This window comes from Carassius gibelio, chromosome B23, assembly GCF_023724105.1.
Source record: "Carassius gibelio isolate Cgi1373 ecotype wild population from Czech Republic chromosome B23, carGib1.2-hapl.c, whole genome shotgun sequence".
NCBI classification, from domain to species: domain Eukaryota; kingdom Metazoa; phylum Chordata; class Actinopteri; order Cypriniformes; family Cyprinidae; genus Carassius; species Carassius gibelio.
The window spans coordinates 28,777,296-28,921,474 of NC_068418.1; the positions used below are offsets into that span (position 1 = coordinate 28,777,296).

General features: G+C 39.1%; 2 protein-coding genes and 1 pseudogene across 9 annotated transcripts in view; 2 read left to right on the plus strand and 1 right to left on the minus strand.

Moving 5' to 3' along the window:
• The first annotated feature begins 5,256 nt into the window (after positions 1 to 5,256).
• Positions 5,257 to 99,284, plus strand: LOC128011446 (zinc finger protein castor homolog 1). 6 transcript variants are annotated; one of them, XM_052593814.1, is made up of 19 exons: positions 20,893 to 21,307; positions 66,027 to 66,599; positions 71,519 to 72,380; positions 73,290 to 73,355; positions 76,464 to 76,554; positions 79,414 to 79,578; positions 81,029 to 81,201; positions 81,281 to 82,143; positions 85,724 to 85,856; positions 86,300 to 86,363; positions 87,086 to 87,240; positions 88,156 to 88,278; positions 88,479 to 88,796; positions 88,935 to 89,133; positions 90,655 to 90,826; positions 92,987 to 93,135; positions 93,270 to 93,504; positions 94,420 to 94,737; positions 95,331 to 99,284. In XM_052593814.1, exons 1-19 carry the CDS (start codon positions 21,259 to 21,261, stop codon positions 96,572 to 96,574), a joined length of 5,952 nt encoding a protein of 1,983 aa, XP_052449774.1. In that variant the 5' UTR covers positions 20,893 to 21,258; the 3' UTR covers positions 96,575 to 99,284. The 6 variants fall into 6 exon arrangements, with proteins under 6 accessions (XP_052449778.1, XP_052449774.1, XP_052449777.1 ...); XM_052593815.1 differs by lacking the exon at positions 20,893 to 21,307 and adding an exon at positions 25,456 to 26,136; XM_052593813.1 differs by lacking the exon at positions 20,893 to 21,307 and adding an exon at positions 50,015 to 50,172.
• An 11,689-nt stretch (positions 99,285 to 110,973) lies between these two features.
• LOC128011555 (peroxisomal membrane protein PEX14-like) overlaps positions 110,974 to 144,179 on the minus strand; it is a 93,385-nt gene continuing 60,179 nt past the window's right edge. For 2 of the 3 annotated variants that reach the window (XM_052594082.1, XM_052594081.1), the window contains exons 4-9: positions 136,133 to 136,252; positions 130,731 to 130,816; positions 126,088 to 126,190; positions 121,691 to 121,788; positions 115,219 to 115,310; positions 110,974 to 114,037 (exon numbers count right to left, since the gene is read on the minus strand). In XM_052594082.1, coding sequence (XP_052450042.1) covers positions 113,578 to 114,037; positions 115,219 to 115,310; positions 121,691 to 121,788; positions 126,088 to 126,190; positions 130,731 to 130,816; positions 136,133 to 136,252 — 959 coding nt within the window. In that variant the 3' untranslated portion in view covers positions 110,974 to 113,577. The remainder of the gene's footprint in view (positions 114,038 to 115,218; positions 115,311 to 121,690; positions 121,789 to 126,087; positions 126,191 to 130,730; positions 130,817 to 136,132; positions 136,253 to 144,179) is intronic. The other variant, XM_052594083.1, reaches the window with a different exon arrangement.
• Positions 128,594 to 128,742, plus strand: LOC128012695 (uncharacterized; annotated as a pseudogene).

Consider the following 144,179-nt stretch of genomic DNA (forward strand, 5'->3'; position numbering starts at 1 on the left):
GTACATGACCGTTTTGCTGTTTCCAGTGCTTAGAGAAGTGCGGCGCTCATCACTTTCTGTTGGTTTAACAGGTGTCGCTGCTTCCGTGTGGGTTTGTTAAAAAGTACACCACGCTCTTGATGGAGTTACTTACTAACCCACGATGGGTAACTGTGACGGCAAGGGAAAGGTAGCATCTAAATGTCATGTTTTCATGTCAACTGTCCGCTGCATAATTTCCCCCCTAAACGAAGCCCAGTCGTATGTGTCAATAATTGGTGAGCTAGTTTGTCTTTGAGATCCTTGGCAATCTGCTGTCAGTCTTCAGTAAAGGTTAAGGGGGTGCTGGGATATCTTCCTTGATGGCGTTTTATCATGCGAAGCATGCCCTGTTTCCTGATGAATATATTAAAATTATTACTGTGCAAACAGACTTTCTAATTACTGACCTGCTTGCCATTGTACTCTGCGTTCTTTCTTCGTGTTTTTTCCCCTCTCTCTCCCTCGCTCACTCTCTCTCTCTTTCTTCATGCCTTGTTTATTTATCTGCACCAGTGAATACAGAATAGTCAGAGCAATGTCATTTCCATCCACATGAAAATGATTTTGAAAATGCCAATCTTGCCTATTATACAGTGTAATTACAAGTCTGTTTTTTTTATCGTATCTTTAACCAGTGGGGAGACCCTTGAGAGGGTAAATATCTCATCTATGCTCTGTTCAAAAACCTAGTGAGCTGCCTACGGAGGCAGCATTGTGAGGCGTTGCAAAGGGTAGGTAACTTAATTATGCTGCCTTGTTTTAAGTCAGTGTTATTTGCAGAGAAGGCAATCCCATAATGCATTGTGACAAGCTCAATGCAAAAATGGCAGACAAATGTTTATAAATTAACTATTTAATTATTTAAATAAATGATAACCCCCCCCCCCCAAAAAAAAACTATACAAATAAAATGGATTGTTTTATCCCATTTGTACTTTTAAATGTTATATTGTCAAACTAAATTTGAGTAACCCATTTGGAGGGCTATTTGTGGGCTGCTTTGTAGAGTTCCTTATGATGTTCCGAGATGGTTTGGATGCTCCTTTAGAAAGTGGCTGTTTATAGGCATTAGGCAGTAAAGCAACTCAGTTGATTTGTTTAGAGGCAAACAAGGTAAATCTGATATATATAACCTTGTTTTTTCTCACATTAAAGTTACGTGATATCGGAGGTCTGTATCAAAACAGACCTCAGAGTGAGATGCATCACTGTCTACTACCTTGTTAGGGAGCATTTTAGTAATAATAGAAACTTTTAAAATATCTAATTTAGAACAGCCAACATTACCAGCAACTCAACAGAGAGGCAACAGAGACCCAACTGAAGTTTGATGTTAGCATTTTCAGATTGCAAATCATCTATAGTGTCCAAGGGCATGTTGCTGGTGTAACCTGCAGTACCACAACAAAAGCCGAAGAAGAAGAAGGTGTAACATTAAAATATATTAAAGTGCACATAATCACACACAAAACTCAAGTACATACGGAGGGAGGGATACTAGTAGACCAATCACAGTGATTACGGTCTGCGTTGAATTGACGCGCTGTTAGATTTTTGGAGAGGTGCACGTCAGGCTACGGCATAAGGGAGTGCGTCTATGTGTACACTACAGTGTAGGTCTGACGCAGAAGTTTAAATCAGTTTTTAGGCATAAGAATACAAATACTGGAAACTGTACTATTTTTAATTGCACAAAACTATTTTATCGAAACTTTTTCAAAACTTTTCCACCTCTATTACAAAACCTGAGTTGCCTCAATGCCTACTACATTGGGAGCATCTTAAAGGTACAATTTGTAATATATTTGCAGTAAAATATCCAAAAACCACTAAGCTAGTGTTATATATTTTGTCCAGCTGATTACTAACAATATCTCTAATGTTTTCAACTACTTGTAAATCAAAAGAAAAGACGTTAGTTACCCTTTGTTACCGCCTTTACTGACGTAGAAACCACATGATTACCTTCGTGGAAAAATGTGGAAGTAGCTTCGCGACAAACTTCAACTAGAAAGAGATGTGTTTTACTCGACAGTTGAGTTGTTTTGATTTGTATCTTTAAAGAAAATGTATGCTATGATAACTATCAACAAGATTAATATTATGGGGCATATACGGCAAACTTGATCATCGCGTCTCTAGACCAGCGCGAGGACGAGTCTGATCCATCGTTTAATCGCGTCTTTGCATTGACTTTGTATGTAATCTACTCGCGCAAATCGTTGAACTCGCGTTTAATCCATGATTTATCTTTCCATATGATTGATGGCCGTCAGCGGTTGGGTAGAAGACAACACATCCCATCATTCCATGCTCCTTCTTAGCGTCATCAAACCACACGATTGTTATTGTTTTGATAGTACGCCCTCTCGTGCCAGGTCCTACAACCTGTACCTTTAATTATCATGGAACCTGATAAGTGACTTTTTTGGTATGACTAACATTGCCAGCAACTCTACACACTGCACAAATGGCCCTTCAGAGGAGAAACTCAACTTCAGTTGGATTTTAGCATGTTGCTAAGCTAATTTTATTATTATTATTATTATTATTATTATTTTTATTTTTATTTTATTTTTTTTACAGATGTGAGTACTTTTATAAAGAAACTTACCCAGAATGATCTACGACACATAATTGGGCAGAATGAAGAGATCAACATGCATTATATCACGTTACATAACTTTGCCCGGATGGGGTAAAGGTGTGTCTTTTATATTTGCAAGAATGTGGAATACCACACTTTCTCATGTGTGAAAGAGAAAAAAAAACTTGGCAAATGCTCTCAGCTGATCATTGTAAATCTCAAACATGCACTTGATTAGCCTCTCTATTATGTTTGTGTTCTTTTCGCATTGGTGAAGAATGTGAAATATGGGGAGGTTGAAAAACACATTCCTCGCAGTTTCAGGCCAGCTTTTGTTCTGTTTTCTTCTCAGCAGGTTTCTCGAGATCCAAAGACATAAAATTCAACGTTTTCTTTGCGGTCTTTTATAACGTACACCCTGTCATGGCGTGCGTATGACGTGAGCTGGCGTGTGCGCCGTGCCAAACGTGTTATTAAAGTCACCTATTTACCGGCACATTCCGCCCGCGCCACTTCATGCAAAAGGGCAAGCCTGTTGTTTACTCTGCGCCGGAGATGTTGCACAGGGGTTTGATCTGGGGAGTTGATAGGAGCGGCAATTTAAAGAGAGGACACTGCAGCTCCCAACAAAAACAATTAAAGGAAAATGAAAGGCAGCCCCTACGGGTTAAAAATAGAAAATTAGCAACATGGATGCTGGAATGCACAGCTCCCCCTCATCCCAAACTTACGGGGCCTGCATTGTTATGTACGATCAGATCTGCCAGTTCCTCCTCTAAGCTCCTTGTCACATTTTGACTTAATGAAGTGCAACTTAGAAGGGAATTGGGTTCATCATGCTAGTCGCACGATGCTCCCTTGTTGTAGCAAACAGGGGCGGCGTGGGACCAGAGCGCTACAGCGCGAGTCGTTATCATTCCGGTCAGTCTGTTTAACACAAAATTAAACAAAGAACTAATTAGTGCCTCATGAATTAATAACTGCACTGTTGCCGAGTAGAAGTTAGGTTGCTGAGGGGAGATATAAAATAAGTAGGAAGATCAGGTTAGAATTATTATTACTTTTTCGGTTGCTCGTGCTCTCAAGGTTAGGAAACTTTGCCGGTTGCCACATTCTCTCATTTGGGTGTTTGTTTTTTCCTATGTGTGTGTGTGTATTAACTTTTCTTCACATGAGTGGCTAAACTTAAAGACTCCATTACATCTCTTGTCAAGGGCAGTTTACTTGCTTATGTTGACATATGAATTAGAGAGTGTGGGTGGGGTTTATAAAAACGTCATCCTACTTTTTGATAGCCAACTGGTTTTATTACGTCACTAATAAACTGCAAATTGCTACTTTTTAGCTGGTCACAGAGGGAGGGGCTTTCTTATTAGATAGCATCTGATTGGATAAAAATCTGTGCAGTGCAGGATGAGTCATCAATGTTTTGGGTGCGTCTTTCTGTTAGAGAAAGTCTGCAAATTGTTTAATGTGTTACAGTATGTCATTTTGTAGGTGTATACTAGCATATATATGGACAAAACGTGAACTAAAAGCCACGAAACAGCTTTGTCTCTGTAATGAAAATCTCAGTTTATTAAATTGATTATGGTTCAAATGAAAAAGATTACAAGTTACAAGACTAGGCTTGTTAAAGTTAAGGTAATCTTTTCAGTGTTAAAATACTTTATTCTAATTTAAAAAAAAGGTCTCCTGAAAAAAAGTAATCCACCTATTAACACATTGCTTTCTTTGTTTTAACATCCGCAAACAGCTGACATATCAATTCTGCTTTAACCAATCATGTGAGTTTAAGTCGGAGCTATCATTATGCTTGACCAATAGCATTTAGGGTAAGTGTTTTGGAAACCTGTTTGAAACATTAATTAATTAAAGCTATTTTTGCAGTTCCAGTTGGTGTCACTAGTAGCACGAAAATGAGACAGTTCTCCTTTAAACAAACATTAAAGTGATACAATTATGTTACAGAGTGACTAAGAATTACTCTGCTGTGTGCTCATCTCATAGCGTTAAACAATGCTTATCTCGCTCTCTCATCCACGCTCAGTTAGGCTCTGCTGTTCAAACCACATATATCACCAGACATCTCATCATGGATGTTTGCTTACAGAGAAATCAGAAGAAAGTGGTCACAGTTGGCTTGGCTTTACTGCCCAATGTAATATGAGTGTTGTGCTGGCCTTGGTTAATGCACGCCGGCCAAGGTCATAGTGGCTAATAAAATCCTCCCTCAATCAGATTTTAGGATTACTGATTCTAAGTAAATTATCATCGGCAAGCCACGTTAGAATATTTGCGAAAAACTGGCTACTGATGGCACACCTGCTCTCCTGGGCTGGGATGAAAAATGTGAGGGGGGTTTGTGGTGGGTTTCTGTCACCTGTCAGTCCCCACCAACTGCGACACCATACAGTAGTATTCTGTGTGTATGCAATGGGTCACAACGGGGGCCATTTGAGAGCCTTTTGTTCAGTCAGCACTGAGTTTCTGCACCCAGAATGCTAAGGGGGGAGACATATCTCCACATTAAGACACTCAATATACGCTCAGTGTGGATATGGGGGTATTAATGGAGTGTTTTATGTAATGCCGGTAAATAGAGGTTTGGATTTTATTTACTCTGAAGTGTTTTTTTCCTCTCTGTCTTGCAGATGAAGTAATCCTGTGAGTGGAGTGACTTGTTCTGAAGAGAAAGGTAGGAGAAGCATGCACGTTGACTGATGGTACATGTTCAGAATATATACATGTTTTTTATTCATATATTTATGGAAACAGCCTGGTGCAATTACTGCATTTAGTTATTTATGCTAATCTTTTTGTGCTCTCTATGTAACATAAAAGGAGAAATGTAAAAAAAAAAAAAAAAAAAAAAAACACAAGTTCGCAAGTTTTGGGTTGGATTAAAAAAAAAGTTTTTGAAAGAAATGTCGATCACACTTTATTTTATGGTCCAATTTTTGCCATTTTTAAACCATTAACTCCGACTTTGACTGTGTATTTGGTGGCAAAGCTGAATTGTAGAAAATAGAAAATAGAAAACAGTTATATATATATATATAAAAACAGATATATATATATATATATATATATATATATATATATATATATATATATATATATATATATATATATATATATATATGCCATCAAAAAAGTGTCCTTTTTGATGGCATCCTGGCTGAATAGAAGAATTAATTTCTAAATAAATAAATAATGCCACACTTTTGAGCAGTATAGAAACTCTCCATTTAAATGATCCGGTTGCAGAGGTTTTAAGAGAAAAATAAATAAAACATGATTCATATTGACAACTTTTATTGAACTTCATCATATTTATATTGAGCTTTGCATGCTTTCTGAAATATGAAAGTTTTGTCGTTCTCCTTTCACAAAATAAAGTCATACAGTGAGTGATTACATGTCGGTAAAATGTTAATTTCCCTTTTTAGGCTTCAAGGCGATGCTGTAATATATTGCTAACTTTCATTGTTGCTCTGAGGTTGCAGCGTTTGTTAAAAGTGCATGCAGCTTAGCACACAGTTTTCCATTATCATCATGTTTAGCACTTGACAGCTGCCATCTCGATAAGCATAAGATGCCACAAATGATTAATACAGCTCATGGAAGTTTCTGGACAAAGTTAAGAGCATAAAGATTTGCTCTCTGGGATGAATGACACTCTTTTCCGTGGCTTTGCCCGTGGCTCCTGAGTCAGCAGCGATCTCAGCAGAGAGGAGTGATGTTGTGCGTTGTCTCGTGTCAGTCCCGGGGTCATCCTCATGTCCAGGGGGTGCTGGCCTGACCATGATACGCAGCTCAGAGAAACCAACACCCCTTTGTCCTGCCAGTGTCTTTCAGCACAGGGCAAAATACACACTTGCAGCATCAATCACAGGCAAACTATGTCTAAACAATGTCTCGGCAGCCACCGGCAGTCATGCATGGCTGGGCAGGGAATGGAGAGAGAACAACACAGATCATGCTCTTTGTGTCCGGCGATATGTGGATGAGATGTTCTCCGATTCAGACATCTTTGTTCTTTAGAGCCTTTAAAAAAAATCTTGTAAGATAACAGCGATTGGTAGTGGTAGGCGCTAAGAGTCATGAGAAGGGTATATGTCACAATTTTTATTATAATTTTTTTTTAATTCAACATTTAATGATTTAATAAATTGATAAAAAAAATATATTATTAAATATGTTAGTTGTTTCACTCCTGCTATAACCAACAAATCAATCATTGAATTTCATGCAATATTTTTAAACGGCACATTACTGCTGTTGCATTGCATATACCATCATATCCAGGGCTGCTTTCAAGTCAAAGCAATGTTTTTCTGCGTCTCGGTCTAATAAGCCAGATGCTTTAGGAGTCCCTCTTCGCATTCAGACATAGGACAGTGTGCCAAGCTAGGCAGCCCCAGCATCATGACCCAATTCTCTCCTCATTGCAACCTGAATGGCTGGAGTATAGTTAGCTTAATTGGGTTTTGATATATTTAATTCGGCTAATCAGCCAAACTGGCTCCAACATGGGGCCTTGCATGCCTTTTCCCTTCCCGAAAAGCTCCCAGAGACCAGGCGGGTGGAGCGCAGAAGCCTCCCAGAATGGATTCCCTCTCAAACAGTGGGAAGAAAATTAAACTGCCAAATTTGTTTTTGTTGGTTCAGGCCTTCTGCGGGGAGTTGGAAGGCTTTTAATTGCGCTTGCTGTGAAGAATTGGATGAGCTGTTTTTAAGACAACAAAAAGCGGGCTCTGTCTCGCTAGACCGCCGAACTGGGCTGTTTTCAGAGATCGCTTGGGTCAAATGTAGCGCAAAGACAGATTGCGGAGACTATTCTCTCTTATTTAAGTAATTACAGACATTGATATATTAAACCCTCTTTTATAGGGCTGAAGAGAGCATCTATCTGCTGAGTTAACAAGTTACATTGTCAGCTTACTTTTCTTGTTTTCCTTTGGTATATCAGTCCAAACTGTGATAACAAAAAAGCCATCACCTCTTTTGTATGTCGTCGCCTATTTACTTTTTCTCTTTTTCCCTTCGATTATTTTGGCCTTTGAAATTTTTTCCAGTGTGTCAAAACAAGAAGAGGCTACATGGAAACGGCAGCCCTGTGTAAATATTTATGATGTAACATCTCCATGTGAATAGACTTTCTCTCTGGCCCATCCATCAAACCCGCCACCTCCTCAAATCGCCCCCTCAACCCCCCAACGCCCGGCCGCCACTCAGGCCGCAGGAAGCCAAGACAGGAGCATCGCGTTCCCCTCGCGCTCAAAGTAATTGATTTTCTTTTGAACCGGGGCCTCCGGGCCGCCACATCTTTTGAGACTGTGGTCTCTTGCCTTTCATAAGCCCTGAAACTTCAAAGCCTAAAGGGCTTTTTGTCTCAGTGGTACGTCCACTGGCCCTTAAAATGGTGCAACAGGGAAATGTGATGTAGGTCAAATTACAGCAGTTGCGCTTATAAAAAGTGAAATTTCTTAGCATATCAACGGAAGGCCTTGGTTACCTCTCATTCTAGATGGATCAGTCCAAAGTTAACACATGCCAAATGCAAAAGGGGATTTGATGATTAAATACCACAAGTGACTTGCAACTTTTTTAATACATGGCTTTAATTTGAAATATAAGACTGACCCTCGCTGATGTCAAGTTTTTTTTCTTTCCTGTCAACAAAAACATACTAAAAAGTGATTAATATTATGTATAATATAATACGTACTTTATCAATTTAATGTGTTCATTTATTATAATTTATTATTAAATAATAATCACTAATTCTTGGCCAATATATTTTCTTGACCATTAATTAATTTTGTATTATATTCAAATCAATAAATTTATAACCAGCATTTCCCTCACATTGTCCACCACTTTTCACAAATGAATTCTGGGTCTCTCTGCAAAGGATACATGCAATACCACTATAGATTTTGATGAATATGTGGAAAAATTTAAGGGATAGTCCCCAAAAAAACATTTACTTACTCTTATGTTATTCCAAACCTGTATATCTTATGTATAGTAAATGATGACAGCATTTTCTTTTTCGGGAAAACTGTCTTTTACCGTTTGAAACAGACTTCATGCCTGGAGCGCATTTGCAAAGTTTTACCATTTTGCCTTCAGCAGCTCACTAGATTTTGGAACGGGGCAATCTCCTTTGGCAAAATTCCTGGAAGTTTGTCTCTTTACAAATCCTTATGTCAATTATGGTATTGCAAAAAAAGCGTAACGAATGCAAACAGATATAGTGACAGAGGACATCATTGTGCAGAAATTCATCTGTTGCTTTTGGGCCTGGTGTAAACAGGTGTGGTTAAGTTGGCTTCTTCCCGGATGTGGTGGATTACAGCCATCTCCCTTTATGTAATTTCTGCCTGCGTTGGGTGGGAAATTAGGCATTGCAGTGTCCCTCAATAGAGCGACGTTACAGTGCCACTCTCTGCCTTTTTTATCAGAACAGACGGTTGCTAAGATGTAATTATCACCGTCTCTCCCTGATAGACTGTGCTGAGGACTGAAAAGGTAATATGGATTATCACAATAGTTCTACAGCTCAATACTGCTATCTAACTTTATCCATTTATCTGCAATGATGGGAATCCTTTGTGTTGTGCAGCGGTGTAGCATCTATCTAAATAATAAAGGCCATTGTCTCCCTTTTGAAGAGAAGGGATTGTCTTTTTAATTTCAGTGCCGTTTTATTATTGTTAATATTCAAGCTGTGGGGATGAAATTGAAATATTAAACCCAAAACATTAGTTGAAAGCCAGAGTAAGCTTAAGGAAGTGGAATATATGGCCATTTTTTTGTAATTACTTTTAATCAGCTGGCCTCAAGGTGATTTCTAGTGGGTGAGCTGCCCTCAAGTTCACTCAGATTTGACTAACGTATATCTATTGTTTTATCATTTAAAACCTAACAAGCTTCTTTTTGTGAAGAGATTTGCTTTATTATTGGGCTTGTTCTACATTTTTTAAATAAGGTGAGTATTGTGTTAGGAAAAGGATGTAGCCACTGAGCATAAGTGAGAGCTCCTCTTTAATCTTTATCTGTCTTGTGTGTGTCTGCATTTGTGTGACACAAGGACAGTGGGAGCTTTTAAGAGCTCAGTACAGAATAGACAACACTCGTTTTCACCTCTTTCTCACATATTTGGAGTGCCTCTTCTCTCCTGGCAGATCTATTCAAGCTTTCAATACCTTTTTCTCCTTCTCCGTCCCTGCTCCTTTCTCAGCGAGCAGGAGGGTTTTACTTTACCCCTTTGTCATCCTAATTGATTGCATTAACCTTTTGAGTATTGAATTTCCCCTGCATCACACAGAGCACAATGTGGAATATTATCATAATCTCTCCTAGTAATGGACACAGGGCAATCAACGATGCTTTAGGAAAAGTACATCTTTGAAAGATGGAACGACGTATTATTTTCAATCAAACGGATACCCTGGACTGGCAGGCTTTGAGAAACTTTGACGCTCTTGTGAAGGGTTATGTCTTTCTGTGTGCCCGACAGTTGACACTTTGAACTGCGCAGTCTTTAAATCGCAAGACTGCTCGACTTAACAAAATCATTTTTTCTTAAGATCCCTCTTATCTTGATGATAATGACATATGTCAGCCCGTACAAGGAAAATTTGATTTAACATTATAGTAGGGTATAGTTGGGCATTATATTCCAATTACATCATCAAAATGGCTTTTTATTAAATAAAAGATTTTTTATAAATGCTTATACACATACCATCACTTAACTACAATAATCTATCTATCTATCTGTCTGTCTATCTATCTATCTGTCTGTCTGTCTGTCCGTCTGTCCGTCCGTCCGTCTTTGTCTGTATGTATATATGTATATATGTATGTGTATATGTATATGTACACACACATATGCATGCGTTTGGCGTGTGATCATTGGTGCGTTATTATGATTAAGAGCTTCCTGTGTTGGAAAAGAGACAGTGGTTGTCTATTGGTATGATAATTTGTGTTTGCATTGGTGTGGGTGTATGGCCCAGCCACCCGCTCACCTGAAAAGACCCCTGTTGTGTTTTTCTCTTACTGCTTGTTTGAAGTATTAGGGGTCAGGAGATGCTGGCTTTAAAGGCAAGATTATCCCTCGGTTTACTTTGCGATTGCTGGGGCACATCGTTTAATCCCTTTACCCTCTTTACATTGGCCTGTCAGCTTTTAGAGGGATGTTGAAGTTCATTTTCCTGTAGATGGTTTCAACAAGGAAGGTATATCGTAACAGTAAAATCACACCCATAGGGATATTTGTAAGGGTTTTTTCTTTCAGTAAGAAATAAAGTTTTTGTCATCATTTACTTGTCCTTATGTCATTTTAAACCTGTACTTCTTTCACTGTTCACAACACACTTTTTCATACAATGAATGTGGATTGTGAAGTCACACTCCAAAAATGATAAGAAAAGCTCAATAAATGTGTCATAAAAGTGGTCCAAATGACATGTGTCATTTTCCAAGTCCTCTAATGTCATAGTAAAGCTTTATGTACGAATCGAACTGAGATGTAATTAGCATTTTACCAAAATTTCCCTTCTGCCAAAGCTCTCATTTGTGTAAGTTCAATATACAGGTATTCAATTTTAGCAAATTGTGATCAGTTATGAGAGACATGATGTTGAGCATCATTAAATTTAAATCTAATGTGCCATGACGTGACATATTTGAATATATACCATATTTTCCAGACTATAAGTCGCACTTTTTTTCATAGTTTGGCTGGTCCTGCGACTTATTTATCAAAATTAAATTTGACATGAACCGAGAGAAATGAACCAAGAGAAATGAACCAAGAGAAAACATTACCGTCTCCAGCCACGAGAGGGCGCTCTATGCTGCTCAGTGCTTCTGTAGTCTACACTTAGCAGCATAGAGCGCCCTCTCGCGGCTGTAGACGGTAATGTTTTCTCTTGGTTCTAAATAAATGCGACTTATAGTCCAGTGCAACTTATATATGTTTTTTTCCTCATCATGATGTATTTTTGGACTGATGCGACTTATACTCAGGTGCGTCTTATAGTCCGAAAAATACGGTAAGTGAATTATTGAAGATTTAAATAAACAGATGTCTTAAATATTTGTATTTTCCTTGCGGAAAGCTTCAGAAAAATGTTTTTATGGTGCTTTTATGTCATTTTTGACCTTGACAACTGCTGGTCACCATTGACATTATATATGAAATGAAAATATAAATCTTGATAAAGAGCAGCATGAACATTCTGCTAAACTTCTCTTTTTGTGTTATAAAACATCATACAGGTTTAAATCGACATGATGGTGCGTAATGATTGCACATATATTATTTTAATATCTGTTTCCAGAAAAGTTTTATATTTACAATGTGATAAAGCTTCTGTAAAGATCCCCAAACAAAACATGCCGCACTAGTAAAATGGTTGCGTATGACGAGAAACGGTATCTGTTCACTGTAAGCCAGGCTAATGCTTTTGATTAAAATGGATAAAAGTCAATGCTTTGTCATGCCCCCTCATTAGAAGAATGGTGACATAAAAACATCCTTTCAACAAAAACACAGCTTCTATTCGTGATGGGGCATGGTTTGTTGAATTTCAGCATCCCAACAAAAGGCCACGTCTGTGTGTGGAGCTGCTGTACTCACAGCCACCTGGCTTCTCTCTCACTCTCTTTTGTATTTCAGGATTTATTCAACAAAACCTGAAAACTGGAGCACTGCAAAAAGCTAAACTGACTTTTCAGGTTTTAATGGGAGAGTAAACAGCGGTACAAAGCATAAAATTAATTGATTGTTTAGCAACAAGGAGTCTGTGTTATCACGTTTCCCTGGTAACATGAAATTATTGTCTGGTTGCTTAGATGAATTGAAGCAAACCAGCCTTTAATTCATACCAACTCTATTATTATTTAAAAAAAAAAAAATTCAGGCAGGAGAGAAAAAAATCAATTGAAAGGGACCCTTATGAGCAGCCAGAGCAGACTTATGATCAATAATTATTGTAAACAGGGATACAGTGTCTTGATTTGATAGCATAGGGATTGACGTTCAAACACACCAAATGCTCATATTTATAGAAAAAATGCTCAGATGATGAACAGCAGTGCCAATATCTAAATTTCAGCCAGCGCTTGGGTCACGGGGGCCATTTTGCGTTAGTTACATGCAACATAAACTCCAAAACAAAATGGAGGTTTTGGGTGAACGATTGGTCAAGGTCAATTAATAACACGAAAACATCCCGCAGTGACTCGTCTCACTCCTGGGTCCACCGTCGCCGATGTCCGGTTAATGAACGTCATACACTAGTTTCACACAAATGTTCAATATACTGTATTGCTGTTTCACCGAGCAAGGTCAACCGGTCGATGAGTGTTATTTTTATACTCTGACAGTGAAAAATCCAGTCTGGGTGTCAATCGCTCATTCAATAGATCTGCTTCCTTTTCTGTAACTAAGCAAACTGAAACATACTGCTTATACTATTCATTGTGTTCCCTGTGGGTTGGTCTGTCAGATCGCACACCAACCCTCACATTTGTGCTGCCTTTTAAAGAGGAACAAACTGGGGACCAAAAAAAAAAAAAAAAGAAACATTGAGAAGTTTTGAAGGGTTTGGGAGTGAGTACATTAGAGGAACCTATTCATTACTCCAGCCTGTGTTGGCTGACAGGCCCCTTCTACATTAATATCAATTATCGTCTGATAAATTGCGCAAAACGGTCGGCACCGCATCGGTTTTCGTATATTTTAACCGCGCTGTCAAACCTACCAGTGTTGGATGTTCCTAACCCATCCTCAGATTTGCAGTTTGAGCTGAGAGCTGACATTTTCAACACACAGTGTCATATTTCCTGGCTTTGCCCAAACCAGCTGTCAGCTAGAGCAGGCTTAAACTCTTCACTTGTGTCTCAGGTTCTCTCAGGTCAAGACTAACAGCATGTTAGCGATTATACGTATACACACATTTCTCACACTTGGTAAATTCAGGCGTATTCCACATGCAGACGGTTGTTTGATTAGCTCCACCCAAACATTTATGACCTTAGAACTTTGTTTAAACAAAATGATCTGTTCATCTCTCTTCCTGTCTTTTTTTAACCCAACCCCCCCATTGCTCTTTTTCTCCTTACTCTCTCTGGGTAGTATTCAAAGACAGATATAGCAACAATCCTGATTGATCTAATCTGTTTACTGCATGCTATTTTCGATAGTTCCATCGAAAACTCCCTCCCTCCGCAAGCCCCACCGCCACCCACCGCTCTTCCCCCGTTTGCCTGACCTACATGGCGGTCACATGGCCTGCTTCCCTGGCCCAGCATTTTATGGAAAATCAGCGGGTGAGATAAAGCTGTGAGGTTTTAAGTGTTATCCTCTCTATCCTCTCAAGATGGCTGGTGTTGAAAGAGGCACCACTGTCACAAGTCAGGCCAATTTTGGGCCGCCTGTGACAGCTTTACTTCCACCATTGCCCTCTATTATAGTTTGATTGGATTTGTTTGGTTTCTGTTAAAGATTTTTGGCCTTCGTGTCACTGTATGTCACGTTAAACAGAGTTCACACCAAAATGACAGTTCTGTCATTATTTACACACCGTCATGTTGCTCCAAACCAGTGTGAGATGTTTTCAGTAAAGCCCTGATTTCCTTTTTTACATGCAATCACATTGAACTGCATGGAATCATTTATATATATATTTTTTTGTTGAAAAAATCATGCAAATGTCAGAAATATGGTCTATATGACCAATACTATACTAATATTAAATCCACATTTTTTTATTGATAATCCTTCTTTTGCAAAAACTTGCTATCCACATTGAGTCTACGAATCAGTCTTGTATGAATGAATCATTCAGACCAAACTGAGTCAATTGATACATATTAAAAATGTACATCGAAAGAGAGATTCTTTCAGACACTGCTGCTTTTTACATGAACATGCCAAGGAGATTTAGAGTCAAGACCTTTAGAGAATTACAATGTCTTTTTTAATAAAAATGAATTACCATTCAAAAGTTTGAGGTTGGTACGATATTCTTAGTAAGAAGTCTCTTATGCTCACCAAGTCTGCGTTTATTTAATCAAAAATACACTTTACAGCAGTTAAAATTTAAATTACTGATCCATCCAAAATCATTCTTATATGTTGATTTAGCATTTAATCATTATCAATGTTGAAAACGGTTGTGCTGCTTAATATTTTTTCTTGAAAACATGCTTTTAAAAATTCTTTGATGAATACAAATTCCAAAGGAACAGCACGCACACACGCACACACACACACACACACACACACACACACACACACACACACACGTATATATGTACTGTATATAGTTTGACAAATTGCATGTTCCTCATTCATTCATTCATTTTATTAAAAAGGACAGACAGGATATCCTCTTTTTCTTGAGTGAACTGTACCTTTAAAACTGTCCAGTACTGCATGACGGTAGTCTGTAGTGCTTTCCATCTAGTGTAGGTGGGCCGGCATTGGATGATCCCAGTGCCAAGCCAGTGGCTAAAGTCCAGGCTAGAGCAGAGCAGCCAGTGCTTAGGGCTCCCTTTCATGCGGTGACCGAGTCCCCTTCACACTGTTGTCTGCCTGTAAATTTTCTGCTGCCCTTGCTGTTCAGCCAATTACACCAAAAGAGCTTTAGTGATTTTTTTTTTTCCCCCTCCGCATCGTGTCGGGATTTATATATTTATTTATTTTACAGATGAATGCAAAGCATCTCTGAAGGTTAAAAAAATGCTGAATTTCACTGTGCCTATAATATAAACTTTTTTCCAGCTCCTTAGCTCACAGTAGGACTGATCAATAGATGTCAGGTCTGCTTGCTAGTTTCAACAAGCATTTGTGTTACATAAATCATCTCTACCATGCTTTTATTTTCAAATTTAGATTTATCCAACTTGTTGTGCTTCTTTAAAGAAGCAAATAAGTAATTTTATTACAAGCTAACCTGTGGTGTACAAATGAAATAAAACTGTCGAATAAAACACTAACATGCTGACAAAGTGTACGAAAGAAGATTAATAAGTTTAGCTGAACATTTGTCCCTGTTCATACAGCTTCTTTCAAACTTTGGAGGCTAGTGATTGTTTATGCATGTTTGTGGTCAAAATGAAAGGCTTGGATTGCTAAAAAAAAATGAACATTAGGGAAGTGGGAAAATGTATCACTGTAGTCTATTCCGCCTGCTGGAGTGACAGGCTTTCTACCTCACACCTTTGCTGATCTCAGATCTGTCTGTCCGGCTGCTGTTGATCAGCTTTGTTCTTCTCTTTCTGTCTCAGTAACAGAGTTTCTCATAAGGGGCCTCTCATCTGAAGGAGGGTAGTGTTTAACTTCTTAAAATGCCTTTTCTTTATGTGAACTGCTATGTTGCCACTGTTCCTTAAATAGAGCTTCAAAGGCTCATTTCCTCCTGAACACTATTTGTAGATTATTCTCTCTAATGCTTCAATGAAGTCAGTATCGAACTGCCTTTTTAGTGGACTGCACTTTAACCTCTACGATAGCTTATTTTCTTACTGTGTGCCTGGTATTATAGTAAACTATTAAGTGGTGCATGTTTTGTAATCCTTAATCAAAATTTGGGTCCATTTCTCAAATGACTTTCCTTATTCTTTAAAGTTTTGAAAAGTCTACAGAGGAACGGAAAGAGTTTCATTTGGAAAGGTAAACAAGAAAATTACCCAGTGGGCTCGTATTAAGCGTCCTTAAAGATTTATGCTACATTTTAAATTCAAAGTTTTCCTTGTCTTCATATTAGAAAAAGCAAGAGTTGTAAAGTTAGCTCAGTGTTGCATTTTTAATAATTGCACAGGAAGTAGCCAGGCAAACAACGGGGAAGAATAGAGAATAAACAGTGAGAAAACTGCAGCGTAGAAAAACACATGACAAGCTGCGGGCGGCGCTTGGGGTGTAAGCACAGGTTTGCGGTAAGTCGTTCCGAGGCTAACTCAGGTCTGGACTAGGTGCCGAAAGCTCCACACCATCTGCATTTTGCTGTTAACGTGCCTTCACATCCGTGGGAGGATTAGTGGAAAATCCCCAGGTTTTTTCAGCCAGTTGACAAATATCAGATTTGTCTCTAAAAATTAGCTCCATCCATATCGCCCACCATATGACACACAAAAAAGATTAGCTTTAATACCCAGCCAGCTTGAGTGTGGAAAAAAGCAGATTAAAGTTTCAGTTTAGCAATATTTACCGAGCCTCTTCTATCGGATCCCGGCTCTGCATCGGGGCAGAGTCTTCCAGAAGCCGCTCTCCCCCACACCCACTCTCTCTCTCAGATGCGAGATGTTTGTCTAGCAACAATTAATGCCAATATTTATCTAATTCATCATCGCCCAATCCAATGCCTGAAGGTTGTCTTTTTAGGATATGGCTTTTAAACAAACACAGGGAGCAGTTAAAGAGCGTTAAGTGAATAAAGGCAGCAGGTGTCCTTTCAGATGGAGCTTTGTAGTCCTCCCAGGCTGCTGTGCTGTTGTTTTAGCCACCCATTGGTGTGGAGCAGGGGGTGGCTGGGAAACGGGCCTAGTAGGTGACCCAAGACCCCTCTACTGTCCCATTGTGAGCACTTTTGTGGAAAGGTAGCAGCAGCATTTGATGTCACTTTAAAAGAGTCAGTCCTACGCATCACGGCATGGCGTGCCGAAACCCGTTCATCCGTAAGTCCCACACAAATTTACTGTTTATGAATTTGTGTCATGATATACAGAGCTTTCGGTGGGTAAACATAATTTAAGCTGCGCGTTTCAAATCACCTAGAAAAGCAGCCTTTATCACACATTCTAGCAAAAAGAATTATAGCAAGGAAACAAATTGATGCCCAATGAGGCAAGTTGCAAGGATATTGGTTGCGCACGCATGATTGAACCCCAGCAGCTGTCATCGTTAGCAGGTACGGCGGATTTGAGCGTATTCCACAAGCATTTGCTCAGTCAATATGTTTCCCTTTGCCATTTAATTATCGTACTTGTGATCGAGGCGTCTAGGGGGAGAGCAGAGCTCAGATCCACCTGCACACAGGATGCTGGCTCGCTGCTCTCTTCCTGGACCACCTCCATACCCAGAGGTTGACTCCTCAATGCAGGAGCCCATAAATGAAATTAAGGTGTCAATTAGTCAATTATGGCGTAATAACTCGGAGGGCAGACGTTTAGAAGCAGAGCGTACCTCAGCTAAGTTCATTTCCTCTGGTCCAGGAGTCCTTCGTCCTGGCCGCACGTCACTCTTCCACCCAGAGCCGCTGAATAAAGCCTCTGCTCGGTTAATTTTATTTTCCGTCGGGTATCTTTTTTGGATCTGTAATTTCCTCTGCTGGTTTTATTTTGAGTCGCATCCATTTATTTACATTTACGTTCCTGCCCCCTCTGATGCAGGATGTACTTTTTTCTTCCCCGATTTGGCTTTAGAGACTTTTATAATTTAGTAATTAAAATCTTTGATAGGCTTTTGAAATTGCATCTAATTGAATTTAATGGGGAGATGAATTTCAATTTTATTTGATTACCGGGACCCCTGGCATAGGTATTTATGGAAAAAACTCTACAAAAATATGCTGTGTGGGCTAAGATGGCATAATAAAATTAGAGGTAATCAGATTTCTCTGTCGTGAATTTCGCTCTAATTTCACTATAATTTTCCATTAGATAGCTAGTTTACAAATATTTGCTCATCTGCGATGGGAGAAGCTATCTGTCTAAAATGATTATGGTCAGGGCCTTCAGAAATGTGGCCCTTTCTCTCATTCCCTTTTAAAACCAGATTGCGAGAGGCCGAAATTAGGAAGATTACATTATGACTGTCTGCATCCGGGAGAGATACTGAAATGTAATGATGGCAGGCAGGGGATGAAAGCTGCGTCAAGACAAATGTTTAGACTTTTAAGTAATGTTTTTTAAGTGAACTGGACATTTCAGCCTACCAAGATAGATGTGCACCTTTCTGCGCTCCAGGAACATTTTAACCTCTTTTTTTCCCCGGGGCACATTTTCATTTGTTTGCATGATAGGCTAATTTAATAAACATATTTTTATTATAAAGATCACTGCCACAAGTCGGCCAATTAGTTTATGATAAGTGACTTCTGACCGCTCCTTTTGGAGATGCACTCACATTTTGGTATGCAATACACTTGCCCTGGGAAAAATAAATATATAATGCTATCCAAATAGACGTGAGGGAGAATAATATCCAACATCACAGGCTTCGCTAGAACAGTGCAAGGGCAAATGCTTTCGCAGGCCTTCTTTTCAATCCACTACACTCCAGATTTGTCATATTCAATTTCCTGTCATTTTCACAATTGAGATTTGAGAGGGGAAAAACTGCATTTCAAACCTCGGTGGGACAGTTTCTTTTTCAGGCCAGAGAGTTGATGATGTGATGGTGGTGGTGATGATGCTCCCTTTTCTGTCTTTTTTTATTTCTTTTTCTTTTTTGTGACGCCCTTCACCTCACAGTTGTCCACTCCGTCTGTGTGCCGTCCCACTGGCTGAGATGGCGAGAGGGTTCAAACACAATCTAACTCTCAGCAAAGGTCAGTTTTCTCACTCCGCATGGCCCCGGGACCTAGGCACAAAAGCCCCTCAATTCACATCTTTCAACTGGGCGCTGGCTTTTGTCCCGGCGGAGCGAGTCGCTTGGAGCGGGCGGCCATCAGACCAGCCCCTCCTGGAGTGCGCGGTCAGGGGCAGCTAAACGTCTGGCCCCTGCATCCCTTTGACGGATGCAGCCCTGCCATGTCACAGTCCCCCCTCCCCGCTCGCCCCCATGCCCTGAGCATAGCATCATAATGGGCCACATCAAAAGGCATTCAGCTCCTCTTTGAGAAACAGAATTGGCAGCGAAAAGAAAAATTATCTGCGACCGCTGGCCGTTCGCTACCGTACAAAGCATTCTACCGGATCGGTGCACGCTCGTTGCGCGTCTTGTTATGGTGTCAGTCAGCGCTTTGAATGTGCTCGACACGTGTTGCTGTACTAATTCCAAAATGGCCCGAGATATCTGATGACTGACTCCGGTGGCTCTTCCCTTCTGGATTGTTGAGTTTAAGGTGGGAACATTTTGCCATTGTTGCTTTATGAGTCATCCGTATAATCACTAAATCAACCAAAACCTGTTTTATGCTCACAAATGAGATGTAACGGTTAGCAAACAGGAACTTGAGATTGACTCATTTCTCACACTTATGAGACAGTCCTCAGAATATGCATTTCCCCATTTTATTGGCCTTATTTTTCAGTGCTTTCAAGAAATTGCGCTCTTTTTTTTGTTGTGGCCAAAACTTGGGCACTTCCTGCCTGGTGTTTACTCATATCATTTGCGGTTCAAGTTGCAAATGAAAATACTTCCAAAGTTGACTTTAAGTAGAAAATATGCTGAAAATATGCTGTCCGGGTGCGCTTTTGCATGCCGCAGCGGAAGAAACTGCCAGGCAAATAAGGGCTTTGTCTTATAAAGTATTCATTGTCACCTGGTAACGGCTGGCGTTTATCATTTCACCTGAAATTACAATGAAAACTGATACCTTATCAGAGGGACATGCACATAGAGAACAGGCAAAGATGAATGAAGAAGAGAAAGAGGGAAAAAGGGGGGGAGAAGAAGGGAACGGGGGATGGGACATGCAGGTTTTTTTCCTTTTTTTCCCTTCCTCGTCATATACAACCAACTGTTCCGAGGATAAGGTTACTTCACCATGTGAGCACTGTTCAATACTGATGTCTGTTTTTTTTTTATTACGAGGAAACTTTAAAAATATGCAATAAAATGTAACTGGTACTAACCTTTTTTTTTTCTTTTATATATCCACCCTAGTTTTACTCGTGAATTTGCTGGTATTCTTTTTTTTTGCAATATTCCGCAAACTTCCTGTTTTCAGTAAATAACACTCATAAAATGAACTGCAATAGTCAAATGCACAGTATAAACCAGAGAGGGTCTTTCCCACAACGTGAGATAAACAAAAACCAGAACACTTTGTTCATTTTAAAACGGGCGTGCTGTTATCATCAGAATCGCATGCAAAAATATCCGACTGATATATCTAATAAGCTTGATATTTTTCTCTGAGCCTTTGAGTTTTCCCTCCCTCCTCATTTTCATGGAATCGTGGAAGGCTCCTCCCTGAGAGTCTTGAAAGGCTAGAAGAGCCCAAAGATGGGAAGGCCAGCCCACTAAGGGGAGGAAAAAAGTGTGCTCAGGTTCCTCCACTGCTGTAATTTCCTATCTGCCTATTCAGACATCGCCAACTGCTTGGTGTGTGTGCGCGTATACAGGAGCAGAACCTTAGACCGAGTGAAAGAGAGAGAGAGAGAGAGAGAGAGAGAGAGAGAAAGGCAGGAGAAGCAGTCGAGGAAGGGGCCGGCTCTGTATTCTCTCACCTACCCCCCGTCAAACCACAGGAGGGAGGGGCCAAGCCAAGCTGCCAATCAACCTCACTCGTGGCAGCCGGCATTATCTCTGCTACAAACTATTGACAGATTACATGTCAAGGAGTTTAGTACATGATTGAGAGCAAAAAAGGCGTTTATTGTCAACTTCTTTTAGTTTTCCTTTTCTCACAGACCAGCTTACATCTGATGATTTTCAAACAGAGTTGAGTAATATTATGAAAGTTACATGCTTGACAGGATTTAACTTCGACTACCCTGAATATGGTAAGTGACCCTCCTCTTTAACCTTTCTGTGTCTGTGTGTGTGTGTGTGAGTGTGTGCCCATAAGTGAGTGTTTTAATATAAAATAGGTCTTGAACAGGGAAGTTGTTTTAAGTGCCGCATAACGTCGCTGTGAGTTTACTGTACCTTTATTTATAACTGTGCGACAAGCCCTGAGAGATGGCAGTGTTTTATACGATCACTCTGTCCCTGAGTCCCGGGTTTTCTTTTCTTACTTTACCCGTGCCTCTCAAGAGGGGAAGAATTTAAGTCGACTACTTTCATTTTAAACCTGGAAGTAGTCAAGTTTATTTGTTATTTAGACAGTGTATCACTCTTACCTACAGGCATTCGTGACTGAAACTCATATATCTGTGTTTATTAAAGCAGTCTTGTTTGTCTGAGGTCAGGGGATTTTTTTTTTTTTTGATCCTGATATAACTTTATGGAAGCAGCGATGTGGCATAAACATACATAAGCATGTAAAAATATTAGTGAAGTGACTGGTGTGGCCTAGGGGTTTGTTGCCAAGGGGACTGAGTAAACAAAATGCTGTAGTAACGGTGTTGTGACACATGTAAGGGCACCCGAACAAATGATACCCCTCTCCGTTTTCCTTGTTTCTCCGTTTAGGGATGTTTATTGTAAAATTGATATCAGTCCCATCCTATTTCCTAATTTCACCACCAAATAATCCAGCTTTTGAATATTATAAATTATAAAATCGGAAATGGCAATATGTTCCTGAAATAAATACTGCTGTTCTAGCATAGTTAGTTTGTAATGTGTGGTTTGAGTTTGTTGGATTTCTGTTTCAGTTTAGTCTTAAATAGTGTTCCTGGAAAATGCAACATATTTGTATTTTTAATCATTTTAATTTAGGCCAGAATTGTAATGTTTATTCACACGCTTGTTTGACTAGCTTTCGATGTGTTTCAACCGAAGTTTAAGACGTCACTTTGACACTTATTTGATTATATATTGCGGTGTGTAACTGCTATATGTTTATTTATTTAAAACAAATAGATATTTTATATTAATTTAAAAACATATTTTTGCATGTTGTAAAATTTGTCTTTTTTTAGTTTTGTTATAGGACTGGTTGTTTTACTAGTCAACAGCCACGATTTGTTTTTTAGCTTGGAAAATAAATACACACATACGTCAGTGCATTTTTCCAGTGCCTAAAATACGTTTTAACATAACTGAAAAATTCAATCAATAATTTTAGCAAGGTTTTTGATGCTATATTTTCATGTGTTGTTGCCCTCAGGCAAGAAATTGTTTTTTTTCTTGACACTAATGAACATTGTTTGTTCTAAATGATAAATGGGGAAAGATGAAATGAAACTAAGTGAAAATAAATGCCATTGTGGCTTCTTTTAAAGAGCATCTCTTGAACTTTCAAAATGGGCTTCAGATTAGCTACGTCATATTTATCAGAAACATATTTTTAACAGGATCACAATTTACTTTCTGTTTTATTCTTATTCTAAATGAGACACTCCCGAGATTTTTTTTCCTTTTTTTTTTTTTTGATTATCGTCATTTTGCTCCATGCCCTCTATGTTCAGATGACTGGAGTTATTTTATTACTCCAGTAGTTTTTTTTTTTCTTCTGTGCGAGCGAAAGCAGTTTTAGCCTCTGTCCACTCTGAGCACCTTTACCACTCATCTGCAAAATAGGATCAAATGAGGAGGAAAAAACAACCCAAGGTCTGCAGCCCTCAATAACCTTTATCACAATTTAGCAACAACCGAATCAATTTGATGTCTGAAACAATAAAAAAGGCTGTTGCTGTCCTAATTCTGCAGCTCTTCGGATGACAGTAAATTTACATTTTTTAATTAAACTAGCTGGAATTTTTATGAGGGGGCTGGGCTATGCTAATGGGAATGTTGTGTGCCGCAGATTAACAGAGTTTTGAAGTACATTTGGAAGGGGGGACATTAAAGGGGGAGAGGATGCTAGGCATCACATTTAACCCCTTTTATGCTTATTTTTCCTGAGGGACCTCTGGCACACCCGACCGCTGAGAGCGGCAAACGCGTTCTTTAGTGAAGGGGTGATCAGTGTTGCCATGTCAACTCATGCATATTCTTTAAATTCTAATCTATAATTGATGGCATGCACAGATGACACAGAAGAAAGGTGAGCTCCTTTTAGAAGGACGTCTGAAATGCATTTTGCACATTTTGAGTCATTTGAAACAAAATGTTTTTTTTTTTTTTTCAAATTAAAATATGGCAAAAAAATAAATTTACTAAATTATTTATATATAGCTGTGTTTATTTAAATGTTGTATTCATATAGCTCAAACAATTTTTTTTTTTACATTTAATTATCAAAGTTTATATATATTAATAGTGTAATTTATTATTTAGAATAAACAGCACATTTTACTGTAAATTTAACTGCTATAGTAAATGTGCTTGTATTTACTTGTTTCATTTGATATATTTCTTTAAATGAGAAAGGCTAGCAAAGACAGAGAGAGGGCGACTGAGTCTAGCTTGAGTTTCCTGATCAGTCACTGGCTCCCCACCATCAAAATGAACTTTGTCATCCTAATACCCCAACAGTCCCCGAGCTCACAGTCGGGCAAACGATAACGGAGGCTAATACAGGAACGGATCAATCTCTAGGCATGTGAACGTGATGCTTATGAGGTCTCTCTTCTCCTCTCTTCTCCTCTCCTCCTGTGCATTCATGCAGACACCAGACCCTAATTAAAACTTCAAAACCTTTCTGTCACTTATACACAGTAATGGTCTAATTGATACTGTGCTAGAAAAGGTTGTGGACTAATAAACTGATCTCAAATATGCATCGTTTTATGTGCTTTTGTAATTGTATAATTTAGCTGTATAGTATATCGAAATTATTATGTAATATATTTAATTGTGTATTAAATAAAAAATGTAATTTAAATAGGATAATACTAGATTTCTGTATTAATGTAAACAAATGCTTTACAGTGTGAAGTCTTTGTGAGTATTGCTGTAATTATACAATTTCCAAAAAATGTGAGTTCCCTGGCTGGAAGCAAATCCGGCTATGAAGCTAAAGTTCAGGTGAGCTGTGGTGTCATTTTCAGTAAAACAAAAGTCAACTGTACAAAGAAAGAAAAACATAAATTGCTATCAAGGTACTGGTGCTTCACAGAGCTTGTGGTTTAAGTTTTGCATCTCGCAAAAACAAAAAAGGAAAAAAAAAAGCTTCTCATAAGTGTTGCTATCTCGAACTATCTACCTCACCTTTCACAACAAATATGCCACACGATTGAGAATTTTTTGATCCATTTTCTACCCTCGGTGCAGACACAACACAGAGTTTTCTTATTTTGGCACATATGGTAAGAAAAGTTGCGGAAAGATCTTCCTCTGCGCGCAGGGCCTCGCAGAATGGCTTCATTTCACGTTTATGATCTTCCACATGAAATTCTAATTTCATGCAAAGTGGGGGGAGACAAATAATCTGCGGCAGCTGATACGGCATATAAGAGGGGAAAAGAAGAATATGAAGAAGCAATTAGCACAGTGTGGAAGACTTTAGTCTGTTTGTCTGAAAGCTTGAGCTCCAATGGCCTCGAATGAAATTTGCATGCTCCGCTTATCGGCGCTCCCTTATTATGCTGTCTGAAAAGAAGATTAAGCCGGTACAAAATGTGGCGACTAATCCTTTTAAATGTGGCAGGGGTCTTTAAGGTGTGAACAACCCTGTAGGCAGGTTTCAGGCAGGGTTGTTAGAGAGGCTACTGCGACCCGCTCTTGACGGCTGAGTGCAGTTCCTGTAGTCTGGCAGGAGCGGAGAACGGCAGCTGGATTGCAGTTAAGGGACCGATTGGCCTGAGCTGATGGATGGTTAGTCTGTGCGCTAGCAGTCTTTTAGCTCCTTATCTCGGACCCAAACACACAGGTCACATGGGGTGGGGCTGGCGATAAGATTAGAGCGCTGCTTTTCCGGTGGTCTTATGTCAAATCTCTACAGCTTGTGCATGTTGCATTCATCTCTCGAAGTTTATCTTGTGGAATTAGCAAGTTCCCTCACATCTACTCGGTTATGTAAATATTCACTTATTTGCAATTTTTTGTTTTTTTCTTGAAAAACAATCCTTGCTCCTTTTTTTAAAATTATTATTATTCTCCCAATGATAACCAAGGGAAATGAACGCCTTCTCTGTTGCCTTTTTTCCTCTGAGATTGTTTGCATTAGAGAGCCACAGAGCTGATATCCTGTCCTCTCTGGTAATTGACTGCAAACAGGGGTGCTTGCGTTCGAAGCCTCCCCTGCCGTGAATCCTCTGGTTGTGTGTGCTTTTGCCTGTGACATTCTATTCACTTGGGTCAGTAGCAGGCAGCAGCAGCAATAATTACAGTCTGTACATGATAAATCTGAAGCCCAGCTGTTGCGTTCTGTCACAGCCTACACACTAAACCGAGCGGAGAGAGAGAGAGAACAAGAGAGAGCGAAAGGGGGCTCGGGAGTTTGCTGTTTGACTGAATTTTTTTTTTTTAAACTCTGTAACTTGATAGGATTACATGGTTCTTGGACCCACACCTGTTAAGAGGCTGTTAACAGAGCAGTTGGCGGTCTCATGGTTAGAGCTTAGAGCTTTTTCAGACTCTTCTGTGTGTCCACTTTTGGGGATTTCTGCCTTTGGAAGAGGAGTTTTGGGACTCGAGGCTGTTCTGTCCTGGCCCCAGACTTTTGTTAAGACCAAAGGGGGGAGGCTAAGGTGTCTCTTTAGTCTGGGTTCTAGTTCATACCCTTGGTCTGTATGAGAAACCGACTGCCTGCTTTAAAACATTGGAACCGTCTGGATGACAGGTGTGGATTTGGCATCATTAAATTGCTTCAGCTTGAATTCTAACAAGACATACAGCCAACTGAAAAAAAATGTTTACTTTAGATTTTATTTGATGTATTATTTGATTATTAATTTTCAATTTTCTTTATTTTTTTATGTTGATAAAAAAAAGAAACAAATGTTTCATTTCAATGCTTTTATAAATATTTTACACACTTCAAATTGTCTGAATGACTTTGCCTTAGACAGCAAAATGTTAAATTGAATCTTGTGCATTTTAAATATGCATTCATACATACGTATCAAAGCACTGAAAAAATTGGCTTTTATTTTATAGATGGGAATAATCACTCTTTTTGATTTAAATCAATTGGTCTATTAGATTTCAAATGATAAAACAATATAGTTATAAACTGAAAAAGTATTAAAAAAATAAAGTATATGTACACTTTCTGTGTCTATAATTAAAGTGATGAACTACATTTGTGGTTACCTTGCTAGGAAACATATGTGATCTTGAGGGGAACTGACTTCATGCATTGACTAAAAAATCACCTTGACACAAGTTGGTTAAAAGTGATTCCAAAAATGTCTCAGAAAATTGAAGTTAGTTCAAAGAAAATCTCTAGCATCATTTCTTTTCAGATTCCATTTTGTTATCTAATGCAGTGACATTCACACGTTTTAAGTGTCAAAAAGGGTCCAAACTCTTTTTGCGGCCAGTGTATATTTTTGGAACTACCAACTTACGAAATGAGTCAAACCCCGTGCAAGCTATGTGGCAAACAACACCTGACACCAGGCTTGTGTGCTATTATTTGTGCAATTTTATGTCCATCTATTCATACACACTGAGTAATGAATGAAAGGGCATGTTGGGTTGTTGAAAGCAGCCTTCATTAAATAGTGTTCCAGCATGATTTAGATATTTTCCAGCACTGCGCAGACCACGACAAATGCCATGTTATGGCTTGCACAGCCAGCAGAAATAGAATGAAAATACCTGTTCAAGTCTGCCCAGAGTTTTTTAGCAACTTCTTTTTTTCCTTTATACCTTATGCAATCTGTGGTGTAGATCCCTGGTATGTGTGGATTGTGTGAAAGCATAAGGCAGGTAGAGGAGATATAAAGAATGCTAATGGCTTGTTTATTTTGCCTGTGCACTGCTATCCTTGAATGCCATATTTGGATTTTGTTAGTCTCATTTACTGAGCCCAGACCCTTTCAGAGGGGTTCCAACACCTGTCCTGCCTATTGTGCCGGAATCTTCTATATTTGGCTTATAGTCAGACTCATTGGTTGGTACAAAGGGGCAACATTTGTCAAAGTCGAGGGAGAGAGAGAGACATTACATTCTGTAGTGATTTGGAAGGCTTTAAAAATAGGGCCAGGAATAATAATAATAATAATAATAATAATAATAATAATAATAATAATAATACAAGTATTTGAGATACAGAAATCTGCAAAGAAATATTTTATGTTTATATATTTTATCTAAATACATAGATTTTTTTTTATCTATAGTTTTACAACATGTCTCTATAACTGTATTTTTGCAACAAACAGTAATCTTATCTTAGAATGGAAGAAATTTTAATAATCGTAATTAAGATGGATTTGATTGTCTTGATAAGTAATCAGAGTATCACAATAAATATAGGAACATTATGACTTTAAAACCGCCCAGCTCTGATTGTTCTGAAAGTGTCATGTCCATTGGACGCCCATCTGAGCTTCTCTACAGAGTGAAATAACCCGCCTGGCCCTTAATTGTTTGGAAATATTGGAGGCCCCTTTTCACCTGCGTGTGCGCTCCCCTCTCCCTTGATTCATTTCAGATACCGTCCTCGGCTGCTGGAAAATGGCGTTAATTTTTTTATTACCTGTTTGACTCTCCAGCCTTATTACTGTAGCCCCTTAATGTTCTCCGTAACCGTGGAAACCAGATGAATAAATGTCCGCAAAAGAAAATGAGATGATTAAACAGGTCATCCCTGCAAAACAAATTCGCTTGGTCGAACGCAATTTGTGTACCAAGCGCCTGTCTTAACAGTTTGCTAACAAGGGGATTTTTGCAAGGGTAATGGGAAGAGAGAAAAAACTAGGGAATAAGGATAAACTAGCTCTGAACATGAAATAATCTGTTTAGAAAAAAAGATAACGTATTGTACTTTGGGAAAAAATAAAGCAACTTAATTGTAATGCATCAGCTTAAAAGACTGTGTGTGTGTGTGTGTGTGTCTGTATGAGTTATTCAGTCTTTGACATCTTTTTGCCCGTAGAAGGAATGTGTTTAATTTTCACAAACATGCACATTTGGCTCAAGCACACACATTACAAATCCTGCAGTATTTGAATGGTTATCTCCTATTTAAGGTATAGACTATACATTCTGGGAGGTATGTGGATAGTACATGAAGACGGGTACAAGATTCATGTCCTAATGGACTGTCTCATATGGAACACCTCCTGGCTCCGTTTTCAGACCCTTTACGTTTTCATGTTTTTCCTCCACACTTTCCTCTCTTCCTTTTCTCTGAAAGTGGACTTGTTTTGACCCCTTTTATGCATATTTAACATGCAATATTTCATCTCACTATGATAGTTTGGTCGCTCTCATCCCTGTAAATAAGAGACTAGCCTTTGCCGATTTAGATATGTAAAGATAGGGCAGAATCCCAGGCCTGAATTAAAGCTGTGTCTGTATTCGCAGCGAGACCGCTAATGACAAACAGTGGCCATGCCGTGGTGATGTTGTTTATGGAAGTATGCCACTCAAGGGTGTTGGCTGTTTACACTGAAGCACCAATTTCTCTCATTCTTAAAAAATAAGCCCTCCCCCAATCGTCTATTGCATTTAATTCCCCCCTTCCGAGTCAAGGGGGTGTGGGTTCATACTGGATTTGAGGTCTCTCAGGGCGAAAGCGTGGCACATTTTGAGAGAGTGCTGTTGCCCCAGCACTGGGGTGTGTGTGTGGCAGAAACTGAAAAGCACTCGTGCATTATTGATGTTTTAATTTGTGCAAATGCCCGAGTCTTTGTTAAGTGATTATAGAGCTGTAGAGATAAGAGACAGGTACTTTGGGTAGAAACAAGAGCTGGTGCCCACTTGGTTGGCCTAGTTTAGATGCATTCCCCAGCAAGGTTCAGTGCAAAAACGTCAACGTGTCAAAAGATTTAAAAAAAGGAAAAAAAACCAACCTGTTGATCTTTTGTACTTTTTTCTCAACTTCACCTCTCCCATTTATGGTACAGTTTTATAGGTCTTTTACATCCCTTATCAAAAATTATTTTATGTAAATATAATAGAACTGACCTGAAAAGCCCCATAAGCAAATATTGTGTGTGTCACGCCAGCAGCTGACCTTGGGAAAGAATGCAAAGTTATAATACCTCACGCTAGAACAACAAACCCATAAAATAATGCTACACAAAGTGAGCTGGTTTAGGTAAATAGGAGTGAAGGACTTCGCTTTTTTCAAACCTTGATTAACAGGAACATGAGATCATAAAGTTTTCCATGACGTGTCTCATTGCTGTTGTAACTGGCAGACGGTTTGTGCTGGCTCTATCATTGCTGTGCACAAATAGAGTGAATCAACAGGAAAAGTGAAATATTGTAATTATGCTGTCATGCAAAGCACATGCACAAGTGCAAAGTTGCTTTTTTCAAATGAGAATTATCACATCGTCAATAATGCTGGAGGGAGTTCATGCATTATAGCTGTTTGTGTTTTCAGAAAAGGTGTGTGTGCCTGTGAAAGAACACAGCGATAAAAAGGCCAAAGTTACTGTAAACTGTCATTAAATGCATTCTAATATTTAAATTGTATAATATCTTAGATATTTCAAGTATTGCAAATATTTGAAGAGTCTGAGTCTACTGTTCTGCACACACATTTACTTCTATACATTTCTATTGTTTTAAATGTATGTTGTAACTATTATTACTAAAGCTTGCGATATAAATACTGTAGCTTAGTATGCACTATATGTATATTAAAATGATTAATTATATTAATAATTTTCTTATTTTCATATTACATTATTATTGACAATGTATGCACGTGTTTGTGTGGAGGATTTGTCAGTTTTAACTAACTTCTGTTTTTGCTGACATCATATATACAGTAGCACATTTAAAGCATGTTTCCCACATACAGCCTGTCATCCTGTGGAAATGAATCAATGTGCTGTTTGCTCTCAACGGCCACAGCATGAATGAGGCCGAGAGAAACAAGCGCATGACTGAAAGCTCTCGCAGCTTTAACAGGGAGCCTGTCTTTCATCCTGACCCACACACTCTGACACTCTTATAGACACTGCGCTGGTGGCTACTTCCACTCGCCGTGCTGGAAAGACACTCGCCACGTCCCATTTGCACTCAAATCCGCATTAAACCTGTCTCATGAGGCCACTGGCATAGTATGGGAAATGAAAAGATATGATGTCTCAGGTGGGACGAGAGAGAGGAAGATGTTAGTTCTGAAATTTAGGGTTTCAGTTCGGTCTGTAATCTGAACCCTGCTTGAAAACAGAACGAAATGTCCTTCAAACTTAATAGGTACTTGAACCAATAGGGCTGAAATGAGTGTGCCGTAATAGACATTGTGATATTTGAAAGCGGTATTTTGCAGAAGTAAAAGAAATCTCCTGTCCCCGGGGTGAAAGCTGAGCCCGCACAGGAAAGTGAGCCTCTATTTTAACGTGTTTCTCTGTGACAGATGACATTTAGCCCATCTATTGGATCACATGTCTCACATTATCTCTTATTTCACTAAACCCAAGCTTAATTAATAATTGATGCAAATGATATAATACTGTGCCGCTGATAGAGAAGAGATATATCAAGAATTATCCACAAATTTGAATTTATTCCATGATTTTGAAAGAAAAAATGCTGTTTTTATGTAGAATATTTAGCATTTACATATACATTTTGGCCACATTCTCTGTACATGTTTGGTGGAAACTTGATTCACTTCTGGTAAGCAGGCTCTGTATATTCTCAGCCTGAAATGTATACTGTATGTGGTGTGCATGTTGAGGCATTAAAGGTTTTATTTGGTTCTTGTGCACCTAGAATGTTCTGCACTTTCTCACTGGCTCACAAAGAGGAGCTATATGCTGTAATTCAATCTTCTGCAGAGTTATATCACTATGCCTCTGTTTTGTAATCAGCAAAGGTTTTCTCAGGTGAAAATACTGACATATCCCAATAATTAGAGACTGAAGTACACTTTTTATGATGTGTATATTTCCCAACCAGGAACTGGGCGAGAGAGGGCTAAAGAGAGAGAAAAGATAGAGAGAAAACAGCTCACATGTTTTGGCAAGTTGTTTTACATATCAACATTTTTTCTGTCTCCTGTGCCTTGGAAATTTGTTCTCTGTCAGTAGTGAGCTGCCATACAGAAAGATGCATTAAAAGTGCCATAACTCGCATAACCCGGCCGGGCTAAAATCAATTGGAATGGATAGTTAAGCTGGCGCTAAAAATCAATGAGCAATTCATGTCCTTGATCATATTGTGTCATTTCTCTCAATGTTAGAGCTCAAAGCTTAGCAGAGCATGACCAGCCCATCCCTTTGCACATTACAATACATATATATCCATATTTCTTTATTTGTGTTCTGCATTTCTGCATTTTTCACAAGCCAAGTGCACGGTTGTGCTGGCCTCTACCACGCTTAAGAAGAATATCCCGAGTAAGAGAAATCTTATCTGGACAATCTGGGCTGAACTGGATGAGTTGCTATCTCAATCAAACACTTAAAAATAGCTGAGGGTCAAATTTCAATGATCATAGTCTTCTTGGCCTCTCAAAATGTTGCAATCAATTTGCATGGCATACCGAGCAATGGGAAGGCTACCCGTCCGCAGGTCCTGTAATGGAGGGCTGGGGGCAGGGACATGGCCAGACAGATTAGGAAGATGAAAAGTCAGTGTTTCAAAATAGTAATTTTGTCCTTATTAATGCCATTAGTGTAACAGTCAGCATGCATCAAATCAAAGGAGGAGAGGAGTAGCTCAGTCCCTTGTCTCAGCACTGTGACGGGACTGTGTCGAGAGTGATTTGAGCATTTTGTGTTGATGAGTGAGGGTTTATTCTCGCTAGTCTTCACTAAACAATGCTGTATGGCTTTCAATACCTATTTTTGTTTTTTCAGTAAAGATTCAAGAACGTACGAAATTTTATTTATAAAACAGAGTATTTTCATGTAAAACAATATTATTTATTTTATTTACAATTTGCAATATATATATATATATATATATATATATATATATATTATATATAATATAATATATCCATTGTTTGTCCACCTACATGCGCCATAAAAAATATTTAAAAACTTAACAATAATAATTATTATCATTTTTTGGGGGGTTGACTGAATGTGAAATAATCTGAGATTACAGCACAAAATGATATCATTCACATCATCAGTTGTGTAATTATCATGCAAGAACGAGTGCAAAATGAAGGGATGCGAATGGACACAGTCATCCACGACGGGTATGTGCTGCTGTTAATAACGCAGGCCTGTTATCGAACACAGTTGTGATAAAAGATGACTACAAATGACATTTCTGAGTGCAAGACCCGATGGAATCGATATCTGTTAACAGGCTTGTGTCCACATGCTCATTTGAGAGAGAAACCTTAAAGTCACCTCCTCCCGTTGGCATTTGGCATGCGGCTACAGATATTTTTCACCCCCTCCTTTTCTGTTGGTATAATTTGTTACGTTTTTGTGTAGCCTTTCAGAGAGCAGTTGTTTGGCACAACAGGTGTGGCTCTTGTGCCTTTTTTTTGACTATTGCAAAGGGCACTCAGACGTACGGTGAATGCTTCGGATTTAAAGCAAGGGCCTTCAAACCAGTTGTCTTCTGGGATAGAAAAAGCTGGTTAGTTGAGTACACATGGGCAGTTGGCTCCCAGAGGTGAGATGTACTGGAGCAGCTGGGACTTTTTTTTTTTGAAGGGGAGGATATTTTTTTCCTTGTTTCCAATAAAGCATAAATGAATGTTTGTGGCAACTGAGGCAGTGCAGTGCACATGACAGAATGGAGTGGTGCAGTTGTGTCTTCTAGAAGGGCCAGAGAACTTGCCAGGCTCTCATAAAAAAAAAAAAAAAAAATGCTGTGATATTCCTTATTCTTAGTGGGCCTTTTAAAATCAATATAAATAGCAATTTTCCTTCTGTAATATGATGCATTTTTAAATGTAAACAGTACATTCTATGAGTACATTTTTATTTTATTTTGTCCATTGAGAAGTGATTGTATAATGGAAAGTGGGTGTAATACACACCTAGTGGTCTTAGTGATGTTATCATGCAAGGAAGTCGTTTAAAGTTACGAAGTTATGTTTTGATTTGATTTCTTTACAGTAACATGCACACATTGTTAATTTACAATAATTGTAAATAAAGTATATTGTAATTTAATTTTATGTTCATATTATTGAAGTTTCTGACTCTTTATGTGTAACTCCAGCAGGTTAAGTACAAATTCCTGTGTTTCTTTTTGGAAAGCACCACTAAGTAGTTTCATATTTGCTTCACCGCTGTCACTCTCTTACTTTCTGTCTCCTTTTCTCTCTCTCTCTCACTCACTCACTCACTTACTCACTCACTCACTCACTCACTCACTCACTCACCACCTCTCTCTCTCTCTCTCTCTCTCTCTCTCTCAATCCATCTGCATCATGTCGATCTGTCAGGCTGCCAGTGTCTGTTCCAATTAGATTCCACTTAATACACGTAACCTCGATTAACACGCAATCAAGCTCAGATAAATCACATCCTTTAAGTCTCCCCCTCCGCCTCACTACCGTTGCTGTGCATCACCCTATTTTTCTCTGCAAGCACATACACTGTTTCAGGTTCTATAAAGCCAGTTTGAAACTAGCATCTTGGAAACCTTTTTCGACTCAGTGTCAAATATTTATGTTTCAGGGTAACACATTTTCAGTTTCAGGTTCAAAAGCTGAGAGACGTGAGGTGCACACAAACAGAAAATGTATTATGTATGTGCAAGGTAGATAATTCAAACTGTTTATGAGGCAAAAAAGAAAAATATGTTTTTAAATAAAAAAAAAACAAACACATGAAACAAAACAACCTAAGGCAACAGAAAGGCCTGCGCAGCACTCTGGAGTCTCGCTTTATTAATCACGCTAAAAGTGCTAACATTGACATGTTTAACAGATTAGAGTTTTAATAACAGGCCGGGTTAAAGTGCTGGCGCATCGGAGAAGATATCCTGCCTGACGTGAGCGGCCCAAGTGCCTTGCGCTTCCCCTCCCTCGACCGCGCTGCTCTTTGCGATGATAAACAGGGGCCGGGTGGAGGCCTGGCCCCCGTGGGGGCGAGCTGGAGGATTAGGACCTTACCTCCCCATCACATACTGCCAGAGAGCCGCTCATCATTATTAACTTACACTACAAGGAGCCACTGCCCTCGACCCAGCAGACTCACAACTCAGGCCGTAGCCCCTGCATGTAGTGAGATTATCGACGTATCCATATAAATACCTGACTAGTTTCACAGAGGTGCCACACTGAAGCAGTGTTTTGTTTCTCTAGGTGTAGTCCGACAATGGCTGCTGGCCTGTGCTGGGTAAACAGAGCCAGGATTTAAAATAAATTAAGCTATGAGAAAGGCTCAGGTTGATCCTTTTCTTATCTCTAGTGCTGAGTTGTCAGCTCCAAGCCCTTTTATGGGACTTTGGTAAAGCCCATGTGCACCAGAACAGGGACAAGAGCCTAGGATTCAGCATTAGCATTCAGAAAAACAAGCTGTTTGTAAAAGGTAAACGTTTCAAAGTTGTATGATTGTTCATAGAGGATCGGACAAATACATTCAGTAAGCAATAAAGCAGCCCATTTCTTTATAGAAAAAGCCCTGTCCCTTTAAAAAAAAGAAAGAAAAGAAACTAGTTTTCCCTCAAAGTTCAGATCATCCTTTTTCCCCCCTCCTCGTTCCCAGAGAGAAATAGGGAATAACGCTGATGAGTTTTAGCAGCTTCAGCCAGGCGATGGGCGAATATAATAAGTGTTTTCGCAGACGTCACCCGTGATTATCTCATCGAGGCATTTTGGGTGAATGTGGTGGATTTAGAGACATCATCACTCTTTAACAAGCTACATTAAATCACGGCTAAAATCATCCAAAACTCTTCCGAACAATGAGTGTCTGGGAAATTTAAAGGGAAAGCCTGGGGTTTAAACTTTTTTTTTTTTTTTTTTTTTTTTTTTCTTGCATGTTTGTGTAGTTCAGCATCTCATACATTGTAAAATGAGGGAATTGGGGCAAATTCCCATTCTCATTAAATAATCGGATAAAGGGAAAACACTGTTTTTCTATGTATGTGCAGTCAGATGAACAATGAGGGGACAGTTCTCCAGTTCACTGTTTATGTTTCTGTCTTTATGCTGTTTTGTGCGTGTAATGAATGTGCCTTTGTGCTGTTATTTTGCAGCGTGCGGTGTCACTGCATGATTTGAATGTAATAATATTTTATAATCTTTCTTTGGAATAACAATTATTTCTCAACACGCTACGTTCCGCAATCTTTAGAACAATTAAACAATAGCAATTTGTTCAGCTGCCATATCGGTTTTATTTTTTAGCACCAATTCTTTAGGAACATGATTCTTATTTGAAAAACTTTTTTTATTTATATTTATAACTTTTTGAATTTCTTTTATATTGATATTATAATTGTGCATTTATGCAGTTTCTTAATCAAAGTGACTTATGTTGCACTGATCATCGAAGGCACACTTTTACATTTCACCCATTCTTTTAAATAATTATTTTATATTTATATCACATTAAACTCTTTTTTTTTTACATTTAGAAGCATCTGTCTATCTATCTATATAATAGTTTTTAACTCTCTCTCTCTCTCTCTCTATAGTATTTGTCATGGTGTAGATTTGCATGAGCAGATAGGAAATCCTGTGACAGACAGACAAGTTATTTAGCTTCTCTAAAGTGGACTGGTGGTCTATGATTAGGGCACTGCTCCCACTTACTGTTCGGCTGGTACGAGAGACCCCTCGTTAAGGAGGAGCGCAGGAGAGCGGAAGCAGTGGAGGTGCTGAGGAGCTGTTAAAAGAGGCTCAGCGTGGGCAGCGTGGAGCGAAGTGACAGAATTAGCTAAGCCCAAGTGAGCAGGGCTGGTAAAGAAGCACTGCTGGCACTCTGAAGGATGCAGAACTGCTGCTCAACACCAGCCAGCCAACAGAGACCCAGTGCCCCCCTCCTTCAGGGTCTTCCTCCATCACTGTCTCCTGATGTTGTAAATGGAAAGGTTAAAAGATTTTCGGCAACACTTTAGAATAGGTAACACTTGTTACGACATTTCTCTCAATAAATTCTTAATTTGCTGCTTACTAATAAGTTAGGTTTAGGTTTAAGTATTGGGTAAGATTAGGGATGTAGAATAAGGTCAAGTAGAATAAGGCATTAATATGTTCTTAATTAGCACTAATACAAGGCTAATATTCTAGTAATATGCATGCTAATAAGCAACTAATAAGTGTTTTTTATTGTTATTTTTTATTATTATAATTTTTTATGTTCATTTATGAGCAAAACAGGATCTTTAATGAGGAAAAATGCTGATTTTTATCCATCATGATTACACATTTTTTTAACAAAACTAAACATTTGATTTCAGTATATGTGAATTTGGAAATTCGTCTTATCATATTTATCCAATCTTTTTGGGGCAAAATAAAAAGGACATGATAGAGGGGTACAGGTTGACTTTAAAAATCCCAGACCTGGGTTTTATGTCCCAGTCAGGACATCCAAACAGGAAACAGTTGCAGCTCCCTGGCCTGATTTCTTCAGTGTCACGAACCTTCTGAAACGAAACCCTGCAAATAAGTCTTTTCCAAAGTCACTTTCCCTCTGCATCATCACCAGTGAGGACAGCGCGTGAGGCAAGCAGCTGAAAGATAATATGTTTAGCGTGTAGACAACAGATCAAAGCTCATTTCAGTTAGTGAGTGTTTGCGGCTTTGTATGCGTGTGGTCAAGGAAAGTGAGGGCAAACAAAACGTGCCATGCGAGAGTCAGCACTTTGTGTGTGTGTGTGGATATTAGGGTTGAGTGGTGATGCTCGGGGACGTCCATAGCACCAGCAAGGGCCTGCTTTGATTTTGTCATTATTACAGGGCCCTAGTTATTTAAGCAGGACTGGGGGTGGATGCATAGCCAGCCCACTAACTGTGTCTGCATGTCCTTAATTCCTGTTGATGTGCAGGCCTTGGGCACTGAGTGTGATGGAGAGGACGCGTCACCAGTTGAAATTATTGTTTGGCCTATGAATATCACGTTGAAACTGCGGTAGTTGATTTTTGCTTGTGTGGCCCCGTCCTAAAAGGCAAGAGACCCATGTTGGGTGTATAAGTGCACACCATACTGCACTGATTTGATTCGCCACCTGTCTATTAAAAAATAATTCATTATAACATCGTTTCCTTACATTTAACCTTCTACATTTTTTCATTAAAATCTGTGAACACATAATTCCAAGTGGTAGAAAAATGCAATAAACTGATAATCTCAGAAAATAAAAAAATAAAAAAGTTTATTTATTTATTTATTCACAGTGTGAATTGCTGAGTTCATTGTTTGATACAAGGACCGTTTGTTTCGGTTTGAGGCAGATTTTTTGTTCCTGTTTAAAGAGTACGGTTTGGTTAAAGATTTTTGTGCATATTCAGTTTTTGTCGGTAGGGAACAAGAAGTGAAAAGTCGCAAAATGACTGATTTACTGAACTTTTTTGTACAAGCCTGTTATAACTTTAATGTCAAGTTGAAATAAGTCTCTAATGCTCACCAAGACTGCAATTATTTGATCAATAATACAGTAAAAAAAAAAAAAAAATTATAATATTGTAAAAAAAAAAAAAACTTTTGTGCTGCTTTATATTTTGTGGAAATTGTGATACCTTTTGTCAGGATTCTTTTTATAAATATAGTGATCAAAGTAACATTTATTTGAAAAATAACTTTCATTTTTAAGAATAATTCACAATGGATAGTTGACTAGTTGAAAGGCGAGGTTGGCTAACTTAATTACTTAATTTAATTTTGATATAATTTAAATTAGTGCATTTTTAAGTTAATAATAGTTCTAATTTCAAAAATGCTTCTGAAGACCCCTCCATTCTTTCTTATTCCATTGCACTCTGTCAAGCTCTTCTCATTTTATTTAAATGCCCCCGCATTAGAAAAGATCAGGTGAACCTGAAATCAGTTTAATTATAGGACTTTTGATTAGTCAACTAGTTGTACAGGCAACCCAGCATCTAGTCAGTTTTGAAAGTTCGTTTTGGACATTTCTACCACTCCTTTAGCATGTTTATGATTAGAGAAAGCGAGTGATAGAGAGAGAGAGAGAGAGAGAGGGCAGGGAAGGAGAGAGAGATAGAGTGAAGGGAAAGAAAAAAAACAATCTCATCAGACGAGAGGCCGTTTGCTTAGCAAGAGCTGACAGTCTTTGTGTATGTAAATGAAGAATTTAGACTAATGGAGTTGAACCATTTCTAATTTTGTGATGGCAAGAGGATTTTGATTGAAAGTAATTAAGCAAGCTAGCTGTAAAATTAATTAAAGCAAAAGGAGGGGGGATTTTTATTGGATTGGATAGCGATATAGCTGCTGTCAGGCAGGGGGACAAATGGGGGTGACCTGGATTCTCTGCCCTCCCTCCTCCCACTTGAGACTTTTATGTCACTTTAATCTCCTTAGAGCGGCTGGTGTGCATTTGTTCGAAATAATCAAGGAAATATGGTCAGAAATTGTCAGCTTTCAGATCTAATTTACCTGACAGCCTCGCGAGTGAGTCCGTGTCGGTGCGTATGTCTGCGTGCGAGGTTTTTTCCCCGTCTCCCTCTTGTCCCTCTCTTCAGCTTTGTGGAAAATGCATTTGACAGTTTTGAGACATCTTGACTCCTTGTTGAAAAAAAAAAAATGACACGAGCTTGGTCAGGTTGAGATGAACCCTTCAATGAGCCAACGCATCAGGGCTGAGACTAGCTTAGTGTGTATTAGTACATGAAGTGTGCACTTTAAGGATATTGACAGTGCTTGAGTTCATTTAAGTCCTCCTTCTATGAATGTTCAGACTGGCTGTTGGAGCAACATACTATTTTTACCAAAACGTAACCAAATATTCAATATTGGAAAGGTAAAAATTGAGACAATGTGAAATGAAAATACTGATAATGATATATTTTTTTTCAGTTTATAGGACCTTTTGAGTCACAAATACAAAGAAGTGTGAAAGGACACTTTTTAATGCAATAGTTGATAGAACCTAAAAATCTGCATTGATGATTTTAAGTTTTCTCAACTAATTTTATGCAGTGTTAATGATGCAAATTTTATCTGTAAAATATGTTTCTATAATAGCAGTACAAGGTAAGATCAGTTCTCTCAAGCAGGGAGGCATCTGCAGCCCTCGTCCCATCTGAACCTAAAAAAGACCTCTTCATTATGCTCCGTCATGCGGAGTAACAGCCCTGAGAAAGATTGAGAAAAGTGGGGTGGAGGTGAAAAGCTAGAGTAGGGTCCCAGTGAGGCTGGGGTACGGACCGGTGCCTCTAACGGGATTAAACCCCTCTGAAAACACTCCCTCATCCTTGTCCCCCAAGAGCACCCTTCCGGCCCCCTTTATCAATTAATATAATAAAAGGAGGAACAAAGCGCTTCCCTCCTCTCCGTAATTAAACTTGTCCATCTCTGGAGGACCCTCTGTAAAAACTGGCCAGGATCATCAAATCCCAGCACAGGCGCAGGGACAGGAGCGGATATGTGGCCTCCCTAGCGCTCCCTATGTATGCCATTACCGTTGAGTGGAGGGTGATATTAACCCCAGCGGTTGCCCGCCGAACCCCTCCATTATGACATCATGTTTTCTCCAGTACCTTCCGTCATGAGCTCTCAGCTCCTTATCTCTCCTGTCACCATATGTGTGAGGCTGTTAACAAACCTGTGCTCAGAATGGAGAAAATCAGGCGCTTTGGAGAAAAGAGAGAGAGAGAGAGAGAGCCCGGGTAGATGAACGCTTTCCCAGCCAGCAGAGCTTTTGATAGAAATTAGTTTCACACAATATGCAAATTCCTGCAATTGAAAAAGGGGCTCTTTAAGTGACAGGTTGATATGTGATTAAACGACAATTAGAGCGCTGGAAATAAGCGACGACGGCGGGTCAAGTGCTGAGCTGCTGAGCTGAAAGGTAGCAGACTATTGAGGTAACAGTCATGGGGGAGGCCAGGAACGGGACCCAAAACAAATTAGCTGCTGAAAGAAAAATGTTGGCACAGCTTGTCAATAAACGTCTAAGAGAGGGAAAATGAGATTCAGGGCACAGAAAGCATGTAAGACCCACCATGCTACAGTATTCTGACTCGTTTCTACATCTCAATAATCTCTATAAGATTCTGACCTTAACTGTCCTTTTCAGTGCAAGTCTATATTTATTTTGGATTCTTCTTCACAAAAAGCTAGACCGTTTAAGGTATATTTAATGTAGGTAGGCTATGTGGAAAGTTGGCTTAGTGGGTATCACTAATGCAAAGTAAATGTTGAGGATGTAAAAGTCCTTGTAATGTTGTTGTGTTGGTGTTGTATATATGTGTGCACATTTGTTTGTCCTTTTGAGTGCATCCATATATGTAGATGCCAACACAATCCCTCTGCTATAAATAGTGTACATTTGGCTTTTCTATCTCTCACTGATTTGGGCCTAATTGGCTATGTCCCTCCCAGCTAGACCTTTCCTCCCCTACGGTGGGACTTAAAACTGTGCAACGGAAGGATTGCCTTTCTCTCCAAGAAGGACATGAAAGGCCCATGGCCTGTCCTGGCAGCAGATGGCTGTGGCCTCTAATCCCCTTTGATGCTGCGGTGGGCAGTTGCTCCTGAACATCTCCTGCAAAGCCATGAAAACTTGAGCTACTTTTCCTCTAACTGACCCCAATTGTCAAGGAGCCGGCAGCTGTCAGACTTGGTTAGCTGTGCCTTAACTGAGACTGAAGGGCACAGGTTGCTCTCTCTCTCTCTCTCTTTCTCTCTCTCTCTCGCTGGCTTCCTGTTTTCTGTCTGTCATTTTCTGTGCATTCCAAGGGTACAGTATGACTGCAGATGCTTGTGGGCTGTACATTCACAGCAATATTGTTGTCCCAGATGGTTCATGTTCCACTAAGAGGCTTAAATTTCATCACAGCTCACCTTAATTATCAGCATTACAAGCAGTGCAGTATGTATTTTTCTCCCTAATATCAAACCTTATTTTATTTTATTTTATTTAAAAAATGAATGCATTGTCCTAAAAAGACTTATCACAAGCTTTATCATCAAAGGGTTTGAATGGGAGTATTTAGGTTCACAGAGCCATCGGAGACGGTCCCATGATGGCAGTGAGTTCACTAATGGAATTTTTAAAGTATTAAGAGTCTTTTCTTTCAACCATTTCCTCATTCGCTGGGAACAGCCATAAATGAGCACATACACTTCAAGGCTTGACCATCAACACCACATTAGTTTATATAGCGGTGTATGAAGAAATTATGGGTTTCCATCCGCTTGGATAGCTGGAGAGTGAGGGGGAAAAGGAGTGTTTTTTTTCATTCTCCACAGTTGTTGCGCTAAAGAATAGACTTGTACTAAATGGCTTTGATTAAATTAAAATCACTCACCCAAATGTTTGAATGTGTTGGCACTATTATCACCTCCGGTTCTTATTAATTTGGCACTGTAAATAGATTCAGGACTGAACTTTAGCGTAACCCTTGTCTTCTCGTCTCCCTTGCAGCCAGCTCTCTGATATTAATTAGAGGTGGGAAAAAATACACCGAAATGCTCAGTTGTTACACTGGTTTGAATTCTGGTAGCTTTCTCGGTTGTGCATGTTAGCATGCCATTGGAAAATGTCAGTCTGAAGCAGCTCACCATCTGGGGGCATTTACAATTTTTAATTTTTTTTCATGATTGAATTGTTTCAGAAACATTTGCCATAATCACTGCTCGCATCAGCTTTCGCTGGTGTTTTCAGCAGATCTTGCGCATGGTGCGAATTTGCTTGCACCTGATCTTGAACAGATAGGCTTGATGCTGAGTCGTGTGCAGGACTATTTCAAGACTGAAATGCGATTGTTTTAATACCTTAATCCACCTGTCCTTGGCATTCAGGATTTTGAAGAACTCTCCCGGTAATTTCAGTGGCCTCCATTTGAACCAGGCCATTTCATTCTGACCTCTTCGGCTGATCCCTCTTTCTCCTCCAGCCGCTTGACGTCACAGTTTTAATGTGTCAAAATGATAATTTTTATCACCCGACTGACCTATTTAAACAGTGTCGCTGAAAGTGGACCAATCAGAATCAGCCGGATTCATAACCCCAAAACAAATATTTCCTCTTAATTAAGAGTGTCCCTCTTGTGTCTTCCCACACACAAAATCATTATACAGCAGTGATTTGACTACTTGGCAGGAAATATATCACTCTTGACTGCATGTTAATCTGTTAGGGCCTTGTTGTCAAACGAGAATGGGGGGCACCAGCAGTGACGGTTTCTCCGTGCATTGATAGCCCCCTAAGGGACAGTTAACCCTCAAATTTCCCCTGTCTGGCCCAGCTCTCCGGGTGGGCATTGGCACTGAGAATGAGGGGGTGATTGTAATGCTTGTTGATGGTGTAAGAGATTTTTTTTTTTTTTTTTTCTGTGACGGACCCTCATTAAGTGCAAATCTCAATAGCAAACTGGCACTTTAGGATGTGGAGGAAGTTCAAGCAGGAAAGAATGCATTAGAGACACCTCCCTTCTGTCCTCTCTGTTTTCCTGATCTAATGTACTTTACGAGGAATTGAAAATAGGGGTCAATAATTATGCATTTTAATTATTAACCTGGGTCCTTCTTAATTGTGCTTTTTAAAGCCTCTGTGCATGGACACGATGCTTTATTGCTCTGTTAGTCTGGGCAAGCTTTGACCAGACCTCTATCCTTCCATAAGCCCGTCTCTATTTCACTGAGCTCTAATGCCATGATTTATTTTTTATTTTTCCCCCCGACTCTGTGAAACCCCTACATAAAGCAAGGAAATTTTAGAAATATCAGGGGATATTGTGAACTTTTTAATGGAAATTCATACATTCTTAAATAAAGAAATAAAAATCTAGTTTAGGTCTGTTTAATTAAAGAAAATTAATGTACCATTATCTAGAAATAACTTTTTTATAAATGTCATCTTTATAAGAAAAAAAATATTTTTATTATTTGTTTATTTGTTTATTTTATACAATTATTTTTTTTAATGTTATTTAAATTTTATAAATAAAATATATTTTTAGATTTTATTATTAAATCACAAACTAATAAATTGATAGAGTGAGGTTTATATAACAATTTTAGTATTTTTCTAGTATTTTAGTATTTTTGCATAATAAAATCCACTGTTCTAAATGTGTGGAAAATATGTATATTACTGTGACCCTGGTTTGTGTGCTTATTTGTGTAAGTGCGTCACATTTAGGCAACAGATCATTTTAATTAGAAGATGCATTGATTGACATGATGGCTCTGGGCACAGAGAGAGAAATATCCAACAAATACTGTGGTCATGGTGACCTCATTAAAAACAAACATAAAGCCTCATTTGAAAAGAAAAACGGAAGCAGTCACATTTAAAACAGCTAAAAATCATTATCATCGTCCTACATTTCCCTCCAATATGTTTGCAAATAAATCTAAATATTATAAATGTATTCATATTCACAAATAATAATAAAATATGTTATATTGATTAATATTTAAATAAAATAGACATGTATGATTATTAACAGTGGTCTATTCACACGTTAAAAAGAAAAACCTAATGTGAATGTGCGGCCAGATATCTCTCTGTATTGATATATGCTGTTGTAAGCATCAAGTCAAGCAGAAATAGCTTTTCAGTAGGAAGTTGTAGTTTATGATCAGTCCAGTGTAAACAAATTGCTGCTGGTGGCTGGACTCAGACATAGCCTATTATTCACTGTGGGAATGTTTGGTTTGCAACACAAGCGTGTTATTGTTGCCACATTGATAAGAGAGTAGAGCCGAGTCGCTGGGGTGGCAAATATTGAAATCACTCTCAAAACTGCCATCCTTTCATCTAACCCACAGCCGACAGGGAAGAGCAATCCTATCAGTACCTGTCATTTCCTTAACATCAAGTGGTTTTAACCCAGTGTTTACAGCTTATTAATGTAACGTTTAAAAACACGATCAGTGAAGCCTCTGTGGTGTTCATTTTTTTCAGGAACTAGAGCTGTCAAGTGACTTATACACCTACGATTGTACAGTATACGTCACAGCTCAGATCCACCGCCGTTGTGTGGGAGCTAAAGAGAATGGTGTAATTACTGTCTCTGAATTCATATAGTGATACATAAAATAGTATTTATCCAGTCTCCTGGGCTAGAGAAATGCGTTTGCCCAATAGACAGTGGGAGTCGTGACTTTAGCACCTTCTTTGTCTCCTGCTTCACTAATTGTAACATAATATGCTTTTTCTATCTAAACATGTGTTTTTTTTTTTTGTTTTTTTATTACCACATGCAGCATGACAAAATTATGTTTTCATTTTACACTACTTTACCATGGTACCCCAACAGTACTTTTTGTGGAAGACTAGTAACCTGATTCGGAAAGAAATCATTCAGCGTAACAGAAACGTTAACGTAAATGTCCTTCGTCCCCCCCACCCCCACCCACCCGTCCTCTACTCAAACACACCCACGCGCAAATAAACATAAAAAGCTAATTTGTTAGCTACCTCATTTCAGAGGCCCGGGCGCAGGATATTGTGTACGAAAAGTAATGCTTTGTCAAATGTTGACACGTGTCGCAAACACGGAGCCCTTAGCAGAGCATTTATAAAGAGCGCAGGCGGCCAGGACTGTCAGCACATGAGGAGGAGAAGAGAAGCTTTGAAATGAGATTAGCCTGCTGCTCAGCTTCTGCACTCCTCAAACTAATAGTAGATGTGTCTCCACTACATACACGCATACATAGACGCTAAACCTGCTTAAGTACAGACGGCTCATACAATAGCAAAATTGTGCTGTGTTTCTGTTTGTTTTTTGGGAATGACATTTTCAAGCGATTTTCTTTTTTGTATATACATAGCTTAAGTTCTGCTGTTACTTAATTGTAATGTATCATTATTTGCCACATGCTATTGCCAGCTAAAACCAGGTGGAATTAGGGGGCGGGCCAATTTCATTATAGAGAGATTTGATTGGACAGAAATTTGTAGTGTAAAGTGAGACATCAATTCTTTTGATCTGGTTTAATTTAAGATTAACTGTAACTATTAATGCTTATGAACTTATGAGCACTTTTATTCAGAATTAAATTGTCAAAAAAGCGATACCAAAGACATTTATAATTCATTTCAAATAAATGCTGTTCTTTAGACATTTCAATTCTTCAAAGAATAAAAAAAAAGTATTACAGTTTGTACAGTTTGATTAAGTGATTGGTCAGCTTTGTGGAGTACACTAGGATTTAGATGTTAGCCTGGGAATATCTCTTAAAAACATAAAAGCCATAAAACTCCAATTTGATTTTCATGATGTCTTTAAAATTGGCCTAAAATGTTTGAACAGCGTTGACGGAAATGAAACAAAGGAAATTAAGTCACCCCTAAACTCTTGTTAAAAATAATAGCACACCTGTTATATATGCAGTGTGTGACGTAGGTAATGTAACCGTGTTTGTGACAAAACTGGCGTTACGAAATGGCTTAGAATGTCAGCGTTAGGCCCGGGACTGTTTGTATAGTGGCTGATGGATAGTGTTGGTCCGGTGCCACACACCTGCCTGTGCCTCCTAACACACACACATGCAAACACACTGGCGTTTGCCTCCCCGGTGACACCCGTCTGCCACGTGTGTGTGTGTACCGCTGAGGTGTGGACTCCTGTCAGGACCTCTTATTATTTCCCAACAATCTCTCTCACCTTGGACATGCCCCCATCTATCCATCCATCCATCCATCCCTCCCTTGCTCTTCCCTCGAGGGTGGGGTGTCAATGGCAGACCGTCCTGGGCAAAAATAAATAATGAACATAAAATTGGGAAACAAAGTGCTGGCGCCCCTTAATACGCAAACACCTCCAATATGCTGATGTTTTTCTTTTGCACATTGTGTTTTCTAAATTGCCTTTGACTGCGTGCATCGGTAATGAAACTTTATGTCCTTGCAGAAAGGACAGCTAGTCCGATTCGGTTAGGCCTGGGACCATCTTCTCATGCTGGCTTTTGCATGACATTTTTTTAATACTCCAGCTTATGAATAAATGAAGCCCGGGTGCTGTTTTTTTTCTCTCCATATTTGTGTAAATTGCTTTAAAAGCATTTTATCATGTCATAAAAAAGTGCAATTGATCTGGAGTGCTCAGCCCACTGGACAGCTGTGTATTTTGTTAATGGCCACTTTGCTCCAAGCGGCTTATTAAAAAATTTATATATAAATGCTAAAATTGCATAAATTATTTAAACACAAAGTAAGCATTTTTTGTTTTGGTCTGGGGGGCATTGAAGAGTAGATTGAGTTTACTATAGCATCGGCCGATATTGAGTCATAAGCCTGCATGGATGCATATATATCACGCGCACACGCGCAAACACAAGCTCGCACGCAGAGGCGCAAGAAAAGTATATATTTTTTGATGACTTAGTTTCAGCAACCATGGAATGTCACCCATATCCTGGTTGATTGTACTTTCGAATTTTATGATGTTTTTCATTGATTTGTTTCCCCGGCGCAGCTGCCGACCTCTATTGAGGGACGAACGTAATCAGCACTGACGCAAATTAGATGGTTATTCGTTTCGAAAATTGACAGAAAAACAATAAAAAAGATGAAATGCTCCCAAATCAATAGATATAATGAAATTCAAATAATCCGAGAGATGAGGTCTCCATGGCAACTGATAATGTGGAAAAGAAAACAATTTAATAAAGGACAGGCACGCTTTGAAAACAGATTGGGGGGTAGCTATATAGCGGCGAGAGGGGAGCAGATGAGAGGAGGGCAGGAGGAGGAGGGGGGCAGCAGCGACAGAGGGGAAAGAGAGAGAGGAAAAAAGACGGAGAGCGGATGTTTGTGGCGGCTGAACAGGCAGGTCCGTAGCTTGTTTCCCCCCGTGTGAAGGATCTGTGTCTATCCCAAGGACGGCAGAATAATTAGAAAAGCTTTCATGCCAGAAAGTGCAGATTCAGGTTTTAATACACAAAATTATTTCAGGGGCAGTGAATCGGAAAGCCATTTGTTGGTGACCTTCCTGAGGGGCCCCCTGGTACAGGGCAAGATGGAGGCAGTGTGGCAGGGCAAGCTGAGTTATGGCATATTTGTGTTTTTATAGTGGCTGAGGGAATGGAGATGGGGAGGAGGGCAGGGGGCTGTCAGAGAGAGGGAGGGGGGACGTGCTGTGGGGCTGCGATGGGGGCAGTGCGTGTGTGTGTGTGTGTGTGTGTTGCTGTAGGGTCGGGGTTGCTGATGCTAGAGAGAGAGAGAGAGAGAGAGAGAGAGAGAGAGAGAGAGAGAGGAGAGACTTGCAGATCTGGCTGTATTTACAGATCAGTTGTCAGAAAAGCCATTTAGAGGGAACACGTTCGTCCCAGCGCAATGACAGCAGAAGTGCCTGTTAAAAAGAAAAAGACAAGAAAAACAGACACTGCTGGAGAGAGCAAGTGCTGCGATCTGAGGTCACTGACTAAATAACTTGCTTTTTTATAAAAATACAGTCAGAAGATACTTACACCACTTTGCTTTTGGAAATAAAGCTATGGGCCTCGAGAGACTGTGCGTTATAGTAATTTTACCACAAGATTGCCTCAAACCTTCTTACACAGCATGCTAAAATCATTCACATCGTTTTTTTTTCATTCATAAACTTCACAACAACATGCTTATTGTCATTTTACAGTGACTTTGAACGTGGCTCATCCAGTCACGCCTATCTGTTTTGTAACATATATTTTAAGTTAGCATATTTTGTGTCATCATTTTTTAATTAGGCCACAAACCAAAACATATCATGATAGCTCTGCAAAAAGAGGCAGAAACTTGTTAAACCTGTCTCAGTCAGTGTTTTGTTTGAAGTATTTATTTCACTGTTTGTTTAATTTCGCTCAAACACTGTCAATTTGCTTTCATGCTAACGCTAATCCAGGATAACGTGTCCGGCTACATGAATGTTTTTTTATTCGGCTCACACCTGTACGCAAATTAAGCCAAATTGGGACTTTTATATCCTGTTATAGAGAAGCATAGTTTGATGTAAAACTGGAGCATCATTCAATACACTGTGAAACATTGTCTAAGCATTATAATCATTTGACTATCGGTTAGCACTATTCTAGTAGTCTGCATGTGCAGCTTATAAGTAATTTCAGTGGAAAAGAAGAGTAATTTCATAGGAAGTGATTAAAAATTCCAAAGACAATTCTTTTCAAATAATGACATGCAAAGTAATATGCAAAAGTAAATATGGTCAATTCTGATTTCGTGTCAACTTTAACAACACTGGACAAGTTTCCATATTCAGAAGGTCAATGCTTCTGTGTTGATCAATCAATCTTTGAATGAATGAATGAATTGAGAGTTCACACACGGCACCTCTCTTTTGTATGAAGGAGGAGGGTACGAGTATCTTTAGCATGCACACACACACACACATACACACACGCGGCACATCCTCCCATTTGAGTCCAGTAGCAGGTCCCTGCTCTCATTCCACATTATTTCCCCTGTTCCGTCGACACACCTCGTATTTAAAGAATGATTGTTTTTTAGCTCACCCTTGAAACTTTCCACTTACCATAATGTGCAGTTTGAGTCTGTCCGGCCCGCGATATTAATTTGAGGCTTAGTCTCAAATTCTTCTGTCTGAGTGACTGGTCTCAGAGAGAGAGAGAGAGAGAGAGAGAGAGCTGTCATTAGACATGACAGAGGGTCCAGGCGGGCAACAGCCCCAGCATTAATACTGCAATGTGAAAAGTGCCCCACAAGTAGGAGCAAAACTTGAAATTCCTCGCTGAAGAATAGCCCAAAGCTGTCAAATCTGGCAGACTTGTGTCAATTACTCAGAAAGAAAGATTTTTTTTACTCAGAAAGAATGCCTTTCTTTTTATATTTGTATTTTTATATTTGAAAAAAATTATACATATAAATATATATTTATTAATTAATATATGTTAGTGTCGCAATTTCTTTTTTTTTTATTGCAACAAGAATTTCAAAAATAATGATTGTTTTCCAACTGGTTTCCTTTCCCCTAGACTGCTATTGGGTTAGTTGAACAGATAGCCCCACCCCAAACTCATGCCATTGGTTGAGTTAATCAGGCTGGGTTGTAATCTCAAAAAGTACAATTCTGATTCAGTTAAAAAAGTGAACGATTTCCGCTTTAAAGATACGAGTGTGGTATCCAGTTTCAGTAGACTGAGAGGAGTATGTGGCACATTATTACTGTCAGCTGCTGGCACTCACTCTTTCGCTCTCTCTCTCTCTCTCTCTCTCTACGGGTCTCACTTTAATGGCCTGAGCTCCCTGTGACTTTCAGTGACTGACCAGTCTAACTTTCTCCGCTCCGTCTTGCACAGCCTCGTACCACGGGAGATCGGCTTAAGTGGCCCTTCTTCTCTCGCTCTCTATCTTTCTTTCTTTCCTTCTCACTCTACTGGGCCTGTTTTTCCACAGTGGCTGTGGGGAGCAGAGGGTGTTGAAGGACCCCTACTGGTAAAGTGGGTAAACACGCACAGCCCTGACATCTGTGCTGCGAGAGAGAGAGAGGGAGAGAGAGAGAGAGAGAGAGCGAGAAGAGAAGGGTTGAGTGAGAGAGGGCGAGTGCAGCCCAGCCGTAAAGGCGCACAGGGAGAGAAGAGAAAAATGCCTTGCTTTGTGGAGAGAATTCCTCCAAAGCAGCAGGGAGAGGTGAGACAGAGAGAGGAGGGCTGTCTCCTGCCAGGTAAGACCTGCGCCAGGCGCCACAAACACACACACACACACACACACACACACACACACACACACAGAGAGAGTGAGAGTGAGAGATGCTGGTGGCTTGAGCACGCTGTGGATGGGGTGGGCGTGAGGGTGTAGAATGACAAAGGCACTCATTACTTTCACTGTGTGTTTTGGTAAATTAATACCTCACTATGATGTGATGACTGAATGGAAATATGAAGTTGAGGAGTGATTTTTATTTTTAGGTGTACAAGTGACATTGTGTGTTTATTTAGTTTCATGAAAACTAAAACAGTTTATTGAATTTTTCTTTAATTGTTTGCTTACAATTAATTTAATTGGTTAGTTAATTTATTTAGATTTCTTTTTCATTATAATAATGCAATTTGTTTTGTGGTTTTCCAGCTTTTAGAACTTTACAAAAGCAAATATTTCTTTATTAATTAACTGATTGAAATGTTACGTAGAATTAAAAATACAAATCATAATTTTTCTGTAGGTTTTTGTTTTAGCTTTTAGAACGTAAAAAAATACATATATATTTTTTTTTAAACCACTTGCTTTGATCATTAACATTTTACAGACAATGTGAAATAAAATGTATGCTTTTTTCTGTACTTTTCCAAGTTTCACAAAGAATTTTTAACATGAATTGAATTTAAATGTATTAATTAGCTTATGCTGAATTGGATACTTAAAAATTCTACAATTCCATTTGTAAAATAAAATATTAGATTATTTGTAATAATAGCAACAGTTTATAGACTTCACATGTGCAATCCACAAGTGTGAAATATCATTCAAAGTTCTTAAAATAGAATCATTTTTTATTCTTAACTAAGTGAGTCAAACGTTTAGTCTCCTGTAATTTTTGTTTATGCTGGATGTGGATTAGTCACTGTGTACTTTTTCTCTCAAATTGCTGTTCTTAATTACTAGCGAGGCCTCAGCTAGTGATTGCTCAGATTTTCTCAGTTAGATGACAAGTGGTATTATTTGCCCAGCTAAGCGAGTGACTGCCGGTATCGAGCGTGCTCTCACGCGCTTGTTTAGATAGGAGGGTTTTCCACAGGGCTTCTGTTTGGAAGATGCGCTCTGTTCCAGCGTTCAATTAGATCTTCCCCTTTTTGTTAAATAAATACAGTGTCTTTAAATCTAAACACACATTTGCATGGAGCTCAGTGAGCTGCCAAGGATGCAGTGTGCTGTTTCGGGCCTACTGCAGGCCTGAAAAGTGAGGCCGAGAAAGAGAGAGGAAGGAAGTTTGTTTCTTTTCCACCCTCTTGCTGATTTGTTTCTTTTGCTGATGGAATTGAGCCCTCAGTGAAAGGTGAGGTCACAATTGAATTTGGCTTGCGTTTCCGTGGTGATCTGGCAATGGTTCCGATGTCCCAGCGGATTGGTTTGTTTGTTTGTGCGATAGCGAGTCTGTGTGTGTGTGTGTGTTTCCGTGCATAAACACAGGCACGGGAGATTTTACTGAGCAGATATTTCCCCTCTGTTTTCACTCTGAGCTGGGGGAGATTGATAACTGAATTGTTGAGTACATGTTAACAGTAACTGCTGATTTATTGAGATACTTAGAGTAAGTGAGGGGGCACCAACTAAGAGGGGAAGAAAAAGATATAGGCCTTTTAAGTTAATGTCGAAATAGAGCCTTTTTAAGTAATAATTGTGATTACTGGGTGGGGGGGGGGCAGGGAGGGATGTGTGGGCTTTCTGCCAGAGGAGAGTTGTATTTGAGCATGCTGTGAAGGAAACGCAATTCAAACACTGTTTTTTAGTTTTATTTATAAGGACTTTAATTGGAAGTTCTTGGTTCTTTTTCAAGCATTGACATGGTACAAGTCTTTAAATGTGCCTTCATGCAGATATTCCAATGCAATTCCCACTGAAACAGCATGTAATATTAAAGGAATTCAAATCAATTTATACCTCTGTCTCTTGGGAATTTTTTCAGCCACATTCAACCAGAAGTATTCACGCTCCCTCCAGTGTGATATTCTTCCATCCCTCCATCGCAGCACATGGGCCAAACTTTTGCTTTGAGGGGGAAAAAAGTGTCTTGTGTGTTTTTTTTTTTTTTTTTTAACTACTTTTTAGGCTGAGTGAAATGTTTCCCCAGTTTGCACAGGGATGACTTTATTTCTTAGCAGGGATTTAAACCTACTCAATCCCCCCATAAATACAACCTTCCCCAACAGCATGCCGGCCGTAACTCATTCTCTAACTCTCTCGCTAACTAAACTCATATTGCAGAGAGAGCTTTGTTTGTCTTTGTTTCAGCTCGATCAGATCCGTCACGTCGACAGCTGCCTCTTTCAGATCTCCCGCTCGCCCTCATCAGAGCCATTTTTTATATACACAGAGTTCTGACGATCAGAATATAGATGGAAATATGATATTGTGCTTTGCTGGTAGCACTTGTTGATTTCCAGACATTTTTTAAGCACTAGGAAGCTGCTTCTTAGTTAGGATGGACAACCAAGAACATTGTCCTGGGCCTTGATAAATTGTGCCTTTTTACACCAACAAGAATATGGAGGCAGAGTCCAATCTCTCTCTATATATAGTTGAAGTCAAAAGTTAAGAACTGAGGGACTCGTATGCAACTATTACGGAAGGTTCAAACACTCACTGATGCTCCATAAGTAAAAACAATGCATTAACTTTTTAACAGAATTAAGATGTGTACATTTGTCTTATTTTGCCTAAATTACACACACACACACACACACACACACAGGTTTAAGGTTTAAACGTCTCAGTGACTTTAGTGTAGCATCAAGCAAAACACCTGAAAGCTTGTGAAATCAGTGGAATTCTTATGGAGAGGGTTTTGTGTAAAGTCATGCGGGATAAGTATGTGACTGCGGAGAGCGACTCAAGCTCAGTTGTGGGGTGGAGGAGACAGAATCTCTCCCAGGGCCTCAGATCGGCTGTGATCCGCCTGCTGCTACCTTCTGTTCTCCACTGTTAGTCCCAGCGGCTGCTCTGAACTGACACACACAACTCCTCGACGGGCTTGAAGCCCTCTGATGTCCCACCCTCCCCTCCGTTCCACCTTCTTCTGGCGTTTTGCATTTTGTTGTATTTGTGTAAAAGCCCAACGCTGAGCGAGATTACAGTCGTGCGGCGGGAGTTTCCTCTCTCTCCTTCTCTGTTCTCGCCATCCTTCCAGTCCTCCGTTTGATCTCGCCATCATCTCCCCTCTCGTCTTCTGTCTGTTCGACACCTGTGAGCCGATGCTTTGAGAGGACAAAGTCTGGAAGAATGTACAGCGGCAGGCCATCGACTCTGATAAAGGTGGTAAACAAGATGAAAAACAAAAGCCCACAGCAACGGTTTGAATAAAAGACCTGTTACAGCATCCATTAAGCGTTATTCCTCACAGGGGTAAGACAGCTGAAGTCCTCCACATGCCCAGTGTTAATATTAGTTTGGTTGAAGAGAGTCCATAAGCTGATCAGTGGGGAGAGGCGCTCTGTACGCCTCAGGCAGTGCCAGGCCTTGCGTTTGGCTCCCGCTCACAGGATTGATGTCTGGGAGTCAGTGGGGGATCCACTGTACCTTTATTACTCATCAGCTGGGTACCAAACTAATTTGATAAAGCGCCACTTAATACACCAAACACACACACATACTGTGACCGTGCCTGGCACGCCATCAAGTGTGTCAGGCCACCCAGCAAAAAAGCTGGGACGTCATGTAAATATGGCATATTATTTTTGTGGATTATTTTTAATAAGAAATGAAATGTGCTGGATTCGAGATTCGGATTCGAATTCGAACAGAGGATGCACTAACTAAGCATGCTTTTTTGTACATTACCATATTTGTATCGATTTAATATCAATGTGTGTATTTTTACTGTAGATTACTGTAAAATTTATCAATAATCTTTAATTATTAAATAAATGTATTTTTTTATTAAAAACTAATTAATTAATTTTAACAATAAATAAATGAACAATTAATTAATAAATTACCTTATACTTTTCTGCAATAATTATCTTACCATATATTTTAATGAAAATCTATTTTATATTTAATAATTATTAGTGTTTAAATATACTATTTTTATTAGATTTTTTTTTAAATCACCTTATAATTTACAATGAAAATGAAAGTGACATTTCCAGAACTCCCTGTTATACATAAAACATCACATTTATTATCTTTTGTAGTTTGACATATTTTATAATTTGATAATAATAATATACTGTAACATTTTATTGTATTATTTTTCTAATAAGGCCTGCGACTGTAATTTTTTTTGTGCAAATTCCAAGCAGATATCCAAAAGTCCCTGTGTTATACATCACATCTAATTCTCTGTTATATTTCTACATATTTAATATTTAGCCATCTAATAATATTATTATAATAATACAATATTTTATATATTATGTATTATAATATTTTACTGTATTAAAGTGTGATCTTCTTCATCTAATCAAGCCTGAAACATTTTTTTTTTTCAGATTTTTATTTATTTATTTATAACTATATCAGAGAAAATGTGTATTTCTTTTACAAAATGATTGACACACATAGATGGGAGAAAGATAAGAGAAACATTGTAGATACTGTAGCAGAAAGTATGAGAACAGAAGAGAGAGGAAGAGGTTGGTTTGGTAATTACTAACTGTGTGCCCAGGCAGCGGAGGACAGTGTGTGTAGGCCCTGGTGCTCTGATAATGAAGGGTTACTGTTGCAGATCTGACAGCGTTAATCTCCACATCGTCCTCGCCTGGTATTTACCCTGCTGGGGAGAGAGCGGCAAGCCCACCTGACAACACAGTTTACCCACAGCCAGACACCTCAGGCTCACACACATGCACACACACACGCTACACTGGGATCAGTTTCAGCAGCCATTCTAATCTCAAAGACAAACCACAAAAACGTAACCCAAAAAAATGACAGGAAACATGAAGCGGGAAAACTTTTTCTTCACCTTTTTTGTCAGTCTTTCCCTTTCATCTTCACTTCCTCCCATTTGAAGTTTATGAAGTACTGTTTAAGCATTACAGAGGTGCAGACAGAGGAATATGAATATGCATCGCACCATATGGTTGCACTTGCTCTGGGACTAGGTGTGTCCAGAAGGTAGAAGCACGTTAATGTATTATTCTCCTCTCAAATGATCACGCTCATAGTGGCGCAGCCAAGTGTGCATGGGCCGTACTGGCTTTGAATGATGTGGTCATGCATCTGGCAATCCAGGATGGGTGAAAAAGGGAAAAGACAGCGGAAGAGTGAGCTGTGCTATTTTTTTTTTTTTTTTTTTTTTTAGTTCAAATGCAAAAACCCTGACAGAGCTGTGATTAAAAGTGATATTTCTGACACGTTAGGATGCGCACAGGAAGTAACCTTCTCCAAAGCCTTCATTATTAGATGCATGACAGACCTGAATATTTATAAAATATGCTTTAATAATTGATAACAGCAATCTGCTACGGTAATTCATCAGATTTGCACTTCAACAGAGTATCCGTTTTCATTTTAAAATAATAATAAGTCGAATGCTAATGCAGGTGAAATGCAAAATTGCGAACCCGTGTGCGGCTGAAGCTCTAAATGCAATTTGTGCCATTTTTAGTGCATTGGAAAAACAATGGCGTGTTAATGATATTGCCCTCGCTGCTCGTTTAGAAACTGTTATCAATGTCTGTGATCATTTGTGCGCCGCTCGTTTCGTTGTGCACTGAGCTGTTGTGCTGTTTACTTGTGCTGCTTCCGTTTGAGGGCACATCACATCTAAAAAATCAGGAAACCAGCCTTTTTTAGTGTAGAATACACAAGAAGCTGATGTGGTTTTATCAAAAGCATATTCTTTGTTTGAGTCAGTATGCAATACTTCCTCTTGTTCTTTGACCAAAATAGCACACACACACACAAACACACACACGTTCACCTTTTGAAAAGCTTCTACTCATGATGATTTCAAAAAGAGCAGCCGCAGCCTTTTTTTCCTCACAAGTGTATCGGTTTGCTTTTGTACACAGGTATGAAATGTTCTCACTTTCGAACTTGAGTTTGTGTGTTCTTGCAAAAAATGCTAAAAGCATTTGCCATCTTTGAGAACGACTCTTGTGTTTGCAGGTGTTTAAAATCATCAGCATGAACTATGTATACTACAGCAGAAACCCGTCAAAAGTTTGCATGTTAAATACATTAAATGTCCAGTACACATGGAGTAGCCAAAAATTATGTTGGCAGTCTAATGCTTCAAATAAATACTTTAAATAATTTATAAAATATTAAATTTGCTTTGAAAACTGATTTTCCTATTATTCTTAATGTTCTAAAAATATTTTATTAAATTGTAGCGTGAAACATTTTACTGAAGCTATGCATGTTCATTACATAATGTAGATCTGAGTGTCTTATTACAGTTACTGTAAGTGCTTTGTTCATTTTGTTTGTGTTCTTTTTTTTTTTAACCAACGCATATTGAGCTTCATGACTCTCACAGGATGATTCAGATGTTTCAGTCTTGTCAACTGACCGCATTTCACCGTAACAAAGCATAGATTAAAAGAGTTCAGGTTTGTTTTAAAGAGGTATTGTTGCAGAAGGGAACTTGGAGAACTAAAAGAGTCTGAACCTGAGAAGTCCAGGGGACACCTGCAAATTGTTCCTCTGTGCATAAAAGGTAAAAAAAAAAAAAAAAAAAGTCAGAGTCTGTGAAGCAGAGCAAATGTTTTAATGGTGGCCAGGGATCGAAGCTGTCAGCAAGGCTTCCTGTCTGGAAATTTAGTTTTTTAGTTTTTTGTCTATCTCGTTTCTGAAGATGTGCACCGTGAACTATAACGTGCAATAAAATGCAAGCGGAATTTAAAAACAAAATTGCTCCAAAAACATTAAATGTATATACAGTATTGTTCAAAATAATAGCAGTACAATGTGACTAACCAGAATAATCAAGGTTTTTCGTATATTTTTTTATTGCTACGTGGCAAACAAGTTACCAGTAGGTTCAGTAGATTCTCAGAAAACAAATGAGACCCAGCATTCATGATATGCACGCTCTTAAGGCTGTGCAATTGGGCAATTAGTTGAATTAGTTGAATTAGTTGAAAGGGGTGTGTTCAAAAAAATAGCAGTGTGGCATTCAATCACTGAGGTCATCAATTTTGTGAAGAAACAGGTGTGAATCAGGTGGCCCCTATTTAAGGATGAAGCCAACACTTGTTGAACATGCATTTGAAAGCTGAGGAAATGGGTCGTTCAAGACATTGTTCAGAAGAACAGCGTACTTTGATTAAAAAGTTGATTAGAGAGGGGAAAACCTATAAAGAGGTGCAAAAAATGATAGGCTGTTCAGCTAAAATGATCTCCAATGCCTTAAAATGGAGAGCAAAACCAGAGAGACGTGGAAGAAAACGGAAGACAACCATCAAAATGGATAGAAGAATAACCAGAATGGCAAAGGCTCAGCCAATGATCACCTCCAGGATGATCAAAGACAGTCTGGAGTTACCTGTAAGTACTGGGACAGTTAGAAGACGTCTGTGTGAAGCTAATCTATTTTCAAGAATCCCCCGCAAAGTCCCTCTGTTAAAAAAAAGGCATGTGCAGAAGAGGTTACAATTTGCCAAAGAACACATCAACTGGCCTAAAGAGAAATGGAGGAACATTTTGTGGACTGATGAGAGTAAAATTGTTATTTTTGGGTCCAAGGGCCACAGGCAGTTTGTGAGACGACCCCCAAACTCTGAATTCAAGCCACAGTACACAGTGAAGACAGTGAAGCATGGAGGTGCAAGCATCATGATATGGGCATGTTTCTCCTACTATGGTGTTGGGCCTATTTATCGCATACCAGGGATCATGGATCAGTTTGCATATGTTAAAATACTTGAAGAGGTCATGTTGCCCTATGCTGAAGAGGACATGCCCTTGAAATGGTTGTTTCAACAAGACAATGACCCAAAACACACTAGTAAACGGGCAAAGTCTTGGTTCCAAACCAACAAAATTAATGTTATGGAGTGGCCAGCCCAATCTCCAGACCTTAATCCAATTGAGAACTTGTGGGGTGATATCAAAAATGCTGTTTCTGAAGCAAAACCAAGAAATGTGAATTAATTGTGGAATGTTGTTAAAGAATCATGGAGTGGAATAACAGCTGAGAGGTGCCACAAGTTGGTTGACTCCATGCCACACAGATGTCAAGCAGTTTTAAAAAACTGTGGTCGTACAACTAAATATTAGTTTAGTGATTCACAGGATTGCTAAATCCCAGAAAAAAAAAATGTTTGTACAAAATAGTTTTGAGTTTGTACAGTCAAAGGTAGACACTGCTATTTTTTTGAACACACCCCTTTCAACTAATTGCCCAATTGCACAGCCTTAAGAGCGTGCATATCATGAATGCTGGGTCTTGTTTGTTTTCTGAGAATCTACTGAACCTACTGGTAACTTGTTTGCCACGTAGCAATAAAAAATATACTAAAAACCTTGATTATTTTAGTCCAACACATTTTAGTCCAATGCCTTCTCTTCTACAACTGTAGCAAATCATGGCTCATGACTGTGACATTTAAACCAATTATATATTTCCAAAATATGTCCTGCCAAAACATTCTGTTTCAACACAGAAACAAAAACATCTTTCAATGAGCTCTTTAAATGTTCTGCCTTCTTTTACTAACTTACCCGGAGGCTTTACTGCACGGCTAATTTAATTCATTCAATTTTTTTTTTTTACAGCAAAGTGTCTTAAAGCCTGTCAAAATGTCTTAAGAGTCTTGTTGTAGAAGTGCCACAACTCATTTCTCTTTAATGAAATTCATATGCTGGTGAGAGGGGGCATGTCTAAACATCTAAACAGGTTGCTTTTTAGGTTTCACACTGAGGTTATCTGAAAGGGCCCTCTTTGATTGACATCATCCGGCTTGACAGCGCTTCATATCAAGGTTAACCTGACGTTCGAAGGCCCGAGAGGGAAAGAGGCAGAGCAAAACAGAAGAAAAAGTCAGACGGCGTCCGGGTCCTGCTCCTCTCTGCCACTCTTTCCCTCTCTCTCACACGGCAGGTGGAGGTTTCTGCACTCTTAATTGATAACTAATCGAGCTGCGTGTGCTGTTTCCCCCGGAGGACGGCCCTAATGGTGGCTTGGCTTACTCAGCAGCGCAGCTCCGGAACCACTAAATTAAATATATCCCCACAGATAATGACTCTGAGTGACAGACTCCGGTCTGGGCGGCTCCAGCGGCCACCAACCTCTCGTTGTGCCCTTGCGCTGGAGGAACTAGAGTAGCCCACCCCCTTCTGCGTCCGCTCGGCTCCCCAATGCACCACACTAACCACGGCTCCTCGTGACAAAAATACATCTCAAGCAGTTAATCTGTGCAGATATCAGCTCAAGTGCCCTTCAGTGGCACGGGGAGCCTCTCCTCATAACCTTGATTCCTCTCAAACTCTTGCGCTGCACACAGGCTGCCCCTCAGACATGGCCAGGGTGCGCTTCAATCAAACTTCTACCCAACTGGTGTTGAGACCATCATGTACTATTTTTAAATGTAAAAATCTCTACAACCATTGCTGTTTTAAAAGAGTTTGTTCAACCAAAAACGAAAATGCTGTCATTATGTACTCAGCCTCATGTGACTTTCTTTTTGAAAATGACACTTATCAATAAACTATGGAAAATACAGTAGCACTTTATTTTACAGTCCTGTTCCTCATGTACATACTATGTACTTATTATAGTTATTTCAATAACTATGTAATAACTAGGTACTAACCCTGAACCTACCCCTAAACTTAACCCTACCCCATGTATTTACCTTGTATTACCAGAACTTTCTTAGATGTAAGTGTTACTGTATGTACATTATAAGTACATGTAAGCACATGTACTGTAAAAAAAGAGCAACTGAAAATACTCTATTTAAACTTTAGTAATGTTTTTTATATTCAGCTAAGATCATTAAATTGATCAAAAATAAATTATGTTCTTTTGAACTTTCTATTCATCAAAGAATCCTTTAAAAATGTATCACTGTTTCCACAAAAATATTAAGCAGCACAATGGTTTTCAACATTGATAATAATAAGAAATGTTTCTTGAGCAGCAAATTATCATATTAGAATGATTTCCGAAGGATCATGTGACACTGAAGACTGGAGCAATGGCTCTGCCATCACAAGAATAAATAAAATAGAAGATGGTTATTTTATATTGTAAATATGTGTTACAATACACTTCCAGTGACTTTAAAAATAAAGAAGGAAGAAAGAAAGTCATGCAGGTTTTAAACATTATGTTGAGTAAATAAGTAAATGACAGGATTTTCATTTGTGAATGAATCAGACCCATTCTTCAGAAAACAGCTGTGCCTTCCTTCATGAGCGTCATCAGGATATATTTGGATCACCTCAGACTTTACTTTTCCCTATTTCAGCCCTTTTGTCCTCAGGGGACGTCTTAAATGCTTTGTCTTATAATTAGGCTTCAGGGATGTATTTATTCTCCGAATGTAAAGGGTTGCTTCTTAAACAAAATATTTCCTTTTCCGTCTGTGCGTCAAAATATGCATCGGCCATTTTCTGTCCATTGTCCTCAGCGGCAAGTATGTGCGTGCTTTTTTTTCTCCATGGCTTGTTTGTTTTTGTTACCTGTAACGGGATGTAACTGAATTATTGTATGTGGCAGAAGGTTTCAGAAAAGAGAGAGAGGGAGAAGTCAAAGTAGGTCCTTCAAGGTCAGTCCAAAGACAGCATGCAACATGCAAGGTCACATTCCAGACTAAAAGCAATAAGTGCTTTATTGATGGGAAAAAACACACACTGCAAGCAAGCAGATGTGCAACAGACTGATTAATAATACAACAGATTTGAGTGAGTGTGTGTGTACTTGTGTGCACGCCCTCTGCATTCATATTTTGCTTCTCCAAAAAAACAACTTTAAAGTCAGAAAAAAAAAAGAAAAACTCATGAACATAATTGTTTTGTCCGGATGTGTATCTCCCACTAAAAAATTGATTCCTGCATGGGAATCTGAAAAATCCATTAGAGTCCATCAGACAAAAAAGGACAATGATAGAGTGTGTATGAGTATGAGCAGTTTATAAAACCCCATCATAGTTTGGCCATTAGTGCACATGTGAGCAGACGTTTTATTTTCGGCACAACCTCTTAATGCAACAACTTGCTTTTAGACATAAGATACCGCAGAAATGTCACATTACAAGATTAAGACCAAAAGCAAAACTATTAAAATATGTATCATAGAAATGCAGAATGCACAGTTTCTCCGAACCTCGTGCATTTCTGAGAAGCTTTTTATTTGTTTTGCCATCATTTACAGTACACCACAAACCAGGTAAACCTGCCCTGTGAGCACCGATCCTCCCCTCTCATACTGAGATACCAAACAAACCTGTTTAAAACCTCAAATAACCATCTTTTACCTTTTAATTCTCTTCCTTTCACCTTCTTTTTCTTTATGCTTCACCTCAGCCTCTCCTTCCATCTTTTTCCGCTTTAAGTGGCAGTTGGGAATGGCATTGTTTTTAATCATCAGAACCCAGAAATTATTATTATCGTCTCTGACGCGGCAATTAAAACTTCAGGTCAGAGGCACAACGAGCGGTGATCAGCAGCGAAGCTGAGAAGTTTTAATTAGACGATCAGAACCATTAATGCACAAAAAAAGGTGTGCGCTGGGAAATTAACGTGAACGTCTTAATCAGGGTTACCGACTCCGAAGAGGAGTCAAGTGAACAGAGAGCAAAAAACAAATCATTTCCGCACCACTGGGACAAAACTCAATTAAATATGCATGCAGAAAATGGAAATTCAGAGCATCAGCACAGACCGGTGGAAAAAATACGGCAAATTCCATAGATGGGGTCGCAGACCTGCTTATTGTTATTCTTGTGTAATAAAATCGAAAGAGAGGCCAGATGCTGGGGAACGAGAGTGTGTGTGGAGAACCGGTCCGATGCTGACTTTTCCGCTCCCCTTCCCTCAGAGCGGTGGGAGACACAAACTCCTTCCTGCAAGCTGTAAATTAGCAAAATAAAAACAGAGGGGATTATTTCAGCATGTGTGTGTGTCCGAGCTTTAGTAGGTGAGGAAATACCTGGGAACCTGGCTCCATCTTGTTGGAGTTGCAGCTCATAATGAGAAACTGCATTGTAAATATGCACAATAAAGCCAAGGAAGGGGCAGGAACAGCTAACCGTTCTCATTTCTCGGTTTATTTGACATTTACCTCGTTAAGTTGCATTTGCAGAAGCCCCTGACAGTCAGAGGTCCTAAAAAAAAAAAAAAAAAAAAAAAAAAAGGTAATTCACACACATTCCAGGTCAGTAAATCTGTCAAAAAGATTATAATATCAGCATAAAGCTTTTAAAAGTGAGGACAGCAACAAACTGCTCTGACTGGAGGATCTTTAAATAATGAAAAATAATCCAACGCTGTCCAGGCCTGTTGTATTAATGAATGCTCCGTATTATCAGGGTTTTGTCCTTGCATTAGTCAACGTATTTTGATAGTCTGCATGAAATCAGACAGGGCAGATCAGAGTGTTAGATCACCGCTAAGTCGAGGGATTCGGGTTTAGCCAAGTAAACAGAGTTTGTTTCTAAAACAACCGCTGCAGTGGATGCCAGGTGAGAAGGAGTATGTCATATCCCAGCTTTAGCGTGTATACGCTTCCTGTCAGAACGAGAGAGAGAGAGAGAGAGAGAGGGAGAGGGAAGAACAGGACACGCCAATCTAAGCAGTCATTAACAGCCACTTCCTCACTCTGGTGGGCTGATTGCAGTCAGCACACGTTCATACAAATAATGCACTTCCAACGGCATTATTAGGATTTGAAACACCACTTGATTGGGCATGATATCATTCCGGCACATAAACAGAAGCTCCGCATTAAACGAAACACACAGGGCCTGGAGAGCCACGTTCAAGGCAGCTTCTCTGTCATTCCCGGCGTCCTCCGCCTCACGCTTCTGAAAAGAAACAGGGCTTGTGGGGCCTTTGATGTGCGAGCAGATAAAAAGAAGAAGCTCTCTCACTCTTATTGTTGAATCTGTTTAGAATAGTTTCTTGACTTTTTCGCAAAGCTTTTCTCCTTATACAGTAAAAGCGTTACGGCAATTCCAGCTCTGCACTATTTCCAGTAAAAAAAATATTGTCAGCATTACAATAAACAGGACCTCTTAAAGAAAACAAGTTTTTGCTGTGATCATCCCCACCGTTGGTTTAGTATTCAGCACTGACAGGCGTCTTCGGCGGCCTGAAATAATAGCGTTTTACCGAAACGAATCAAATCAGTGAGGTTTGCTGTTTGTTACACCTATTTTTCTTAACACGAGTGCCGGTCTCCTGAGTGGTGAGAGGGATCCCAGAGGAGAGGCTGTTCTTTTATCTGCGTCCCTTCTGATTTTATCGCACTGCATGCTATCATGAACACAAACGACTTGAAGTAAACAGCAGTTACCATAGCGATTTCCATTGTTGGTCAGAGCCGAGGCATATCTATTGCCGGGCATGTATTTAATGCAGCAGCTACTAACTGGTTTACCATCATCTTTTTTTTTTCCCCTTCCTTTTTTTGAGCTCCGGAGAGTCTCATTAGTGCCCTGATCCTCTCTAAAACCTCAGATCTCATCTCTAGACAAAGATGTCTTTCAAGTGCGCAGCATTATTTTTTTTGTAAAAGTGCTAACTTTTTTTTTCATATTAAATTTATTATAATATTTTATTTTTTATTATATATTATATTAATGTAATATTTAACATTTAATATATATACATGAATGATTTAGTTTCTTATAAAATTGTCAGTCACTGACAAATAGTTAGCATTTACTCACAAATGCACATTTTTATTATGGCGAGTGCTAATTTTAGATGCTGGGTGTTGACAATGTGTGTTTTGATTGTTAAAAAGAAGAAAAAAAAGAAACGCACATAAATTGTGGGTAATGGAACAAGATCGCTTCTCAGGGGTCATTTCCTACAAGGAAAAGCGAGATTGCAATGCAAAGGAAATCACTAGTTAAAGCGTGAAATACTGAGCAGGGTAAACAGTGAATGACCTTTACTGTTACGCCCCAAATGACCTCAATCTTCCTTTGGAGGTGATCTGAAAAAAATACTTCAGAATTTATGTTCCCGCTTCCTAATAGTTTTTGCAGCTGATATTTTTATTTTTTTCCTTTTTTGGGGGTTCAAAATTGCCGTCCGCAACTGAATGACCTCTTAAACCCGGGCCTTGCAATTGTTTAAAGTAAAAATGAGCACATCTGAGGCATTTAGGTGCATGCGGTGCAGCGCAGAGCGTGCATAATTCCTCAGCTCATTGTTTCAGAGAGGAAGTGTTGAGTGTAAATACAGTAACTGAGAAAGCATGTGCCGGGGGCCACAGGGTGCACGGCACATCTAGTAAGTAACGGGCTTACCTCGAGTCTCTTAAAAAGCACATAATGCCAAAAAAAAAAAAATTGATTTCAATTTTACACACTTTCCAATCAAAAATGATGTGATATGTTCTCATTAAAGCATCCATTCCAACCTAACCAGCTTTTGTATTGACAGCTTCATGTGATGTTTAGAAATAGCTCATCTCAAGGCAGCGTCTAACTACCAGCTAAAGTGTTCCACAGACCGTTATTCGCCCCGCAGGTTTCCCATTCTTTATTTACTGCATGATAAACATCTAACGTTACGGGCGGGCTCGATTTTAAGCCTGGAAAACCTATTAAAAGTGAACTTTGCTAAATCTTCGCATCAGAAAGGGTGACTTAGCAATGAGAGAATTCTGCCCTTAAAAAGGCATCTCTGGATATGGAAAGACCCAGAACAGCTGCAGGGGGGAGCTGACACGGGGAAAGATATTATAGATAGCACATTGGGGTGAAATAGCAACCAGGCCAATGTGGAATCTCCACATGCAGATTTCCGTAGAATTACTGAAACACTAAACCGTAGAAATTCACGCTGCTATAAACTGGAAATGCTCTGGTTGTGCGGCAGGTAAAATGGAACGAGCCTATTGTGAACCGGAACCGTGTGCGAATGATCGGTTCCATTACACTCTCAACTGTCTATATTCAAGGGGGATGCACAGGAAGTGTGTACTGTATATCTGACTCTCAAACCACTGTTGATCTTGTAAATGTCTACTGAAATGTGGTAAAAAAAAAAAACTGTTGGTGTGGTGGTCTTCTGCACTGTATAAGCAGGTTTAGGGGCTGACGGCGAATTTGAGTGACAGTTGTAGAGACTAAAGCAGGTTGAGTGAAGGGAGTTGATGTGAGGTGAGGGGGTGGCAGCTACTTTTTTCTCTCTGTGTTTGTCACTTTTTATGCTTTCTGTCTCTTTCTTTCTGCTTCTAGATGTACTGTCTTATAGTCTTCATTGTTCTCGTCCCTGCGCTGAGTTAAGGCTCACATTGGCAGGACGCTGGGCCTCTTTAGGTGAAGGGAGCGTTCAGTCAGTGTTAGGCTATGTTCAGGATTAAATCTCTCCATAGTGGTGGCTTGACACACTGTTGGGGGTCTGATTAAAATCTAGTTTTTCTTCTTTGATTGTAGGAAGAGATATTTCTCTTGTTCCCTTTCTCACCTTCTCTTAGGTGTGAATGACATCTGCAACTTACAGACACACATGATGTTTTCTTTATAATTCTCTATTGTTCTAGAAAAGAAGTGCCAGTGTATCAAAGAGTAGCAGCAAACAAAAACAGGTTTGTGGTATTTTGCGTGAGGCATTGTGGTTAGCTTGAAGCAGTGAAGGATGGCTCATCAGTGAGTAAACAACTTCCACAAATCTTGTTTTTAACCACTAAAATGTTCTTTCTCCTTTCTTTCTTTTTTTCGTCAACAGCTGAGAGGAGTTTATGCACTGAAAAGACCTCAGGAAAATCCACAATGGCCGCCAAAAGGAAAGGTGGCCTAAAACTGAATGCGATCTGTGCCAAGCTTAGCAAGCAGGTTGTGTATGACGGCAGCTCCCAGAATGCCGAGGGAGACTCAGACTTAGTGGACAACAGCGAGCGGGGCAGCTTGCACTATGATGAGGGCGACAGGCCTGAAAGCGACTCCCCAGAGGGCCTGACCCTGGGCCAGAGCCTTGAGGAGGACCAGAAACGGCGTGAGGCCATTGAGAAATGGGTGAACGGCGAGTACGCCGACGATCCACAGTCCTTAGACGGGGGTGAGCACAGGGGACTCAAACCCAGCAATGGAGACGATTGTCCCCCTGAAGGTGTTTATATGGTACAGCCCAAGGGCTGCAGCGATGAAGAAGACAACGCAGAAGAAGCTGACACCATGACAGGCTCCCACGAGGGCAGTTATCACGAGGACAGGGACTCTGAGGGCAGCACCCCACACAAGGACGACAGCTACCAGCCCACCACTGAAGCCCCACCTCGCCAAGCCCCCTTCTCTTCGCCAGGTATCACCTCTTTCTTTTAGGACGATGTCATTAGTATGCATAGGTATTTGTATGTTACATTTGCACACACATTTTCATATGTTTGTGCACACTATACATATAAATACTATACATATATATATATATTTTTTATTTTGAGGTGTCCCCTGATAAATAGGTTCAATACTCCCAATCTCATACTGGGATGAAGAGTCTGAGAAATTCTTTATAAATGAAATCTAGATAGAGATAGATAGATTAACAATAAAATGCTATGTTAAATAAATGTGATAACTTTACAAAACATGACATTTTAAACATTTGATTATTTATTCAAATAAAATAAAACCAACTTTTTAATTTCATGAATTTACTGTATTACTCTACGAATCTCGAAACATTTGGATCTTAGATGCTGTTAGTACGTTGCTTGCATTTCAGTGTCTAAAAAAACATGTAGATCTACACTTGACGTACAGTGAAAATATCTGCGAATACTATACAGATCACTTTGTTCAGTATTTTTCTCTTTGTAGCCAAAACAAAGTGTGCATAAGCAAGATAAAATCTCTCCTCAAAGGCTTGCCGGCTCAGTTTTCACAGGTCTTACTTCACCTGTGTGCTTTGCAAGCATAATTACAGTGACACTCTGACAGGGCCACAGCTACACAAGTGCAGTTCTTGGAAAGAGAAATGTATAACATAAAAAGAGTAACTGTTGCCATTCGCAAACATACTATATAGAAACAATCTGCATTGGGGAAACTAAACGGGAACTAAAAGAAGAAATTCATTTTTAGCAGAGGCTTATAGAGACTGTGGTGTATGTGTGTAGCAGACGAGGTGCCAAGACTGCAGGTCGGCTAAGCTTCATATTACACCCAGGATTACACTCTGACTCTTTGATTTTCTATAAGCTCACAAAACGTAGCTACCACCCGGACCCAGTTACATAGTAGACCAGCTCTGCCGAGACTCCAGGTATCTATCAGTTCAGGAGATTCAATCCTAGAGATTCAGAAAAATAAAGTCTTTAGTATACCGAGTGGCCTTTAAATCAGCATGGAAAGAAATTAAGACTGCATTTATTTCTGTGTTTGTAACAAAGTCATCTAGATAACATGAGGTACGCTCTGCCATCCTTCACAAAACAAAGCAAAGCAAAATCTGCAGAAACTGACACAATCTCCACCTTAAAACCTCTGCGAACTTTCACCTCTGACTATCTCAGGAGGACTGCAGTACTCAACAAAGGTACAACAAGACAGAAACTATGCTTGATAACAACAGGAGATAAGAGAGATATCATTTTGTTTAAAAGACAGTTCTTTTCTCAGATAGCTACTGAAATCAGGTTAAGCTGGTGCTTTTTTGTTAAATGCTTTCTTCTTTCAGTTTTTCTTCTGCCTCATGTTTTTTGTTTTTTTTTATCTTACGGTAGAAGCATTTATATGCTTGTGGCCTATCACATAGGTAGGGCCAAGAGTTTCTCAGAAAATCAAGTATTTTCCGGCAAACATGAGTGCTTTGTGGTTGTAATCAGTCATTTTGTGTTTATTTCATGGTCATAAAGAAAGCTGTCTGTAAATATGTGTTTGTGTTGTACACCTTTGCTTTCATTGAGCCCCGGCTGCGTCTGCATCTCAAAATGAAGAAAAAGCATCTCAAAATGAAGAAAAAGCGTTTGAAGACTGCAGTGTGCAGACATTAGTCACCACTCTTGTCTTGAGTTGTTTTTCCCTCCTCTCTCTCTTTGTTGATTGTAACTAGGGCATCTATACTGCCATGTTACTGAGCGGCTCACAATTAAAATATTTTTTCTTCCCTCGTGCTGCTGTCTTTCAAAGGCTGATGCGGAGCGCACATAATTATGCATATAAACATAGTGGCTTAATTATCTCTCACAACATCAGTGACAATGTAATTAACAAACATCGCAAGATCAATGAGAGAAACTGCGACCTTCAAAACATTTAACTCATCACATCAGGGGACTGAGCAGAATCCCTATCAGCATAAAAATCACAGAATGCCTTTCCCATAACAGTCAAATGCATGCCATGCTTCCCAACCAGGCTAGGCAATAGATCATGTCAACATTTCAGTGCATAAAATATTAGATATTTTAAATAATGTTTTTTTTCTCCACTCTAAATTTTTAGAAATATTTTTGAGAAATAAAAACATACATTCATCCATAAATTAATTTATAATTTTTAGTATATAATATTTTTCACTTCAGAATAAATTCTAATAGAATTAAATTTTACTTCTATGAATTCTAACCAAAGATGTTTGGTAAAAAATCACAATTTAGCTATATTAGCTAGCTAAATAAATTAAGCTACCTTTAGTTTTGCTAATCAACAGAAGCTAATATCATCCACTGTTAAAATATTTGTATCTTTAATGAGTGTTTTCTTCATATCACAGCTAATTTTATTTGATTTATTCTGAAGAGAAATGCAGAGGTATGTTTTGAAGTCTACATCTTTCAAAATATAAACTTTTGAGTTGAGTTTAAGATTTCAAAATCAGCATCAGAAATGTCCGTTTGAGAGCAGTGACAGTGTTGTCAGTGGACCCTTGATAAGTTCATATATATAGATCCTTACAAGTATATCCTTATCATCACCACCACTGGAAGACAAAATCAGCCTGCTTCTGATGGCCATGTTTGGTCAGCAGAAAGGAGATATAATGCCCATTTGTTATCACACCACGGAGGGAAAAATGTACCTTAATTGCCTCAAACGTAGACAAGGGCTTTGTCACAGGCTGGAATTTGCCAGTATGAAGTGGTGAGATTAGGAGCACTTCTTTTTGTACTCTCCAGTGACACGAGGAAAAGAGAGAGAGTGCTGGGAGTTCAGCCAGGCAAATCGCACCTTTCCCCCAAAGCCATGGCTTTCCAACCACATGCACATGACATCATTTGGAGCGTGTGAGATAAGGATGAGGGGGAAAACTCATTTACATGCTGTTTTAAAAGGTTATCTTCTCTTAGGTCCTGGCATAATGTGTGCAGTTTAAGTCCAATCATTCTCCTGACACTGATAGTCTATTAAACGCATGCAGAGCCGCCCACTGGCATGCTAGACTTCTCGTCCTGTCTACTGTTACCACCTGCTACTACTGTGGCCACAGCTATTACTTTTCCTGTGTAGTACAACCGACATCTCTTCTAATACCAACAGATTGATCTCAAAATGAAAAGTGTTAAATGGAAAGTTCTCCCAATAATTGGTATTTTGTCATCATCTGGTTTTTCTTTGTCCATGGAACACAAAGTAAATCATCTGAATAACTTTGTTTGCATTCCACGAAAGAAGAAAAACTGAAAAGGATTGGAACAACACGAGTTGATCATTTTGGTTGAACTATCCCTTTAACAGTATAGGGGCTGCATGTCATACAGGTGACTTTTGACACTAATAATGCTGATGATAGACCATAACACTCGGATTTCGGTCAGAAAATGAAGGGAGTTTCCCAGCTGTTTGAAAAAAGGTATAGATGGAATACGTCCAATTGCCCAAAGCAGGAGAGTCTTTGATCGCTGCCCTTGGAAAATGTTCAGGGACAGAGATTAAAGAGCCGGTCCTGACTTTAAAGCTGTGTAAAAACACATGACCTGACAAAACCCTTCTAAGCAGTCATGACCTATACTAAAATACCATCACTGGATGCCAAATTTATAACTGAAGCCTTGCTCTGCCAAACTGAAGTTCTGGAGATACGTACAGTAAGTAATAATAGCTCATTATTTTTACAGTTAGTGTTTTATTTGTGGCCGATTTAGCAGTGATTAAGCTGAGGCTAATTAACAATAAATGAGTGTACTTTGTCAAAATGTAGTCAAAATAGCATTAGAGGCACGCAGATCTCATCTGGCTATAGCTTTCAGTGCTATTTTTACCATTTTATATGTATATCTAAAGTATACCAAATAGAGTACAATATATTGTACTCTATTTGGTAAGCATGGCAGTAATACTCCAAGCCAACAATGAATTAAGAAAACAAGTAGATGTAGAGACCTTTAAGGACTGTCATGAAGCTCTAATCTTTAAGCTTGAGATGAAATGATGTGCTAAAACACAGTAGAAGCTGCTAAAATGATGCATGGCAAAGCGTAGGGAGTTTCCTCTCAAATACCTGATACATTTCTCTTAAATTTTTCATGCCCTTTCGATCTCCCAGATCACTTTTCATACTGATGTAGCACGGCTAGTACTAGCCCCAATGCAGCAATGGAAATTTGGGGATTATTTTACATGCTGAGAAGGAGATGTGAAAAGCACGGGCAAGAGACCGATTTAGCAATAACATAGAAATATGAGACCAAAGCTGAAATATTTTAGTATTAATTACCATGGCCTTAGCTAATGTTACCTCTAACCATCTCATTTGCCCAGCAATGAAAAAGGCAATCAAATAAATGGAAAAAAGGTCTGGTGGAGGGCAGGGGTCCTGGCAGGGTGGAGAGGGAGTTTATCTGACACCTCTGTGAAGTTGTCATTTAGAGCCGTGTTCTAGTCCTGACAGACAAACTGAGACAAGATGAGATTTTTTGCATTCATCTGCTGTGGTAAACACTATATCAGAGCCAAGAACTAAGTGCACCGGTGCCAGAGGAGTTTGTGTCCCTTTCTTGCTCACACACATGCACAAAAGACTCTGAAAGGGCTATAATTTAGCCTATAAAAGGCTGGTTAAGCAGCAGGGGACGCTTTCAACCCAAATTGTCTCCTTTTGACCAGTTATCTGACCTCCCTCCAGACATATATGACAGCTAATGGTGCATTATTTCACTATACTGCATTTAAACTACACCTTTATCTCATTCTGTTCATCTTATTGGTTCATCTTGCTATTTTATTTCATTTTATTTTTGATAGATAAAAGGAAATCTAAGTTTTGTTTTTTTTTTCGTATAGGAGAGGCCTCCGCACTACGTGATTATGCCGCCAACACCATGACTGAATTCTTACACATGTTTGGCTACGATGACAAGCAGGGCAGGGATGAGCTGGCCAGGAAGATCAGCTTTGAAAAACTGAAAGCAGCTACCTCAGATCCCTCCTCCCTGAGCAGTGAGGAGGCCACCCGTAGAGCTCGCTTCTCCAAGTATGAGGAGTACATCCGCAAGCTGAAGGCTGGGGAGACCCTGCCCTGGCCTATGCACACCAAGCCCGAAGAGCTCAATTCCAAAATGGAGAAGAGCACTGCCCTCATCCAGCCGGCCCTCACAGGGTCAGAGGGTCAGATATTTCCATCCGGAATGGACCACAAACAAAGCTCGCTCAACCCAGCCCCAACCAACCCATCACACATCCAGAACCTGGCCTCCCGCGCCTCCAAGTACGATTACTTCATCCAGAAGCTGAAGATGGGCGAGAGTCTCAGACAGCAGAACGGCAATTCCTATAAGCGGCCCTCCAAGTACGACTTGGAGAATGTCAAGTTCCTGCACCTCTTTAAACCCGGCGAGGGCAACCCTGACATGGGCGGCGCAATTGCCTTTAAGACCGGCAAGGTCGGTAGGCCGTCAAAGTATGATATACGAAACATCCAGAAGCTCATTCCTGGGAAGGTTGATCCTCCGATGATGCCGAGCATTCTCCCAGCTACAGCAGGAACCCCAGGAACACCAGTCATCAATACAGCTGCTCCTGCGGGGGTCGTGGGACCTCCCGGGACCGTAGACCAGGCGGGCCACCTCGGCTTTAACACTGACCACATGAAGTCCAGCTTCTCCAAGACTGACTCCATCACTACTGGAACCGTCTCCTCAGTCAAGTAAGGCAATCTCTTAAAATTTTACTTAACTGTTTAAACGTTAAACTGACAGGAAATGACTAGAATCCTGAGACTTGTGGGGGGTCAGTAGACCTCCGTTGGCCTTAAAATCAGATTGCAAGTTTGTAGGGCCTTGCTTGGCACTCTTTCTGTGAGTTTCCTGACCTTGTCAATGGTTCAGAACCTTAAGGCTGTTCTCCAGCAGTCCCTGGGCCATCCAGCAATGTGGCCATGTCCAAGCACACACACATACAGTGATTTGTTGTCAAGACCACCCCTAAAGAGACAGATTAACCCCAGGTCATCCCCTGCTGGAGCTGCTAACGTTTTTAGTCCTGAGTTAGTGCTGCTGAACTGCTGCCACCTTGTATACTAAATGCTTCACGCAGAGTATAATGTGCTACATTATGAATTCCTCCTTTTGAGTGCTTATTCAATGAAGGTGGGATGCTAAGTCAAGCGGTGCCACCAAACCCAGACTTCCAAGTAACTGGTAAATCGATGAGAATTGTTTTTGAAGCAGGATGTCCTGAAAGCCGTAGTCATCCCTCATACAAGAGCCAATCAAACAAAATAAAATGCACGCAGCCATTTTCTGGCTTTCTGACACTCAGCACACACCCACATCTTTGCATTTGTGCTCTCTCCAAAAACACACATAAATAATTTATGCATTCAAAAACATTTTTTCCCCTCTGTGCTTTCATTGTTGGGAGGCCATGCATCAAAGCGCGCATATATACCTCCCTGATTCATTCCCAAACCAAATCACTACTCCATCGAAGAAAATGTATATTGATAGCCCAAACTTTGAAATGGCTCATAAGTAAATACTGCGTCAGTTTGTTTTTATTACTGATGGAATGCATACCATTAATCCTTTTCTCTTTTTTTTCCGTGCTATGATAGGAACGGCCTACCTCCTGAGAAACCTGCCACAGAGGACGTCAACGTGTACCAGAAATATATCGCCAGGTATGCAAATCCTCACCCTCTCAAAACTTCACGACAACATTCTTTAATCGAGGACATATTTTATGCCTTAATAAACTAGGACGTAGATTTGCGAAAATACACTTTCTGTGCGGACGATAAATTACGCGTAAGCACGCCAGGTTTATGGACTAAGGAAAATTAATTGAATTAAAGGCTGGAAAGTGAGTAATTTTTTTCCCCAGTGTCAGTTTCCCTGCCAGTCCCGAAGCTGAACTCTGTAAAATCTTGAGCAAACAGCATGAAATGTTTTTGAAAACATCGGACACATTAGACTGCCCTGCATGTGCCCGTGTGTCATCAGGCATGACTGCACAGATAGTTGAGACTTTCATTTCTAATATCTGCACTTCAAATGAAGATACTGAATCAACTAAATGACAGGCACTCGTGACTGCAGACAAAGCACGGAGATAGATGCAGCGCACTCCAATATCGGCTTCTGTTTCCTTTTGTCGCGCCAGTAGAAAGGTGATTATCATTTGTTTATTTATTCTAGTCTTAAAGAGAGAAAAAGGCGCGTTTCAAAAGGCAAAGTGGCTTTGGCGTTAATGATTACTCTCCCAAGCCGTAACATGAAGGCCACAAATCAAAGCCCTGGCACTAACAGACACACACACATCCTTGTGCACACACAAAAACCCTCCTTGGACTGATTACATTTTGCAAGAAGATTTAATTAAGGAATTTTTAATGAGGCTTCTGCTGGCACTGCCAAGAACTGTTTTGATATTTGCACTGCATAATGCATAAAATTTGTCTAAACATCTCGGCAGTTGATGCGCGGGGAGGCAGTAGATAAGCCCAGATACAGTTTCAATTTCCGTGTTGGGAAAAAAAGAAAGGAAAGAGAGGAGGGGAAAAAAGAAAAATGAGGACTCATAAAAAGGGCAAATGCAGCCTGGTGTATTGGGGGGTTGTTGAAGGGGTGGGGGTGGGGGGAATCATCCACGCTAATGAGAGAACAGTCGTGCTAAAAAGCAGCTTTGTAAACTTGTCTACACCCACCTTCCCCCCCACAAAAGGGGAAAAAGTTCTTTATCTCCTCGCGCTGCTGCGGTTTGATGTTTAAAGAGCTTCCCTGGTAGTGTTTAGTCACTGTTTTCCCTCCTAAATGCTTTTATGTACCCACCATTGCACCAAACTTTGATCGGCGTGTCTCTATTGTAAGGGGAGATGTGCGGCAATCTCTGTATCATGGCGATATTAATATTTAATCTGCCGCTGAATAGCAGCGTGGCCCATTAGCCCCCTGACGCGGCAAGTGGGAATTGTCCAGAGGCAAAGTGATACAGCCGGGGTGGGCTGCCATCCCAGGGGGCTTCTGTGTACATAGGAACAGGAATGTTTGAGTGCGACGCAGAGGGGCTGCTAATGGTGGGTGAGTTTAACACGTGCATCTGTGCTGGTGCGACTGTGTGATACACCATACCATAGCCCGTGCTCTAATCTCTTTTGTAAAAGAGTTGGTTCAGCCCAAAATAAAAATTATGCCCTCATTTATTCACCTTCATGTCATTCCAAAACTTCAGTGGAACAAAAAAAGAAGACATTTTCAAAACATTATTCTGGCCATTTTTTCCCCATGCAGTTACTGTGAATGGGAATTGAGGCTTCATGGATATGGATTAGAAAAATGGACCATATGACTATATGTTTTGAGATTTAAATCCAAACAATTGCTTTGCATGAGAAACACACAAACCTTTCAGTGTCATTTTTCATTTCTCTGTTCAGCGAGCTGATGACTGCTGTGTTCGGATCAGTGAGTCATTGAGTTGAACTCAAAAACCAGATCAGTTCAAGTCTGTGAACGAATCATTCATTCGGAATCAAATTTAAATGATTCATTAAAACAATCCAACTCAAAAACCAACAAACCTGATAGTACTACCTCTCTCATTAGTGCACCTTACATTTTAAAATACCTCTAAAAACACTTTCAAGTGTCTTCAGAAGACTTTTTTATGAAACTCAAACTCTCCCGTCCGCATTGAGTGTAACTGCATTGAGAAAAAAAAAAAATTGTTCAATGAAAGGAAGAAATCAAGAGGGTTGTAAAGGACATGTAGGTGAGTAAAAAAATCTTTTTAAAGTCAGCTGATCCTTTAAGAAGCAAACAAAACCACCCTAAGCACCTGCCCCCTCCCTAGTCCTTCAGAACACCACCCACGTTTAGCAGGTAGTGGATTCGCCATTCAATTAGCTTAATGAACTCAGCAAAGTGATTTGTAAAAGCAGTCTAGGGATAATCCAGGCAGTAGGGGGAAAAAAAATTACTTAGCTTTTTCTCTACTTCAGCAGATGGTGCTCTTGGCAGCAGCGGTGCGAATGTTTATTTGTGTGTTTTGAGCTGTAATTGGAGGTTTTTAACAGTCATCATCGTCAGGGTTATAATCAGCCTGTAAACACTCAGGAAATGTGCCTCTTTAAAGCGCCGCCAATCCGCTGAAGACCGGGCGAGTCAGTCGGCGAGAGTGAAGAGGAGGAAGCTGCACGCAGACACACTCAAACCTTTCTATTAGGCCTAACCTTTCCCTGATTAAAGCATAGGCTGTTAACCTGGAGAGCCCAACGCTGATTTGGCAGGGCTTAAAGCACGAGCAAATGAGTGAATTATGTCGGAGGTTACAGTTTAATAAGAGTCTACCTACTGCCTTTGAAGGCAATGGAACTAATTTGGTGGAGATTGCTGTGGCTGGAGAGTGAATTGCAATCGTATGGTCGAGGAAGCGTAGGCCTGTTTTCTCTATGTGTTTATAGTTCCTGGTAATGACTCTGAGCTCCGTGAAGATGACTCTGTCAGTGTTAGGGCATCTATCAAGCGGAGATAAAAGGCTAAATTGCCCTTTTCAAGATCAGCCCCCACATTGTTAGAGGTTTCGTATATGGAATAGAAATAGCGAAAATCTACACCAGTTTCAGTAAATGCGACTTTCTTTTTCTCTTTGAAATTGATCGCTTTGTCTCACTTGCTGTTTTATAAATCGTGTTTATCTTTGTGCTCAATGTGATAATAATGTTTGCATTCAGAATGCTCGGCCAAAACACTAACAATGACACAAATATTATATATCTGTCTGATTGTAGGTTCTCTGGGAGCCAACACTGTGGCCATGTGCACTGTGCTTACCAGTACAGAGAGCATTATCACTGCATGGACCCCGAATGTAACTATCAGGTGAGTACAACAGCCGCAAGCAGGGTTCAAAACTAACGCTCACCAAGTGCTAATGCAAGTAAAATGGCCTATAACTTTCTTAGTTCACCCACTTTTTGATGATAAATGAAACTTTCAGCCAGTAATTTTTGCAATTCAACACACCTAAAGGTTAATACACTCACTGCTTAAAATCCAAGCACCTGGCTTCTGTAAGGATAACCTCATAATGCCAAGAGTATCACAACACCAGTTTAAAGCTCACCTTAACTCTTTCCCAATCACTTCCTGACAGGAGAGAAAGATAACTGTTAGAGGAAATGACTGAAGTGTGCCAGGGTACACACAAGGAAACAGCCAAACAAAACATTACGGACAAGGCTTTTATCTTGCCATCGTACTGGATTAACAGGTTTAGATAGATGAGGTCTATTTCTCAAAACTCAATCAGACAGAGAGTGGCCTTCTCTCTGAGAATGGTAAATAGTTTGAAAAGATGCCTAATTTTTTTTCCTTAGGACATCTGCTAATACTCTTGGGCTACTCATAATCCCCTTTCACATTATTAATCTGATCCATGTCCCCAGAGTTGTCATGTTCAGCACAGCAAAATCAGCATTAAGCAGATCAGAACACAGACAGCAGCGGCTCACGCGCATATGGTGGAAAAGAGCAGGCAAAGACGGGCGCGTTTGTCGAAGACATCAAAAATCCTCCCGCAACAAGAGCCGCTCAGTCTTTTCTTTATCAAGTCCTCTCTAGTCATAATCTCCCACTTCATTTTTAATCATCTGATTACATTTTTCATTATAAACATCCAGGAATCCTGCTGAAGACAACAGGGCAGCTGTTGCATCTAAAAGAGACTTATTCAGCCCAGCAGGCTGCCTCTTGTTATTCAAGAACTATTTCTCAAACTTTAAGAAGAGTTGGCTGAAAAGTCCCTTTGAAGCAAGTCCGTTTTTGGGACTTGCATTGGTTAATAATTCACTGACGTACATGCGTGTCATTTTCGTTTTCACGATTAAGGTCGATATTCTGGATAAGCCTTTGTTCTTATAATTTTACTTTTTTAAATAATTCACTTATTACAAATTTAGGCCATAAGGTTTGTTTAAGTGGTTGTTAAATGTTAGTAACCCAAACCTGCCTTTTAAATAACCCCGAATTCTGATTGATACAGGCGCAAGCTTTCCTGTTGCTAAAACAATAGAGTTTGGAACTAGCAACACCAAGGTGATGGGTTCGATTCCCGGGGAAGCCAAAAACTGATAATGTGGCTTTAGATAAGTGTCTGCTAAATGCATAAGCAATGTAAAACAAAAAAATTATTTGTATTTATATAAACCTGCAACTTTGGTGTAATCTAAAGTTGTGGCAATCTGGTTACTGCGTTTACACGTCACCTACACATAAGACAGGAATGTTTCTGTACATGTAAAGGCGTCAGTGGAACTTGGCAGTTTAGCAATGACAGACAGGAGACTGTGCGCACCCTAGCAGAAAAGTGAGGCTCAGATGAACTTGTTTTTGGAATTGATAAGTCATTAAAATGTTACATGACACAGCGCTGGAATATTATCCTGCGGTTGCCAGCCTTTGCTCCACTCCATACCGGCCCTGCCTCTCCTTTCATGGCCATCCTGCAATGTGATGGGAATCCTAAAATAAATGCCCCCACGACCGTGTGGCCACTCCACTAACTACAGAAGCCCAACTGATACAATTTCCTGCTGTTTTCCACAGTTCCGCTCAGTGTGGCCGGATCTAGATCAGTATCTCTTTTTATTTGTTTGTCGACATCCCAAATACCTGTCATTACCGTTTGTTGGACATCGGCTCATATATCATATAAATACAGTTATCTTCTTTTGAAACAGGATTGGAAATGTAACACTATATATAGCCAAGGTTTAAGTATTTATCTTTGTGTATTTATATATCTTTATTTATTTTTTATTTGCCTGTAAGATAAGCTTCATAGATGGGCAGTGAGGTTTTGTGGATGTTTCTGTCATATTTTTTTTTTCTCCTGTTGCTCATTTATGTAGAAAATATGGATTTACGTTGGAAGAGGCTCATTGATTTCAGCTACTCTTGTTTCAGTTCCTGTAATATTAGCTCAAGCCCAATTACTGCAGATTTGGTTGCCCTGATCTCTCAAGAGTGAGGTTTTTTCCCCCACATCGCTTCGTTTTTTTTCTTCTAGACTGCTCCATGGTGTAGGAGATTTTAATTTCGAGGAGGGGTATTTTAGCATATTTCCTCATTATTATTGTCTAACCCTGCACAAAACTGCGCTTTAATACTTTAATTAAAAATGGAATCATATCTCAGACGGGAATTAAAAGGGAAACATTTTTTGGTTGCCTTGTTTGTTTGTTTGTTGTCTTTTCCCCATCCACGTTCCAAAACCATCTGCATGGAACATGATTTTTCAGAAGCGGAGAATATCGCAAATGTGATCTCGCATGTCAAGTGATCCATCTTAATTAGAAATGGTGAAATAAAACGTAATAAACAGCCTAGCTCAGGAACCTTTTTAAGTAACAGGTTCAAACATCAGGTGAGCCTGGAAAATGGTATAATGTAATATCTTAGTCATAATGCTGTGCTTTATTGTTAAGAGAGTCTATAGTGCAAACTCCAAATGAAATACACCCTTCAAAGTATCCACTTTCAAGTTCTGTCCTCTGCAGTGTGAGTAGGGAACAGTGAATACACCTTCTACCTGCTGCTACGGCCGCTGGTGTTTAGGCTGCAATTTGCTGCAATGCTCTGCAGCTGTTGCATGAGTAATAAAATAACTCATTGCTGGTTTCCTTCAGAACCCACACCCCCACCCCCATCTTACTACCTCTGTGTATCTGTTGTTTACAGAGATTCACCAGTAAGCAGGATGTGATAAGGCATTATAACATGCATAAGAAGCGGGACAACTCCCTGCAGCATGGATTCATGCGCTTCAGCCCTTTGGATGACTGCAGTGTGTACTACCACGGCTGCCATCTCAACGGCAAGAGTACCCACTACCACTGCATGCAGGTAAACCACAGCAAAACCCCTAGTTAAAAAAAAAAAAAGAAAAAAAAAAAACTTCCCCTATATGTGCAGGATTTGAGAAAAGACTAAATATTAAATTCAATTTTCATGAATATAATGAGAAAAAAAAAAAGCTGTGGAAGAATACCTAAAATCTACTTTCCATGCATAATATTAGTGGTAGGCGAATGGTGAATTTTTGTATGATGCAATAATCTTTACGGATGAAATTCTTTAACTATTTCCTTGACCATTTAAGAGTGGTTTTTTTTTTTATAAGACCGAAGTAGTCAGAATAAATGAAATAAGAATTACAAGGATAAAGAAAGTGTGTATACGTCATCTCCCATCGCCCCCTTTCTTTCTCACTCCTTAATTGGCATGGATGAAATTCTAGCAGTTGTTTATATGAACTCAACATTTTTCATCTTTTAGTACCAAGTGGCAAGTTAAAGATTATTTCCCACCAGATCTGTTTAATTCTTTACATCTGCTTATTTTCAAGGTGTCACTTTCGAGACAAGCATTTTTTTTACCCGCAGGCAACAGTGGCCCGGGACTTAAGATATATTCTCTCTTTTTTTTTTTTAAAGCCTCCTTAACGGCGTAATTGTTATTAGACATTTCAGCTCTTGTTTTAACAGCGGTGAGAACAGGCAGATGTTGGCACCCGTTCTCCTGATTTACGGAGAAAAAACAGAGTGGCATTTTTTTCATTGTTTGACTGAATATGGCCAAGTTGCCCTGTTTGCAGGGGTGAAAAGTGCCAGAGATGATATACAATTGCTGGTTTTAATTCAAACATTAGTTCATGTTCGCCTGCTGCCCAGAGAGCTCCTGAGTGCTGCTGTTGAGTAACAGAGCCTTTCAAACAGAACTAAGTGACAGTCTCCCTGAACAACCCCCCTGACACTTTTCCTAAAGCAGAGACCTCTAATATAGACTAAAACCTTAAATGGCAGAAGGTTTCAACCACAAGCCACCTCACCATGCTGCTTTTGCATGCCACATATTGCAAATCACACACACACAAAAAATAGTCCTGTCTTTTATCTCTTTGAAGCCGTTTTCATGAAATGCACACCTGTTTTTTGGGCTAAAGGGTTTGCTTTTCATATTTTATGAGTTGTTGTCTCAAGAGTAAATTTTTAACAAAGCTCAGATCTTGAGAAAATGTTTCCTGCTCATTTTTTTAGGTCACCTGTTTCTTTGCTCCCCACATTGAGTTCATCACCAAACTGAGCTATTTTTGTGTCACATCTTGAGTTGTTGTTTTCATGTCCCTGCAGACTACAAGAGCTCAAGCACAAAGCCTCTGCTTCATACCGAGCATATGATATTTCATCCAGTGCAACTAACTGAAACTCACACTTGGTGTTTATTTCCAAACCATGCATACGCTTTTTCTCATGAAAGCACTTTTTTTTTTTTTTTTTCATTTCCTGTCTGTCAGGTGGGCTGCAACAAGGTGTACACAAGCACCTCTGATGTCATGACTCATGAGAACTTCCATAAGAAAAATGCGCAGCTGATCAACGATGGCTTCCAGAGGTTCCGGGCCACTGAGGATTGTGGGACGGTTGGTTGCCAGTTCTATGGGCAGAAGACCACCCACTTCCACTGCAGGTATGATGTCTGTTCAAATTTAATTTAATGTGTGCTAACTGGCGTTTAAGAGTTTAATCCTTTACCTTCCATCTCTCAGACGCCCAGGCTGTACCTTCACCTTCAAGAACAAGTGTGACATCGAGAAGCACAAGAGCTATCACATCAAAGACGACGCTTACGCCAAGGACGGCTTTAAGAAGTTTTACAAATATGAGGAATGCAAGTACGAAGGCTGCGTCTACAGCAAGGCCACCAACCATTTCCACTGCATACGCCAAGGCTGCGGCTTCACCTTTACCTCCACCAGCCAGATGACCTCACATAAGCGCAAGCATGAGCGCCGCCACATTCGCTCCTCGGGAGTGCTGGGCCTCAGTTCCCCCTTCCTGTTGCCCAAAGAGGAACTGGAAGAGTCCAGCAATGATGACCTCATGGACTACTCAGCCATTAGCAGCAAGAACTCCAGCTTAAGTGCTTCTCCAACAACCCAGCAGTCCTCTAGCATACAGCACATGCTGACCACTCCCACCACCACCATGTCCTCCAGCCACAGCGTCAAGCCAACCACTGCTCTGCCTCCAGCCAGCCGTATTTCCACCCTACTGTCCCAGGCTTTGCCCAGCAATGTGCCCATGGCCCTAGCACTTTCCAATAGTGCACTGGCAGGTGCTTCCAACCCCTTCTTCCCCCTCATTCCCAGAATGCCCATGTCGCTCACTCCCTCTACTGCCAGTCTGATCTCTGCCGTCACCTCCGGAGGTCACTCCATGCCCAGCGATTCTCTACCCCAGACCTCCACCCCGACTGGGGACCCAGCCGCTGCTACTGTAGCATCCACACCAACTTCTTTTGCTGCTTCATCCATTATGGAGAAGATGTCGGCCAGCAAGGGTCTAATATCGCCCATGATGGCCCGACTGGCAGCCGCTGCCCTGAAGCCCTCCATTAACCTGGATGAAGGTTTGTTCATGTCATACTGCATTATTCATTTGTAAGATGAATATTGTTTAGATCAGAACTGATGGGTTGCACAGAGTAATTATAACATTTATTAACTGAATTATAAATTTAAATATTAGTCATTAATAATAAATATTATAATAATTAGAATATTAATGTTGTTTGAAATTCTGGCCAATATTGACAAACCGATAATTATTTTCATATTAGGGCCGATAACCGATAAATGTCTGATTTTATGATTATAGCTGATGTAGTGACTGATGGCAGATGTTAATATTGTATTTTTTTTTTTAATAAATGACTTGAAACTAAAATCAGTCATATTAAATGCTACATAGATTGCAGATTGTGTACATTTTAATAGTCATATGATATATTTTCATTGTAATCATTAATGTTAATATTAAAAGCATTACATTTAATAATAATCAAAATATTATTATTATTATTATTATTAATTAAATTCTTCTCAGTATTGATAAACCATTATTTATTTTCATATTATAGCTCATAGATCTCCAGTATTAAAATTATGCGGTTTGGTTTAGATAAATTAAAATGAAAGCACTACAAATCAAATTCTACTAAGTGAATTTAGGCTTTACAACATAAGGATCTGAAAAGAAGGAAATTAATTTTGAAACAAATACTGATCAAAATAAAAATAAATGATCTATGATATCGGCCGATAATTGATATGGTATATATATTGGTAAATAAAAAATATATATAAAAAATACATTGTGCATCTCTAACCAGTTAAGTGCCACTGGTCTAAATATCCCCAATGCTACTATCTACAACAGGAGTGAATAAATACTTGTTTTTAATAGATACTTTGTCAAAGGATCAGTTTTCTTCACTGTTTAATCATGAGAATATCAGTTCCCTGGGTCACTCTGCCCATGTGTTTCTCTTTCTCAGTACCCACACATCAGTAAAAGGGCACTTTCAGGTCATCTGCTCATCCTATCAACAGACTCTGCTCAAATCTCTGATTTCAGGATTAGGGCAAAATATTAAAGGGCTGGTTTGCTGCTCTAGTCTTGTTATTGCAGCGATCATTGTCATGATACCCACAATCCATTAGCAGATAAGTGCTGAACTAGTGAGTGGGCTCTGTAAAGCTGCCTCTAATAGCATTCTCAGGAGGATCCCAGGGCCTCTTATCTGAGCGTGCACTCGTTCCAACCAAATGGAGCCTGAATAATATTAAGTTGAGAAATTGAAGGTACAAAGCAGCTTTTTATATGCACTCTGATATAGAGGAAGAAATATCAGAAACTGTTGAAGCAGAAATGACTCAGCGCTCCAGAGAGGGGGATGTGTGTATGTGCTGGTGTGTGTATATAAAAGCACTACTTGTTTCAGTATGAAAACACTGATGTGGAGTCTGTGAAGTCTCTTACTCTTCAGCCGTTTTAGGCTAGTGAGTAAAAGGGTTTCCTTGCAAAAAAAAAAAAGTACTGTGGGGGCTTCACGGTGCTGTACTTTCAATATATACCACGGTACTGAATGTTTACCATGAATAATGTTTACTGTACATGGTACTGCAGGTACAAAAAATATAAAAAAAATCATGGTATGCTAATTCTCCATCCCTTGTGGAAGACCCTTACATTTTGTTTTGGCTGCTATAAGGCCATCACAGCCTTTGCAAGAACAGATCTTCTCATAAAAAGCCTACAACCATACAAGAAGGCAAATAAAACGAGCATGTTCCCTCATGTGTGAGCACCTTGCATTTAGTTTTGGTAACTTTGAAAAAAGTAGAGAAAAAAAATCCCCTACTAGACAGAATTGAGAGTGCAGATCATAATGTGGCATTGCTAATTTAACACGTTAGCTCAGAAAAGACGTGTGAACAGGACATTTGGGTAAAATTTGAAGAGGATGTGGTCAGGGCTCAGCGTTAGAAAAGAGAGAACGATGTTTACTGCGGCTATTTTCAAACAGCTTTGTTGTTTTTTCAAACTCTTTTTTTTAGTCAAGGGCCAGTTTGCAAAGAAAACACATCTCAGTCTGACTGTGTAAAATGAGTAGCTTGCTAATTTGTTCAGGTGGCGTTATTTCCTAGTTGAATACGCACTTTTTTTCAAATCCACTCTCACCCCCAGAGTGTTTCAGAGGATCTTGAAATCGGAGGGGTTCGCTAATTAGACACCCAGTACAAATGATCTTTCATGAGTTCAGTAACTTTGTTGAGGTAATTACACAGTACAACATTATTCTTGGATAATTTCCAGCGAAACACCGCGTCGTGAGCATGTGCATTTTTTTTTTCTCTTCTCGCTCTTTTAGATCATCACCGATTTTTGTCATAGAAACTGCAAAGCTGAAGGTTTAATGACTCTCTCCTCACATGGTCGTTATTTAAACGTCCCTTGTTAATGTCAGGCAGTTTATACTCAGAAAAAAAAAAAAACCGAGAGAGTAGAAAGCAGACCGATGTAGGGCAGAGTCATTTACGGACAGGCAGCGAGGTTAATATCAGTGCAATGTCTACTCACACATGCAGACCACAGATTTATATGGATTGGAGGTAGATGAACTAGACCAGTTTTAGGCAAAAAGACAGGCGGTAACTGAGTGTCATGTGCAGCAGAAGACTGAAAATAGGGCTGGAATGAGCTACCCACTTTATTTTGGATGTGATTTACCTAAAGCTGACACATCACAATGAGTCATTAGTTCACCTCCATAACCAACACAGAGTCAAATCACACGCGTCAGGAAGGTTAGAGTGACACTATCTGATAAACTCGTGTTGTGACGCAAAGGAGTGTCTCTCTTCTCTTTACACATGATTAAATTCCATGCCCTCTGAACTGAAGGCCAAGGGCAGGGTGGATGCTTGCTGTCACTTTTCCTCAGCAGGCCAGGTGTCTTAAACAACATCCACCCAAACCACGCAATCACTGCTGATGCACTCAGCGCTCCATCTTTGTGCCTTGAACTCCGAGCCGTTTTTTAATAAAATACCACTTAGTGGCTACCAAAAGCCTGGCTTTCTCTGTATAGCCTGAGGACAAATTAATATTTCAATCATTTGGGGATTGGAGGAAAAGCCAGGTCGCATTCCCGTCAGTGTCCCACCCGCCTCCTTCCTCCTCTCCACGTCGTCTGCATACCTATTTTGAAAACCCGATCGAGAGGTCACGCTATTTGAACCGATCTGATTGGCTGTCACCTCTAATCTGACGGACAAGCAGATGTTCCTTTCGGGCATGCTCAGTGGCATCCGTCGTGGGCCAACAAGGACACACGGCGACGGCAGGGAGGGGCGGGCAGTCTGAATCTGCCACTTTCCCTCAGCATTAGCATGCCTCTTAATGACCAGTTAAGAGGCAGGGCCGCAAATGAGTTGTGACAAGCGCTGCTGAAAACGGAGTCTTTTTCCCTCATTCCTGCTGCCTCTCAATCAACATCTAAACGCCTTGACGGCCTGACACAATTCCACAATAATTATCACTCCTGGTCTTCTCCTTGGCCGGGACAGAAGTCAGATTGGATCTCATCACAGCGGAATAATGCTGACCCACAGTAACTTTGTTTTTTTCTCTTTCTCTCTCCTCAGGGATGGGGCAGCCGACTCAGACAAGCCGGTTTAATCCGGTGGAGGTGAAGCAGGAGCCGGTGGACGGTGCTTCCGCAGCCTCCCAGGAGTCCGTCCAGGAGCACAGCCTGGACCTGAGCAAGAAAGACCACAGGTATCCCATCATCCTCCCCCTCTCGGCTCGCGCCCAGGCCCGCCCCGCCCCGCCGTGATTTATCTCTCGAATAATGCCGTATTGTGTTAATTAGTGTGAGTGCTCTTGTTAAAACCCCCTTCACAAGGTGGGTCTGTGGAGTGATCAAGGAGGACGAGATTTACACGCTCCCTCCTTTTCCCAGCGCTGAGGCCTCCTTTGAGGAAATCCATCATACGAATGCAAAAATTCTCCCATAATGCCCTCTTTTCATAATGCACATCAAGTATGAGGCGTGACATGTTTGCACATTCATTTAGATAAAAAGTGTGTTTGCATAAACCCTAATTTCCAGTCTCCTGCATTTTTTATTTTTTCATTGTATATTCACAATCCTGGATAAATTAAAATATTTACTGTTCTCATGCAAATCCTGCCTAAACGCTGTTCATTTTGTGTTCAAGCGCTGAATCAAACGGACACCCGATGCTGGGAAATACATCTCTTTTATCCTCACTTATGAATAAGGTAAGATTCATCCATCAAACGCTTTTCATCCCAAGACAAATTAGCAGGATGCAGAGGGGGCTGTTTGTTTTTTAATGTTTCACCGCTAATAGGATGAGTTTGTATCATTTAAATTTTCCAGCCATTTTTCATACAGTGTAATTTCAGCCCGCCGCTCGCAAATTAATATAATGAAGCAGGAGCCGGTTGCCACGGCAGATATATAGAGATGTTTGTTTTTTGATGAGCTGTTTTGAACTCTCCGTGCTTTTTTTTTTCTCAGGCTTTCTTCTTTTTCTCCTCCATCTGCTCTATCTTTATTTATGGACTTTGTAAATTATTTGATTAAAAAGTCAGCGCTTAGAAAAAAAAGAGCAACTGTCACCCTCATTTTTTAAAAAGACGAAATGGTGCCGAACAGATATTTAAATGTTGTGTGTTTTTGTGGGGATTAAAATGGACATTGTTTTAATCATATATCATCTATGACTAATATAAATGGTGTGCATGTACCATTACCTTGATGATTTAAATAGAAAACTCGCTCTAGTTCTCCTGAAGGCTTAGCTCAGCTCTCTCTCTCTCTCTCTTCCTGTCTCTCTCTCTCTCTGCTTCATATAAAGTACTGAACGGAAACACATTTGTAGCCTCAAACATAAAGCACACGAAAACCCTTGTGTGTTTGGTCTGTCTTTTTGCAAACTGTGTGATGAAACGTGCCTAAGCAAGTGTTGTGTGTGTAGATGAATCCTGGTTTCTTCGGTGCGTTGGATCTGAAATCAGAGCTGGAGGGAGCTCAGGTGGCAGACGGCTCAGACGCAGCTCATTATCTCAGCAGGGTAATGAAGAGGTCAGACCCAGAGAAACACACTGAGCAGTGGAGGACCTACCTGCGCAGGTGCCTGAAATCATCTTGTGTCCCTATAGAGTCGTTTCCAGCTTTAGTTTTACTTTTACAAAGTCTCGTCCACACTTTTTTTTTTAAAGCATGGAACTGAGGCTTGTTTAATTTTCTTTCACATTAGTTATGCGAGTCTTTCTTTCTTAACACTTTTTATTTGTTAATATATTTTTCATTTGTATTTTCTTTTATTTATTCAACTGAATATTCATGTAAAAAAAAAAAAAAAAAAATATATATATATATATATATATATATATATATATGTGTGTGTGTGTGTGTGTGTGTGTGTGTGTTTCCCTATACATCCGATTTTTATGAACTTTTTATAAAGATTTTTGACTACCAGCCAATCAGTTTAGAATAGTAACTTACATTTTCAAGTGAAAACATGTGAAGAAATGGTGAACAGTTGCACACCTAAAATATACACTTTCCCTACCTATAAACTGTAACCTTAAACCATGGACATGTTACTTATGTCATCTACTATCACCAGCATGCCCAAATAGATCTTCCATTACAGAAAACACAGCCGTGTGTTGGCTGCACATCCTCTGTGTTTTGTTGAAGATGGTGTCTGGTTTTTGTAACCATCCATCTTTATGATGTACCCTTTTGCTTGTCAGTGCCATCCACAGTGTTTATTCCCAGGTTGTTATGTGGAAAGAGAAGATTTATCCAGAGCATGTGCTGTTATGTACAGTATTTACTTATGAAGCCCTAGCAAAATGTCCCAGCTAGAGACCTGCTGCTTTTGGCTCAAGCATAATTCACGTAAAATACCCACCTTATTCAAAGTCAGATCCCGATGAGCTAAACTGAGAACATGAGAGTAACTGACCTGGATTTACGAGCAGTTCGACCCTTTACGTCCTTTTAAAGTTTCTCTTTCTTATAATCTTTGTACAGGTATGACACTGACGATTTCTGTGAAGCCCAGTGTGATTTCTTGCACAAGATACATTTTCATTGCCTAGTGGAAGATTGTGGGGCGCTTTTCAGCACGGTGGACGGAGCCATCAAACACGCCAAGTGAGGAGCGCGCTTGTTCTGGAGCATTACAATCAAACATAATGAATTTAAATCAAAGTTCTTAAATGTTATGGTTCACACCAACACACAAGCGCACATATGCACACGTACACAAAATTTACATGATTATGATCTAGTAATGCTAATTTGCTACTATGTTTGGCAGCTCTAATGGGTGAATCACCTCTATCTGTCATTAGCTTCCACTTCAGAGCCAACCTGAAGGTTAAATCGGAGCCCCCTTTCAACGAGAGCAAGGAATCCAATGATAGCGCCCCTAATCAAATGGCTGCCCCCATTTCCATGGCCAAGACGCCTCCCATGGAGGTGCCCAGCCTGGCTGTGTCTGGGGGCTACAGCTCTTCCCCTTCTCTCCAAGCCTGGAAGCAGCTCGCTGGATCGATCCCCCAACTTCCTGCTTCCATGCCCAGTATGCCAGCCACTTCCCCTCTGGCCACCACCTCGCTGGAAAACGCCAAGCCTCAGGTCAAGCCTGGCTTCCTGCAGTTTCAGGAGAAGTGAGTAGACGTTGTCATTCGTGTAAATTCACGATACTGTGGTGGTATGATTTGAATGGTCTGTGCTGCCTGTATTTCCATGTCTTCTGTGCAGTTTTAAATATCTGACAGACGTTTCGTCACGCTTATCTCCCTCAGTGATCCTTGTCTGGCCACAGACTGCAAATACTCCAATAAGTTCCACTTCCACTGTCTGTTTGGAAATTGCAAATATGTGTGTAAGACATCCGGGAAGGCTGAATCACATTGCTTGGACCACATTAACCCCAACAACAACCTGTTGAATGTGCGAGACCAGTTCTCCTACTATTCTCTGCAGTGTCTTTGTCCTAACCAGGTGAGCTTGATTTTTAGAGGTACTTTTGTATCAGACGTACATTATTGTGTTCGTACTGTACACTTCCATTCAAAGGTTTGAGGTCGGTAACAGTTTGTAAGCATTTTGAAAGATGAGTATAAAGGGTGCATTTATTTGATCAAAAGTACAGTATATGCAGTAATATTGTAAAATATTTTTTTTCAATTTAACATTTTCATTTGAATCTTTTAATACATTTTTCATTATAACATGATCTTTCAGAAATCATTCTAATATGCTAATTTGTTGCTCAAGAAAGATTTATTATTTTCATAAATGTTGAAAACATCTGTGCTGCTTAATATTTGATACAATTTCAGGACTCTTTGAAACAGCATTTATTTAAAATAAGTTATCATATAATGTTAAAATTATCATTTTAATGCATCCTTGCTGATTAAATTTTATAAATTTTCCAATTATTAAAAAAAAAGAAAAAAAAATCTTACTGGTCTTACAGTTTACAATTTTCTTATTTAAAAAAAAGATTAAAAATTAAAATTATAAAGCTGTCTAAATTATTTCAATTTTTAAATTTATTTTGAAGGATCACATAGCTACCCCCCAGAACACCCTGTGAACTCATTGCAATATGCTGAAACCACTGTAAAAAATAACATGAAATAAAATAAATAATAATGATAAAAACACCACCACAACCAACATCCTAGCTCCATGGCAATAAGCTTTGTTACAGACAAACACTCTATTTTCAGAAAACATATAAATTATATTTAAAACACTGAAGACAAAATCCTAGGTACATATTTATTTCACCACAACAAACAAACAAACTAAAAAAAAATGAAAACCACCTTGGAGATCCCAAAGCTGTATAAAATAAACAAGTTTTGCTTTTCATCAAAAATTCCATCATTAATAGAAAAATCCCTCCCCTTCCTGCAACTTGAATTTGGAGCAAAACCTGTTTAAATGAATGCATTTATGCGTCCCATCCCCACTTCTCAGAGCTCCCCCCTCCTCTCCAGAGTAGAGTGGGATCTGTTTATGTGCTCCTGGGGGAACTGCCTCTCTGGAAACAGATGGTGGTGCAGAAACAGGTTACATTGCCGAGGACACACACATGCATGCACACGCAGACTAATGAATTGATAAAAGAGCTGTTTTAGAAATAGATGAATCCCCAAATGAACTAATTGGTGTGTTGTTATTGGGGTCAGTGGCTACAACGTGAACCTAAACTTCAGATTTCCACTGGTCAGTGAGGCTGGACCTGTCACACGCTCTGGGAAAGAAAGAGGAAAAGGATTTAATGAGCACATACTTTATAACCTACTTCTTCCCTTTGGTACCCTGAGTAATGAGTTACTAACTGACAAATGATCAGACCCCATTTCTGTTCAAAAGATGGTTGGTTTAGTAATGATTGTAAATTAATGTAATATGTAATAATTGGCCTGTGAATTAACTGTAGAAAACTGAACCATGGAGACTTGTGCAAAATGGGCCTGAGTTTGGTTTTTTTACTCTTCTCTTTAGCACTGTGAGTTTCGCATGAGGGGCCATTATCATTGTCTGAGACCCGGCTGTTTCTTCGTCACCAACATCACCACCAAACTTCCCTGGCACGTCAAGAAGCACGAGAAAGCTGAAAGACGTGCCGCTAACGGCTTCAAATACTTCACCAAGAGAGAAGAATGTGGCAGACTAGGTAAGAACCAGCTTTCCGTGTATTAAAAGAAATGTCTTGATCACAGAGCGACGGTTCGCATAAAAATGACAATTCTGTCATGTTCCTTTAATCCTTCTCAACCCTTTGGGAATTGCTTGATTCTGTGTGGTTTGCGAAGTAATTTAGTGAATTCAGCATCATGAAATCGTACAAAGCTTACATGTCCCAGCCTCCCACACTCTTCATAGTTTCAGTCACCGTAGACATCAGTTACTCGTGTTTCCAAACACTCTCTGTTCATCCGAGCTCCCACGTTATTCTCAAGCAGTGACTGCAAGCTTGACGTTTGTAATGCAGCTGGAAGAATCAGAGATGGTGTGAAATCAGAGATGATGTAACTGTGATTTCATATCGATGCCATCACCTGCTATGAAAACACTTTTTCCACTGGCTCTGGCTACAGGAAAAGTGCCGTTCCTCTAGTTGAGTCACTAATTGCCATTCTGTTCACAGCAGAACATACAGAGCGTGAAACGGCTGCGCTTCGCACTTATTCACTGAATTTTGAGCATGTTTCTCAGAAGCTGTTATCTCATTAGTATCTGTGCATTGATATTTTGTCAATTGAATGGTTTACATTGACAACAGAGTCAGCGCGCCAGCAGCCGTTTACATTTTGCAGAACAAACACGTTTGGTGGAATTAAAGATGGTCTTGTCTCATTGTAAAACTGGGGACGTTTTATTTATATTAGCGAAAACAGGCCGAGAAAAATGGTGTCTGCTTTTTTGTCATACATTAATACTTCAGTATTTATAGTAGGCAATCAAACAGAGGTTGTTTTCTTGGGTATATTTAACCTGTCAGGAATGAGCAATTACATATGTTTGTTAATTACTGTGCCTGTCGAGCTCAGTCTGTTTGTGTTGCTCTTTTTCAAGCCTCGATCATCATCACAACCAGGCAGATTAAAAGTTTGCAATTTATTTTCTTTCTACTCCCCTCCCCTTAAAGGGAGAGTTCACCCAAAAATTGTGCACCCTCCTTTAGAGCCAAAACCCATCTGCTATGGAACATGAAGAAATGGAGATTGTGAATGGGGATGGTGCTGTTGAGCCATAAAAGAACAAAAATCGTAATAAAAAGAGGTCAGTGTATGTTTTTATGGCCTGTAGGTCCAACTGAATCTGTATAAAAGCATCAACTGTATGAAAAATAAATGATGACCAAATGTTCATTTTTGGGTGTACTGTCCCTTTAAGACAAAAAGAACATTTATTGAAGAGTGGAAAGTATCACAGGTGTCCACAGAGTATAAGGTCTCTCCTGTTGCATGGTTAGTGGCATAAACCAGGGACATATGACAAAAGCAAAGCGTAGAGTCATAAAGAATTGATGGTTCAGCTGGACTGGGAAAGTGGTATCCATGGCAGCAACGTTAAACAGAACACCGGCGCTGAGGTTACCAGGATCTGGTGGCACAAGAGCCCTGATATTTCAGCATGTGCTCGTATTTACTCAACTCTGCCATTTTAAAGTATATCACCCTTGTGTACAAAAGCAATCTGACAACAGGCGGCTTGTTGCGTGGCGCCACGGGTGTCATGGTTACGGACAAGCCCGCACCTGCCCTGAATGCTACTCTTTCAATTATTTCAGCTCGCATTATTCACAATAAAATTATTACGAGCACCCTACAATATTTGATTAGTGCACAGAGGCAGTCTTTAAATTTGAAAACATATAGCAATTAAAATCTGTAGGGCCCTTTGTGTAGAAAAAAATAAATAATAAAAAGAAAAAAGGCGAAGGGGACAGGCGTGAGGGGGAGGAAGTACACCAGCAACAGATAGGTCGTGAAAAATGAATTTAATATGGAAATAATTGTGTGTTTACTTTGGTTTGCAGGGTTGTGCATTATTGCTTCTCCAAATGCAGAATGTATTTATGTAAATTCCAAATTGAATAAAAGATGTCATTGTAATAAAAGAGCACCACAGGTCTAATCTTCAAAAGGTTCGACTTTCCCAGTGTGACACTGGACTCATCTGCTCTGTCTCTCCGCATTATGCAGGCGCGGGACGGAAGCACAATGTCCTCATTACCTCGTTGAGGATCCATGATGTATGTTGTCCCTGAAACCCAGGCGCGATGAAGACGGTCTTTGCTCAAGTTAATTTTGTCGCTCGTCTCTTGCAGGGTGCAAATACAACCAAGTTAACAGCCACTTCCATTGTATCCGTGAGGGCTGTCAGTTCTCCTTCCTGCTCAAGCACCAGATGACCTCCCATGCCCGCAAACACATGAGGCGGATGCTGGGTAAAAACTTCGACAGAGTTCCTTCCCAGGTAAGAAGAATTTTTTTTTGAAGATCACTGCCATAAGTGATCAAAAATTCTATATATCTTCATGCCTGCCACCTGAATGCAAATGCTTTTATTCATTGGGCATTTATTGGATTGTTTTGTGTGCTGTACTTTAGATGGTCTCTCATGGCAACCGACCTGAAGAGATGCAGCACATGGCCAGTCTAGCTTCATCCGGTGTGGTAGGCAGCCACCCTGGTCTGACCCCCAACTTCTCCAGCATGATGGACGACAATGATGACTACATGGATTACACCGGTGGAGGAAGCCCACTGGGTCTCTCCTCAGAGTCCTCCAACCAAGACCGCAGTTGCACCAGCACCCCTGTGGGCAACGATAGTTCACCAGCAGGTGAGTCGACCTCAGTAATAACTAGGGTTATCAATATAAGAGATAGACTGAAGGAAAATAACGGCTCAGTGTGGCCAACAAAGCAAATATTTAAAGATTTGGTCAGTCAGACCAAACTTCCTTGTATTCCTTATGTTAGCCTTTTGAACCTCCCTAAGAACAGAAATGTAAAAACTCTCATTGTATTTGTTGTAGCTGACTCGTAAAGGTACCAAATGTTTTCCACTATAATGATATTTATGAAATTATAAAGCAGTAAATTTGTTATATAGTCCTCCGCACACCCGTCAGATGAATGCCATCCCCCTTCTACATAAGGGAGGTATCCCAGACTTTTCTCATCTCTACTGTCATGGAAATTAGCCACACACAGAGATAAGCACAAGTTATCTACCATTTTCCTTTAGGCTTACAGGTGCTTAAAGTTATTTATTTATTTTGTTTTTGGAATATGACCTAAAATGTGCAGGTGTTACTATAATGGGTGTCCTGGGAATTTACCGGGGAATATCAAAACATAATCTGGGTGCAGTCTGTGCTATTTTATCAGTTAACTTAAAGGCATGTCAGTCATTGTCTGTAGAATTTTGAGAGAGCTCGTTTCGTTGAAGGGATGGGCGACAGGTCTAATTCACAGGCATACATTAGCGAACTGGCTAACAATTTTAAATCTGGGCCTTTGCTCTTTGAATCTGAACTTTCCTTCATTTAATTGATTTTTATAGTTTCACTGTTTGATTTCAAATGTTATCTTTCATTCTCATCACTGTTGCTTTTGGCTGTTGTCTGACTTTTGTTACCATTTGGCTTTCATTTTTTCATTACTTGATCTCTTTCCCTTTTTACCTCCCCACCTCTGTGTCTTGTACCTTCCTGTCTCTGTTACCATCCTTCTTTGGCACCATGTCTCTGTAGGACCAGGCTGTCAGGTCCCTGCCACCACTACCTCTGCTGACTCTCCTCCTTCTTCTCAATCTGCACCTCCTCCTCCACCTCCTCATCAGCCTGCGCTCCAGAGTCAGCCTCCATCTCTCTCCTCGGCTCTTCTCCGGCCACCACTCCCTTCGCTCCCATATCTCCTCTCCCCATCCTGTCTGTCATACTCTCTGCTCAGCGCCTCTCTTGGAGCCACTAGGAGTGTTGTCATGCCAACCAACACACCAGCTTTCAGCCCCATCATTCCTACTTCGTCTTCAGTTAAAAATGACGTCCCTATAGTGCAGGACGCTGCAGGTACCTATCCCGTCTCCACCTGAACACTGCAGCTTTAGAGTCACAGTAGTTTGGACTAGAGCTTATTAGCTGGGTACAACTCTTTAAGCATTTTACACATGCAGTGCAGTTCATACAAGCCACCGAGGTGGTGGTTTTAGTCTTGTGCAGTACATTGCACACCTGCCATTAGGTCCACTGTCTGAAATGCTGTCCATTAGTAGCCTGCTGTAAAGGGCTGGTTTAATCATGCCAGGCTTTAATAGAGTCATGTGATTCCTGCTGGCCAGGACAGGGAGCACATCATTAGCACTGACCTCAGGCTTATGGGAGGGAATCCCGCTCTCCCATAAAGCCAGATGTACGGAAGCACCTTTGAACTCTCCCAATACCTAGACGTGACAATCACGTTAAAATGTCACCAGTACATTATACAAATGGTACTGTCTCTGTTTGATTATAACATGGAATCACATTATATAGTACATTGCTGTAGGAGGAACCTTTGTGGGTAGCTTTGATAGGGCGCATGTGGCGGCTACTGCTTGCAGAATTGCTTTGCTGTTCATTGTAATGAGTGAAATCTAACCCGTAAATGCTTTTTTTGCAAACAGGTAACACCATCTCTATTCCGACGGCAACTGGGGCCAAGAAACGCTTCTGGATCATTGAGGACATGTCACCCTTCGGCAAGCGCCGCAAGACCGCTTCGTCTCGCAAGATGCTGGATGAAGGCATGATGCTGGAAGGGTTCCGCCGCTACGACCTTTATGAGGACTGCAAGGATACGGGCTGTCAATTCTCCCTGAAGGTAACCCACTATCACTGCACGCGGGAGAACTGCGGCTACAAGTTCTGCGGCCGCACCCACATGTACAAGCACGCCCAGCACCACGACCGCGTGGACAACCTGGTCCTGGATGATTTCAAGCGCTTCAAGTCTTCGTTGTGCTGCAACTTCCCCGATTGCCAGTTCTCCGGCAACAGCACCCACTTCCACTGCCTGCGCTGCGGCTTCCGCTGCACGGACAGCACGAAGGTGACGGCGCACCGCAAGCACCACGGCAAGCAGGATGTGATCAGCGCAGCCGGATTCTGTCAGTTCAGCTCCAGCGTGGACTGCGAAGTGGCCGACTGCAAGTACAAGCTCAAGTGTTCGCATTTCCACTGCACTTACCCAGAGTGCAAGCACACAGTAGTGGGCATGTCACAGATGGATTCCCACAAGCGCAAGCATGAGAAGCAAGAGAGGGGAGAGCTGCCTTCTGTTTCCCCCAACCAGGAGGGAAACCACCATCACCACCATGCAGGTCTAGCCATGCCTCCAATGCCCATGAATATGCCCCCAACCTCACCTGGCACACCGGGGCTGACCCACAAGAACATGGCCATGTACCTCCATTCGGCAGGGGCCTCCAGTGAGTATGAGCATCCGGGCCTTGACAGCTCTCTGAACCTGGGGACAGACACCAACAGCTCCTTGTTCTTCCTGAAAAATGCTGCTGGGTTGGGCCTCAGTGACTCCATGGACCTGAGCAAAAAGATGTACCGGGAGCCACTGTCCCTTGCCACCAGCTCTGGCCCTGCTGCTTCAATGGGCCTGAGTCACCCCCAGGACGACACTACTGGCACATCCGGCGACCCAGAAGATGACCTGTCAGCTGAGGAAGAGCCGATAGCCGAGGAGGATGACGACGATGATGACGATGAAGAGGAGGAGGATATGAATACAGACTCGTATGAAGATTCAATGCCAGAGCCAGAAGTAGACAAAGACAATGGAGAGAGTTTTGATGCTTCCATGAACCATGCTGAGACTTCCCGACTGGATAAAGAGGAGCCGGAGGCTGAGCCCTAATCTATGCTGTAGAAGGAGAACTATGAATTCCCTGAACAAACGCAAGTTTGAGTGGCCTCATTTATCATGCTTAGAGACACAGCAGATGACAAGAAAATAACCAACTACAAGAAAAGTGAAGGCCCAAAATGATTTATTATGATGTTTACAAGATGACCAACATTATTAATTTAATTATGCATTAAAAAATGAACAGAGAAATAGACAGACGAGGCCCTCTTTTACACATGGGTGGCCATGTAAACCTTTTCCTACACATCAGTCTTTTGTGTGTGTGCATGTTTGACTTTAATTTATTCAATTTCATTTGTTACTTTCTGTGTGTGGAAAAAAAAAATACGGAAAAAACAATCTCTCTATATATGACTATCTATATAAAGTAGATGTGTGTGGATGCTAATGTACATTTTAATTGCGGTCACTGGATTGCAGGACCCTTGTACCAACCAGAAACAGACGAAATGCGTACATTGCAGGAAATCTTTTATAAAGAATGTTGCTCAAATAATTGATTCAGAAACACCTTGTGTCATTATTCTTATTCTTATTGTTATTGAAGTGCAGGGGCCTGCATCAGTGCTTTGACTTGTATGCTTCTCCGTTGATTTTTTATTATTATTATTTTTATTTACAGTTCTCACTTAAACCTGCTGTCATGGTCAGTGGTGTCATAGGCTCCATTCCATATGGACATTCGCCTGCATCTTCAGGACAAACAAAAAGTGACCAGTGACTGCAAAGCTCCAGGCCATAAAGCAGGCCGCTAGCTCTCACTTGATTTCTGTTCCTTCTCCTTTTCTCGATGAGACCCATTTGGCATCGCATATTCATAGTGCACTTTTGTATAGATGAGAGCAGATACTCAAGCCTCTATTTAAGACGTTTTGTTATCTTTTACATTGATTGCATTACTATGGCTTTTTGTTTGTTTGTTTTTGCATTATTCTCTAATTGCACAGGCATGACCAGATGATGTGGGGGTGTCTCACTGTAAATGGGTCTGTTTCAATGGCGAGAGTTGTCGCCCCCTGTGTTTCGGAGAGTTTGTAATGTGATGATGGTGCTACTGCCCAGTATGAATGGGAGGAGATTACAGTTATGTCTTTGTTTTGATCCAAAAATAGATGTCCTAAAGTGTCCATCAAACACAGAGCAGGAGACGAGTGTCTCTGAATGTAGGGAAAAGATGTTTGTAGGTGTTATTTTCCTTTCCTTTTCCCTTCGCAGTTTCTGTAGCATGAAACGGAAAAAAAAAACAATAGTTGCAACAAAGTCTGAGGATGGAGACTGGATTTTCAAGCTTCTTTTTTCAGAAGCATCATATATCTATTTCTAAAAGAAGAGGAATCATGGAGAGAGACTTTTTTTTCTAGAGGGCTGAATGGAGGACAGGAATCACAGGCACCACGATGAATGCTAATGCTGGTGATGGAAAGTGTGTGATTTTTTTGTTGAATTGTACAGACAGAAAACAATGTTTCAAGCTTTTGTTTTCTCTTTACAACAGCTGTGGTTTCGCTCCAATAATAAGAAGTTATTTAATATTTATGTGACCTTGCAATGAGAAAATTCTAGGGTGTTTTTGCACTTTTTAGGTTCATTTTTACTTTTTGAAATTATTGCATATATCTTTTAACAGGGAATTTGCTTTACAATGTTGTTTAGTTCACTTTGCTTTGATGCACAAATAGTCTTTCAGTGTGACGAAGAACTGTTGTTCTGTGTTTTATTTAAGAAAAAAAAAGGAAAAAAAAAAAAGTTTTTTTCTTCGCTTCCAAGATTGGATGATTTCAATATGAAACGGGCATGCTAGAACCTGGCTTGTCTAACGAGTAACACTAATGATGACTGTAATTTAAATGAATTCTATACAGAGGAAATTATTGCAGTGCTTCGCTCCAAATTAAAAAAAGAAAAAGACAGAAGAATGATTTTTGTTTGCTTGGCCTCCATTGAATATAAACAAGGAAACGCGAGGCGAGGAAATGATTAATTATTTCCTAAACACGGCTTTGTTCATAATATAGGCAACTAAATGTGTAGATGGTTATCCTCGACAATATTGTTTCAGGAGAAAAAAAAAAAAAGGTTGTATAGTATTTTCTTCTGTAAAAACTATATATGAACAAAAATGCTCTTTGATTAAAAGCTTCCTTTAAAAAGAAAATAAAAAGGAGAAATAAAGAATAAAAAGTTAAAAACTGAACTAACACCAGTATAGTTTGCTTGTATGTGTGTGCGCGTGACTGTATGTAAGCGTGTATGTGAGGTTTTATTGTTATTACCATGGTTTCCCCATAGTGGTAGAGGAATTAGTGGTAATTAAATCTATACGAGTCACATTATTGTAGCACTGAACATTGGAGTGTATTTCTACCTTTTACGCAACAAAGTCATCATTTTCAAAGCTGTATATCATGTGCGACCACAATAACGATGATATCTGCATAATTTAATACCATCCACAACTCTTTCGTTTGCTGTTGTTTTGGTGTTTGTTTTATTTAATTGAACTTATGTATTTTGCATATGGCATGCCCCTCTCACAGGCCGTTTGTTCTCTGGTCTCAAGTGCAAAGGCGCAGGACTCACACTGAAGCAGCTGTTTGCCTGGGAGATACTGTGCACTTGAATACATTTTATGTGTGTAAAATAGCAGGATTTGTAAAGAGTCGAAATAAAGAAATTCTAATTATTATAACAATGCAAATGCTCCACACAGTGTTTCTCGATCTCATGGCTTGCGCGGTTAGTCGTAGGTAGCACTGCTGTGCTGTAGTGAAAAGGTTTAACGGGACTGGAGTTAATAAGCCCCCCTCCTGCTGAGACGAACGCCGTTAAAGGGCACAAGGCCCCAGGTCTGTGGTATGACACAGAGAACGCCAGCAGCGCTGCTCTGACTGAGGAAGACAGCATTTTAACATCCTTATTACTTTTCTCCATAGACCGAGCATTTTGTATAACAAATTCAGTTCGCGTGTACAAACAATAGATCATGAAATTCTCACTCTGACATAGTCATGGAGCCATATTTAGGGTACGAATGCTCTCTGGTGCATTTGGGGAAAGTTTCTAGCTCTCTAAAAGTGTGTTTGTTTTTCATTCTTCTCTCTCTCATTGTGCAGGCTGCTCGTCGTTTTGACCAGCATATACCGTCCTGTCCCACTCGCTACAGCTGTTCTCTTGCCTCACCCTCCTCTTCCTTCTGATGTGTCTTTAAATAAAAACGTGTAAAGCCACCACCATCTGTCTGCCAGCTGGCATCCTGCATATAATCTTGAAAAAAAAAAAAAAAAAAGACAACTATGGAAATTATATTACACAAAAACCAGACGGAAACAACCTCCAAACTAGTGCAGGCTGCTGTTGAAACAACAGATCACCTTATTGTCTTACAAAAAAAGAAAAAACTAATAATTCTTGATTTGGCTGTATAAATTATAAATTGCATTCAGTTATGTAAATTACGTTGCAAACATCATTTGGACACTTAGGCCACAATTAAAAATGCAAGTCAACTGGCAAATCAAGAATGCATTTATTTCAAAATGAGCACAAGCATGCTTTTCATGCAAAACATTAGAGCAAAACCAAAAATGTTAAATGCTAAAAGTAATAATCATATATAAAAATGTGTGCATATAGGCTATGCTTTATGCAAGACCAGTTTTCAAAGCGTTTTATCAATTGTATGTGTATTTCAAATTATAAATAAAATAAATCTATAATTTAGAATTTTATATAATTACAGTAGATATAATGCAAAATGTGTTAAATTATAACACTGAAGTATTAAGTAGATAAGGTACTGTAAGTGCAAACAAATGCTGCTAGGTTTTTGTTTCTTTGTTTTTTCAGAATGAATTTTTGTTCTGTAATGCAAAGACATTTTTATGCTTTTATTTTCAAGGACGTTGTGGGACCACCACATGTGGAATTAAATTAATCTATTTTTTTTTTTTTTTTTATATTGAGCTTATTTACCGGACAGATTTCACTTGAAACAGAGACACACAGCTGCATGAACATGTTTCATCTCCATAGACTTTTTTTTTTTTCATCATAATGAGCTGTGTGTGTGTAGTCATACCGGGGCTGGATCTGACTCGTACTGAGGGTTGAGGTTCCAGGAACAGGTTGTGTGAGACGCAGCAGCAACAGCAGCGCATGAGGAACAATGGAGCCCAGAAACATACGACAGGTGTTCTGTACATATGTCACAACAGCGGTGGTCACACATCATCTACACAACCTATTAGGATGCACAAGAATCAACCATAATATTTCAAGCAATCGAGGAACGCCGTGTGTATATTTAGTTTCTTATTGCATTGTTTAATGGCATTACACCCACAAACACATTGTAACAGCTGTGTATTTCTGACAATTCAGAAGTGTACGGTTGTTTAGTTACAAATCGCATTTCATATGCTTGTCATAAACATTGGAAATAATCATTCCATTTGTGCATATAATTGCAGTATTGTTCTGTTTTTAGTATGCGTCTGTAAATCTCATCCATTTCCGCGTAACCTTTGGCATTCACATTCATTTTGCCATTTCCATTCATGCGTGGCTTTATTTAAAGAGACCTTTGGTCAGAGTTTAAAAAAAGGATTCATAAGGAAGCTGCCATGCCACTGGTAGCAGCTGCTGCTTGTGTGAAAAATTAAGTTCAGGGACCCCAAAGGAAAAAGAGAATTAGACACACATTCAGCCAATTTAACTTTAACAAGACCTTATTGGCGGTAATGTCACAGGCCCGCTATGTACAAATGCTATTCTCTGTATTCATGTCTACTGAAATGAGGAGAAATGCTCAATTATGTTCTGGATCAGGGGAGATTTCAGCATAAATATGACTTTAAATGTGTGTAGTCAGACACAACAAGCTCGTTCAGTAGACCGTATTTCAGATTTTGGCAAATCATTGTAACAGAAAAGCACATCCAAAGCTAAGAATGATTTAATATGCTCTTATCTTAACATTAACTAAAGACACACCTGTCGAAAACACGCAAGTTTTTACTTGAAGCTGCGCAGCTGCACGTAAACAAGTGAAGAATTTCAGTCTGAGCCAAATTTCCACAATCAGAATCTCCTAATAGCAATTTTGTGCAAGGGATAAGAGGTAATTTCTCTGTAAATGTAAACTTTACAAGTCATTTTAAACCCAGATATTAATACAGACATTAAAAAGAATAAAGAAATAATTAAATACTGTAAAATGCCAATACACAATGCAAAGACACAAAATGCCCTTGTTTTAGGCATTTACATACATGTTAAAAATTATGATAATACTTTTAAACAATTATAAAATGTATAAAAGCCCAGTAGGAATCTGCAAACAAATATTTATATAAAATCTGAGTAACATTTTACAAGATTCCATCAGCCAAACATAATGTATTAACTAACATTAACTAACAATGTTAATGCATAATTACATGCAACTTTCCCTAAACCAAACCTTCATCCTAACCTTAACCATATAGCAAGTACATGTAGTAGTCTACTTAACTGTGTAATTACATTGTAACATTACAAATATTAAAATAATATTTACAGGTACTACTTTTGATCTTAATAATGTATTTAGAAATTTACACTAAATAGGGTTTAGGCTTTTCTCATTGTTAGTTCATGTTAATTAAAAAGAAAACGTTACCAAAATGCCTTTATATTTTCTATAACGGCACTCTTATTGGTAGGACGACGAGGATGTTTGCAAACAAATTGTTTGTAATTTGATCTGTATTTTCTTTCTTTCTTTATATATTTGATACATATGCAAGGTCAGGTCGAAACAACTTAATATTCATGAGCTGAGACGGGCAGGTCGTGACATCACTACGGCCCTTTCCAATTCAAAGCCTTTCTCGGCACTGCTGGCTGAAAGTAGGTTTTATCAAATTAGCCAAACAATTATAAAATGCGGGGATGTGTAATATTTGGGAAGCTTGGATTTCTCGTATATTTGTAGAGCTCGCAGATTCTGTGTGGGCCTGATAACAGCGCGTTCTCTAATCATCACAGGACTGAAAATATGTGGAAATGATTAAATAACACTGTTTTAGCCGACTTTGGCACTCGGGCTAGGTTAGATTACACGCAGTTTGCTTAAAGGCTGAACAGCCATCTCTGGAGCACTGGGGAGATTTTTCAGCTCTTTACGACTCCGTCCAGAAAGAGAGTACTGGGAGCAACAAGGCATTACTCTCGCACGCGCGCACGCCAGCGAGGGCCATTTACTTACCAACTAAGGAGATCCTTGAGTGCTAAGCTGTAAATTTGGTTAATTTAGCACGATTCCACAGAGAATTGGTCGGGTTTCTTGCGGGGGAAAGCCCAGCAGGCTCGCTGCGAATGAGCGGAGATGGTTGATGTGGTCCTTAGCGCCTTGATGACGGCAGGAACACGCGGTTGACAGCGCGCGCCGGAGCCATAAAACAGAGCTGCCACGCAGGGGCACAATGCGCGGCAATATGAATATTGCTCAAACTTAATGCAATTAGCTTGTATTGAAGAAAGATGAAAATGTTCAATACTTAGAGAAAATGGTGTATACAGATGGAGACGTGGCCCTATGAAATCACACGTCCAGCCAGGCAATCAACGCTGAAAAACATCACGCAAATGCAAGCGATAAATCGCGGTGTTTCACATTGTCACAGTGTGTGCGCGCACTGCTTCTTGTGATTGGGAGCACCTGCACACAGTGCAGCGGGCATATATAGCCTATTAAGGATACAAACCAGACCATTTTCAAATTGAACCTTATTGAATGAAAGAAGAGAGGGAGGGAGAAATAAAAGCCAGCTACCAATTTCGTCCATTTAACTGACTCTTAAATCAGACTTGATTGAAAGGGAACAAAGAGAATTAGAAAAAGCAGCTCTTTTGATGAACCACACAGGATATGATGACATTCAGCAGCTCTCCACAGCTCTGCTCTGACACTAAAGCCACCAGCAATGCATGTTTGCATGATGGCCATAAGGACATGACAGAATCTCCCAGTGCATCCTTGTGAACCGGGTCAAGGTAAATAAGAGCTTTTAAAATGCCTTGTTTGGTGCAGCAGCTGCGGCCTTTATGAAAAGAAACGTGAAAACAGGTGGGACGGGGCTTGTGCTAATCTTTTGCATTATGGTGATGGTTGATAACACACTGGTCTTCTCACTCCACACACTTAAAATACTGTCATTCAAAACCCGATACATCAGCAATGTGATATTTGCAGAATGGAAGAGGTGAAGATTGGAAAGATTGTGCTGATACTAATAATAAAGTGCTTGAAGTGGGAAAAATGTTTATATATATATATATATATATATATATATATATATATATATATATATATATATATATATATATATATATATATATATAGCGTATATATATATATATATATATATAGCGTATATATTATAATTTAAAGATACATTTATTAAAGTAAATAAATTAATATGATAGAAATAATATTTATATAAATATATAATTATTTACATATAATAAAATTAGGTTAGCACATTTACTTTGGCAGCAAAATTAACATACTAAGAGGGGAAAATACATATTCGGGGGAAAAATATCAATTTCTATATTTCAAAAAATACCAACACAATTTCTAACAGCTCTAATATATCACCCCCTTCTTACCTGTGGAGAAAAAAGTCTGTTTATGACATTATTATTATAATTTTTTTAACGATGTTTTAAAACATAATTATTTAAATTTGTTATAACAAATTATAATTTATGAAAATAAGTTAATATATTAAGTATAATAGTTGTATAAAATAGATAGTTTAAAATGTCTGTGTTCATGACATGAAAACTTTTATAGAAATGTAAGAATTTGTGGCAGATAGTTGAAAGTGACATGACATAGAGCCAAGTATTGTGACCCATACTCAGAATTTGTGCTCTGCATTTAACCCATCCAAAGTGCACACACACACACAACAGTGAACACACACACACAACAGTGAACACACACACGCACTGTGAACACACACCCGGAGAAGTGGGCAGCAGTTATGCTGCGGCGCTCTGGAGCAGTTGGGGGTTCGGTGCCATGCTCAAGGACACCTCAGTTGTGGTATTGCCGGCCCGAGACTCGAACCAACAACCTTATGGTTAGGAGTCAAACTCTAACCATTAGGCCAAGACTTCCCCAAAAGTAAAGTAATGTTTACATTTACGGTTGATGCACCCTCTTGTAATACTATCTCCTGAACGACACTTAAGCTCCAGTGAAGTGTGAGGTTAAACATGTCAGTCTGAAGCAGCCTTTATATCTGAATGGACGGTTTTGGCTAATTTAAAATATGCACCAAATCTAATTCTGATAGTCAAAACACTGGCTTGTGAGACTAACAGTCTTTGACATGTTTCCAGCAACAAGTAATTTGTCTGCGCACACTAAACATGAAACTGCTGAGCTACGCCACACTATCACAGCCAATCAGAAGGCATTTGATGTTTAATGTACAGTTATGTGATTGCACGTCTTTGGACTAATGAGATTTTGTGGTGGGCGGAGCTACCAAGAATGACGCAAATCATGCCGCATGTGGTTAGAACCCTGTAATATATCACTTTTGGTGCATCTTAGTCCAAACAAAATCCACATTCGAGGGCCGTGAAATCTATACAAAGCAGCATTTGTGAAATCATATCAGGTCTCTTAATGGCTTTATTGTTTCCAACAACATTTTAGCATGGTTTCAAAGCACACAGCATTTTATGCAAGCAGCACATTTCTAAACAGTCTTTAATAAACACGTTAATGACAGAGCAACCCTCCAGCTGTACAAGAGACTTAGTTATTTCTCCAGGCATCAGACATCTTACTTATTCCACAGTCATTAAGAGCTGTGCTCCAGGATATAGCAGAGCTGGTGTAATTACACAGGTACCGTGATGAGGAAGTTAGCAGTGGTATTCATCGTCTTAATTAAGGCATAAACTCTGTGCTCTAAGCTAAAAGCAAATCTGTTGGTTTAGGCGCCGAGTTATAGCAGAAGATGGGAGCATGTCGCTGTCACCCAGCACATCCTCCCAGGGTTGCAATCCGCATTTGCATGTGGAAAGTACACCACTGAGAAAGACTGCAATAGGGAAGGACGAGCCAGTCCTATCAGAGAGTCAGTGCCAGGTCGAGCTTTCCTTTTGCTTCCTCCTCAGAGCCTCCGGCGTCTTTCAGGTGCCACGCATGCGATTTGTCTAATTTGCAAGCCTTGGCGAGGGCCGCACCTGTTGCCCCGTCACCGCCTGCAGTCCCAAATCTCCACCAAGCGACAAGCACCCCTAGATAATCCATTCTACCCACTATAACACGGATGCTCTCCCTGGTCCGTGTAGGACAAGGGCATTTTTCTCCGGTGGCGCACTCATATCCGCCATGCCGCTGATGGCTCATTACAGGGCAATTCATAAATATTGTCTCCAGTATTACCACTTCCAGGGGCTCTCAGCTCCCTGGAGATTTATTCTGCTCTTTTACAGCATGCTATTGTTTTCTTCCCTCTTTCTGTTTTTCACACCCCACCCTCTGTTCTTCCAAACCTCCTCTGCAAGACGTGACACCGTTTTGACCACCAGAGCTACAGTGCTTGCCGCATGAGGATGACGGCGGCGGGTATTTGTTCCATTTAGAGTTGAAACAGGGCCAGCGGAACATCAAGTGACAGCAGCCACACAGCAGGGCGAAATGCAATCCTGCTCGATTGAACAATCATATAAGTGATGACAAAGTGCTTTATGACTATGCAGGGTTTTTTGCACTAGGGTTTAGCAAACTAAGGTCTACTGCAGGCCTTCTCATGCGACCTTGGCCCATTGTCACCTAAACTCCAGCTCCCAGAAGAGCGGTATATATACCGATTTCTATTATACTAATATATATATATATATGTATGTGTGTGTGTTTTTAATATCGAGGCATAAACTGTAAGGAAGTTACTCGATACAAGTTGGAAGTGACAAAAAACTCCCAACGCTATGAAGATGAAAAAAGCAAAAAATGTGAGATAATACATAAATAAATAAATACAATTTCACTGAGGAACGGTGTTTCGGTCACAGCGTGACCTTCTCTTGCCAGGTGCAAGAGTGAATTCGTTTTTGAGATTTGCAGTTTTCACTAGTCATATACAATTTGGTATAAATCACACAATCAATACAAATATTTTTACATCACATATATTGGGTGACATGCATCCATCCATCCACTGTAATGAGGTAAGGTCATGTTATGACTGAAACACTTGCTGTTCTTAAGTAAAACCTTTTGTTTTGTCATCTTTTTTCATCTTTATATTTTTCAGCCTTTTTTGCAACTTTTCATTCCATGGAATATTGTGGCACATACACTTTTTGGGCTTTATCATGCATTGTGAGTTTTTTGTAGTTTTCCTCATAGTTGACTCTGAAGTTTGACATCATGATTTTTAAAGCCAAATTAACCTTGTTACTTAAAGTCTAGATAAGAGGGCTTCCAAAGTGTGTGCCCAAGGCTATCGCAGCACAATGACAGAAACCAGATTCTGTGTTTTGCAGGGTGAAGCGCAACATCGCACGCAGCTGACTCCATCAGCATAGAGCGCGAGTGTCCCGTGGTGCGTGCTACCATCTGTCCATCAGCAGATTCCCTTTGAGTGTAGGATACCCAGTGGTGTTCCAGAGGTCTGGACCCACATTAGCACAACATCAAACAGGCTCCCTCCTACACATGCAGCTCTGCATGCGCTCCTGCTTATCTTATCTGAGAAGGAAGGAGGAAGTCACCCCTCTGGTCCATCCCTGTAGAATTAGGCTTGACCTTTCTCATGCAAAGCTGAGAGAACTTGGAGAGGTTTTCTGCCCCGGCGACTGGGATTGTGTCCAGGGATACTGCTTTAATGGGGCACCTGCTGTGCTATTGTTAAAAATAAAGATAGGTATGACTGGCATCGGCTGATATCTTTAATATGGAATGTGTTCTAATTCCATTTTTATGACAGCACTGTAGTGATGAAAGTTATGTTTAAGGGTGTTAAAAGTGTCCTTTAGTTTTGCTAATAGCACATATAGCACACTTTCAAACGCATGGTTTCCAAAACCAGGGTTCACAACCCCCTAGTGCTACATGATGAAATTACAAAGAAACTGAGATTAAATTGCAATAAATTATAAAAAATAAATAATGATATACATATAATTCTACACACTTGAACAGTATACAGCATGCTAATGCGTGTGTGTGTGCGTGCGTGTGTGTATGTATATATATATATATATATATATATATATATATATATATATATATATATATATATATAAGTAGTCAACATCTGAAGTGGTTCAAAATGGTTCTTCAAAGTTGTCCTAGGACAAGACACATTTTGGTTTTAGGACAACTTTGATGAAATGTTTTGATTAAAATAAAACAACTTAAAATATTGACAATTTTATCAACCAATCAGAATTGAGCTATAACTTATCTGTATTAGGCTTACAGCCAGAGTTAGGTGCTTCTACATCCTTGTTAATCAGCTATCATTTCCCACTGACTTTAGAAATAAATTATGGGTAGAGTTAGGTTTAGGGATTGGGTTAAGTCTATATTTTTGAACAATAATGTTGATCCAGGAACATACACACACACACACATATATGTATATATACACATACACACAAATATTTTGTGAGGTGCCAAACAATAAGTAATTTATACAAATCTATTCAATTATATAGGTGTAAATCTGAATATGTGGCTACTGTATAAGCCTGATCATATAATGTAAATTGTGAATATATAAAAGTGAATCTGAATATATCCCCCTGACTACCAAATATGGAGGACATTATGTTTTAGCGATTTCTTTGAGACGTTACGATCACAGTTTTAAGTCTGGATGTCCTGTGCCGTCACATTCAGGGCTTTTTAGAGATACCAAATCATTGGATGTTTCACCATGATCACTCCCACTACTTGGTCTTTAAATATGTCTGACATTAATTTAGTAATCAAGTGTGATACCCTTATGGAAATATGATAACAGTTTGTAATTATCTTTTAAATCTGACTAACCTTTAATTAGTTTGTCATAAATCAACATCTCAGAAAATTGTTTATGTGGTTTGGAATCGAAATATGACCTTTTGATATGAAACAGGACATCGATTTCATACATGTCGACTGTTGGGGACACCAGGACTTAAAGCATGTTTATTACATGTTTTGGGAGACAACACAAATTAATAGAGAAAAAAATACACATCTATTAAATATATGATATTTTGGCCATGACTGTATTAATATTCATATAATTGATATTATATAGAAATATTTTATATGTATGAAAAAAAATACAAATTATACATACTGTGTATATATATATATATATATATATATATATATATATATATATATATATATACACACATACACACACACACACACACACACACACAATGGAAAACAACTATCACATGGCATATTAGTACTAAATAAAGTTATCTTTCATAAACTGTCAAATACACACAAGTTTGTCAAAAAAAGTTTTTTAAAAAAAGAAAGAAAAGAAACCAACAGTCAGTTAGGTCTGTGAATGTAAACAGCTGGCAAAGAAATCTCCTGTTTGTATTAGATCTGTGTGGCAGCAGTGTAAATAAATCAATAAATCCACTGCTCTGCACTGCTTTCACCATGGCATTAGAACTGGTACACCATTGTCGCTTGTGAAAACAACACAATGATGGTGCCGTGGGTGGAAACTTGCAGATTAAGGAGCGGTAATATTATAATAACATCCCCTTTCCATGTCACGGGGGAGCAAAATCTAAAGCTTTTTTTTTTTTTTTTTTTTTTTTTTTTTACAAGCTTGCAGAGAAAGGCTTACCAAGAAAAAAAATGACTGGGTTTCCTGGGTTGGTAGATGCACCAGGCACCCGTTTATAGGACTTAAGCATGGAAAACGTCAGATTTTCATGATGTCACCTTAAAAATGTCTGTAATTCTAATTAATTTTCAATTGTGAACCCATTTATAGTGTTATTATAAAATTATTTATTAATAATTTGTACTTATGTAAACTGAAGTGCATAATTTAGTTTAACTAATAGTCACGAAGCACTATTTTGAAATGCATCATTTTAAACTTCACAGAAGTGGTTGCTTGATCTCTTCAGGTTTTTTCTCTTAAATTGCTCTGTAAGATATGGATGGCAAAAGACAATCCAGATTGGGACTTGAGGTGATGTGAGGTCACCTATTGCAATTCCTCCATGAGCACCCCGGGCTGCGAGCGGTTGCAGGCTGTGTTCAGTGAACCTCCTGGAGCAGGAAGGGCTAACAACCCTTGCATTGATCCAAGGAGACACTCAGCCCTCTAACCTGCTGAGTGCTCAGTTCAGGAGAACAATGGAGTTCAGCACACATCAATACAGCAGCAGCCTATTGAGCGCACTCCGTTTAGTAAAGCCGACTGATGAGGTTGAAGCTCCAGAGAACCTTCAGTGTCTGTTAAATAAACCCTTTCTTTCCATCGCTCTGAAAGGACATAAAGACTTCAGCCTCCTCGTGTTCCCTGCTCTAGCTTTCCAGCATCTTAACCTGGTACTATGAGTCATGTTGGGCCAAAATGAGCGGTAAGCCTCACCTATAGGACCACTCCAAAGAGTTGGAGATTGGGATGGAAGAGGCTTTCTGGGCAGGAACGCACTGCTTGTCCCATAAGACACTAAATGATGTACAAGTGCATTTATTACAGCAGCCCCTATAAATCTGAGCCTGGCCTGAACTCCGGGGAGAGGTTAATGGATTACAAAGGGATGCGGTATCGAACCTTTGAGAAGTTTATACACCACATCAATATGTGCAAGGCTATTGATCATTTAGACCTTGACAGACAAATTAAATTCATAAACTTGATAATGCACTGGAATATTTGTATTGCTTACTACAGTGGAATGGGGCCTTTTTTACATTTTTAAACAGTGCTGCTTTAGGATCAAGGTTTATCGACTGAAATACACTTAATAGAGTCCACTGAAAATGCCAAGAAGAATGCTGAGCTACTGTGAAATTTAGAGTCAGATCAAATACATAGTTAGGCAGGCTTTACACACAGTTTCTTTACGGCTGGTGACCATCTCATTTAATGTGCAAATTATATAAAAAAAAAAGTAAATAATTTACATTTAATAATTATTTGTACTTGTGTAAACAACTGCCTAATTTAAATTTAATTTATATTTATAATCATTTATTTTGGAACGGAACCAAAATAAATGCATGTATTATATATGAATAATTTACATCAATGAATAATTGATTAATTAATACTATGACTCCTTTCTTAAATCCTTCCTGATCAAATAAAAAAATCAACAGAAAATAAAGGAAATTTGTGCTAAATCAAATTTATTACAATTATGTACATTCATCTTTCATACCAGAATTTTTCAGAGACAAATACCGGCAGGGTGTCAACAACATCAACATCAACAGAGCCCACATACAGCAACAATGTGCAGTTTGTGCAAACTGTTACAGACCTTTGACGTAAGCTTACTTATAAAAGTGATCCAGTGGGCGCACACACACACACACAGCTCACGCAAATGAGAACGAATGCTTAAATCACTAAACTGAGTTGCTGAAATTGAGCAGCAGGATGACTGTCAGAAAAACAGTTGGAGATGAGTGTGCAACACTAAAAGAGATAAAGGCAATCAGTAGCCCTCATAGCAGCTTTACAATGATTAGCTAAAATTAGCATACCATGTTGTTTAAAGGTCTCTGTCGCCACACTGCTAGAAACAACCTGCCAGTTGCAGGAACTCCTGAATGTGGTTTTAAGCAAAACTGATACATGCACACACACTCACACTCACACTAAAGCTCTGTCTCATTCTGAAGCTGATGGTCTTCCTTCCTCTCACTTAAAAAGCTAACTTTCGGTAACTCTGCAATAACACTTCTGACACCAAAAACTGTCTTTTACTTTCAAGATTAAACAGACTTTTCTGATTCCTTTAAAAGGATAGTTCACTAAAAAAACATGTTATTTTCAATTTCATGTCATTACAAAAAGCCTTTTTTATGGGACAAACAGTGTTATGTTTTGAATAGTGTTTGTGTACAAGTTAATAGAGACCAGTTGAGCTCCAAAAAAAGAAAAAAAACTTTGTCTGAACAGTTCTTGAACTGTTAACTTGAGAACCACTCCGGATGTACGGAAGAACCAGATCAGTCAAATTTTGCGAATGAAATGTGTAGTGTGATTTGTGAACCAGATCAACCGGTTAATCAAAAACCATTCATCAATTGGACTGATCTGGTTCTTTAATGGTGTTTCTGGGGATATTTTTGGAGTTTTACCAGACATTGTTGCTATGAATTGTTGATCTATGGTAAGGAGAAGTGTGATTTTTTTCGAAATGCATCCTTTTTTTCCATACAAAAAAAAAAGGTTTCAGTAAATCACATTTGTTGTGGTTTGGGTTGAACTATTCCTCTAATGTTCACTTCACATTTGGATTTTTAGCTTTTCAAATCATCACCCAAGTTTTAAAATAAAAAAAGTGAACTCACGGTTTCTCTTGACATTGTATCATATGAAAGAATATACTATTCTTGTGTGGGTTAGTGTTAAGCCATTCCTAATCTAGGAAGTAAGAAGACGTACGCACATGACTCTTTCATTGTGCAGTCCCAGACCCACAATTCACCTGGCTGCACTGTAATCCGGTTACTCTGAAGGTCATTTGTTAAAAGTGAAAATGTCACAATGGATCTGACACTCGTTCTCACTCCAGGATCTCTCTGGCTTTGTTTCTCATCAGCTGGTGAGTGAGTAATTCCATTAGTTAAATATTCATACGCTACTCTCCATTTGCATCACGGGAAATTTTTTTTTTTCGTCTTCTTTTTTAATCCTCTCAGGACTTTCTGAGAGAAAAGCCCCCAAAGAAAAAAGCACAACTGTCAGCACCTCCGCTGAAGCATCCATTGTTTTACACGGTTTAATTACAAAACCCCAGCACCGTTTCATGTTAAGATTATTCACTGCAGGAGGCCTATATAATTTGGACTGGAGGGTTTGTCATGTAATATAATACAATATAACAGGCTTTCAGTATTAGATTTCCGATTTTAGCCTCCTTGACATTTCAAGCCGCATGAACTAATACATCTGTTATTTGTCGATCATTTGATTATTAACATACTTCATAAACCAAATCAGCTACCCTGCTGGAGACTTGAGAGAAACGACAGAGACAAACACATTTCTCTTTCGCCTCATTGTCTGCATTCTCATGCGCGTTTTCGCTCTCTCTCTTTCTCCCACAGGAATCTCAAATCCACCATCACTCTAAACACAAATACAAGGCCTCGTTGTTACACAGACTGCTGAAGCCTGCTGTACTACACGTCTGAAGGAGAATTGGTTCACTACGACAGATTACAAGGTCTGATCCAGAACTAGTGTTTACTGCTGAACAAAACAAAAAATATGGCGTTGAAACAGATCTCAGATCACTACAAAATTCTGTGGGGCCTCTGATTTGTCTATCGTCTTAACACCACGTACATGACATTTGTATTGACTATTGAGGTGCTATGGTACACTTAAACAGGCATTTTTTTGGAGTACTACAGTCTCTAGTAAAACAGCTAGCTAGCATTTAGGGGAAATGTATGGACTGCGAAACATAAAGTCATAATTCTCTTGTCTTCTTTCCAGAAATTTCTGTTGCTGTGCTTGTTTGGGCATGCAGAAGGGTTTGTACCTTCAGTCTGGTTTGCACGTTGAAAGTTTGCATGTTGAAAAGTCAAAAGGGTAAAGAACTGCAGTGAAAGGAGCATAATCCACCTCACCTGCTGCTTTCGTACAATGTTAAATGATGCTCACGGTAGCCGTTTTACTGCGATGAGGGTGTGATATCAGATCTTAAATGAACTCCAAGGAAACCGAGAGAAGCGAATGGACGGATGAAGTTTCTTTCTAATCGACCTCGCTCTCGTTGCTCGCACCCTCTGGACGCCGCAGCTTCTCCACCTGCTCATTTATCTGTCCATCACCTCCTTTCCTGTCCTCCGTCTGCACGCTCAGGTGGTCTCCCTCATCCGCATGGGTCACATCGTCATCCTCATCTTCATCCTCATCATCCTCTTTCTTCTCCTCCTCGCCCTGGACTTCCATACGGACCTGGTCTTTCAGGTCCAGAGGGAGAATGGAGCCCAGGCCCACGTCTCCGTTCAGGCAGAGCGAGCCAGACGGGGTGGCCTGGGAGCTGTTGCCCTCTTTGATGGGGGAGGAGTTGGCTGACTCGTTGCTGACGGGCGAGATGTCGCTGCTGCTGTTGGTGTGGTTGATGGAGGGCGGGTTGGACAGCGATCCGGGTTTGAGAGGGATTTGCCAGGATGGGATTTTGGGAACGGAGGGCGAAGCGGGAAACTGTCTCCTGAGAAGAAAGAGGACGTGAATAGCAAATTACAAGCGCTTTCTTCGAAATCTTTGCTGAAATCTCTCACAACAGAGGACACGTTGTGCCTCAGGCTTGCGTCTGCCTAAAATATGCACGAGCGAGTCCAGCTATTGTGCTTTGGGAACACGAGCAGATTTGTCAGTCTGAAAGTACATGAGAGATTATGTCCATATGTACTCCACACCTGGCATCTGATTCAAAACAAAGCATGTCCTCACAACAAAGGTAAAATAAATTCAAAAGCGACTTCAGGGTGGTTTTGTTTGAATGCACGAGGCAACAAGTTGAGCAGATGGTGAGCTTGGTTTGTATTTACAGCAAAGATCTCACATCTTGAGAAGGACAACCAGACACAACATTCAGACACTGGAAGAAAAAGGTAATTACAGCTTAAAATGTTTAATGAGAACGAAACGGCAGACAAACGAAAGCTTTTATCTGTGTGAATTTCAGATGTATGAGATTACTTAGATCTTAATTTGCATGACACATACATAATCAAGTAAACATTAATGAAAGTGAGGGAAGATCCATCTTGGGGCATTGAGGGAACCTGTTGGATGCAGCAGGCCTCATTAACCAGTAATGAGCTGGTTCCAGCTACATGCCCCGGTGAAGAGAACGATATGACACATACAGATCAAACCATTTCAGACACATTTATCTGCCAAATCGTCCCAAGGCATACTAATATCAGCTGCCCTAAGTGAGAAACAATGCTCTCCACTCATTTATTTACACAGTGAGATTACAAAGCATGCATGTTGGAGCATCAACTAAAGGTCTCTTTCAGGATATGAAATGTTAAGTACATGCATCTTATTAGTTTTCAAGCACAAATCTGAACGTATCGTAAAATAAAGAAATTCTTAACGGCAGGACATGGCTTTTGGGTGTCAAACTTTATTTTACTCAAACAAAAGCGAGGCAGTGCGTGAGGAAAATACTGTTTGTTTAATATGTCATACTGTTATGCATCAGAAAATAATAATGCAATTTCTGCAATTTGTGGAAAACCAATTTTAATGTTTAGGGTGTCAAACTGACAGACTGACACCAAAATACACAAGGTTCTAAATCCTTCAAAGCCACAGTTTGTCCGTCAAATCAAATATGGCATCTATTGTTAGAGATGTATTAAAAAAGTGAAAAGTTACCTGCCGAGAAGAAGACCCTTAAGAGATAAAATCTCAGCCTTGAGTTCACTGATGCTCTGAGACTCCAGCATGCGGTTGGTGGCAGATGAGGCCTGAAGAGACAAAATTACAAATGATCATCACCATCATTTTGGTTTTGGAAACCAATATTAAAACGCTTATTATTTACCCCTATAGGCTTTCCACACCTCAAAACATGAACCAAGGATCATTCTGAAAACCCTGTAAACGTAATCATGGTCATCTTTTAAAATGCTGCTAAACTGACCTTAACATCGGCTTTTCTCTACTGTTGTTAAAAGTGAAAATCTGCCCCAGAATGTGAAAGCTCTAACACATCAGGCCTTATTTACCAGAACCTGTTATATTGGCATGCAGCGATCTGTTACAGTGTGAATTTTTCTAATTTGATTTGTCAAGAGTCACTCAATGAACACAATAATTCGATGCATTCAAACTGCCAATACAAGACAACAAAAGTCTCAATATCAAACCACAACTACACTGACGAGTCCCAGCTACTGTATTTTCTCCACCCAGAAGGTCAGGATCTTTCAAAAAAAAGGCCAAGGGAATTAATCATACCATTTTTACATATTTTTCCATATTGCAGACTGCTGATTTGAGCAGGACAGAGGTGTTTGATAAGAGGTCCCTGGCACAACAATGGCAGTATTCATCAAGTCAGGGAGGTTTTTATTAAAAGAAGCCTTATCGCCAACTGCTTGCCATGGGATGAATTGCTGAAGGGAGTGATGGCCAATTGAAGTGGCCAGAAAACATTTGAATAGCAAATGACTTCAAGGGGAAAAAAGGCCCAAAATAATCCATCCATCATTTTTTCCCCCTAAACAGACAGGTGGTTGGTAATGTCAATTTATAAAAAGATACCCTCTTCACACACACAAAAAAAGAAAGATTTGTAGCCCCTCAACATTTTAATTTCAGTTCTCTCAAGCCGCTCCTCTATGGCTACACAATGACTCTTTAAACCATCCCCAAACAAACATCCCACATCTACCCATAATCCCATTCCAGTTTTTCTGCCCGCTGAGGGGGTACGAGAGCAGGAAGAGGAAGTGAAAAAAGGGCTGGGGGGAAAAGGAAAATAAAAGTGTAATTAAGAACATCGGAGTCACTGGGGGTGGCTAGTTAGAAAGCAGAGACCCCCTATCGAGAGGCGAGGGATAACTCGGACTCTTCCACATGTAATTAAATCTAAAGTAAATTAATTGAATCACATCTGAAAAGGATCGGACTCGTTTACAGCGAGGGCTGGGGAGGGACGGCGGTTTTGTCTCCTTTCTGCTCCTAAAGCCCTCAGATAAGTGCAGCGTTTTCCAAGAGGCCACATCTGATCCGAGCCGAGCGCATTAGGCCTGGTGAAGACACTCTTATTACAGGCCTCACCTCATTATGGCCATCTTAATCCCACACTCCCCACGGCACCCCATATAATAAGGCTGGAATGTACCTCTTGCTCATTTTACCTTTGTAACGGGGAAAAAAAAATTAATTGCTTCGGAGGCTTAGCTTACACTTCTCGGACATAAAATCTAAATAATATTTTAACAGAGGCTACAAAGCACCTCTCAGCCGGCGGTGTTTAAAGTTCCGCCGTTGCAATTCTTCATTTTCGAGAGCCAAACGCACGCACACACATTTAGTGATGACCGTTTAATTGCTGCTAAAGGCCTTCCTCTGCATGTCTTTGACTGTGTGAGCAGTCATCCAGTCAGAGGGGTCAGTGCAGTGTGATCGGGGTCCATCACCCTCTTAAGTGTGAACAAAGCTTTGCTACAGTCTGGGTAATTATTTAAGGAGGTGGAGCGTACCGTACAAGAGAGGTATATGCACGTACTTACACAGAAACAGCAGTCAGACAAGGAATACATTAAAGCAAATGTCTGCAGAACATTAACAACGGATAATATCTTAACAAGGCAAGTTAAGAAACGTCTGAATGCAAATTAATTCTCTGTGATGCTCTTTTCACCGCTTAATACATGTATATTTATGGTGGAATCAGCTTGAAAATAAATCCCAAGGGAGTGTTTTCTGGTGAAAACACTGGTACGATTTATTTGAGCCTGTTTATTCATTTTCTCAGTGGCAGGGCGTTCTGCGGTGGAAGAGGGGGAAAAAAAATCGAAGCGCTCCTAATCTTCCACAAGCAGCCACTAATAAAGACAGCTATCGTTATATTCAAACGGCACAGCAATTAAACTCAACCAGTCAAGATGATAATGCTTTATATATGTGGAGAATGAGGTGCAACATTCTGCCTGTTATTCAGCATTAAATATTATCAAGGAGAACAAAGTGCTTTGGCTAAATAAATAAAAAAGAACTCTTACATTGAAATCAACTGATACAATACAGGTCAGTGATGGCAAATGAGTGGTAGACAATCCGCCTGAAATTGAAAAAATTCATTTAAAACAGAAAATTTTCTGACAAAGCAGTGGGCAAATTTTGGAGCTTAAAAAAAGAAAGGTCAAATAAAGAAAATCACTAACAATTTCAAAATAATAACATCATATTTAAGCCCATTCCACAGAGAACTAGCTCAGAAAATCCAAAATTCTAATCATCCCAAAAAATAAGAAATAAAACACTGAAAGTACCTGACAAAGCACTTGAGAATTTTGACTGGTACAAAGACAATGCAAAAAAACAACTTTAGAAGTTCCAACTGACTTCCTTTATCAGTCGAAGACTTTATCAATCACCATTTGAATAACAGCTTCAGGTGTGCATAAGGGAATTTAGTCAGGTGAGCACTGATGAAATACAAAGTATGCACCCAATCTACGGAGATTAAAAAGACTATTAAACTATGAGTACAAACATATCCACAGTTTGAGTGATTGCTGAAGAGAAACAGGACCACTGTGCTCATAACAGAATATATTTTATTTGTGTGGCTTTGGAAATATATAGATATGTATAAAAATGTTTACTTAGCAGCTGAGGAAACAGGAGTCGCCATGTGTTTCTGGTTAAATACACATTTCCGCTTTAGAGAGTTTAATTGCCAAGCTTGGCCGCATTCTGCACAGAGTAAAGAACTCGGAAAAGGCAACTCAGAAAACCGCACAATAAAAACGCTACGCAGCCAAAAGGCTTAAACACGTGTCCTTCATTTCATGCTCTGGACCTGAAAATAATTTCCCGAATTTCCCATATGGCTCTAGACAACAGGGCCCCGCATCTCTCAAAACAAAATTTAGGATCAGTGCAAAGTAGATTGTATGATTTGTTTAATGGGCGTTTTGATGTGAACTATACTTTACACACACTGCTGCTTTCCAGCAGGGCACTCATGACAAATGAAGCTTTTTAATTCAATCTGGAATTTGACAGAGAATTTCAGCCATTTTTACTTGACTTAGGGCAGTTGTTGTGGATGATGACCTAAAGTGTTTTGAACAATAGATCGATGTGGTGGCATTTTTCTGGAACTAGCAGAGGCGTGTCTCTTTAGGTGAACCGGAGATTATTTGGCAAGCCAGTTTATGGATGACAAACTTCAAGAGGGCGACGGAAGGATGCTGGGGGGAGTGTGGGTGGGGGGGGGGAGTGGTGAGTATGCAATTCTTGCAAACTTCAGAAGGGTGAGAGATTCATATTTTCACTTCAATTTGTTGCAAGGCCAGATGTGTTTGCATATGTTTTCCTACGGGATCCAGATGCTTCAGTAAAACAACCCATGTGCTTAACAAGCTGTGGACATAAAACATGCCCTCAGTTGCAATTCCAAAGCGCTTTTTGGAGCCGTTAAGAGAAGATTTATCGCAGTATCGTAAGATACAAAGTACGTAGAGTCCACATTCTGAGGTATGGCAATGTGTTTTCAGCAGGCGATTTCCCTCAGATGACTACTCTTTATAGATGATAAGCACATGTCTTCAGAAAGGATTTGAAGACCGTATCATCATGAGCATTCTTCTGAAAGATAATGACATCATAATGCATTAAATTAGCATGTGATAAAGACTACAGCATCAGTACTGTACACTTTCTGTATTTTTCTGTGCATTATTTATCATTTTTCTGTTGGCTATCACTGTGGGTTGTGTGGAATAAAGGTTTAAATAATTAAATAAATGAGCTTTTGGTAATGTTTCTCAAAAGTGAAAAACAAAAAATAGCTATATAGAATTTATTATACATTTACATCTTAAAATATAATTAATAATACTTATTAATATACCATTTTTATTGTTTTGTTTCTTTAAATGTTCTAAATATTTGTTTATATTTTAGATAATTTACCCATTAATTTAGCTTTCGTTAGTTTCTCAAAAGTAAAAAAAAAAACACTGTTTCAATTCAATTCACGATTTTTAATCAATAAAAAATACTATATATATCCTATATATTTTCTACTAATTACTACAATCTATATATTTAATACTTCAAATAACTTATAATATATTTTTATAAATATATTTGTTTTATATTAAAAAAATATTAAAATATTATAAACAGAACATATAAATATATATATAGAGAGAGAGAGAGAGAGAGAGAGAGAGATAGAGAGAGAGCGAGTGATTTTATTTGCTAGTGCAAACAAAATGAAGCACATAGAGGACATAATTGATACTTTTAACCAGTAATTTACTTTTTATCTGCTGCCACAGATGACGGGAAATCCCAAGCATTATTTATGAACAATAAAGTTTCCTTCCTCCATAATTCTTTAATTGACAGGCCTCTAAGTTGGAGCTCAGAGAAAATCCTACTGGTCCTTCTCTTCTAGCTGAAGTATGGGTGGGGGTTAAATGAGGTTTCAGTCCAGATGAAATTAGCAGAAAGCAAATGACAGATACAGGAGAGATCAGGAGGGGGCATCAGCGTGGGTTCACTTCCTGTCCCTGGATGACTTGAGCGTTCCGCAGATGGCCGTACATGTTCTTTATGGAGCTCCCATGACATGCCTTGTCCTGCTGATGCACATTTTTCTCTTGTGAGCGGCATATGAGTTCTGTCACCACTAATATTCACATCAGGGTGAGGCATCAGTCTCAGTGTCACTGAAAAATGCCCTGTGTTGTTTTAAACTCAAAGTGGCCTTGTTTTATAGAGGATGCGCCCCTGAAACAGAGTGGCGCAAAGGGCCTTATGAAAAGGCACACTGAGGGCTTTATTTAAACTCAACATATCAACAAAACAAGTGAAGACTATCATTCATAATATCTCTAAGAGAAATGACATAACCAGGGAGGAATGCAACCATTTTAGACAGCCAAATTCCTCAAGTTTTTTTTTTTTTTTGCTTCCTTTTTACGTTTCAGCTGTGATGCATGTATCCAAGGTATTTCAGAGGATGAATGAAAAAGTATGCATATCTGACCTGTTGATTACGCAGTTTAAAAATGGTGCTTACGGAATGTACACAGAATTATTTTATGCAAAAAAAAAAAATGTTGTCACTATTACTCTCACATGCACCATAAACGTCACATTCATTCCTTACATAAGGTCCGTAATGAAAAGTGTCAAAAATTAAAGGAATGTTCAGATTGTATGATTTGTTTGGTTTCCAGTCACTTCGGTTGAACCAAACCCCAATATGGAAACTTACTGCAACTACCGCACTACTGGACAAATTTTAAAGAGCCAGCTCACCCAAAACAAGTAATGATGTCATTTAGTCACACTTATTTCATTCCAAATTTACACCAGTGTAGGCTTTATGTACAACAGGCCTAAAATCGCTATACTTTGCCTTCCGCCACATTTCTCAAATCTCATTTGCACTTATGTTTAATAAAACAATTAACAAACCAGGTTTTAACATCAATGATGTCAAAAAAACACAAGTTCTTGTGAATTACTAATGTGAAAAGGGAAATATGCTAGTGCTGGGCGATTTTCCCCCCTACTTAAGGAAAGCAATAAGTACAAACAGCAGACAACTTAAAGCAAATTTTGCTTTTATTTAATCAAAAGTAGGGCTGCTCCGATCACGATCGGCCAATCATTAATGCGCATCTCGTCAGTAAAGGTAAATTCCCTCAGGTGCGTCATTTCACATAGAGCAGCTGTTACTACACAGAGCCGTTTGTTAACTGAGAAGATGCGCAAATAAACACTGAAAATGAAGTGGATTTGCGCATCTTCTCAGTTATGGCTCCTTGTAGTAACAGCTGCTCGATGTGAAATCACGCACCTGGGGGGGGGGGGTGTAATGTGCAAAAATGCGTCATTACACAAAAACTCGATTTACTTATTTTTTAAATCGCCTGTAACAAAAAAATCAAATTAATTCATTCAATCGATTTTTCGCCCAGGCCTACAATATGCCCTGCTGAATGTTCTTTGAATATAAATTTAAGAGCTGTGGTGAAGGGGAAGATTATCAGTGAACTTAAATTCGGCCTTGTTATTCAGATTAAAACTATCGTTTGACTTCATTAGATCCCTCTGTTTACCATTGTGGCCAGTGTTGTGCTGTGATTACCTGCGAGTTAGCCAGCTCTTGTGTCAGCTCCTGTATTTTCGTCTGTTGCTGGACCAGCAGCTCCTGCACTGAAGCCAGGGTCATCTGCAACTGGGTGACTGCATCCAAAAACACACAAATGAAGATAAGACTACAGCCAAAACAATTACCAGAACTCGAAAAGCAAGGATTCGGCACCTTCAGTCGCGATCCTGTGCTAACCGACATATCTGTTTGTTCGAAAGCATTAGCGGCGATCAACACGCACTGGTTTTCTCTTTGATTTAGCCTTCAGCTCAATCAGTAATATAAGACACCTCTATTTGTACAAGATTAATCACCTACGTCTGCTCCGATATCAAATCAGGGTCTCTTAACCTCCATTAGCATGGGTTTGAAACGCTGGCTCCATCAAACTCTCCAAACAATCAACAAGATGGAAAAAAAGCCGCTCATTTGGGAGGCAGGAGGGCTAGACACTACTGTCCTCACTAATCTTACTAAATACAGCTCATTTTCCTCCCTCTCTGAAGATTGAATTATTGTCAGATTGTGCTGGTCCCGAGGATTAGAGAAAGCCCAAGAAAAACAGCCCTAGCAGGGCCAGAGTTGGTGTTATTAATGGGGGTATCATTTCAAATAACCCAGAGCACAAGTTGCTCTCCCCCTGTTTCCAGTCACACATGCATTCCCAAACAATGCATTAAGTTTCCAAACTGATTATGTTACAGAAAACCAATAAACGCCTCTATAAATCATGCTCTGTAAAGTGTTAAATCAACTCTAATTGGATTAACATCAGCAGATATTATTAGCTGCCGACTGTTGGCTCTCCGGCGCACAGTTCCAGGGCTCTCCTTTCATAGAAACAGCCTTTCCACTTTCTGCTTAAGAGCAGTTACATGTTTCTTTCTCTCGCAGCCTTTGTCTGTCTCATTAGGTGCCTACTTACAGAATAACAGATGCTGAACAGTTTTCCCTAGCTGAATAATAATGATGATTCAAACTCGTCCTTTCAGATGACTGTATTAATATTAACGAGAGATCTGACATCCGATGTAATAACTTTCTCCAAAACATGTTTTAAGAAACCGTTCACTGAAAGAATTGCATTCTGCCATCCTTTACCCTCATGTTGTTCCAAACTAGTATGCCTTTTCTATTTCACAAAAGGAACTATTCCGCAGAATGCACATTCAAGCCTGCGTGTGTGCTTCAGTTTCCATTTCAGTCCAACTATTGATATGTGATCATGGATTCATTGAACATCACATTTAAAGTTTTCAAATATTCTGTAGAAGCGCATGGTTAGAGATTACATTAAGCCATGGTGCTCAAACGGGCGACGCAGGTTTGAACTAATCATTCTATCCTTTTCTATTCTATCCAAGAACTATGAATAAAACCGCTAAAATGAAGCTTAAATATGTTCTAAGCAGGAATGCCACCACAGCTTATGTCAATAGAAATTCCTACAATATTACAGAGAATGGGCAGCAACTGCACCAGACCTCTAAACCCACAAACACTCGCTTCATACTAGAAACACAAGAAATAATGCCTCCATTTACTGTGTCTCGGGTTTCCACAAACGTTCTCTTTGGAGGAAACAATTGGCCGAATTTGAGATCCTGCAAGTGGCTTCGCAGCTGCTGTGAGGAGGCAGACAGTGTGTATGGCGTAAATTATTCAGTAAATCCCTCAATATAATGTACACTGCATATGTCCAGGCCTGTCTGAGCCTTTATTGGCCAGCTGGTCACCAATATGCTCTCAACAGACAAAGAGACCAAGCAGCTAGCGCAATTCCATTACAGCCGGCACGAGTGTGAGCGCGCGCACGCGTGCGACGGAATGCTTCCAAGACCTGTTCATTAATTGCGTGTGGAAAGTTGTTGGGAAATCATAATGGGAGTCAAGGCCTACACTCAAAGGCTGCAGGAGTAATGGAGCCACATTCAAAGGAATACATCATTCCGACGCACTTGGCACTAGAGAAATACACGAACTTTAACAAAGGAGTGCGGGCAATTGGCAAGAGCGGCAGTCACTTGCTATTACTCACGTTGTGAGAAGAGGGGGAAACTCACTCCGTAATTGCAACCCTCTCCCAAACTGTTAACTGAAACAGTCATTAACTACAATAGCAACTTGGCTACTGCAGCCACAGCAAATTAGATCAGCGGCGTGACTGACTGAGTGACTGGGGGTAGGTACGGCTCTTCCAGGAGAAAACGAGAGAGTGGCGGAGGGAAGGAGAGAGAGAGGGGGGAAAAAAGAGATTGTCAGGAACAAGTGTTTCACAAAGGAAATATGAAAAGCAGCTTCAGCCCGGAACAATATAAAGAGTCTTATCATCTGAAGCTGAATGTGACGCTAAACAAAACAGGAATCCTGCTAAAAACCAAACAAAATGAGGGCCAGGCAGGCAGCGTAATACAAAGGAGGTTTTTTTGCATATATGAACCAAAATGGTTATGAAGAGGCTCATTTGATAATCAGATAAAGCAACCCACATCAAGCTTGCACGCAATGGCTCACAATCGACTGGCCTTTCAGTAACCCTCCCCAAACCAAAAACTGGGCAACGGGCAATGTAATGCAGAGACGCAGTTTACTAAAATCACTCGCCTTGATCCTTTATGCCCCAAATTTGCTTATTTTGATCTCCTGGATAATGAAAACAATACTATATGCATATCAGAAGACTACGCTGAGATCACAAATCCATGCATAAATCCAGATCATTTCCATGGTTTTATGAGGCAAATATTAATATGGCTAAATGGCAAGCATACTCTGACAAAGTTTACTTCATAAATAACAAAAAGTCTTGTGTCTATTATATATCACGAGTGCTTGCTTTGCATGTATTGTTTCACCTTTATAGACTGTGTGCTCTACATCAAAAATTTTCAAATTGCCTAGACTGAAAACAACAAATACCTACAAGTTTTTATAGCAGAAAAATGTTAGGCAGCTGGGGGAGGTATTTTTTAACAGTATTGAACACCTTTTACTCATTACATTCAATTTTGACAAAGTTTACAAGTGAAAATAAAATGTAATAATATGTTAAACGATCATATGTAATATGAGTCCATTTACTGTGGTACTAAACAATGGTGGAGATAACGTTGCTTTATAGAAATAAAATAAAACAAATCTTGCTTTTAGAATGTAGGCCACTATAATAAATAAATAAATAAAGGACTTCAACCTTACCAAAATAAAAATAAAAAGCCTGGTGGAAATTCAGTCTACAAAGTGACCTTTACAGTAGTCTAATGCTCAATTAATCTTTAAAATCATTAATAAATTAATAACAGTTAAATGCTATCTTTAAAAATCTCAGAATGAAAATCTATTTTTAATAAATTATGTCATTTTAAAATAACTGCATTTTAATTTAACGTATTTATACGAAATAATAATTTTTATATTGTTATTGAGAATTATCAGCTTGTCTGTACAAGACAAAAATTTGAATACTGGCGCATCCCCATTTTTATAGGTTAAATATATGAAAGGAACACAATACCGTTTATTAAGTATGCAAATACACATAAGAAAAAAAGACCAATTGCATTTCAGCATGTAAAACTTGTCTAACTTGTCTGTTAGATTTTGAATAGCGAATATTCTATAGCCACTTCTTTTTTAAGTTTCAAAACAATAGATATTACAATTAGAAAATAATAATAATAATACTAATAAAGCACAGCTAAATCTGAAATCATCTACTAAAAAACCCTTAGAAGTAATTCAATTCAAAACCTTAACCAGAGTGCTGCTTTGTAAAAACTGTAAGAAAAAAAAAAAAAAAAAAAAGGAAATAAAACACTGCAAGAGTGAATTGTCATTTACACAAAAGGAGCCATCCAGCTGGAGGTCGACTGCGGCACTAACAAGACTAAGTTTCTTCGGGAAGTGTCCCGCTTTCATGGTTGCCGGGATGTTTAATTACACCGGCTGCGTCGTGGGTAAAGAGAGGGGGAGGAGAGATGAGGAGAGGCATCCCTCTCTGACAGACTAGCTGAGATTTCTCACCTGTCCAAGGCGGGAGACGCACCTGTCACCACACACTTAATCACCATCGCGCTCCGGGCCCAACCGGAGAGCCACACCACAACGCCGAAAATTAAAATGAACTTTCTTGCCACGCAGTTAAGGCAGCAAAAAAAAAAAAAGAACAGAAAAAAGAAATGCTGTCATTCCTCTTCCCCTCATTAATATTCTGAGGTTAAGAGCTTTTCAGCGAAACGTAATTAATTGAAGCTGAGCTGACAGTAAACAAGCAATTTCAAATTAAAGCAAAATGACAGGACCGTCATTTGTAAAATGTGAGCAGATTTTGGCGACAGATAAATGAAGGAAAATGTTAAGGAGGAAAAAGTGATGAAGATATTAATCTTCACCTGTCTGTGTCAGTGTGCCACTCATATCTGCAATGTTGCTCTCGATCCTCCGCAGATGCTTCTTGTCCTCTTTGCTGCCCATAATGAGGGGAAGGATGTATTTCTGCAATTAAAAACATGGCACACTATTAGAATTCCACTCAGGAACAGAGAAAACAGGCCAGTGGACCAGGACGCGCTCTGACACTACACATCGACAGACAGACAAAGAGCTAATCTATTAGTGTTAGCATAGTCAACCCAAAACTCAACTAAAACCCCTCAAAATGTCATGATTTATGATTTTTTTTTTAAGCTTTACAATATTTCTTTGACAAGAAGAATTGTGAAATATTTTTACAATTAAAAATGTAGTATTTTACCATTTTGTATTTAAATATATTTTCCCAAATGTATTCCTGTAATAACAAAACTAAATTTTCAGCACCCTTCAGTGTCACATGATCTTTCCGAAATTATTATAATATCCTGTTTTGGTGTTAAAAAAACATTTTGCATTATTATGAATGCTGAAAACAGCTGCTTAATATTTTTGTGAAAAACATGAACAGTTTCACAATTTATTGCTGAAAAGAAAATGAAAAAAAAAAGAACAGCATTTAATTACAATTCTTTTAACATCAAATGCCTTTGTTTCAATTTTTTATCATTCTCAATTCTTAAAGAATACATTTCTTAAAAAAATAAAAGTACTGCATATTTGACATTTTATCAGGGTATAAAGAATATTAGAACACCCCCTAACTCATATAACAACAGTCACCATTAAACTTAATATTTCCCTAAAATGAAAAACTAAGAGAGGCTAAGATAAAGACAGAATGTTTTATTAAATATTAAGGTATTTCAGTACAATAGGACATTAAACAAGGAGGGGGAAAAAATAAAAAAGAGGGGAAAAATCCAAACAAAACTTGTGTTCGTGTTTGATTTCACAGTATTAAGTTCAGTATTGTGTTTGGCAACAGCAGATAAAACATCATTATATGAATTATGATGAATAGGCCTGCATTCATGCTGAAAAAAACAAGACCTTTTGTTTTTTTAATCCCTCTCAAAAGTCTTGTGGTTTTCTCACTTCATCCAGAGCAATTTGCCTCAATGGCTGACACAGAGGCCAAGAATTAAGCATCAGGGCATGACTCTGGGTTCAACATCATTAAGTCTTTTAGCCCACAGGCTGGCTTCTCCATTTAAACATGTCACCTTCTGAGGACAATTGCTCATCAGAGTTTAAGCCTTGTAGAACAACATCTCCAAACACTGAGAATAAGCGGCAAAGGTCAGACGGCTTACGCTTCCACTAGCTGCCGGTTCCCAAGCCATCGCTGTTTTATTTCCAAACACACACGTCGATTCTTTTCCCCAGACAAACAAACAGCACATAGACGGGGAAATTAACATGGCATTTGGTGAATAGCTGGGTGCTGTAAAGCGTTATGTGCGTGTGCAGGCTCTCCGTCTGGAAAACAGTTGGCCTTAACAGGTTTTCACAGCGGCGCAACCGTTGTTGACACCAGCATAAGTAATAAACACTTTTAAGTTGAAAAAATCAGAATGAGTGTCAACACCAGGGTAGTTAATAAGAGAGCTGCTGTGAGCGCTGTTTACAATGTGCTCTATAGCATAAATAAAGTGGAGGAGGAGGCCAGGGCATATGGTGGCACCGGTGAGCCGTTCCTCTGACATGACAGCAGTGAGAGCTCTCGCTCCAGGGAACAGCACCTCCAGCCACGGGCACAGATCCTCCGAACAGACTGGAGAACCACCAACTGTTTGAGTGTGAGTGAGTGAGAGACAACGAGCGAGCAAGAGAGTTACAGAGTTGTGGTTTTGCATTTCCTTGCCTGCACAAAAAACTATTTAATAATGCTAAGATTATTGCGAACATCACTACTTGGTTGCTAAAGTGTTTCGAGTTGTTTAATGTATGTTGCATGCACATTTCTAGTTAAACAACCCACACCAAAGTAAATAAAGTAAATAAACAACTTTTTTATTTCAATATATTTAAAATGTAATTTATTCCTGTGCAAGTACAGTTGATTTTTCAGAAGCTATTACTCCAGTCTTCAGTTTCAGAAAATGCCTCAGAAATCATTCTAAAATGCAGATTTGGTGATCTGGAAACATTTCTTATTATCTCAAACAGCTGTGCTGTTTAACATTTTTCTGGAAACTGATACATTTTTTCCTAGTTTTCTTTGAAAGAAACACCAAAGTTTTACCATTTTCGAATCCATTCAGCTGATCTCCAGGCCTGACGGTAGCACTTTTAGTTTAGCTAAGCATAGATCATTGAATCTGATTAGATCATTAGCATCTTGCTCATAAATGACTAAAGAGTTTTGATATTTTTCCCATTTAGAACTTGACTCTTCTGTAGTTACATCATGTACCAACACCAACGTAAAATGAAAAGTTGCGATTTTCTAGGCTGATAGCAAAGATCCTTGAATATTACACTGGAATGAGAGTATAGTTCCTAGCCATATCATTTGTGGTTATCGCTTCTCGGCCTTTTGGCTAAGATCAAGTGTAGTATCTGTACATAATGTAACTACAGAAGTGTCATGTTTTAAATAGGAAAATATACAAACTCTTTGGTCATTTTTGAGTGAGATGCTAACAGTCTAATCAGATTCACTAATTTATGCTAAGCTAAGCAAAAAGTGCTACCATCAAATGCAAAGTTTGGCTAAATAGATTCGAAAACGGTAAAACTCAACTGTTGAACTCTAGGGGAGTTGGAAAATTAGACTATTTTCAAAAATAGTGGAGTGTTCCTTTAAATAATAGAAAGTTCTAAAGAACAATGCATTTTCTTTTCTTTCTTCTTTTTTTGTAATAACATCGAAGTCTTCACTATCACTTTTGATCAATCTAATTTGTCTGTGCTGAATAATAAAAAAAAATCATTATTTATTATATTTATATTTACACTACCAGCCAAAAGTTTTTGAACAATAAAATTTTCCTTGTTTTTTTTAAGTCCCTCTGTTCACAAAGCCTGCATTTATTTGATCCAAAATACATCAAAAGCAGTAATATTGTAAAAATATTTTTACTATTTAAAATAACTTCATTCTATTTTAATATATTTTCAAATGTAATTTATTCCTGTGAACAAAGTTACATTTTCAGCATCATTACTCCAGTCTTAAGTGTCACATTATTCTTCAGAAATCATGATAATATACTGACTTGCTATTCAAGAAACATTTCTTCTTCTCCTTCTTCTTCTTATCAATATTTAAAACAGTTAAGTACTTTTTTTCAGGATTCTTTGATGAATAAAAAGATCCAAAGATCAGCATTTATCTGAAATAAAAAAGCTTTTGTAACGTTATACAAATAACTGATAAAGATATGAATAATGTTACAAAAGATTTCTTTTTCAGATAAATGTTTTTATTTTGAAAATTTCTATTCATTAAAGAAACCCGAAAAAATCTTTCTTTACGTTTTCAACATATAATGCGTGTGTATATATACATTTTTTTTTTTTTTTTTTGCAGCAAATCAGAATATTACAATGATTTCTGAAGGAACATGTGACTAGAATCATGATGCTAAAAATATATATATATTCAAATAGAAAGCAGTTATTTTAAAGAGTAAAAATATTTCACAATATTACTGTTTTTGCTTTATTTCGAATCAAATAAATACAGGCTGGGTGAGCAGACGATAATTCTTTAAAAAACATTAAAAATCTTGTCTAATAGTGTTTATTTATTATTATATTTATTTGAGCACAAGCATGGGTTATATGCTAGTAAACTGCAAGTTTAATACTTGGTGTATGTTACTATTATTATTTAAGCAAATCTATAAATAACTAGAGTTAGGGATTTGTTCAGATAATGCTAGTAACAATAAAATAGTAATAGCAACAGTAATGGCTCCCTGAGCAAGCACCAGTAATGAGAATGAGTGAAAATGAAAATTGCTAGAAATGAGAGTTGCAGTCACATTCTCAAAACATCACTTTAAATACTGAACAAGCTGCAGTTTCGGATTGATAAACTTAAAGGAAAATGTGACTTTTTCTGTTAAAATGACATGGGTTTGGCTCACTACATCAAGTAAGAGCAGACATATGTGCTACTGGAGAAAGAGCGTGTGTGCTGACTGACTGAAATAGCAGAGAGCAGACGGAAGCTTAGGAAGCTAAACATGCGTTCCTAATCATGACATCATGGGAGTTCCATACAATGTCATTGTAAATGCTCTCTTAAAGGCCACTGGTCCATTTTCTTTCTCTAATAAAACAAAGTAATGTAGTCCACATGCTCCTGTGGGCAGTGTGGGTTTACTGTCACAGAGAAACGGGGTCTCTCCCTTACTTGACGGGGCCTGAGGGCCCACGCACCCATCCGTGCCCACATACAAAATCGTGTCGTGATAGTGCTGGAAAGCAGTGAGAGTACTGCCTCTGGGTTTTTCCGAAAAGGAAAACAAAGATAGATCTAGGGGTAGAGATGAGCTCATTCCGATGACGTTGGACTGTAACCACAGTGATTTACACGACATCAATGTAGAAAACACACACAAAAGTAGAAATGCTGGGAAAAGCTTGAGTTCTTAGAATAATAAATACGTTTTGAGGAATAGGCTATTGGTGGCACTTAGACACATACCCGGTAAAGATGATAGAAGCCAAAGGCCATTCCTGCCAAGACGACAGCCAGGGCACTGTAGTCTCTCCATCTGTAACCTGAGGGACCTGCAGAGAGACACACACAAATACAACAAGTTCCTCTATTAGTCCAAGCCTGGGAAAAGCTGTTGTGGGCCTTCTGGTAGATGCCATATTTAATTTGACATGAACTAAACAAAACTGTGTTGTACAGAAATACAGTATTTCCAATTGTCTGGAAATTGTTCTGAAACACAAGCAGCCTTTTGTGCAATTCCATCATAAAATCATTCTTGCACGAATCTTTTGCTTAAGATGTTGCTGGTACCCCAGATCATTTCTGTGATTCAGTGTAAAGTGTCCATTGTAATGAATCAATTCAAAACAATGGCTCAGTGATTTGTTTGTATCATCACATACATACATACATACATACATATATATATATATATATATATATATATATATATATATATATATATATATATATATATATATATATATATAAATATATATATATAAATATATATAAATATATATATATAAATATATATATATATATATATATATATATTCATTTAGTGAAAACAACTTTTCTAAGTTTTAATACATTTTACTTACATTAAACATTTTGAATCTTATGCTCTGTGAGTGTTTGGTCAAAAACAAACAAAAAAAACACAGATTTTTTACTGATTATGGTTGAAATCTATCCAGATGCATATTGAATATTATGAAAAGACTGAAAATTAAAGCAGCGTATATTTTATACAAAAATATTTATATTAAATATTTGATTACAAATCTAAATATATTTATTAAAATATTTTCAAATATTATAAATCTAAATTTCCACAAGACAAAAAATAGAAACTACTGACTTTAAAAATGTTATTCGACTTGGGACTGCAACACATACTCCCTGTACTTTTACACCTTTGCAGCTTTTTTGTTCATGACAAACTACTGTTAATTTTATTTTTATTTTTAAATGCGTCTACAATGACTAATGTTTTTAGTCTAAATACATCTATATGAATTTGTGCTCTTGTTCCTAGAAGGAAAGGGAAGATAAAAAGTGCTAGTTCTGATTACACATAGTCATGGAAGTGTAAACTAGATCTGAACTTTAAGATTAAGTACGTACCACATTACTGTAAAACAGTATGACTGCGCACAACGGAAACTCCCGCTTACAATATTTTAGGGGAAAAATCTCTCTGTTAAGGGTAATCGTGATCTTAAAGAAATGGAAATGAGAATTGTTTAAAAGATCACTCGTACGGTTTCTGCTCAGACTTTGCAAAAGTGCTCGCTAGCGGTGAGATAGAGTGTGAATGTCGCAAAAGAAGAACGAGTACTATCAGGAAATGAAAGACCACATCAAAGAGTCCCTACTCAACCCTCACACTCATTCTCAGAGAGAGTTGACCTGGCAGAAAACAAAAAAAGTGTGTCAGACTGGTCAGAAACCTCAAACAATCAAGCAATGCTCTCTAAAAGTGCCTTTTCAAAGCGACAACTTAATAATGGCTTACTTATAGTTGGCATATTAAACCTGGACACGAGACTTTAGTTTAAGTTAGGCTTTAACCAGTTTCTGATAGCAAGAGCAGCCGTTTCAATTCATGCTGAGGCAATCTGGCAAGGCTCAGCCAGCAGAAAGGAGGTAGAAATTATCATGCAAATGTTTAACGGCACACCAAACAGAGAAGTAATTAAAGCAAGCCTGGCTCTGGCAGGTCAACATGTCAGATACAAAATGCTCCATTTTGTAACATAGCGAGGTCTGCAGAACAGGTGTGTTACTGTAATTTGTTTGAATCTGCTCCACTGAATACAAATAGACAGGCTCTCTAATAGACTAGCAAAGCAATAGTACTTTTTCTTTTTTTTATGCGTAACTGAACAAGCAGTTTTTATCTGATTTATTATATTAGAGGTCTATTAGGGAGAACCAAATAAAATATGACACTAATTCTTGAGACATGGGACAAAATATGTCCCACAATTTGCCATTAGTTTTTAAAATAGCAGATTTTACACTAGATCACTAGACCAGATCATTTTTTTTTCTTGTATTAAATAATCTTGTACTACTCCTACACACCATGTTTTAGTTCTTGATTAAAATATTGCATAGTAGAAAACACAGATATATTAAGCACATATTAAAAAAAAAGTTTATAATTTCATGTATAAAGTGCATATTTTTTGTCTCTCATTATTAATCTTTAACACAAATGTAAGGAAACCGTTCAGTAGTTTTAGATACGTTTTCCTCATTTTAAGTAGTCATATAGAAGAGAACAGATTACTCCAAAATAATTAATATAAGGGGTGGGCAATATGACCAGAATCTTATATCATGATGCATGTACGAGAAATTTTATTTTACAGTAACAATATACATCACAACATTATTATTTTTGCTTTAAATAAGGTATTGATGATATCTAAATTTTTGATACCATAGAAATTTAATAATTCTTGTCTCCAGTGTCAGTACACCAAAACAAAAATTAAAGCTCGCTGAAGACAAGTAAACAGTCAGTCATTAAATAAAAATAGGAATCTAACAACAGGTCCAGGACAAAAAATACAGTAGAACAAATAAATAAAAATGCTACATTGTAAAAAGTAATCAAATGCTTAAAAATAGCATATTCTTCACAGTGTATATATATATATATATATATATATATATATATATATATATATATATATATATACATACATACATACATACACACACACACACACACATATATATATATATACACACACACACACACACATATATATATACATACATACATACATATACATATATCTCTATTTTCATGACTTTGAAAATTGTAGAGTCACACTGAAGGCATCAAGGGCTATTTGACCAAGAAGGAGAGTGATGGGGTGCTGCAGATGACCTGGCCTCCACGGTCACCAGACCTGAACCCAATCCAGATGGTTTAGGGGTGAGCTGGACCGCAGACAAAAGGCAAAAGGGCCAACAAGTGCTAAGCATCTCTCGGGGAACTCCTTCAAGACTGTTGGAAGACCATTTCAGGTGACTACCTCTTGAAGCTCATCAAGAGAATGCCGAGAGTGTGCAAAGCAGTAATCAAAGCAAAAGGTGGCTACTTTGAAGAACACTTTTTTGTTATGTATATAATTCCACAAGTGTTAATTCATAGTTTTGATGCCTTCAGTGTGAATCTACAATTTTCATAGTCATGAAAATAAAGAAAACTCTTTGTATGAAAAGGTGTGTCCAAACGTTTTGTCTGTACTGTATATTCAGTGAGATATTTCCCGTCTCTTGTTGTTTGATTAACAAGAATGACAGTGGGAATATTAGACTGCTGTCAAATATATATTATTGATGTATATAAACACACACAGGTTGCTTATGGTTTCCTGTACATAACTCATTTGCCATGATAACAAAAATGTCTATGAAAGGCTGTGTCATTATATTCATTAAAAAGCATTACTTGGCTCTTTAGATAAATTTTCTAGAATTTTTTGTTTTTGTTTTGTGTAAGAGGATGCGTGTTATTTTGCTATGTCCAATGCACTGTCAATTTGAATGATAGTAGAATAGTCAAATCATGGAATAAAAAAAAACCTATTAATATTTTGTTAAATAATAGATTACTCAATTTGAGTGTATTGATCATTTGGTAATATAAATATATTTTTATTTTTAAAAAAAATTTGTCCATGTCCCTTGAAACGTTGTCCATTTTGTTGTATTGGGGAATCCGCCCCTTTAAAAAAAATAAATAAATAAAAAATAAAATAAAAAGAAGATATACGAGATAAATGCAGATAAATGAAATGTAAACAAAGCAGTGCTTGCATACCATTTTGAATATAAGTAATGTAACATTTAAACAGGCTTCTGTCTGTACCGCCTTCATTCACATGCTTGTTTTCATCACTTTTGCTTTAATTCTCAGCACTGACTCGTTCGCTAACTGAACTGCCAACGTCCCCGACGCAGATTAAACATGTTGAATCGGGCAAAATGCCACCGATGTGAGCCCAACGAGAGCCGACGAGTGGAACACATTGAACAAACTAGCGCGACCGTCACTTGCCGTCGGCCCGTTGTGCTTGGTGTGTCCTGGACTATAGGATCAAACCTGTTTGATGAAGGTGACATTCTACACCAGAAAGTACATCAAAAATAAAAACTTCCATTTTAAGAACTTCTGACAACATAGCTTTTTGTATCAATGGTAAACACCACATTAACCCTAAGTGTCCTTGCGGGAGCATGGCGTGCAGGACACGCATGATGGCAGCTTGGGTGATTTCAGAGTCCTTGAGCTTAGCTGGTGGCCCTGACCAATCTCCTACTTCAACTCGAGGTCCAAACGGAGGTCCTTCTTCCACATGGGTAGCCCCTCCACCTCTACTTTCCACTCCTGTTTTTTATTTGGTCACTTAAGGTGTGAGCATGGCCTCCATTCCCCTTTTTTCCAATCTCTGTTCAAATTTATTGGGTTCAGAAAAGGCCCTACTGTCCTTCTGCTGCTTGAAAATAGAGATCAGAGTATCCATTACTCCGACAGAGATGGATGCGGGTCCAGACGCATCGTCCCCATAACAAGGACATCAAAGAGTGGGACCCCCTCTTTCCAACCTGACCCCCGCGAAGATCTCCTCACTCTCCCCTCATTATGCCATTCTCTCACAGCCATTTTGATATAAAACCCCCCACTCTAGTGGGGCTGAAGCCTAACTACATGGCCATCCCATCAACATCGCTTTCATTACAAAACATGAGATGGCGGGGAGTCAAGGACAGGGTGGCAATAAATGAGGGTGGAATACATCTGGAATCATTGTCATACAGGTTAAGCATTATGCGAACTTCATTCAGGATTGGTAAATCAGCGGCCGGCCCGGAGCTCATAACCCACGGAGGTAATAAAGATACCGGCTGCAGAAAGGCCCTTGGTGGGCCAACCATCCAGAGATCGTCGTAACAGCGCGGACATCATATCGCAAGGCCGTGCCAGAATTAATTACATGGCTACGCAAATGGGATGCTCCATGCCACTCATTTCCTTTAAAAACCACTCGTCTAAGATAATAGTTATGTTCGGACGCTTATAAAAATATCAGCACAATATTTCAAGGTATTCCACACAGTTGGCCTGTTTTGAATTGATGTACGGGCGAAGGTTTAAACAAGATTACGGGAGCACAGGGGAGAATGGAGGACTCATTTAATATAGTCACGCACCATTTGGTATAGAAAATCTACTAGACTAGACTATAGAGTCATGTTTAAGGAGCACATGGGCTGCAAAAACATACAGCGGGTGGGCAAGTAGAAGGGTTATAGGGTAGACCCCCTATCCTAGTAAAAGCAACTGTGGTAATACTCACTGTGTGGGGCCAGTGGAACAGGGTGAGCGATGTACGTGGGCCCTGAAACAGCTACAGTGAGCGGCTCCTCTGTACTACCGGACCGCTGGATGGCCAGGTCGACCTCCTCATCAGTCAGACCTTCATGGAGAGAGAGGGTGGTATGACATTAAACACATCAACAGATGCTTATGCAATTGATATATTTTATAAAGTAAAAGTGCATATACAGTATATGTGGACACTTATTATTCCTTAAAACAAGGTGTAAAGAAATAGTTATGTATTTTTTTTTAAAAATCCTCATTTGAAGTAGCTTAGCTAATAAATATTCATATTAAATACCAGACATTACTTTTGTATCTGATGGTGCTGACTGATACTGAGTGAACACTTTATTAGTGAGACAACTGTAAGTAAAAATGTTGGAGAAACCTGAAGAGATTGTTCAAAAATGATTTGTAACCTTTCACCTCTGAAGACTCAAGAATCAGTGCCTTGTCCCTCACGAGATTGAAGGCACGATTCTATTGAATAAAAAAAGTGTCTGAAAACTCCAGAAATAACTGGTGATATTAAGTTGAAGTGTCTCCTTGACTGTCCTTTGCTACCTGCAAATAGATCTAAACATTAAAACTCTCGCTAAACTGGGTTAATAGCACTATAGGCAGCAGATATATAGCAGGAGAAGCAGCTCTGGAGGTCCAAAGCTCTGAGCTCTTCTCCATTACAGATCGTCAGATCTCAAGAACACAGCCTGTCCATTTCCTGCTGCTATATTTCCCCAGGTAGAGCTCAGCGGAACCCCAGACAGATAAAATGCATTATTTTAATTTCTTCATTGTAATGTAAATGTATTACATAATTTTGCAAATGCCAATATAATTTAATCTTCAGATCTTTTTTAATGATTTTAGTGGTGATTAAATTGCATAGAGGTCCCTGATGGAAAATGAGGGGGGAAAAAAATCTAATATTAATATTTCCTTTTGTGGAATAAAAAGCTGGTTTATTTCCAACACTGCACGCAGTCATTGGTCTGCATCTTGTCTTGATTGAACGACTCTAAGCAGGCCTAAACAGAGCGGCGATGGAGTAGACGGCAACAAGAGCCCAGAGAAATACTGGTAAAAGAAAGACAGAGGCGGAAAAAGCCTGTTAGTCGAATGTACTTATGCTTTGACATTTAATGAAGACATAAAAGCGGGAAAACATTATGGGCTTCCTCTACAATTGGCACATAAAACCCAAATGCTTTAACATCTCCATTTAGAGCCAATGGTTTAAAAAGGCTCCAGTTTCTATTAAACTGTAAGTTACACATATCAATTTAATAAATCTACTGTATCCTGCAACACGCACACACTCCCTCTGACCTTTGTTTGTCCACAGTAGACTGGAGTGTGTCACGTCTGTCATTGCGTATTTAGTCTCTCCCGCACGCACTCTTGCTCTGTTTACTGGAGATATCCCCTTGGGCATTGCGCTACTCTATTCCACATGCTTTCATACGGCACGGCTGCCTGCCAGAGAGCCAAAAGGCTGAGCTTTGCTCCAAATTGAGCTGTTTAAAGAGCAGACAGCAAGCTGTTTTTGCGCTGTAATACACACATCATAAATGTGGCAAATGCCAGTGCCACATGTGCTTAAATAGAGCGGAGAGAGCTGGGAGCTTGGCAGAGAACAGAGTCTGAGCCTGTTCAGCCCTGTCTGCTGTCTGCTGGGTATGAAATCACAGTCACACTTCATAGAGCCACACTAACAACACTGCAAAACAATACAGGAGCACACAAACGCAGCAGAGGTAGGGATGCATGGTTTATCGCACCATTTTATTGCTGAGTTTCATGGATTTCCAGTAAAATATTCTGTGCGAGAGATTAATTACAGCAATTAATCATGTAAAAATGTAACCTTTTTTTAAAGAAAAGTTAATGATGAATAAAAATCACTGAAAAAAGTGGGGAGAGTGCAAAAATAGCAAAAAAAAGCTTGTTGTACAGAGTTAAAAAATAATAATAATGAATTTGTATTGACAAATCATATGTGTTTATATCCATAAGAAAAATAATTAGTGGCCTTTATAAAACATGACTGATCATCAAATCATATGCATATTAGTATTTTATTAACACTTTTTTTATTCTTTGTTTTTTTCTTATTTTTATTTCTTGCTTTTTTTGTTTGACTGTAGAATTATTTATAATATGTCTGTGATTCCTCCATCCTTGATTGTTTGCTCTAATGGTGTTCTTTTGCTTTTATTTGAAATAATATAAAAAGTTGATCACAAAAAAGGCATATTAGAATGATTTCTGAAGGATCGTGTCACACTAAAGACTGGAGTAATGGCTGCAGAAAATTTAGCTTTGCCATCACAGAAATAAATTATATATTATAATACAATAAAACAGAAAATGGTTAAATTTTAACAAAATGTTTCTGTATTTTTTTATGTATTTTTGGTGAGCATAAAATACTTTTATGGCACAGATTTCTCGACATATAACCATATCCTCCTTTATTTGTCAAGAATGACATTAACAAAATTTATACCACCACCCATGTAGCTGATTTTACCTCTCTTACAGAAACCTCTAAGTTGAGGTCAAAGTTAAAAGGAGAGCAGGTTCTGTGGGGTTTGAAATGACCCTGAAAAAATGTTGAATAATTTAAGGCAAATATTGGTCATCCTGTCTTGCATGGCATTCAAAGTGCCAGGAAGCAGCCATGGCCATGTGCTGAGCTGGTGCAGTCAGCCTGTACTGTCCAATAAGCAATAATGTGTCCCTGGACTCCCTATTCATCTGACCACACCAGACTGCATGGTGGCAGACTATTGAATGAGACTTGGAGGCCCCCCTCTCATTTCCTCCCACTCACCTCGCCGTAAAGACGCTCTCAGGAAGTTCACGTTTTCGTGAGTTCACCTCAGAAACGAGGGGGTCATTTTCTGAGGATCTAATGAACAAATATGTACATATTCGTAACGTCGTAATTTGAATTCTTAAGTAGCACCCCCCGTGCAACTACAAAGGGGCCTGGCGTGCATCCCAATAAGATGCATGCAAATTCATTAACGCGTTTGCTTTTCTTTCGGGTTTTCGGACTCACTCAGCTGTTTTGTCTCCTCTGATGCCTTTATTACAAAGAAAATAGGGCGACAAATGAAAGACCTTTGAGATCCGATTTAAAAGAAGGAGAACAAGAGTGAATTTTACATATAAAAGGAAAAGGACACAGAAAGGAAACATGAATTTTATAACAGTTTCCGAAACTTGTGGAATGACCCCTCGGACCTCCATTTCAGATCGACCTGATTTTTTTTTTTTTAGACATAAATTACATCTAATGACGACACCGTAAAAAAGAACAATAATGGAAAGCTATTCTGTATTTCATTATACTGTATTATTTGGTGCACCTGATACACGCAGAGCCTGTTTATGAGTCACCATATTAGCAGATGCTCAGTCGAAGCATTTGCTGTGACCTTGCCATTCTCATTGGGGCATGAAATTACGGTGGTGGCACTGCGATATTACAGCTATAAATACTGTAAACTGCATATCTGGGCTACGTTTTCTATTGTCTTTCAACATAAACCTGATCGGTATTTATTTAAAGGAAAACCCATTGCTCTCTGTATTATTTATGGCTCTATTTTCTGGGCTCTTATTTTCAGGATGTTTTTTTTTCTCCACCCTTTTTTTTTAAAGAGTGATGAGGCGACTCATCCAGCCATAAAGTGCGGTTCTCCAATTTTGGCACTTGTGAACTTCATAGGGTAAGAACAAGCTCACAGGGACAATTATAAAATTGCTTACTGAACGGCTGTTAAAGGTGGCCGCTCTTTTTTCAGCAGCCCAACAAGGCTTGAACAAAATCGCTTTGTGAATATTGCTTATTATTAAAATAATACCAGATTGAACATGAAGAAAAATACTTAAGGTCGTAAAGATGGAGGTCACCGAGAGCGTTTCTTTGCGATTTCACATGTCAAGTCCATGTCCCACAAGATTGCATGCCTTAAATAATGACCGCTCTCATAGCGTATTCATTTATGTATTAAAAAAAAAGAGGAGGACTCTGGTCATTTTCCTGCTTTATCGCCTTCTCCTGATGACAAAGTGAAAAGCTGCTGGCCTAGGTGGCGCCGTGGAGTAATTTATAACCACATCAATCCCTTTGTCTTATATGCAGGCCTTGGTCATTGCCATTCCTGTCCAAGAGGTGAGTCGCATCACCTTACTTGCAAACTCTTTCCTATTAATATCAGGGATGATGAACCATTTCTTTAACTTCATGACGTGAGTGGTATTACACCTGCAGTGCACCAGTGTCCCTCATGGCCCTTTAAGCATAATGAAATGACTACAGGAAGAACACTAGTGAGGTCAAAGATCTGGGCACCGAACTAAGCAGCTTGTGTCACACCAGACGTCCACATGCAGGCTCACTGGAAGCTTCTGGGTGAAGCTTGTGACAGGACTGGTAGACAAGGGAAAATCCATAGTCTGTTGGGAAAACGGAGGAAAAAAAATGTACTCAACTAAATAAAGGGCAGTAAATTCTGTACCGCTGCCAACTAGCAGTCAGCTGAAAAATGCTGCCCATAGTTTTTTAAGATAACAACATATCAACGGGCACACTTCATTTTTAGTGATTTCCCCTGAGTGAGAACACAATTTAATGTTGTTCATAATTAAAATGTCATTTATTAGAAACAATACTCTGTTGCGAATGTGGGTAAGCTTAACTACGTTGTCATGTGCACACATAACACAGACGGTGAGGTGCCGTTCAAACAAAATGCATTTTTTTATATTCCTCTGGGCTGATTTTCCTTTGTTTTTGAATGTTAAGTTGTGATAAACAGAGACCTTTCATCATTACATTCACATCTCAAATCTTTTGCAGTGTCTTGTGCAAAAATGTAATGAGACCTTCCATTTTTCGCCCATTCCACTGCTTGCGTATCACGTATTTAACAAAATAAAAAATCGACAAAGATATCATCTTTTTATTCCCCAAATCAGTAATGAGCAAAAGTAATAATTTGTGATCCAGTGAATCAGTCATTAGAGTTTCGAAATGATATCTCAAGAATTTAATATTGATTCGTCAAAGTGTTTTTGGCTGATTGATTAAAAAATACCAGATTTTAAGGGTCAATAGTTTACAAATTCAGCATACTGTAAATTGAAAACTAAGCTGCAACAAAATGCGCCGTAAATACTGATTGGTAAAATACTGGTATATCAAATGTTTACCAAACACTGGTATATCAAATGTTTACAAAACACTGGTGATCAAATGTGTGTATCACAATACTTAATATTTTTTATAAAATTAATTATACAATTAAACAATAAAAATAGTTAAATAATAATGCAACGTGGCATGGAGTCGATCAGTCTGTGGCACTGCTCAGGTGTTATGAGAGTCCAGGTTGCTATGATAGTGGCCTCCAGCTTTTCTGCATTCTTGGGTCTGGCATATCGCATCGTCCTCTTCACAATACCCTATCGATTTTCTATGGGGTTAAGGTCAGGCGAGTTTACTGGCCAATTAAGAACAGGGATACCATGGTCCTTAAACCAGGTACTGGTAACTTTGGCACTGTTTGCAGGTGCCAAGTCCTGTTGGAAAATGAAATCTGCATCTCCACAAAGTTGGTCAGCAGCAGGAAGCATGAAGTGCTTTAAAACGTCCTGGTGTATGGCTGCTTTGACCTTGGACCTCAGAAAACACAGTGGACCAACACCAGCAGATGATATGGCACTGCAAACCATTACTGACTGTGGAAACTTTACACTGGACCTCAAGACGTGGATTGTGTGCCTCTCCTCTCTTCCTCCAGACTCTTGGATCCTGATTTCCAAAGGAAATAAAAAATTTACTTTCTTCAGAGAACATAACTTTGGACCACTCAGCAGCAGTCCAGTCCTTTTTGAAGCGAGACACTTCTGAAACTGTCTGTTGTTCGAGAGTGGCTTGACACAAGGAATGCGACAGCTGAAACCCATGTCTTGCATACATCTGTGCGTAGTGGTTTCTTGAAGCACTGACTCCAGCTGCAGTCCACTCTTTGTGAATCTCCCACACATTTTTGAATGGGTTTTGGTGCTTGGGTTTTTAATGTGCTTGGACACAGAGCTCTGTGAACAGCCAGCCTCTTTTGCAATGACCTTTTGTGTCTTTCCCTCCTTGTGTCAATGGTCGTCTTTTGGACAACTTTCAAGTCAGCAGTCTTCCCCATGATTGTTTAGCTTACAGAACTAGACTGAAAGACCATTTAAAGGCTCTCCAGATGTTTTGAGTTAATTAGAGTGTGGCACCAGGTGTCTTCAACATTGAACCTTTTCACAATATTAAAATTTTCTGAGATACTGAATTTGGGATTTTCCTTAGTTGTTAGCTATAAACATTAAAATAAACAAAATTAAAATAAATAAACATTTGAAATATATCAGTCTGTGTGTAATGAATGCATATGATATACAAGTTCCACTTTTTGAATGGAATTAGTGAAATAAATCAACTTTTTGATGATATTTTAATTATATTACCAGCACCTGTATATATATATATATATATATATAAAATGTACATTGATATTACTAACCCACATTCTATTGTACACCTAATTGCAAAAATCAACAAATGTGAAATAAATAGAGATATAACAGTCTGAAACACACAAAGAAATACTTGTTCAGAGACCTTCCTCAATATAATAATTTTGGGAATCATGGGTAAAATGGCACACACCAAAGCAATGATTACATTTTGGTCAATTTCTGCAACAGTGCTCTTTACTCATCTCACACTTCACAACAATACACCGCTCTTTCCTGTTTCCATCGCATCAAATGTCTCAAGCTATAAAACCAACCAATATCAAACTAAATGCAGTTATAAAATAACAGCTTCTAGCCTATATTCCCCATACTGCTTCAGTTTGAATGGAAGCAGCTGGATGAGTCTATTTTTCACCCACAATATTGATTGCTTTTAGTTTAAACCTCTGCTTAAGGACAGTGCATACACTTAGCACAAGCCTAGATAATAAGTACATAAACACCCACATTTAGAAAGCCCAATCAAAGAGTGATGTAATGATGTGGGGTGTGTCGGGGGATCAGTAATTCACAATTTACACTGTAAAATGACCTGCTTAGAAAACATTAGCACATATCTCTGAATGCTTACCGAGACCAATCACATTCCCCTTGAAAAGAGAGGGAGACAGAAATACTGAGAGAGAGAAAGAGGTGGAAATCATGGAGGTATCCTTCAGCGTGGATTAGAGCATAACGGCATGTAAATAATACGTGTAGGAGAGATTGTTGTGTAAAGACGCTGCAACATGTAATCAAAGTGCTTCCTATTTTCCCCTTCATCAGCTGCCCGCCACTATGGCTGCTTGCTGCAGGAATCCAATTTAACTTCCCACTCCACCAGAAGATAGCATTGTTTTATTTTATGGGGGCTTTGACATTTCTCACCGTTAATATAGAGCAAAACTGGAAAATATTTACATAAATTTGACATTAAACTGCTTTAGAGATTAAGATGGATGTATATTAGGTGTCTTTGTTTGGGGGGAGGTGACCTGACCTGAAATCTGATCTCTGATCTTTGTAACATCCATAATGCTCCTCTCATTTACGTAAATCTTGACAGACAGATCGACAACACCACCTTATAGTAAGAACACATACTAAATATCAACCAGGAATCATATGGTAAGATTTTTATGTTGTTTTGTTTAACATATAAACAGATATGTTATATGCTATATATATATATATATATATATATATATATATATATATATATATATATATATATATATATATATATATATATATATATATATATATATATATAAAATTTATAATAAATAAATTACATAATATAATGTCTTCTTTTCAAAATAAATTATCTGTTGGTAACAGCTTGTGTAGTTATGAATTACGATAATGTCCTAATTGTTATACATTTTCATAGATCATTTATAAAATCCATATTTATGCAGTTTTAGGTACCTTATGTAGTTATA

Bases quoted from the DNA above. Each gene is read 5' to 3' on its own strand.
- LOC128011446 (XM_052593813.1), top strand. From the start codon at position 50,094: ATGCCTTGCTTTGTGGAGAGAATTCCTCCAAAGCAGCAGGGAGAGGTG. The intron at 76,555-79,413 runs GTGAGTACAACA...TGTTGTTTACAG, and splicing joins ACCCCGAATGTAACTATCAG to AGATTCACCAGTAAGCAGGA. The intron at 85,857-86,299 runs GTATCCCATCAT...TTTGTGTTCAAG, and splicing joins CTGAGCAAGAAAGACCACAG to CGCTGAATCAAACGGACACC.